Source organism: Malania oleifera, chromosome 4 (genome assembly GCF_029873635.1).
Source record: "Malania oleifera isolate guangnan ecotype guangnan chromosome 4, ASM2987363v1, whole genome shotgun sequence".
In the NCBI taxonomy this organism is placed as follows: Eukaryota; Viridiplantae; Streptophyta; class Magnoliopsida; order Santalales; family Ximeniaceae; genus Malania; species Malania oleifera.
In genome coordinates, this window is record NC_080420.1 from 83,179,946 (window position 1) to 83,324,124 (window position 144,179).

A 144,179-nucleotide genomic window follows, 5' to 3' on the forward strand; every position below is an offset into this window, starting at 1 on the left:
AAATGGAATGTGTTAAATTTGGATTGAAAATAGGATTAGACACAACACCTAACATGGTTTCAAGGTAATTATTAGCTTGAGAATGTGGTTTAGTAGTTGTCACACCAGCAATAGAAAAATCATCAGCAGATGAACACATCAACAGCTCCAGAAACCAAATTTTGCAATCCATTACTAGTACTCATATTGGCTGCATGATAATTCTTACTAGAATTATTCTCAGTATTAAGGAAAGTTAGCAATTGCTCACATTGAGCTTTAGAATTGGGACATTAAACTCCCACATTCTCACTTGCTGCTCCAGGATTGCAAGTAACTTGATTAACACTTGATCTTCCTTTTGATTTATATCTAGTGGATAACCATGTAACTTGTAGCATTTATCAATTATATGTCCAAGCATGTTGCAGTGAGTGCGTAATAGTCTCTCCCTTTTGTTATTTCCTTTGTTCCAAGAATTTCCAGAATTACTTCCCTTTGAATTGGCATACATTGCTATTAAGTCAAACTTGGCAGTGTAATATCCTCCATGTTTTACATTCTTGCGAGACTCTTCTTGAAGAACCAGGGCATAAATCTTGCTAATCGAAGGAAAAGGCTCCTACATCAGAATTTGAGTTCTTATAGTCTCAAATTTCTCATTCAAACCCATCAAAAATCTCATAGCATTAGTTTTGTCATGAGAAGCATTTAAGGTTTTGATTGCTCCACAAGTACATCCCACAAATTCTTGAATCTTGTGAAGTATTCTATAATTTTCATATGGTTTTGAGATGTATTAGAGTTTGGGACCACTACCTTGTGAGAAAAGTTTTTGCAATTCAAGCCACATCTCTCTGGCAATTTGACAATACATCATGCTGTTAGATACATCAACGTGCATGGAATTGATCATCCATGAAATCATCATCGTGTTACAGCTTAACCAATCTTCATAGAAGGGAGATTCTGAATCTGGCCCAACATTTTTGCCATTAATGAAACCTATCTTCTTCTTTGCAGTGAGAGCTAAGATCATAGCCCTGGACCAAGAATGATAATTCTTCATTCCAAGTAATGGTTGTGTAACTGGTTTCAACATTTGGATTACCCGATTCAAGAGATGTCATGAATGACCTTCGAGAATTCAGTTGAAGAAAAACAATTAGAAATAAGGAAGAAGAGAAAAAAAAAATCAAGAAATGGAAGAACTTTTTTACTAGCAGAGCTGCTCTGATACCATATAAAGAAACTGAAAATGCTTTGAGATTATCAAAACAATGAAGTTACAGGAGGAATTGTGTATTACATATGCTTAGCCAGTTTTTATATACAAGTGCTAGCTAACGAAAGAAACTAAAATAAAACAATTTCTGTTTAAAAAAAAAAACTGTTACAGATATTTTATTAAAACTACCAATGGTTATAAAAATTATATCACAGGTAGCAGATCTTCATCTTCCATGCTCTGTTATTAAATCATCGAGTTTCCTTTTACTGAGCTTAGCACCCCAGCATTACCAACATTTCCATTAACATCAGCATTAGTGATGAGCTCATTAAGTTTAACACAACCCCTAGTTGTCTACGATTACACTAGACACAACCAACATTTGCCAACCAGGCATGACCAATTGTGCTTATAATTTTGTGATTAGAAACATTGTGAAATGTTAACCCATAAGTTATCCTTTTAGACAAGCTTGCATGTTAACCTTACAAGAACTGTCAAGTAATTGCCGTATTTGATCAACATGTCAACACTTTGGCATTTGACATTTACAGTGTTCATAGTTTATAGGTCAACACCTTGCATTATGCATGATTTCTCCTTAACCATGATTATCCCACATACAAGCAACACCATTTGTTGATGCGACACTTGCTATATACTTGGGTTAACCAGGCAACTATGTTAATCGAAATCAACCATTGTAGCAACCTTATTAAAGATCATGACCCCAACGATGTCTATTTTGACCATGTAAAGTAGACAACTTGACATCTATATGCTCCCTCTTTAGTAGCAAAGATCATTAATTCACCAAATTGAAAGATAACTCATGGCAAACCATCTTTTGCTCTTGCCTTGACACATGCGTTAATAAACATCATGCGTGCCTTAGCATCGTTGAGGTAATCAAGGATGATAGTTATCCATCACATATATACAAGACAAATTGTGATAAACAGGGATAATACATTGGACAAGCTTGACTCGGGATAGACGATGATAGAAAGTTGGAGACCAACTTTGAGGAGTGTGTGCATTTGACCATTATAATCAATGTTTGTTTTGCATAAAAGAATAAGATCTTCACATAAAGGTTAGTATTTTAGAGAAAAAAAAATTAACCTAGTTGTGAAGGTGGTTTTTATTTTTTAAATTCCAATTTGCTTAAATTTTTTTTTTGTTTAAAATTTTATATTGTATTGCCAATTTGAGTTCATTTATTAGTAAACTAGTTACGGCACGTTTAGTGCACGTGCTTCTTAGTTTTATACCGTCGTAGATAGTATAAGTGTGCACAAAATTTTTAAAAATAATGAATATTAATGTAGTTATGGGTAGAATTTATATCTACAAAATTAAGTAAATAATAACATATTTTGGGATCATGATAAGCACAAAATACATATTAAAAATTATCCTTCCTTCTTATAATGTAATACATACAGGTCAAAATCATGGATTATATTTATTAAACTACTTTTTTATTTTATTAAAAAATTATAAAAAAATTGAAAAATATAGTAATTAATATTACGGACAGTTGAGATAATAAATACTCTGTTGCTATCCATCATTAAATATTTCAAAAACTTTTATTTTGATAACTCAAAAGTCTTTGCATTCAACGACAACGCCCCAAGTCGCAAACTGTGTCCTAATTATAAGGGCGTGGACTTCAAACCCTTTTAGGAGACTCAAGTGGTGGGCCCTTTGAAAAAAAGTCACGTGACTCATTTTTTAAGGAGTCGAGGCGGAGCCGACCCCGGTTGCTCGGCATCAAACCGTCCAGAGAATCCCATTTATCCACGGCTTTTCCCGCTGAAGCCTTCGAATCACTTTTTCCTCAGAAAAAATCAAAACCCACAAGCCGAGCCACTCTCTCTCTCTCTCTCTCTCTCTCTTGCTCAGAGAGCCCTTCGTTCTCGTCCACTCTCTGCCTTTTCTGTCGATGCTATGCACGCACGTACGCTTTGTTTCTGCGCCTAAATTCTGATGGAGGTATTGGCTGCTCTACGGTTCACTCGACTTCGCCTGCTCCCAAAGCTATCGAGGTTGCGATTCTGGTAGGATTTCTCATTGTATATCTGCTACATTTGGGTACTGCTTTGTTGAGTATTCGTTCTGGTGATTTTGCGATTCTGAGCTTTAGAATCTGGCTCTGGATTCATGTTTTCCAGTTCATTTCGTGTGAATTCTTATGCCCGTGTTTCAGTTGTTGGGGCTCATCCATTCCGGTGTGCTAAATGAGTTTTCAATCGGTTTTTTCTTCAATGTGCTTATGTGAAGCTGATAGAACTAAGAAGATTTGGAATTTTTCGTTAGTTTCTTGCTCTAAGAGGAGAAAAAGATTAATTATTGGGAGTTCATCGCAGAAAAGATCTCGAAGGAAATGGAATCTTCGAGCACGAACGGTTTCCAGCGATAGCTCAGGAAAGCAGAACTTGAATTTAGAATTTGTCAATTCGGCGAGGAAGGGCTCAAAAAATTTCCTAGCGAACCGTTATTCCGATGAATTGCATGATGGGGGAGTGTTGTCTCACGATTCATCAGTTCAGTTGGGTTCAAATTTTACAAAATTTCAAGAAGATCCCATTGTAGATAAGCTTAGGACCCAACTAGGGGCCATTCACCCCATTCCCTCACCGCCAATAAATCGCAACATTGCTGGGTTGTTCGTCTTCTTTTTCTTTGTGGGGGTTGTTTTTGATAAAATTTGGACTTCAAGGAAAAGGAACAAATCAGGGGTCGAGGGACAGCTAGGCATATGGCCGCAGGTTCCCACAAGCTTTTCTTTGTTCCTTGAGAAGGATTTGCAGAGGAAAGAGTCGGTGGAATGGGTGAACATGGTGTTGGGGAAATTGTGGAAAGTTTATAGAGCTGGGATTGAGAATTGGATCATTGGGTCGCTTCAGCCTGTCATTGATGATCTGAAGAAACCTGATTATGTGCAAAGAGTTGAAGTGAAGCAATTCTCACTGGGGGATGAACCATTGTCAGTTAGGAATGTCGAGCGCAGAACCTCTCGTCGTGTCAATGACTTACAGTAAGTATTTCTTTCTCTTTTGACATTGTTCTGTCTTTTGTTCAGTTGGCTAGTAAAACTTAAACTGTAAGTGTTTTTGGATTTTCATTGTTCCCATTGCATTGCTTGTTACTTTGGGGGCGTCCCTGGGGCCGGACAACAAGGCTTCCTGCTTTGGAAGGGTAGGAGGAGGGTCCTAGTGCTTTGGCTAGTTATTTCCTCTTGAGGCATAAGCATTATACAAGCGCATCAAGGTCTCTTGTGTCTCCTCTTTTATAATAAGACTCTCTCTCTCTCTCTCTCTCCTATCAAGGTAGTTACAAGGGTAATTTGTGAATAAGTTTTGGCATATTTTGTGAAAAATAGATCTAAGATTTTGAAGTGAATTTTGAGGGTCCCAAACAAGCTCTTAAATTTCGATTTCGACTCAAATTTCGAAGCTCCAAAAAATAATGGAAATCAATTGTAAAAGCGTGAAATTCTTTTATGAAACTTTAGAAATGGTTAATAGACGTAATAATATAAGCTTTAGGACTAATATATTACAAGTTAAATGTATCTACGTCATGTATGAGATGGAAAAGTTGTAATATAATTTGTGTATCAAACATATTTGTAAGATAAGGTGCATTAAACTTATTCAGTTAATACAAATTAAATTCCTAAATCATTTAACTTTTATTTGTTATACAAATAATGATAATTTAGATATGAATGGTTTGATAAAAAATGTTGTTGTAAGTTTATTTTTTCATATAACTTCAAAAGCCCTTGTAATAATATTTTTGTTTCAATAAAAAAATAAAATAAATTAATGAAGAAATTTCACTTTGCTCCTAAACCTCTCATTGCAATTCTGAGGAAATTTGTTCTATAGTTAAAATTTTGACAATTTTCGCTAAAATTTAGAAATTTTGATAAATTTTGGATGATTCCTTGAAATTTTGATGGAAATTATGTAAAATGGAAATCGACTGCCATTTCGATTTCAAGGGTGATGGAAATCAGAAATTTCGATGGGAATTTCGACAATTTCGTGGATATTTAAGACCATGGTCCCAAAATATGGAATAAGATGGAAGTTTGTAGTAATTTATTTGTTTATTTTAAAGTTAATAATGATGGGAGTTTGTAGTTAAGTAAGCAAATTTCATGTCTTCAAAGGCAGAATGACTATGTGGCAGTGGTGAAGTCCTTTTATTTTCTTGCCTCATCTTCCTACCTCTTCTTCATCTATGATGGATCAAACCTTTGGATACAAAGGAATACCTGTATTAAATTGAAAAATTTCCACCCATTCTAATTGAAATTTTTGAAAATTTGAATATTTAGGATTGAAATGTCCTGAACTCCAAAACTCAGGCTGAAAATCTTTAACAGCTGATTCATTCTGAATCCTTACAAAGTTTCGGCAGAACTCCAACAAAAGCATTGGAATTTAGAATCTGTGAATATATTGACTGGAAGTATTGATGGCAACAGGAATTCCTGTACGTATCCTTCCCTGTAAATTTGCAATTGAACATGTAGGTTTTGTTGATATGAGATATGATGTCTTTGTGAAGTAGACTTCCATGTACAATTTAATCTTGCTGTTTTTGGAACTCATTACATATTGAATTAAGTAGTGATTCAGGTTTTTATTTTTAACTGATTTTTTTTTTTCCTTTCATGTTTAAATAGGTACCAAATTGGTCTCCGCTACACTGGTGGCGCTCGTATGTTGCTAATGTTGTCACTAAAATTTGGCATTGTTCCTGTAGTCATACCAGTTGGTGTTCGAGATTTTGACATTGATGGGGAACTTTGGGTGAAATTGCGACTGATACCGTCAGAACCTTGGGTTGGAGCAGTTTCCTGGGCTTTTGTTTCACTTCCAAAGATAAAATTTGAATTATCTCCATTCCGATTGTTCAATTTAATGGGTATGTCATAGTACTACGGTTTTCAAATTTACAGTTATGTGAATGGAAATTTCTATTATACATATTTAGGGTTCTTTGTAAGAACAAAGTGAAAAATTCTTAAAGAGGGATAATTGGAAGAAACACGAAAAACAAGATAGGTATAACATTACAAGTTATATTATTGCCCCAAAATGTAGATAAATGGGTTGCTTTTTTTTGTTACCAGAAATATGTTTGGTGATTGGAATCATTTTTTTTGGGATATAGAGGAAAGATTCTGATATGCATGCGCATGCCTGTGTATTTTTAAAAAATGCGGGGAAGTGAATGGCTGATCACTCTCCAGAAGGGAATTAATGTCCTCTTGTTGATTCCTATTAAATATGTTGTGAGCAATGGGTCTCAAATTCATTTTTGGGAAGACATCCAGGTGGGAAACTCAGCACTTTTCATCTCTTTTCCTCAATTATATCTCCCCTCCCAAGTGCATAATGATGCCAGTGCTTCCTTTATTACTTCAAATGGGTCTATTACTAATTGGGATTTCCATTTTCATAGATCTCTAAATGATAGGGAGGCGGAGGAACTGCCCTCTTTGCTGCTATTGTTGGAGGGTTTTCATCTTTCAATTGGGATAGATAGTCGGTCCTGGGATTTGGATTCTTCAGGAGTCTATTCTTCTATATCTTTCTTTCAGCATTTGACAAGAACTTATAATTCCTTTTTCTCTTCATCAAACTATCTGGGAAGCTAAAGTCTCTAAGATAAAGGCTTTTATTTGGTTTTTTGTTCTTAATAGAGTTAGCATCATCAATCTATTGCAGAATTGGGGAACTTTTAAGGTGTTTTCTATTGATGTTTGTACCTTGCGTTTGGAATCTCACCTTTTTCTGAGCACTGCTTGTTTTCTTGGAGGATTTGGTATAAGTTGGTTTATTTGGGGAGAATTGGCTGTGTCTGGAATTGGCTGAGGATTTGTTGAATATTTCATTACAGGCTTTGGGAAGAGTAGAGATGGATCAGTTTTGTGGACTTGTGGGATCTTTGCAGTTTTATGTGGAATTTGCATGGAAAAGAATGCTTGGATGTTTTCAGGTTAAAAGATCACTTGCCCTTTGCTTTGGGAAAGAATTTAGTATTTGGCTTCTCTTTGGTCCTCTGCAGCTGGCTGTTTTAATGAGGTGTCTTTTCAGATCTTCAGCATGACTGAAGATCTTTTTTCCCCGTACTTTTATGATAAACTGGAGGATGTCTTGTTGTCCTTTTTTGTGCTTTCTTTCTTCTCTAATGAAATATTTTCTTTCTGTTTGAAAAAATATTTCTCGTGTTGACTTCTCTAAATTGTTCAGATAAGAAAAATATTAATGCTAATTATGCTATTTTCTTCTAAGATATCTTACTTTAATATAATCATAAAGTGTGTCAAAATCGCATTTCTGAAAGTTATTTGACAGGGTGTGCGATTTGTATAATTTTCCTTCATGCACTTTTCATCTCTTAAAACTTTTGTTGTTTGAAGCAAGCCCACTCCCTATCTTTTGGATCACAGAAGGAGAAAACACTGGTAGCTACCTCCTGTTTACTTGAAAGAGATTTCAGTCGGACTAAGTTTGAAGGGAAAAAGTCTGTGAAAGCCAGACTCGAGTCAGAGCAAATTTGTACAAAGGAGAGAAACACAGCTGAGTCTTAAGCACTGGCTGTTAATAGGGGGGGGGGGGGGGGTGGGCATTACGAAGGACATAGAAACTGGTTTTACTAAATTTAGCAGGAAAATGATGGTTCCAGGGATAATTCTTTTGGTATGGGAAGTAAATTGGATAAGTTTAGGGGCCAAAAAGCTTATGCTTGGAAGGTATTGCGGGTGAGTGGAAATAAGGGAAAGGATTGAGGAGAAGAGAGGGTGTACTCTGGTAGAATAATACCAAAATTTTTAAAGAGAGATATGGAAGGAAAGTTGGGTATTCTGAAAGAACTAAATGCTTAGAAGGCTGCTACTAGGTAGAGGAAAGAAAAAGAGGAGAAGAAGAAATGGTGGAATCTCTTGGGTAAAAATAGTGAAGTCCTCGGGAGTTTGACTTTGGCAGGGATTGCTTTTGGATGAAATTTCAGGAACAATATGGATATGGTTCTGACTCTTCTGATTTACTTGGAGATTTATCTTATGTGCCTCCATTTCCGATGGAAGATTTGGAGGGTTTCCTATTTTTGTGGATGGTGATATGGATAATAAGCAACAGCGTAAGGATGGAATTCTACGTATTCTTGTGGAGGAGATTTCTTAGAAGGATTTAGAGGCACACCAATTGATGGGTAAGATGGGTTTACTGTCTGATCCTGGAGGAAATGAAGTTCGTCTTGATGGTGGTAAAAGTCAGGTGAAGGACCAGAAAGAACTGGCTAATTTAAAGGGCTTGGTGAACTATGATTAAAAGGGTTTAAAGAGGGGGGGTTTCTTGGTTAATGCATTTTTTTGGGAAGGACTTCTGGTCCTTGTATAGGTTGTAATTTCTCTTTCCTTATTTAATATAGCTTCTGTTTTATTAAAACAAAACAAGTGGACAAAACAGACAGTCAGAAGATAGTTATGAAATGGCTTCAAACAATTCAGTATTCAGATTCAGATATTGATTGAGATATTTGGTATTCAAACATCACACTTAATTTTATCAGACAGCCCTTAGGACTGCTAAGGATTGAGTATTAGTTGCAAATAAAGGAAATATGAAGAAATAAAGAGAAACCAGCTAGAATAAAGAGACGTGCAGTTTATTTGTTTGGCTCATCAACTACGTCCATGGCCAATTTCATGGCAAAGCAATAAATTCTCTATTACACCAGAGGATACAAGATAGGATGAATACCCAGTGAAATACTCCATCTCTCTTTCACCCACTGAAAAAAAAAGGAAAAAACTCAAACCTGTGGTTACATCACAGTGTTTCTTTCCACAACTTCTCTTCACTTACGCACTTGCGGCCTGAATAACTGCAGCAGATAGTGTTTGGGAGAGTTCCTGTCTCTAAAATCAGCATTCTGGTCAGTCACTTGAAACATATATTTGATCGTTTCACAAATACCTATCACAGAGAAATCATTGCTTATAATCCATGGGAGATGGTTTTAATAGCAGTAGCAAGTAAGATAGCATAAGGTTAATGGGTGTAGCGGAAAGTGGGAGTACACAAAAGCAGGTATAACAATGAATTTTTTTCAAGCAAGCAGCTTATATGGTATACTTGCAGGTATTATTCCCTTAATCTTTCTTAAAAAGATTTTTGATGCATTTTAAATCCTTTAGTTCAACTTACTAACTTTTTTTTTGTTAATGATTTTTTTTGTTAAGAAAAGGAGAGATTTTATTAAAGAAAGAATGTACAAAAGGGAGAATAAGACATCATCCTATAAAGAAAATAAGTGAAGGAAAAAACTACGAACAGAATTATAAAGCTTGTTAATCTTTTTGTAAACTCAAAAAACACGGCCCTTTAAATCAACCAGTGGTGGAAGGCCAAAGCAAAGCTGTATAATGAATCCTATTCCAATGCAAAGAACACGTCCTCTTTTTCACTTTGAAGATACGTGCATTCCGTCCCAATCAAATTCCCAAAACTGCAGAAGTCCCACATCTCCACTCTGCCAAGTCTACTCCTACCAAAACATGTGCAGATATAGCTAACAAATCCTCGACCGATTCTGGACAAACCTAGTTCTTTCCAAGTAAACAAATCACCTTACTCCTGACGCCCCAAATGAAAGGACAATGGAAAAAAAAAAAAAAAAGTAGATTCTAATCTGGCAAAACATGAATTACACACTTCTGGAGATAAAGCCTTTGAAGGCTTCCTATTCTACAACATGTTGTTGGTGTTAATTTTCTATTAAGAACAACTGACCAAATACAACTTTGGTCTTCCAAATGCTATGATCAAGTAGAATGGACATGTTAGCACGAATCAAATGCTCAAGAAAAGATTTACAAGAATAAAAGAAGAATCTAAAATCGATGACTGAATGTCCCTCCTTTTAGATAGATGATAACCCTTCGATGACTACAACAAATAAGAGAGCTCCTTCACCTCATCATTAAGAGACATATGAAAATGGAAAGTCCAAGAGAAACCACGCGCATTAGAAACCAAAAAGGAAGAAATGACCCCGGTATGGACCGGAAATAGACGATATAAACAAGGAAAGAAATGAACAACACAAAATCACTCAAACCAAATGTCTTCTTAAAAGTGAGAAGATCCACAAAGCACACAGCCAAGGACTCTTGAAAGAAACTCTTACTCCCAAATTTGCATCCTACCCACTAACTTGCTTGCCAAATTTACTTTTAATAACTTTGTGCCAAAGGGAGTTTTCCTCTAAGCCAAACCGTGGCAAGCCTCCAAAGCTACTTACCCATTAAAGTAGTTTTTTTAGACATCAACTTACTAGACCCCCATCCATCTTAGACCTACAAACAATCTCTTGAGTCCTAATAAAATTAGCCCTTCTTCTCTTGACCTGGAGGTCTCATATAATTCCATCGATTTTATTAGCTACGGGGATTCTAAAGTAACACAAATAATATAAAGAGGATACTAGAACGACATGTGAATAAGGGTGATACAAACGAAGGAAAAAAAATAATAAAGCACGCTTATATCCATCCAGATGCCTAGACACCCTTTCTATCTTTAGATCCCAAAACCAAAGGCCTAGTATTATGACTATTATCACCCAAAGGAATCCCTAAACAAGTCAAAGGCCACTCTCACATACCACAACCAGCTGAAAAATATCAAAAAGATTTATTGGAACTAATATTATTATCTACAATCAAACTTTTACGCCAATTTATTTATAATCCACCGGCTTTAAAAGTTGTAAAATAATAAGCATATTAAAAAAAACTTAAGTGATCACTAAAAGAAAAAATAGTAGTTAATGCCTTAATGGTTGTTTTAGTCATTTAGCATTATTAGTATGTTAGTCTTATATTAATGCGTGAGAGCTAGTGAGGGTACTATGGTCTTCGGTATGTGCTTGGTGTAATAAATTATATTATAAATAGAGGGAAAGCCGATCATTTTGTTAGGTCTTCCTTTTTACCCAATTATTTAACATGGTATCAGAGCAAGATTTGACCTAGACCCTAACTTATACCAAAACCAAGCTCTAAACCTCAAACCAAAACCAAACCCTTCAAACCTGCTCCTATAGAAGGATAATCCGCACCACCAAAGACCATAAGCAAAGTCCAAGAGCTGCTAGAAAACATTGTAGTTGCTGGAAAAATTTTGAACGTTTCTTCCTATTAGAAACTCAAAGAAACACTTCATATTTTGCAAAAATAGCCACATGGCCACCCTTAGAACCTGCCGATACGCTGCTCTATGAATATAGCCAGAGAATGTTCCACGTGCTAGTGCCCCAGCCGGCATCTCCAACTCCACATGCTGGTGCATGAGAGTGTTTTGAGCAAGATTTCTGCTCCCATTTTTTCCCAAAATGTTCTAAATATCTCCATACATTGTAATATCAAGTTGTTTGTCACGTGCCCAACATCCAATCTTTAAATGCACATGTACCCAACATCCAATCTTTAATTTTGTTTGTTATGATCTCTTGTGACCCTTGTATTACTGTTTTGTTAGTACTCCGTCTTTTGTTGCTCTTCCAAAATTTATTTTTAAAGCCCTATCCCATTTTGGGTGGAGGACTACAATGGTTGAGGAGATGTGTATGCTACATGATAATGATACTTGGGATTTGGTACCTCTTCCTCTTGACAGGTCTGTGGTTTGGTTGTCCCTGGGTGTACTATGTGAAAGTCAATCCTGATGGTTTTGTGGCTTGTTTGAAGGGCTGCCTTGTTGCTAAGAGATATACCTAGGGGCATAGTTCGGATTATTCAAACACATTCTTTTTGGTCGTTAAACTTGCCTTAGGACGTGTGTTCATCTTCTTAGCCACTACTTTTCATTGGCGTCTACATCGGTTAGATGTAAAGTATGCTTTCCTCCGTGGAAATCTTCTGGAGGAGGTCTATATTGAGCAACCACCTGGGGTTTTTGCTCAAGGGGAGTAAGATTAATTGTTCCTAGCCCCTTCACTAGTAGTGGATCCATCAGCAACGGTAACTTGAGGTAGAACTTTAGGGTACTAGAGGGTAGAAAATAATTTGGTTACACCTATCATATGGTTAGCGGCAGTAGATCAATAACCCAAGGGCTAGTGGGAGAGATTCCAGATGACATACATACTATAAGATTACCTTTCTGAGCAAAAGATGCTATGTGATGAGATGCTTGTTAAGATGATTGATACTATAGAAACCTTGAATACTCCTTTCATCTCTCTTTCTTTTGTTTTGTACATTCCTAAATTCCCTTTCAATTTCATGTCAGTTGGTAAGCTTGCAAACTCACTAAATTGTTCTATAACCTTCTTTCCTAATTTTGTGGTTATTTAGGATCTAAAGATAAGGAAGACAATTGGCACAGGATGTGAGGATTGTGGATTTTATTACTTTTAGTTGCTCTCTCCTCCCATTGCTTGCATAGCCATTGCTACACCACTTCACATTCATTTTACCCTTGGTCGTATGTCCTTGGACAATTTGAAACAGATAGTTCCTACGAGTTCTGTGTCTAATTTTGAGTGTATCCTGTCAATTGAGAAAATATCATCATGTTCCCTTTGTTTCCCAGGTCAACAAACGGGAAGTTAGCCCTTTCACGCTAGTCCATTCCTCTGTCTAGAGTCATAGTCGTGTCACGTCGAAGTTGGGGTTTTTTTACTTTGTTACATTTGTTGATGACTACTTTAGGATGACTTGGTTGTATAAATGAAAGATTGTTTTGAGTTGTTAAATGTCTTTTGTGCTCTTGTTAAATTCATTTGTAACAAACTAGGAGCATATGATATCTATGCTCTAACTTGAGGGGGAGTGTTGATGGTTATTTTGATTATTCAACATCATTAGTGTGTTAGTGTTGTGTTAATGAGTGATGGTGAGGATATTAGGGTCATTGGTATGTACTTGACATATGTTATAAATAAAGGGAGAGACCTATCATTGTGTTAGGTCTTCCATTTTACCCAATTATTCAACAACGGTATCATATTTATCATATTAAGATGAGATATCACAACTCCCTCACTCCCTACCCTAATTGCTCTCAAAACGCCGCCATCTAGAAACTTATCTATCGATCTACTCAAGACATTAAGCATACAAGGAAATAGATAGTTGATTCCTTTGCATAATACTTCTCGAATCCCTAAAAAAACAAGAAATTCATGGTGGCAATCATTGCATTTGCTATATTGTGGTGAGGGAAATCATACTATTGATTGCTATTGGGATTTTCCTAGGAAACCACCTTGGCTTAATAAGTCACATGTGGAGGGCAATTCTACTGTTTACACTTGAAATGCATTTAACCACTACACTTGGGAGTTGAGTACAACTTTTTTCGTGTCTTGAAAGGAGTATAACAATCTTGTTTGCATGGTTCAACTACTTCAAACTGAGTATTCTACATCTAGTATTAATGTGGCCCATTTCGGTAAAATTGGGGTTTTGGCCTCATCATCCTCCTCACCTTGTGTTCTTAATTCTGGTCCCCCCTTTGTTTATGTAGTCTTTCTGTTTTAGTCCTTGAACGAGGCTATTTTACACTCTTAACACTCCCCCTCAAGCTGGAGCATAAATGTCATATGCTCCTAGCTTGTTAGAAATAAATTTAACACAAGCATCCCCCAAAGCTTTGGTAAATAAATCAGCAAGTTGCATATTAGACTTCTCATAAGCAGTAGTAATAAGCTTCTGCACAAGTTTCTGCAGAACAAAGTGGTAATCAACTTCCATGTGTTTTGTCTGCTCATGAAAGATTGGGTTGGAAGCGATATGAAGAGCAACTTGATTATCACACATCAAATTCATAGGCTTAGAATGTGATAAACCCAATTCTTCCAACATGTTCTTCAACTAGACAAATTCACAAGTAGTGTGAGTCATAGCTTTATATTTTGATTCAGCACTTGACCTAGCCACCTTTGTTTGTTTCTTACTCTCCCAAGAAACCAAATTACCACCAACCTAGATATGGTACGCAGTTGTAGATCTTTGTTCGGAAGGCGATCCGACCTATTTTCATTTGTATATCCATAAATATAAGTGTGACCTTGATCACTATATAAAAGACCTCTCCCAGGCGCACCTTTGAGATATCTCAAGATGCGAATGCTTGCGTCCTAATGACTTGTCCTCAGAGAATCTTGAAATTGACTCAGAACATTTGTTGCAAAAGATATATCTGGCCGAGTATCTATGAGATAATTCAACTTTCCATCAAGTCTCCGGTATTATCCGGGATTGGGCAACAAATCACCCATATCTGATATTAACTTGCTGTTAGGATCTGTGGGTTTATCAACCGGTTTGGATACCATCAGTTTAGTTTCATCCAACAAATCAAGAAGAACATACTTCATCAAAACAGTTGCCATATGAGATCTAGATACTTCTATACCCAAGAAATATTTCAATAGTCCCAAATCCTTAGTTTGAAACTTAGTTTGTAGAAAAAGTTTGAAACTCTGAATACCTTTATCATCATCACCTATAATAACAATATCATCCACATAAACAACAAGAAGGATCCTACCCGATGAAGTATGATGATAAAACACAAAATGATCCACGACACATTGTCGAAGACCAAACTCAAGTCCTAAAACATTGAAACGAACAAACCATGCACTAGGAGACTATTTTAAATCATATAGTGCCTTTTTGAGATGACATGCTAAGTGTCACGGACCCCCAAAATGGGACTCAAGTAAGGGCCGTGTGGCACTCGTTGAGAGCTCTCCCTCGACAAGTCAGCCAAGTCTCACACGTTCAAGCCTGCAAGCACGAGCACCAGGTGAGTCTCAATACTTAAGAAAAACAAGGAACAATGGGATATCACACGAGCAATATATTCTTATACACCGAATAAGACTATAACAATCAGAGACATCACAATCCAAGGCAACAAAACACCACAATGAAAAGGACTACTTGTATTATTCAACTATAAGAGAATAACCATACAAATGATAACACAGATAAACATATATTCATTCTAAATCCCTGGAGAATACAATTATAGCAGTATCTCTCTCCCCCTTTTCCCCATTACATTGTCACTCCCTAACATCCTCCCCCACTCATTTTATCGACGTCCTCGTCGATGTGTTGTAGAAGGCCTTCTCACTCTTTTGATGTCGAAGTTGATGTCGTTGTCTTCGAATTTCTGAAATTTTCAATCTTCTGTATGGCATGCTGAAGGTTTTCTGCCTTTTCGCAACTATTCTCTTTTTCCCCCAGCCCTAGCCACCGAACCAAAAATTGTTGTTGTTGACGACCTTTTGCATTGACGACTCTGTCTGCAATGATCTCTTGGACTTCTTTGTTGACAGGCTGCCTTCTGGAAATTGTTGATCTCCTTAATTTTTGTCAGTGCGGATCTGCTTCATCTGTGTGGAATGGTTTTAAATTGCTTACATGAAACACGGGATAGACTGGACGTCTGTGGCTTTTCATCCACTCGGGTTGCTCAAGCCGATAAGATGCATGTCCCACCTTCTCGATCACTCTGATTGGACGTTCATAACAGCGTAACGACCTTTTATCCTTGCCGCGAAGAAAGCGAAATGCCTTCGGCGGCATTTTTACAAGAAACAGATCTCCAGCTTCAAATTGTTGTGGTCGTCGCCCCTTGTCAGCCCATTTCTTCATGCGCTTCGATGCTTTTTCTAACTGAACTCGAGTGACTTCGATGTTTTGCAACCAATTTTTCGTGAATTGGTATGCTTTTGGGCAATTTCCTTTGTATGGACCATCTAGAGTGTGCGGGAGAGTCGGTTGTTGACCTGTCACAATCTCAAAAAGGCTTTTATTAGTCGCAAAAAATTTCATAGAGTTAAAACAGAATTGTGCCGTGTCCAGTAAAGTAACCCAATTCTTCTGATTGGAGTAAACAAAATGTTGCAAGTATTCTTCCAGCATCCCATTAAAACATTCGGTTTGACCATCTGTCTGTGGGTGATAGCTGGTGGACAGATTAAGGTTTGAACCCATCAAGCGAAAGAGTTCACCCCAAAATCCCCCCGTGAATCTGACATCCCTATCACTGATTAGGCTTTCTGGAACACCCCAATATTTCACCACATGCTTGAAGAATAGCTGAGCTGTCTTCTCTGCTGAACATGGCTTCGAGACTGGTACGAAAGTTGCATACTTTGAGAACCGGTCAATCACCACCAAAATTGTGTCATACTCCTCTACTTTTGGCAACGAGGAAATGAAGTCCAAAGAGACACTCTCCCATGGCCTGGCAGGAACTAGCAATGGCTCCAATAAACTTGAGTTCTTCTTTCTTTCTACCTTGTCTTGTTGACAGATCAAACAAGTTTTGGTATAACTCATCACATCTTCTTGCATATTCGGCCATAGTACCCCTGTGTAATCAATGCATGAGTTCTTCGCCATCCCGGATGACCAGCCCACAATGTATCATGACACTCTTTTAGTAAGGTTTTCTTCAAGTTTCCAGTTTTGGACACATAGACTCTCCTGCCTTTAGTCATTATCAGTCCATCTTCTACCCAGAATTGTCGTGTCTTACCTTCTTCTATTAGTTTGCTCAGTGATTGCGCCTGCTGGTCTGTACTTAAATGTTCCCTGATAAGATTCTTCAAGGGTAATGCCACCCTACTAGTTGATAGATGACTGATGAGTTTCAATGCTGCCAATTCGGTTTTTCTACTTAAAGCATCGGCCACTTCATTCGTCTTCCCTACTTTGTATTCAAAATCAAAATTAAATTCAGCTAGCTTCTCCTACCAACGGGCTTGTTTTGACGTTAGTCCAGGTTGTGACAAAAATTGAGTAACTGCCACATTATCGGTTTTTACCACAAATTTGGACCCCAAGAGATAGTGCCTCTACACTCGAAGACAATGTACCACCGCGAGAAGCTCCTTTTCTTGTGCTGTATAGTTCCGTTTGGCACCTGATAATTTTCTACTTTCAAAAGCAACTGGATGCCCTTCCTGCAAGAGAACTCCCCCTTATGCAAAGTTTGAGGCATCTACTTGCACTTCAAACAACTTTGTCACATCAGGAAGGATTAGCACAGGATCTCCTACAATCTTTTCCTTTAATTCAACGAATGCTAATTGGCACTCTTTTGACCACCCCCATGGCACCCCCTTCCTCAGTAAATTTGTTAACGATACAACACTTCTGGAATACCCCTCTATAAACTTTCGATAGTAGTTGGCTAGGCCCAAGAAAGATCGTAGTTCTCTGATGGATGTAGGTGCTCCCCACTCCTTGATGGTTTGTATTTTAGCTGAATCCATCTGTATCTGGCCCTCCTCAATGATATGCTCCAAGAATTTAATACGCTTTTGAGCGAAAACACACTTCTCCCCTTTTACATATAACTGATTTTCTTTAAGTTTTTGAAACACCTTCCGAAGATGATCTTTATGTTCTTCTAGGGATGCGCTGAAAACCATTATGTTATCAAGGTAAACAACCACAAATTGATCTAGGTAGTCCCGAAAAACTTGATTCATTAGAGAACAAAAGGTAGCAGGTGCATTTGTTAGCCCAAAAGGCATGACAAGGAATTCAAATGCTCCATACTGGGTGACACAAATGGTCTTCAGTTCATCTCCCTCTACAATGCGTACTTGATGATATCCCGATCTCAAGTCCAGTTTAGTGAAATATTTGGCTGTACTTAACTGGTCAAAAATATCGGCAATCAGTGGAATGGGATACTTGTTGCGAACTGTCACCTTATTAAGAGCACGATAATCTACATACAAGCGCAAACTACCATCTTGTTTCTTCTGAAATAACACTGGAGCCCCAAAAGGTGCTTTTGAAGGACGGATGAACCCTGCTGCAATTAGATCATTCAATTGCCTTCTAAGTTGCGCCAACTCCGGCGGTGCCATTCTATAAGGGGCACGTGCTGGCGGCTTTACTCCCGGCAAAAGCTCAATTGCGTGGTCAATCTGTTGTCGGGGTGGTAAAACCCTAGGTAGCTCTTCCGGGATTACCTCCTTGAACTCTTCTAAAACTTCCTTAATTTCAATTGGATATTTCCCTATCTCTTTATCTTTTGAAACTACCGATAGAACCACGAAAGAAGCTTCTCCTCTTTTTACTCCCTTCTTGAATTGAAGGGCCGAAAGCAACTTCTTCTCATCGAAATTGTTGTAGGCTACGAGGACCGCACAAGGTGTATTTCCCATTATCATAGGACAATCCGCAGCTGGGATCGGCATTGAGCGTGTCACTTTAAGAAAATCTATCCCCAATACCACATCAAAGTCGTCGAGGGGTGACACGTTGAAATCAACTGTTCCAGACCACGACCCCATTTGGCAGGCTACTTTAGGTGCCACTCCCACCGTGGTTAATGCTTGAGAATTCACTGCTTTTAACTTCCCCACATCATTATCTACTTGTAATTCTATCGTTGGGCTTTTGAATAAGCAATGAAATTATGGGTGCCCCCTGTATCAATCATGACATTGATTTTCTTTCCATTCAAAAGTAGATCAACGTACATTAATCCCTTCTCCTGAGACTTGTTGGTCACTACTTGGTGCTCTAATGCCCCAAAAAATCTCAATGCTCCCACCATATTCTGTTGTTCTTCTGGGATTGCTGCTGAGGTTTCGGTTTCCCCTCGAAGGGCCTTTAAAGCATTCAAAGCCTTACGTTCAGGGCACTCCGCCACTCGATGCGGACCCATGCAAAGAAAACATGAGATCGGCACACGACGCTCTCCACCCCCCGTTCGTCCGCCCCTATTCATGGGCGCTCTTTTATCTTTCCAAGAACTATTTGTCTCTCTATCCCTTCCCCCATTTGTGGGCTTATACACTTTACTGGGTCTGTAATCATTATTGGTGGACGTAGGGAAATTTCGCTTCCCAGAATTGTCTGAAAAATTATCCAGCCGTTCAGCAGCAGCGAGGGCAAAAGAGAGATCACCAGCACCTTGCCGACGTAGTTCATTCCTTGGCCATGTCTTCAAACCCTGAAGAAAATGAAACAGTCTATCCGATTCAGTCATGTTTATGATGTCCAACATCAAGGCTTGGTATTCCTGTGCATAACTCCTTATTGAGCCGGTTTGTTGCAATTCCATTACTTTGCACTTTGCTATGTACTCCACATTTTCTAGATAGAATTGAGTCTTCAACGCGTGTTTCAACCCCTCCCACGTGTTAATAAGACATCTATTGTGTTGAATATCATTCCATTTAGTTCTCCACCACAATTTTGCATCCCCAACCAGGTATACCGTTGCCATATTTACCCGGTCCACTTCTAGATCCACTCGTGAGCACGTGAAGTAGTGCTCCATATCAAAGAAGAAATTGTCCAGCTCCTTCGCATCTTGCGTACCCCCAAAACTTTTAGGTTCCAGTAGCTTCAATCGAAAACCCTCACTTGGATCTGCAACCGGCCTTCGAGCTATCTGTGCCATTGCATTTACTTTCACAGTTATCTCTTGTAAATCTCTCTGGACCTGGACCACCGCACTTTGGACATTGCCCATCTCCTCCAAATCTTCCTTCAAAGCAGTAATGGACTCCTTAACATCTTCTGTAAGGAAATCAAAATTATTCGTTAGCTCCCGTAAGGAGGCCTCAAGCTCTATTGGCTCTCCCCATTGGGACGAAAGAGATGGCAATATGCCCTCAATATGTTCCAGCCTACTCTCAAAGGCTTCCAATTGCTCGATACTCTTCTGGAAGGCCTCAAGCTCTCTTGGCCTTTTCTCCAAGGATTTCACACGTGGAATGAATTTTTCAAGTTCCTCAAGTCTCTCTACAACTTTTGGTACCCCGTAGAGATTTTCTGTGGGGTTTTCTTCAGCGGCCTCAAGCTCTGTTGGCACGCCTTTCTCCTTTATCAATGTTGCCACCAACCCTTGGAGTTCACCGCACGTTGTCTTCAGGGTTACAAGTTTCTTCTCAAGCGCCTCAATGCGCTCCACTTTTCCTGACTTTTTTCTCATATTACTACTCATGGTGCACGCACACACTGTGCTCTAATACCAACTGTCACGGACCCCCAAAATGGGACTCAAGTAAGGGCCGTGTGGCACTCGTTGAGAGCTCTCCCTCAACAAGTCAGTCAAGTCTCACACGTTCAAGCTTGCAAGCACGAGCACCAGGTGAGTCTCAATACTCAAGAAAAATAAGGAACAATGGGATATCGCACGAGTAATATATTCTTATACACTGAATAAGACTATAACAATCAGAGACATTACAAGCCAAGGCAACAAAACACTACAATGAAAAGGACTTGTATTATTCAACTATAAGAGAATAACCATGCAAACGATAACACAGATAAACATATATTCATTCTAAATCCCTGGAGAATACAATTATAGCAGTATCTCTCTCCCCCTTTTCCCCATTACATTGTCACTCCCTAACACTAAGCTTGACTCTCCCCTGAGCAACAAACCTAGGTGGTTGCTCCATGTAGATATCCTCCTCAAGATCACCATGAAAGAAGGCATTCTTCACATCTAACTGATGTAGAGGCTAGTGACAAGTAGTAGCCAAGGAGGTGAACAAACGTACTGATGTAAGTTTGGCAACTAGAGAAAAGTGTCAAAATAATCTAAACCATACCACCCTTAAGCAACAAGACGAGCCATAGAACCATCAGGGTTGACTTTCACAGTGTATACCCAACGACAACCAACCACAAACTTGTCAGAAGGAAGAGGTACCAATTCCCAAGTGCCATTGTCTTGTAAAGCATTCATCTATTTAACCATAACATCCCTCCACCCAGAGTGGGCTAAGGCTTGGGAAACAGATTTAGGAAGGGTAGTAGATGATAGAGCAGTAACAAAACACAAATAGGAGGCTTGGGATACATATGCGTTTACCTTTCCGAATAGAAATGGGATTATCAACATCATGGGAAATATGATCATCAGATGAGGAAACCAAAGGCGTGGTAGTAGAAGCTAGAGGGGACTCTCTTCCTTGGAGGCGTCGTCGTGAATACACCTGCAAATTAGGATGATCGAGACAATGAGAAGGACTCGATCTACGTGGAGACTAAGATGGTTGGTTGGGCAAGGACAACAAAGTAGAATTTGGAAGATTAGGCAGAGGAAAACACTTACTGAGCTCATAAGCACTTAGGGATTAGGTGTAGTAAGGTGTAGAGTCAAAGAAGGTAACATCTACAGAAACAAAGAAGTGATGCAGCACAGGACTATAACAACGATATCTCTTTTTAGTATATGAGTAGCCTAGAAGGACACATTTTATAGCATGAGGATCCAACTTATCCACCCCAAGAGTTAGTTGATGAACAAAGGACACACACTCAAATATATGAGGAGGGAGAGAGAATAAAGGTGAATTAGGAAAGAGAATGGAGTAGGGAATTTTACCACTAAGAATAGAGGATGATATCTTGTTGATTAGATAGCAAGAAGTAAGTACAACATCACTCCAAAACACTTTAGGTACATGCATTTGATAAAGTAAGGTGCGTGTGATTTCAAGGATATGTCTATTTTTCTTCTCTGTAACCCCATTTTGTTGAGGAGTGTGGGCATAGGAAGATTGATGGACAATACCAAATTGAGTCATATACGTAGAAAATTGTGAACTGAATTACTCTTTAGCATTATCACTTCAAAGTATTCAAACTGGCAAACCAAATTGAGTCTTCATTTCATAACAAAAGGCACAAAATATATGAAATAGTTTGAAATGATCTTTTATTAAATACAGTCAAGTCATTCTTGAATAATCATCCACAAAGGTTGCAAAGTACTAGAAACCCAACTCTGACACAACTCTACTAGGACCCCAAACATTAGAATGGACTAACATGAAAGGGCTTGCAGCCTGTTTATTAACTTGGGAAGCAAAAAGGACGCGGTGGTGCTTTCCTAACTGACAAGACTCACAATCAAGACTAGACACGGAACGCAAATTAGGAACAAGACGTTTCAACTTGTCTAGTGAAGGATGACCAAGATGACAATGAATTTGGAGAGGTGACAGCAGCAACAGTGCAGGCAGTAGAAGGAGATAGCGGCTCAAAGTGATGGCGGCTCAAAGTGATGAAGTCCACTAACTTCACACCCTGCGCCAATCATCTTCCTCGTCTTCAAATTCTGAATAATCACATAATTAGGAAAGGATGTTACTGAACAACTCATGGGTTTAGTAATCTTGCTAACGGTTGTAGGATTGAAAGGAAACTAGGGAATATACAAAACCGAAGGAAGAGAAATAGAAGGAGTGGGATTTACAGTCCCAATTCCCTTGATTGCAGTGGTGGATCCATCAGCAAGAGTAACACAAGGTAAATTTGCAGGATATTGAAGATTAGAGAAGAAACTAGGTATACTTGTGATATGGTCAGTGGCAGTGGAGTCTATGGCCTAAGGGCTAGGACAAGAAGTATTAGATGACAAGCATACTGTGGGATTACCTGTTTAGGCAAGAGATGCAATGGGAAGAGAAGCTTGTTGTTATACTTGATACTGTTGGAACTTGGAATACTAGCTATGACATGGATATAGTACGCTGCCCCCCAATTGGCCCCAAAGGCGTGGAGTTGGTGGTGGCTGAATTGGCTGCCCCCAAAGGTGTGAAGTCAGTGGTGGCTGCATTGGCAACACGTGAAGGTCTACCGTGGAGATCCCAACACTACTGAATAGTATGATTACTCCGTCCACAATGATTGCACTTGCAAAGTGTGCCTCTACCTTGTCTATCTCTACCACCACGACCACTTGAACCACCTCGATAACTTTTGTGGTTGTTTGGTAGAGAACTAGAATCACCCTATGTAGCAAAGGCTGTCCTCTATGAGCTAGATGCAAGAGCAGGAGAATGTGTGTTAAAGGAAGCATGAAAGGCATGAGAATAAACATCGGCAAATGATGGCAACCTGGCACTACTAAGTATTTGGGATTGGACTGCCTCAAACTCGACTCTCAAGCCCGCTAGAACCCGAAGGTTTGTCATTTGTTCCCTCTGCTTTTGCATCTCACGAATGTCGGTAGTTATTGGTTGCATGACGTAAGATCCTCATGAATACGCTTCGTCTCTCCAAAATAATGGGCAATGCTCCGATCTCCTTATTGTAACTGAAAGTACTCCTAGGATAAATCATACATATGTGTAATGTTACTAGATTATAGAAGCTTGGCATAATCCCAAGTCTCCTTGCACGTATCTAGATGCATACACATATGTGCAATCTGTGGCTCCATCAAATTCCACAAGAGGAAAACAATCAACACATCTTCTTGAATCCACACTTCTTTTCTCTTCTCATCAAAAGGATCAGATTCGAGCAAGTGGTCAGATTTTCCTAATCATGCTAAATAAACATGAACAGCTTTAGACCATTGAACATAATTCTTTCCATCCAACTTTTGAGTTGTTATCTGTGACAGCGATGTAGGAAACATATTTTTGGGATTCATAAACTCCATCCTAACTCTCACAAACTTGCAGCCACACCAATGTCAAACAAGAAGAACAATCAAAAGTAATGGGGACAATCACAAACTATGTGAAGCACGACACAACCGCAGATGAGGTGAACAACTCACCTACTGATATAGCACTGCCACAGCCTCACAACTTAACTTACAAACACTGCCACTGCTCCAAGAAACTCACAAAGAAGCCTTTACAAACACCGAACAGAAATTAATGGATTACCGCGAGTGCATGGTAAAAAAAAAGGTTGGATTTTTGAGCAAAAAACATGCCCAACAGCTTGATAATGTTGTCTAGAGAAGGAATCAAAACATGGCAGAGGGGGAAAAAAAAAAGAAAATAAAAAGGTGGTGGAAACTCTCTCACATGCCAGCACATAGGGTCAGCACTGCTGGAAGTTGGCCAGCACGTGCCGATGGGGTTTTGTGGGGGTAGGCTTTGGAGGGTTCTGTTTTTGGCTTTATGGTTGGTTTTGTGAAATAATGAAGGGTGGAAGTGGATCTGAGAAGGGCAGCAATGGGAATGTGTTTTCCGACAATGGCTGAGTATAATAGGGTTTAGGTTGGATCATGATCTGATACCTTATTGATATTTTGATTAAAATGAATGACCTAACTTGAAGATAGGTCTCTCCCTCTATTTATAATACAAACCAAATACATTCTAATGACAATATTACCATTACTAACTCTCACTAATTAGCATACTAACACACTTAATAATAATACTAAAAGATACAAATAAGCTCTAATAGTTGCTTTACTAAATTTTGTTTGTGTATTGATCTTGTTGGTAGTTGATTTTGGTTGGCCTTTATATTGATTAAATGTGAAGGATGCCTTATTGTATGGAGATTTGTCAAAAGAGATACACATGAGTGACCTCTTGGGTATGTTGCTCAAGGGGAGGATTGTAAATATGTAGGTTGCATAAAGCCATTTATGGCCTTGAGTAGTCTCTTCGAATTTGGTTAATTTGGTGGTCTTTGCATTTGGATTTATTTAGTGCTTTACTCTGATCATTCAATCTTTGTTCACAAGAAGGATGTAGGTGTGATACTTCTAGTAGTTTATGTTGCGGATATGGCACTAGTAGTCACCAGAGTAGGATTGTAGATGCCAAGTAGTGGCTTCAAGCAAAATTTGAAAGCAAGGACGTCGGCTGGCAAGTTGATTTATCTGATTGTCACTAGACTATCAACATCCTTCTGTTGTGGGGGTGGGTGGTTAGTCTATGAAAAATCTCAATAGATCATATTGGTATCCTACTTGTAGGATTTCATGGTATCTTAAAAGGCTCTCCTCATAGAGGATGTATAAATGTAATTAGAACTTTGAGATCATGAGATACTCTTCTGCAGGTTGGGCTTGCTTTGTGGACAATCAAAGTTCTAATACTATATACTGTATATTTGTGGGAGGTAATATTGTTTCTTGCTATAGCAAGAAGTATTGTAGCAAGATCTAGCATTGAAGCATAATACTGAGCTATAGCTCATATCGTGAGTGAGCTTATGTGGTTCAAGTCTCTTTTGCTAGAGATGAGATTCTTGGTAATGAAGCCAATAGATATGTGTTGTGATAATCAAGCTGCCATTTATATTGCTATGAATCTAGTTTTTCATGAGGGTGCACAACACATTGAATTCGGTTGTCATTTTTGTGAGGGATGCTGAAGGAGGTTGTGAGGAATCCTTTTGTGAAATCTATGTTTTAGTTGGGCAATATTTTTAAGCCTTTATTTAAGCCTGCCTTGCCTAATGGATAACAAGCTCGGGCTAGGTGATATTTATACACCCCCAGCTTTAGGGGGGGAGTATTAAAGGGGAATATGTTATTTTAATTATTAGGTTGTGTGAGTGGGAGCATTTTGTCCTTATGTGTTTGTTATTATTAATATATAAAAGGGTAACCTAGAGCTAATTTGTGTTGTTCGAAACCACTACCTAATATTTCCTCTTCCTCTCTTTGTCTTACCTCCATCTCTAACTTTACAACATGGATCATGTAAACAATAACAATAGAGAGTGGGCCTAGTAGGACATGGGTCGATGTAAATTGTTGTTGACCCCTACATCTAAATTCTACCAAAACTGAAAAGGAGATGAAATCTATATTGTGGATTGCTAATATGTTGTATGAGTTATTCATATTGAGGGTTCGAATCCCTCTCTTCCCCCCTTCCCCCCCATGTCTCCCGAAACCCAAAAAAAAGTTGCCCCTGAGATGAGAGAGCCTCCCACTCCTTGCACCTGTTGTCCCAAATACTTCCAATTACCTCCCTCCCCATTCACACTATCAAGCTTTGTTTCTTTGAAGAAAACAAAAATGAGGAGAATTTCTTTTCAGAACTTATTTGATCAGCCCCCTTTTCTTAATGTCCCTTAAAAAGCCCTTACATTCCAAATATTATCCCTTTACCCTTGTTACCTTTGCCTCTACTCGAGTAATTGATAGAGGTTGCTAACTCTTTCAATTATTTTGGGCTTTGTCCCCTCTCACGCGACTTAGGAGTAACAACTAACTACTCTTGCACTGGAGGAGACACTAATTTAATGCCCATACCTCTATGAGTTCTTTTGCGTCTCGTTGTCTCTCACCTTGTAACACACTATTGGCTAAGACTCCTCCCTCATTTGATTGCTCACTACGGAACAAAAGAATATTTCTAGATCTAGGCAAATTAGTAATCTGAAAACACATTGGGAATTCGAGTTCCCCTTGATCTTGCACTGTAGGCTCATTCACATTACGTACCATTTTATTAGGAATCAAAACACTCATGACATCATTAGAACAACAATCACTAAATGGAATGATAGCCAAAAGCCCCTCTTTGGAGGAACTCATGGGGGACCTTATCCACTACCACTAGGAGTTCCTCTGAACATACAGGGGGTTAGTGTTCTCCATTTGAAGAAAAAAGAAGACCAGGTTGATTGTTTGATTAGGAGGGGTGTTTGGCTGTAGTTCCATTTAGTGATCGATGCCCTAGTGATGTCTTGGTTGCTTCTATTTTTGTGGGTAGTATTGTACAACGAAGAAAGAAAAAGATATAGGGGACTTGAATTCCCCAAAAGATATTTTCTCATTCTTAATTTGCTTAAAGTTACTCATATTCCTTCGTGCCAAAGGAAGGAAATCAATGAGGTTTTTGGATTAAAAATTAAATTAGGAAGTGTGAGATTGGACTAGTAATCTTAAGTTTTAATAAATATTTGGAGTTGCGCCTTTTAGTTGGGTGTTGTATGTTAGAGTGGCTATTTGTATGTTTTTAGGATTTGGTGGTGGAGAGGGTGTTTTAAGTATCTAGATGGGTGGAAAGGGTGCTTTATTCTTTTTACGTGGTTGTATCACCCTCATTAAGGCTTGTCTTCATAGCATTCCTTTCTATGGTGTCTATTTTTAGAATTCTTGCCAGTCATGGTGGGATGAAAATTCAGGAATAAGATGTTTGTTCTGAAAGTCCTTGGGGGTGTTTTTGCATTTCTATTCTATGTTTATCCTTCATACCAAATTTCTTGTGGGTAATGGTTTTTGAATTTGCTAACAGAAAGACATTTGTTTTGGTGATTTTGCACTTTTCATCTCTTCTATTTGTGTGTATCATCTTCCTTCGGTACTTAATGGATTCATTTCTTCTTTTTTAATCTCTAACAAATAGAGTATCTATTAGGAATTCCATGTTTGTGGGGAATTCCATTTTTGTTGTTCTCGTAGGGATCATTTGGAACCATTTATGGAAAAGTACTTTCTTGAAAAAAGGTACTCATCTGGAAAAGTACCGACAATAAGTGCTTACCTAGAAAAGTGCTGATTGTTGTAAGTATTGGGGCAAAAGACACTAACTTCCTTTGAGGTTTGACAAAAAGACAATGACCTTCCTTGAGATTTCAAAAATTCTAGGGACCTCCCATGAGGTTTCAAAAATCCTAGGGAACTCCCTTGAGGTTTGTCAAAAAGACATAAACATTCCCTTGTATTTTGCGAAAAGATAAGTTTTTTTAGGGGAGGTCTATGTCTTTTTGGCAAATCTCAAGTTCGGTATGTGACATTTTTGAAACCTCAGGGGAGGTTTGTGTCATTTTTGACAAATCTCAGGGGAGGCCCCTGAGATTTTTGAAAACTTTGTGGTGGTCTCTATTTTTTTGCTAAACCTTAGGGGAGGTGAGTTTCTTTGGCCCTAACTATTGTTTGGTTGTGTCTTAATATAACTATTGATTATAAGTACTTATAAAATTTATAATAATAGTGACTTTTATGACAGGTACTATATAATTTATTATAATAATACTATTATTAAATTTCAAAAATTAATTTGTATTATAATAAATAACAAAATTTTCATTATTATTTATGTTAATTGATATTTTTAATGATAATTCCAACATTTTCTAATTAACATATTAGTGACCATTTCCAATTTTACTAATTAACAAATGAAATAATAGTTCTAATGAAAATTTGTAATTAATATTTGGATAGCTATATAAATTGTTATAATAATATTATTATTTACTTTCAACGCGCAATTAGTCCCATGCCCGGGTAAAGGAAGAGGGTTGTGTTAAGTAGCTAGTAGCCAGCGTAAAACTTGTTAGATCACTATGATATGAATCCTTAACGATTATTCTAGCATCCCCTATGAGTGATGTGTTACATTTATACCACTCGGATGTAGTGAAAAGTGTGCGAGGGTAGACTAGTTTGTCGCCTTGAAGCGATGCGTTTTGTCGGTGCTTGGGCATGGTGTCAAATATGCAAGGGTTCCTACATTATTCTAGACGTGGGTGAGTGAAGAAGTTAGCTCAGGAGACTAGGATTAGATTAGCAATTTGGAATATAGGGACGTAATGATAAAAACATGGAAATTGTGGACACAATGATTAGAAGAAAAATTAATTTGATCTGCCTTCAAGAAAGTAATTGGGTGGGGGAGAAATCTAGAAAATTGAAAAATCAGGATTTAAACTTTGGTACACTTGAAAAGAAAAACATAATAATGGGGTAGGAATTATTGTAGACAAAAACTTAAAAGATAGCATTGTAGACGTCAAAAGAGTAGGGGATAGAATTATAAAAAACAAGATGGTCTTAGGCGAAGGGATAATAAATGTCATTAGTTACTTATGCTCCTCAAGTATGCTTAGCAAAAAACTTTAAGAGATAATTTTGGGAAGATATGGATAGTATTATACAAAGGATATCATCATATCAGGGACTAGGAAAATATTCATCAGAGCAGATTTGAATGGACATGTTGGAAAGGATAATAAAGGTTATGAGAGGATATATGGAGGATATGGCTAATGACTTTGGGGAGATGAGCTTAGACTTTGGTATATCATATGATTTTATCACAGTGAATACTTGCTTTAAGAAGAGAGAAGAACACTTAATAACATTCAAAAGTGGACAAAATAAAAGTCAAATATATATGTTTTTTAACTAGGAGGGTAGATCATTTATCATTTAAGGATTATAAAGTTATCCCAGGTGAAAGCTTAACCGCACAACATAGAGTTTTAGTGTTAGAGATATGTATTAAAAAATTGAAGAGAAAGGATAAAATAAATCAGTGCAAAAGAATTAGGTGGTGGAACCTGAAGGGAGAAAATATAATAAAATTTAAAAATAAAATGATAAAAATGGTGATAGGACTATTGGGGATGTTGTAGACACAAACATTCTTTGGAGTAGGATAGCTAGCTCTATTAAAAAGATAACAAAAGAGATTTTAGGTGAATCAAGAGGAAAATTCTTGAATAGCAAAACAAGTTGGTGGTGGAATCAAGATGTCCAAAAAGTTGTAAAGACAAAAAGAATTTGGTATAAAATATGGCAAAAATGCAGAAACATGGAAAACTTTGAAAAAGTATAAAAAGGCGAGAAAAGATGCAAAAAAGAACAAGGACTTAAGTAATGTAAAATGTATAAAAAGTGAGGATGAAATTGTCTTGGTTAAGGAAGAAGACATAAAAGAAGGATGGCGAAGTTACTTTAGTAAGCTCTTTAATGAAAACCAAGTAGAAGTCTTAAACTTAGATTTGACAAATGAGGAAAAGGCCAAAAATATGAGATTTATTCGCACAATCAAAGTTAATGAAGTTAATTTTGCACTAAAAAAGATGAAAAATGGAAAAGCTATAGGACCGGATAACATCCCAAGTCTCGGGTTCGAGACTTGGGAGCGGCCTCTCCAAAAATGGGGGTAAGGCTTGCCAACATCCACCTCTCCCATACCCCACTCAAAGTGGGAGCCTTGTGCACTGGGTACGACCTTTTTTTTAATATTTTTATATATATATATATACATACACACAAAAATAAAGGATATATTCAAAATTGTGATAACTATCGTGGAATTAAACTTTTGAGTTATACAATGAAATTGAGGGAAAGGGTAGTAGAACAAAGATTAAGGTTAGAAACAAAGGTCTCAAAATATCAATTTGGTTTTATATTTGGGAGAACTACTACGAAAGCTATTTATTTTTTAAGAAGATTAATGGAAAAGTTTAGGGACTTGCATATGGTATTTATTGACTTAGAGAAAGTGAATGATAGAGTATTTGAGGAAGTTATATGCCGGGTTTTAGAAAAAAAAAAAATGGTGTATGTAGTAGGCATATTGATGTCATTAAGGATATGTATGTTGAAGTAATGACTAGTGTTAGGACTAGATGGAGAGACTAGAAAATTTCCAACCACAATGGGTGTACATCAGGGATTTGCTTTGAGTAGTTATCTTTTTACTTTAAAGATGGATGAACTAACTAGTGGTATCTAAAATGAGGTTCCATTGTGTATGTTGTTTGCAGATGATATTGTCTTGATTGATAAAACTAGGGTGGACTAGAATCTAAGTTATAGTTATGGAGAGAAGTTTTAGAATCTAGAAGCTTTAGGATTAGTAGAAATAAGACAAAATATATGAACTGTAATTTCAGTCATACTAGGAAGAATATTGGAGATAAAGTTAAACTTGATGATGAAGAAATCAATAGCACATTAGCACTAATATATTTCGATGCCTTGGATCTATTATGCAAGCTAAAGGAGAAATTGAAGAAGATGTATTGCATAGAGTTAGAGCAGGTTAGGTAAAATGAAGAAGTGTTTCAAGTGTGCTAAGTGATTGTAGAATACCCTTAAAATTAAAAGGTAAGTTTTGTAGAACAGCTGTAAGATCAGCTATGCTATATGGATTAGCATGTTGGGCGACTAAGAAATAACATATTCAAAAAGTTAAAGTTGCCAAGATGAGAATGTTAAGGTGGATGAGTGGTATAACGTTAAAATATAAATTAAGAAATGAATATATTTGCGGTAAGTTAGGCATAGCTCCTGTTGAAGATAGGATAAGGGAGGGATGACCTAGATGGTTTGGGTACTTGCAATGTATGCCACATAGTGCGCTAGTGAGGAAGAGTGAGTTACTATGAGGGGCAATAGAAGGGGTAGGGGTAGACCTAAAATAACTTGGAATGAGATAGAGAGTAAGATTTAACAACCCTGAATTTGTCAAAGGATGCCCATTATTGCATAAATTGGGGGAAAATAATTGATGTAGCCAACCCCACCAAGTGGGACTTAAAGCTTGGTTTGTTGTTTATGTTGTTATAATTTCAACATATAATTAATATATTATAGTACGTAGAAAATTATATTTGATTACTCATTTATGTTATTAAACATAAATTATTATTAATAGTTTTAATTAACATTTTTAATTTAGTTACAGTTAATAATTTAGGTAATATTTTTAGTTGAAATATTTTCAAATATTGCTTTTCAATATTAACATAAATTATATGTTCAAAATTTTATGAGTAAAATTTTTGAAGCAATTAATAATATTGTTAATTAAACTTGTAATGCAGTGATTAAACATAAAATGTTAATATTTTTTATGTTAATTACCATTAATTCTAGTTATAATTTGATAATTATTTGCCAAATATATTTCTATAAACAATTTAGATTAAATTTCTAATTTGATTTCTATAAAAAAGGAAAATCTAAATTAATTGATTGGGGCCAATCTGGTTTTCATAATTTCTACCAAAAAAAAAAAAAATGGTAATTAGGGCACTAATTGGATGGAGTAGGAGGAGAAGGAAGAGGAGGATGATGCGCTGGAGGTGTTGGCGGAGGCTAGTGAAGGTAGAGGTTGATGAAGGTAAAAAGGTGGGGGGGGGGGGGGGGGTGCTGGAGAACGTGGAGATGGCAGAAGTGTTTGGGGCAGTGGAAGAGGAGGAGCAGGAGGATGACGAGAGGAGTCCGTGTGCTGCATGCAGCAGCTGGTGAGAGTGAGAAAACCCCGGGGGGGGGGGGGGGGGGAGAAAAAGAAGAGACAAAATTATCTTTTTGTCCAACAGTTGGTAATCTCAGATTACTTCTTGAAAAGTACTTCCCTCCCCCCCCTCCCCCCGGCGGAAAACACCAAAACTGAAAACCAAAAAAAAGTTGTTTTCAAAAGTACTTTCTCCAATAAGTACTTATTGTGGCACAAACCAAACACCTCGTTTTTATAAAAGTACTTAAGTACTTTACTCGGGTTGTCTGGAATAAATTGTTTGGTATATGTGGTGAAGACTGGATTTGTCCCTCCACTTTGAAGGCTTTTTGCTCTAATCACTTTTGGAGGTTTTGGAAAAGGGAAGGATAGGAAAGCCTTGTGGCGATGCACTATTATGGCTGTTATTTGTTGTGTATTGTTAGAGAGAAACTCCATAATTTTTAAAGGGGTGGCCACAGACAATGATTTGGTTTGGAGTAAAACGGTTTATCTTTTGCCATTGTGGGTGTCGGCTAATGGCTGTTTTCATCATGTTCCTCTGTGAGACTTGCAGCGGGACTGGTTGGCTCTCATTGATTTGGCTTTCAGATTATGATGATCTCTTGGTGTAATTTTTGTTATTGTTTTAAAGGGAGGATCTCTTATGCTCTCAGTTTTCCTTTCTTTTCGACTTTTTTCTTTTGCTGTACATTCTCATCTCTTCAAATAATTTCTTGGTTTATAAAAAAAAAGGAAAGAAAGTTCTTTTTGAATATGTTCCAAATGGGGGCTTTATCATAGGGAGGCAGGGGGGAGCTCTCTCCTCTGCTATTTTTTTGAGGGCTGTCACCTTACAAATACGAGGGACATTTGGTCATGGATTTTAGATTCTGAAGCGGTTTATTCTTGTAAATATTTCTCTTGAGCATTTGATTTGTGCTAACATGTCCTTTCCACTTCATCATTGGAAGGCTAAAGTCTCTGCTAAGATTAAAGATTTTATTTGGTTGGTTATTCTCAATAGAGTTAATGACAGCAATTTATTGTAGAGTAGGGCCCCTTTGAAAGCTTTTTCTCCAAATGCATGTACTTTGTGTTTTGATTGTTCACATTTGCTTCTCTCTTTTTTCTTTGTTAGAGGGTTGTTTGGTTTATTTGGAGGAAGTCATATTTTCATGGGATGGTGCAGAATTTTTTGGCTATTACGTATACGTGTGTTGGGTGGAGTGGAGATGGCTTGGAATTGGGGGATGTGGGATTTTTTGTAGTTTTTTGGGAAATTTGGTTGGAGCTGAATGCACATATTATTATAAGAAGAATATGATGTGTTTGGCACAGGATTCATCATATGACCTTGCTTTGGTCTTTGCAGCTGGTTGCACTAAAGGGGTGTTTTTCCCAGTTGTGGTGAGATTGACGGGTTTTATTATTGGGTAAAAGACACGACCCTCTTGAGTCAGTGGAAAGGCTCTCTTGAGATTTGGAAAAAAGGCACAAACCTCCCTTGAGCTTTCAAAAATTCCATGGACCTCCCTTGAGGTTTTCCAAAAATATGCAGACCTTCCCTTATATTTGGCAAAAAGAGGGGCCAGGAAGGGGTATAAGTGTCCCAAATCAAATATGAGGTGAGGTCTCTTGGATTATTAAAACTTCAGGGGAGGTTGTGTATTTTTGTTGAACCTCAAGAGAAGTTCGTGAGATTTTTGAAACCTTAGGTCGGTGTCTTATTCCAAACCTCATATGGGATGTTAGTGTCTTTTGCCTTATTTTAACTCTAGGTTTTACCTTTTTCTTTTTTCCTTTTCTTTCTTTACAAGAGGATTTCTTATTCTCCTTCTTGTTCATTGTTTCTTCTTTAATGAAATCTCTTCTTTTTGTATAGAAAGAGTGAGAACCCCATTAATCCCTTGGGCTCATAAAACATATGATAAATGGAACAAGTGCTATTGTTTTATTAGTTAAAATAGTAAAAATCTAATAAATTTTCAATAAACATGTGTTCTACAACCCAAGCCTTAAATTTCCAGTGCTATAAGATAATTTTGATTGTTACAAAAATTTAACAACTTGAGAAAAACAATAACTAGAAAAGAAATGAAGGTTGAACTTGAACGATATAGAATAGAAGTATGAAATTATTAACATTATCATAGCAAGTAATTTTTAACTAAACATTGTTCACATATTACAAAAAATAATAATTTTGTAGTGGTGTCATCCTCATCGTAATCTTCTCCCCCTCTCTTCATAAATCTGATTGAGATTGATTTACAAAAAGAAAAATGAGAGGAAATGAGAGTAAACGTCTTACAGTGACCATAGCTGTCTCATGATGGCTGTTGCAACCGTTATGTAACATTACGACTCTGTAATGGATGCTACAGTTGTAATTTTTGTTCCCATCAATTTAGTGGTGTGTAATGGTATATAATGGTTAAAGCTGCTATTTAAAACCATGCTTCAGGAACAGACTGATGGTGGTGCTTTTACCTATTATCAAGCCCAGCGGTGTTTCTATTTTTCATTCAGTGTAAGTATTTGTACGTGGATAGAGAACTCTGGACCCAGAAAAAAAGGAAGAAAAAAGTATAGGCTGAAAAGGTCATAACCTGAAACTGACCTAGCTTGAAATCCTTGTCATGCATAGATTTGCATCCTATCGGTACTTGACGGGTATAGTATAAGTAAGCATTGAACATGTGGGAGTCCCTGTCTCTGCTTACACATCAAATCTGTGCAGAGGACTTGTTTGTCTACCATGGCGATGTTTATTATTATGTTAGCATAAAATTTAAAGTTAAATTCATTTGATGTACTAGTATTATTGTTTGGATGTGCATTGTTAAAGATATTTTCTGTTATATTATTTTTATTGCTTAGTCAAGTTAGTTGGCTTTGAAGATACTGATATATGTTTCTTTGTTTTTCCCTCTTTATGTGCTTGCATTGGGAAATATCAGCGATTCCTGTTCTCTCTATGTAAGTGGGCTTCGTCAGTCACTATAATATGTTGTATGAAAATCTGTGCAAATCAGTTATGCTGTTGTTTTTTGTATTTGTCAATCATTATAATATGTTGTACAAAATCTGTGCAAACTCAATTATGCTGTTATTTTCAGTATTCTACTTTTTTTCCTTCTCTGTTATTGGCATACAAGGTTTGCCCCAAAAAAACAGAAGGCTTGCAAGGTGCATGTTTGATTTATTGATTTGATGAACCTGGGGATAAAAGTGCTTGCTTGTTCTCTAAGGGAGTTCTCCCTGGGTATCAGAACTCCCTTTGATACAAGGGCGTTACGGATCAATGAATACCATGTTCATCAAAACATTGTATAAGGTTTGCATTAAAGTATACTGTAATTCTTAAGTATATACCTAAGCATAATAATTTTATCATGATGTTATTAACTAATAATTTCATCATGATGTTAATTTTGGAAAACTGAAGTCATGCGATGTCTTTTGAGTACTTGAGGAGCAGAAAAATATGTTTGTTAGCACGAGGATCCAGCTTATCCACCCCTGGAGTTAATTGATGATTGAAGGACACACCCAAATATATAGGGATGTAAAGAGAATAAAGTAGCATTTGGGAATTGAACATAATAGGGCATACCACCAAGAATAGAGGATGGCATTCATAAGCGGGCAGTGAGCATACGTCACTCAGAAACACTTTAGGGACATTCAAATGGTTGAGTGATTTCAAAGATATGCCTATTTTTCCTTCTGCCACTCCATTGGAGTGTGGACACAAGATGACTGATGAATCATACAGACTTAGTCATATAGGTAGTAAACTGGGTACTAAATTACTCGTTAGCATTATCACTATGAAGTATCTGAAGTCTCTATCGCATAACGAAAGGCCAAATATATGAAATAACTTGTAATGATCTTTAACTGAATAATCATCTGTAGAAGTTACAAAATATCGGAAACTGACTTTGACACAACCCAATACCCCAAACATAGACAAACATAAAAAGGTTCACTGCCCATTTATTGACTTGGAAGCAAATGGAATGCGATGATGCTTCCCCAAGTGACAAGACTTAACACTCAAGTCTAGATACAAAACTTGAAGTTGGATCTCATTGTTTTAACTTGTCTAATAAACTAGTTGCTCACTTTTTTTTTAAATAGGTAAAATTAAACTAGTTGGTAAGTGTCTGTATGGTAAGTGTGTATTATGATGAAAATTACATTCAATTAAATTATAAATTAAACTAGTGCAAAATAACTTATTTTGAGTCAAGGTTATTTAAAAAACGCATATTTTCATTTCATTCTGGTCACCATTCAATGCTACTGAACTTTGGAAAGGAATTGGACACTGATTCTGACACTCATTCTGCATGACTAACCAAACGCAATAATTGCATTTCATTAATGATTCCCTTTCCTGCTTCAATTCTATTCTTTGAACCAAATGTAGAGCAACTGACTTTAAAGTTCTGTCAGGAATTTAGAGGTCATTGGATCACGCCAGTTCTCATTTTTTTTTTCTTTTTCAATCATCTATCTGCATGAATTGTTAAATAGTAATTATGAGCTATGTTGGCCATTGAATCAACATTTTTTATGACCTTAAATTTTCTGATGACACATAATATATATTTGAAATATTAATTTTCAATGTGCCTACTCTCCAGCATCATCAATTTGTATCTCACTGCCATTGTGATTTGACGTTTCACTTGTCTTTTGTGGATTTAATTGGGGTGATGTATTATCTTTATGAATCAATTAGTCTTTTCTTGAGAATTCAGCTTTCATTTGTATATATTTATTATCTTTTTTTTCTTCCTTTGGTATCTCATTTGGTCTACTGTTTTAATGCTTTTTTCATCTGCGTTTTTTTTTTTTTTTGGGGGCCAGGGGAGGGTGGTTTTTTAAAATTTGTATCCTTTCTGAAATATTTAACTGTCTTCTAGGTTTTTGACAAAACTGCTTACTGAGGATTTGCCTCGGCTATTTGTACGCCCAAAAAAGATAGTGTTAGATTTTCAGAAAGGAAGAGCAGTTGGTCCTGTTGCAAATGATTTCAAATCTGGAGAAATTCAAGAAGGAAATGCAGATTATGTTGGAGAACTATCAGTGACTCTTGTAGATGCTCAGAAGGTTTCTTATTTATTTTATGGTAACAGTACACATCCTTGGATAGTTTTGTTTTTGAAGAGGAGTTCACTTGGGGCTCAGAGAAGGGGGATGCAACTGATAAATGCATGCGTGTGTGTGTGTGTTTATGTGTGTGTGTAGGTTGGTAGGTAGAAATAGAGATCCTTGTGTTGTGTATTACGCTCATCAATCCTGTCCTGTGTCAGGCAAAACAGATCCGTATGTCATTCTAAGTCTAGGAGATCAAGTAATACGCAGTAAAAAGAACAGTCAAACTACTGTCATTGGTCCTCCTGGGGAGCCAATTTGGAATCAGGTGGGATTTTTTTTACTGTTTGTTCACTTGTTGCATGCTTTCCTTTGAAGCTTCTAATCAGCAGCATATGCCAAGCAGGTATATGTTTTTTGTTCTTGAACTTCCAGCGGTAATCATGTGTTTTTCTGCTTGGCAGGATTTTCACATGCTGGTAGCTAACCCTAGAAAGCAGAAATTATATATACAAGTGAAAGATTGCCTTGGATTTGCAGATTTGGTTGTTGGCACTGGAGAGGTAAACCATCTTGAATTTGAAATATTTTTTTCCTAAATTGTTATATTCATCACTTACATGTAAGCTGGTTTTTGTTAGATGTGTGTGTGTGTGTGTGTGTATAGACATACGCACACACACGGTTAGTGCAGCACTAATGTCCAACACTATAATTGTAATTGAACTGTCTAAAACTGTGTTGGATGCCTTTTATAAGCTCACAATACTTGGGGAATAAGAAAACTACTCTTATAAACCTAAACTACAATACTAAATTTTCTAAATAAAATAATCCTAAAATTTTAAAGATATGATCCTGATAAAAATGCCATAAATGAAAAAAAAAAGAAAGGAAAAGTGGAATTAATTCTCCATGTCGACTGAATGAATCTCTCCCAGTTGAAAAAAAAAAGAGAAAGAAGTTGACCTCAAGTTAAAGCAAACATGCAGGCTAGATAACATTACCCTCTTCATCTTCATCCTTGGAGTACTCAAGTTCATTCACAATTTGCTCCGTGGTAGAGCTCTCTGTAGTCATGGCGTCCGGATCTTCTGCTATCTCCAGGTTGTCGAAGTTTTCTTGACAATTGCGATAAGGATGTCCCTTCTGCCTTCAATTGTTGCTTGGGAAGCATTCAATCTGCTTTGAGTGAGGTGGCTCAGGAGGGGTAGGAGGTGTCACACATGGAATTTTGTTTTTCTTGCAAATATTCAACCAATATTTGCTTATTCTCTGCAGTCCCAGCAAAGGCAGAAGCCTTATCATTGGAATTCAAGTTTGCACAGCTCAAATGAGTAATCTATGAAAAAGTCCCCCAGTGTATGAAATGATGCTTGTTTTTCATCTTCATGAAAGGAACTAGCTTGCTCATTTTATTGATTGGGATCGGAGTTGGAGCTTGTCTTCAAAATTGGCATTGTTGAACAAGACTATGCCACCAAGTACAGGTCAGAGCATTGAGACAGACAACTGTATTTTCTTCTCTTCAGAGTTAACACCTTGATAGATAAAGATATTTTTTAGTTTCATTGAATCAATCTAATAACACCTCCAGGTCTCCCTCTCTTGTGAACTCAGGCGAAGTGACCCTTTTCCCATAATCTGGCTTGTTAGAAGCTTTTTGTCAGAGTAGGTATAGTGTTATGGACATGAACAATATTTGGGAAGCTTGTTTTGTTTTCCTTATCTTCTGATAGAACTTACCAGCAACTCACTTCTTTTCGCATAGATGTAGTCGGGGTCCTTTTAAATTTTTCCTTGACTTTTTTCCCATACAATTTCGATCTTTCATAAGTGAAATAAAAAAATGAAGTCTTCCCCGCAGCTGTAATTCATCAAAGATTTTCATACCTTTATAATGCTTGTATTTCCTATTTCTATTAATTGATGGGGATTCTGTTTCTTGAATTTTCATTTCTTAAAGGGCTGTTCAAGGATTTTGTTTAGGGAAAAAGGAAAGAAAAATAAAAAAGGAAATTCATTTTCCATTATGTTTTCTCTCTATATCAAATACTATTAAAAATGAAAAATTGTTTTAATATGATTTTTTTAGATAATAATAGAAGGTATATTAGATCGAGAAGGAGAGGTTGCAACCTAAGGGGAGAAGAAGCCCAACCAAAAAAATAAAAAAAAATCAAATATTAATAATGTGTAAAATCAAATGTTTGTTCATTGATTTGGTGTGTGTGTGTGTGTGTGTGGGGATAATTTTTTTTTTCTCATTTTCCTTGATAACCAAACATGAAAAAGTGAAATCTTTCACAGTTTCCTTTCTTTTCCCTAATATTTTCCGAGTTTTTAACGTGCCGTAAATATCTCAAAGAGAGGGAAGTTGAGGAGCTTGCTTGTTTAGCAGAGCTTCTAGTGCCCTTTACTTCTTACTCCAAGTCAAATATTATCTGAAAAAAGGACAGTTATCATTTTTGTTGTAAATCCTTTTTAATGGATTTGTTATAGGTTGCTCCTTTTCCTTCTTTCCATCTACAAAGTTTTGGCAGGCAAAAGTTCCTTCCTATTAGTAAGAATGATTGAATGCAAATAAGGAGGCATTGGAAGGCATTTTGCGTAGATATGTTTATGATGTGTAATTCTTCCTAGGAGACTAATGCTCTCTTCTTTCTTCGCTTTGCGGTTGCTAGACTCTTGTGTTTGTCTAGCTTCGAAGGCTTTATGATGAGGTGGTTTTGGGAACACTAAGAAGGTGGTTTTGTGGTAGCATGCTTGCTTTGTTATTCTTTGGTTGTTATGGAATGAAATTACTGATGCTTCTTTTGGTATCACTTACTGATAAGGATTGAATTAGAAAAAAGAAAAGTAATTAAACTTGGTAAATACAGGTATTAAGCTTTTTTTTGGCAACATTTTTATGAATAATCACTTTTCTCATAAATGATTCTATATGAACACTTTTATGTGCAAATACTTCTACAGTAAAATATGTTTTGGAATTTAATTAATATCAATAAGCACATTTTTATATTAGAATAGCTTATGTTAAAATAATATGTTTGTTACTGTCCACATTAAAAAATATTTGCAGCTTGTTTGGTTCAGCAGAATAGTTATTCCTTGGAATAAGATGGAATATAGTTTAAATTTTGGGAATCAAGAGAATAGTTATTCCTTATATACCTAATTATTTCATTCAACATGTAATAAGGAAAGAATAGACATCCCTATGATGAAATTTGGGAATAGTTATTCCTTGTCTATTCCTTATTATGAATTCATAAAATGTTTCACATTTTTATTTGCTTTATAGTAACAACATAGTTTCTTGTATAACTAATTGTAACTAACCTACGAAAACTAATCTATTCCTAAGGATAGGTATTTTGCAAACCAAACGTAACCTTAGTTTCCTATAGTGATGTGTATTTGAAGTCAAAACGAAACTCATTTTATGAAGTATTGACAAAATAACCATGGGCAAAAATAACAAATCTTACAATTTTTTTTTTAAATAAAAAGAAGATTTTACTAAGAAGAAGAAGAAGTGTAACAAGGAGCTTAATTTATACTCCTTAAAAAATACAAAACAAGACCAAAATAAATCAAAACAGCGCAGCCAATCAATCATGTTGTAAATCAGAAAACTAAAACCCTTTGAAACACCCAGCTGCAAAGGCAAAGAGGCCAAATACTGCATCCTATCCCAAGGCATAAGAAAAGACATCTCCTTTGCAGCAAAAATACAAATCTTGTGTTATGAGTAATTTTCATAGAAGATACAATGTAAGAAGGCCATCAATTACAGTTTGCAAATGATCCAAAATCCTTAAAATTCAATATAACATGAATATTAATATGAACAGTACTCTATGCTAAAAATGAAACATCTGCTACAACATCTGTGCCATTAGCAGCACTTGGCTCTCGAGTATTTTAATCTTTAAAATTCAATATACCATGAATATTAATATGAACAGTGCTCCCTGCTAAAAATGAAACTTCTACTACAACATCTGCGCCATTAGCAGCACTTTGCTTTTGAGTATTATTTTCATCCTCCAATTGAACGGTCCCCTTTATCCCCGTGATAGAATATTATGAAGTGAATGGTAGGTGCCACTAAAAACAATATCCAACCCTTTTGCATAAGGCAAGGGCTTCCTGTTAAAGTCCTCGTAGTCAAGATGTACCTATAAGACAAATATGTAATAGCTGCAATTTAATCCATTCACTAATATACTAACTGGTTGCTACTTGCTATAAAACAAAAATATATCTAACTGGTAATATACAATGGTAGCATTATAGCCTTAAGAGCATGCCTATGAGCTCATGAAATATTCTGTTGGGAATACAAACAAGGCAAAAGAAACACAAGAAACCCAAACAAAGAAATAAACAGTTATTTCTAAAATTACCACCTAGATTCCAAATGTTTAGCTAGTGAATTAGGTTGAAATTTTTTTCCCTTTTTTAAAATTATAATCATCCAAATAAAATGGTTTCTTTCAACTCCCCTCCCCCCAAAACCCCACAAAAATAAAAATAAAAAATGCAAAGTATAATTATGATGCACAAACTATTGTAGTTTGACAAGTAGAGATTTCAGGAATACGATGTTGTGACCAACTTCTGATTCTTAGATTCTAAACACAATGGTGCGCCAGAGCTAGCAGAGCTAAGAAAGCAACTTGATGAACTGTTGGAAGCGGGATTTATATGTCGGGCAAAGCATTATTCAGAACACTGGTGTTGTTTTAGAGGAAACATAATAGGAGTCTACGGATGTCTGTAGACTACCATGCGTTCAACTCGGTTACAGTACGCAACAAGTAACCTATCCCATTGATTGCCGATTTGTTTGGTCAGTTAAGTCATGCAAAGTATTTCACCAAAGTTGATCTTAAGGCAGATTACTATTAGGTGAGGATAGCAGATGGGGATGTGTGACACGCTGTGGGGCATATGAGTTCTTGGTGATTGCCATTTGAGCTAATGAATGCGCCTGCACCATTTGTGTGTTCTCAAATTATGATAAACAGAAGGTAGCAACAACAATAAACACACACACACACACACACACACTCACATATTTCACAGGTTTATTGAAAGATCCTGTAAACTAAGCAACCCCTAATGTTGTGCTTGAACACATTTTCAAGAATATTAAAGTATCATAAGAACTAAACAGCCCCTAAATGTTGTGTGTGATTGAGGTCTTCAATTTCGATTTCGACTCAAATTTCGAAACTCCGAAAGTATGGAAATTTCGACTGAAATTTCGATTTCAATTTGAAAAAGTAATGGAAATCGGTTGTAAAGCATGGAATTCTTTATGAAGCTTTAAAAGTGATTAATATATTACAAGTAAATGTAGATATGCTTTGTATGAGGTGGAAAAGTTGTAATATAATATGTGTATCAAACATATTTGTAAGATAATGTACATTAAACATATTTTGTGAATCAATTAATATAAGTGAAATTCATAAATCATTTAAATATTATTTATTATACAAATAATGATAATTTAGACATGAATGGTTAAATAAAATGTTGTTGTAAGTTTATTTTATCATATAATTTCAAAAGCACTTGTAGTAATCTTTTGTTTCGATAAAAAAAAAAAAAAAATATTAAGAGAGAAATTTCACTTCACTCCTAAATCCCTCATTTGAATTCCTAGGAAATTTCATTGCATAGTTCAAATTTCGACAAGTTTCGCTAAAATTTCGAGATTTCAATAAATTTTGGATGATTTGTTGAGATTTCGACGGAAATTATACAAGACCGAAATCAATTGCCATTTCGATTTTGAAGGTGACGGAAGCCAGAATTTTCGACGGAAATTTTGACAATTTCGTGGAAATTTAGGACCATTTGTGTGATCACAAGGACTATCATTAAAGAATTTCTCAAAGGCGTGTATGATCACAATGCTCTAGGCCTCTAAACATGTTGCACCTTACAAGAAAAAAGAAGAAGAAGGAGGAAACCTTAGAAGAAGAAGACAAAAAAAAATAAAAAATTGCATAGTAAAGTGAGCCAAAAGAACTATTATTAATGAATTGAAAATAGTCAAAATTTTGAAATTCAATCATTCCAGACAGTTAATGGATGCTACATCCAAAGTTTTTTAATCATCAATAACATGGTAGTGCAAATGATATATATATAGCAAGCTGAGAGAATAATATGAAAGGCAGTGTTGAATAGTTGGGTAAAACAGAAGATCAAATCACAATGATAGGCCTCCTCCTCTATTTATAATATATGTCAAAGTACATACCAGTGACCATAATACCCTTAATACTCTTGTTAACATAACATTCACACACTGACAATGCTAAATGACTAAGACAACCTTCAGCACTCCAACTCAAGCTGGAGCATATGTATCATATGCTCTTAGCTTGTTACAAATGAATTTAACACAAGCACCCACAAGGCTTTAGCAAATAAATCAGCAAGTTGCAAGTCAGAATTCATATGAGTGGTGGTAATGAGCTCTTGCACAAGTTTCTCTCGAACAAAGTGAATCAATTTCAATGTGTTTAGTCTGCTTATGGAAGATCGGGTTGGAGGCAATATGAATGGTAGTTTGATTATCACACATCAACCCCATTTCTTCCAACATATTCTTTAGCCAAACAAGTTCAAACGTAGTGTGAGCCATGGCCCTATACTCTGACTCAACATATGACTTGGCTAGCACAGTTGGTTTCGTTCTCCTCCAAGAAACCAAATTTCCACCAACAAAGATACAGATACAGTACCTGGTTGTGGATCTTGTTTTGGAAGGTGACTTGGTCCAATCTACATTAGTATATCCTTGAATATGAGTGTCTCCTCGATCTTAATATAAGAGACTTCTCCCAGGTGCACCTTTGAGGTATCTCAATATGTGAATTAAGAACCGACTCACAACTCTTCTTGCGAAAGATATATTCGGTCGAATGATATTGAGATAATTCAGCTTTCCAACAAGTCTCAATATCATCCTGGGTTGGGCTACAAATTACCCATATCTGGCACTAGCTTATTGTTAGGATCCATAGGTGTATCAATGAGTTTGGATCCCAACAGTCTAGTTTCTTTGAAAAGATCAAGTACATACTTGCTCTATGACAAAACACTTACAATATGAGATCTCAATACTTCTATACCCAAGAAGTACTTCAATGGTCCTAAATTATTTTGAAACTTTGTTTGTAGGAAATGCTTTAGTCTCTGACTACCTTGCTCATCATCATTAGTAATCACAATATCATCCACATACACAATAAGCATAATTCTACCAGATGGAGTATGATGATAAAATAAAGAATGATCTATTGCACACCATTGAAGGCCAAACTCAAGTACTACAACATTGAAGTGACCAAGCTATGCCCTTGGAGACTATTTTAAACCAGGTAGTGACTTCTTGAGACGATACACTAAGCCTAACTCCCCCTAAGCAACAAACCCAGGTGGTTGCTCCATATAGACCCCTTGCTGAAGATCATCATGTAGGAAAGCACTTTTCATGTCTAGTTGGTGTGGAGGCTAGTGATAGGTGGTGGCAAAAGAGATGAACAAATGTACCAAGGCAAGTTTGGCTACAAGGGAGAATGCGTTTAAATAGTCTAGGCCATGCCTTTGAGTTTACCCCTTAGCAACAAGAAGGGCCTTCAATCAAGATAGGGAATTGTCTGGATTGACCTTCACAGTATACATGCAACGACAACCAACCACAAACTTATTAGAAGGAAGACTTGGCAATTCCCAAGTATCAATGTCCTATAAAGCATGCATCTTTTCTATCATTGCATTCCTTCACCCAAAATGTGACATGGCCTTAGAATAGACTTGGGAAGAGTAGTAGAAGGCAGGGTACTAGCAAAATAATAGTATGAGGGTGACAAGAAATCATAAGAAACAAAATTAGAGATTAGATGCTGGGTACAAGTGTGTTTACCTTTTCAAACAACAATAGGAGAATCAACCCCTTGTGGAAGAGGATTATCTTATGAGGGAACTGGAGGCGTAGAAGTGGAAGGTGGAGGAGACTACCCTCCCTTGAGTTGTCATGTGTACACTTGCAGATTAGGATGATCCAAGCAACAAGAATGACTCAAATTGGCTGAAGATGTAGGAAGATCGGATAAAGGAAATAAGATAGCATTGGGAAGGCTAGGCAAAGGAAGGGACTCATCAAGGTCTACAGAACTTAAGGAGTCAAAATGGTATGGTGTAGACTCAAAAAAGGTGGGTAGAGACAAAGAATTGATGTAAAGTGGGGCTATAACATCGATATCCTTTTTGAATATAGGAATAACATAGAAAAATACATTTGATAGCAAGAGGATCTAATTTATCCCTTCCTGGATTTAATTGATGAACAAAGGACGTGACCAAATACACGAGGAGGAAGGGAGTACAAGGAGCCTTAGGGGAGATGATTGAATGTTACCACCAAGGATAGAAGATGGCATTTTATTGATGAGAGAGCAAGCGGTGATCACAACATCACTCAAAAAAACTTTGGGGACATTTATTTGATACAAAGGGGTTCAAGTGACTTAAAGAATATGTCTGCTTTTCCACTCCGCCACTCTATTTTGTTGTGGGATGTGGGCACAAGGTGACTGATGGATCGTGCTAAAGTTTGTCATATAGGTAATGAATTGACTACTGAAGTACACTGTAGCATTATCACTATGAAGCATCTGGACTGGCATACTAAACTGAGCCCTTATTTGCGAACAGAAGGCACATAAGATATTAAACAACTCTTAACGATTTTTAATTAAATACAACCAAATCAGCTTGGAGTTGTCATTGAAAAAAGTAACGAAATATCAAAACCCCAACTTTCACATTATACGACTAGGACTCCAAAGATTGGAATGGACTAACATAAAAGGTTTAACGACTCTTTTATTGGCTCGGGAGGCAAAGGGAACACAAATGATGTTTTCCTAATTGACAAGACTCACAGTCAAGGTTAGACATGGAACTCAAAGTAGGAACCAGCTGCTTTAACTTGTTCAATGATGGATGACCAAAATGATAGTGGATTTTTGATGTGGTGTGGCAGTGAAATTACAGGCAATAGGAGAGAGAGTGACTTAAATTAGTAAAGTCCACCAGCCTTATGTCCTGCACCAATCATCTTCCTTGCTTTCAGATCTTGAATCATATCAAAATCAGGAAAGGTCACAGAGCAATTTGGTGACTTTGTAATTTTCTAACAGACATTAGACTAAAGGGGGGGATTTAGGAATGTAGAGATAAGAAGAAATAGAGATGAAGGGAGTAGGATTTTCTGTTCCTATTCCTTTAGTGGCAGTAGTAGACCCATCAGCAGTAGTAACTCGAGGTAGATTTGTAGAATACTGGAGAGTAGAAAAGAAGTTGGTGACTCCTGTAATATGGTCAGTAGCAATGGAGACGATAACCTAGGGACTAGTGGGAGGAAACCGGAGGACATACAGATGGTATGGTTACTTTTTTGAGCAAAGGATGCAATGTGATGAGATGCTTGTTGGGATGCCTGATAGTACAGGAACCTTGAGTGCTCTTCCTCTGAGACAGCTATAGTATGCTGTTCACTCAAACAAGTAACTGACGAGGGAGACACTTCTGGGATTTGGGAACTCCATGCGAACACACATACAACCTTGATAGAGCAGCAAATAAAAAATACACAGCAGGTAGCATGCTTTTGAAATCCACCAACTTGATCCCAACATACAAAACCTTTGACAACCGATGCAGACCACAAGCACACAACGTACAAATCAAAAACACAGATACCACTGTTTCATGCCCATTAAACTCAATAAGCATTGATAAACAGCTTCAAAAAGCATCAAACAACCATTCCTCAAGATGTCATAAATGAGAAACTAAAAATGATGAGATCTTTGGACTAAACACTTCACGAAAAACTTCAGTAATATGTTTATAGAGGGATTCCACTGCTGGAAGAATTCAGGCCAGAAACATGCCTGAAATTGGCTTCATGCTCCGGCGTGGGGTTGGCCCTGGCAGCGTTTGACTGGTGCATGAGGGCGCGTGGGAAAGCTTCTGGAGATGGGATTTCAGTTTTTGGGGGGGGGGGGGGGGAGACCTGTAGTCTCTGTGGGTGACTGGTGTTGTTTTTGCAAATTCTTTCTGAACTGGCAGTGTTGCCCAGGAATTTCCAGCGACTACTCTGGCTTCTGGCGGCTGCTGGCTGTTTTTTCAGGGCTATAGTGTTGCTGGAAATTCTTATATGATGGTAAACATGCAGTGGATTTAGGGTTTTAGGGTTCAGTTTTGATGGTGGCTGTGACAATTAGGGTTTAGGTCTCAGAATCATGCTCTGATACCATGTTGAATAATTGGGTAAAATTGAAGACCAAATTACAGTGATAGGTCTCTCCCTCAAATTATAATATATGTCAAAGTACATACCAATGACCATAGTATCTTACTAAGTCTCGCCTATTAATGTAACACTCTCACACTAACAATGCTAAATGGCTAAGATAACCATCAAGAAGGAGGATAGTTTGTACTCTTATATATTGTCAGGACCCGAATCAAAACAGTATGTCTTGTATATATCTTAGCCCTATATATTGTCCAGAAACAAAAACTAAACTCTCATATCTTGTATAAACTTAATATGAGGAACCCGCAACTATATATCCTTGTGTACTCTGGAAAGCAGCATATGCTGCGCATACCCTCACATGTGATCACGAACCAGAAGTATTCCCAAGAATCCCACAAAGAAAAGATAATTAAAAAATGAAGTATATGCAATTGCAATGAACCAGTGTCTATCATTTGGTACTCTCTCAATGATATCCAATAACACATTTATAATTTCTGGCACAGTATACTACCATAAATGCTATCAAGGGGGATTTAGATAACTACACCTGCACAAAAGTCTTTCTTCCTTTTCTACATTGTGTAGGAAAGAACATTTGAAGACACCTGCGATACTAGGATTCTGAAATTCATGAATAGAGAGATCCAAACATGGTTCACAGATTGGAGCAGTTTGTACTGCTTCAGTCCATCCTAGCAGTGCCAACAATTTTATCAAATTAATTCAAAATCCTTAAATCTTCCCATGTGTAACAATAGTTTGCTACTTTGCTCCCTATTGTATCAAAATTAGAACACTCCATGATCCAATGCTATAGAAAGTAATATGTTATGATGTGGGATCCTCCCCAACCCCACAAACATAATGTAATGTGCTATAATATAAAAGCTAAAACAGAAACGTTGATCTAACACCACTAGGTAAAAATTTCTACAAGTAATACAAAAAATAAAGATGATTAGCACTCCTCTGCTCACAGCATCGTTCTACAACTCCATTTGAACAGATTCGGTTTGGACAAACTTATCCCAATTCTTTTGAATAAGATCAATGATATCCTCCTTGATTCTATTCCCAGCACACAGCAACACATTGCCGCTACTGGAAATGAAGTAGATACAGCTGATTGCAGTAAGCACTAAAATTGCTAGAACTTCAGGGGATTGTAGTAAGCACTAAAATTGCAAGCAGACAGGTGCTAACAAATTGAACAAAAGGGTTAGAAAATAAGCACCATACTTCCAGCTTCTTAGAATATCCATTCTGCATAATTTGAGATACCTGACTACCCATTATACATATTTCTGCACACATCATTCTTGTAATCTAGACACCAAAACATGGGGGAAAATCCCAAGAACTTCATCAAAATTCTGGCTGCACTAGTGGATGTCTGCGCTTCCTTACTCTGATTTGGCCTTTTGACAGCTGAGTGAATCTTCTACTGCTAGGCCTTGTGCACTGAATTGGAAATATTGTTTCATTGGCCTCTTATTGAAAGGAGCTTGGCTGTGGGTCCTGTTGACTGTTTATGGCCTTGGGGTTAGTGATGGATCATGGATTACTAGAAAATATGGATTGAATACATAGAAAAGAAAAAAAGAAAGATATTTCTTTATTTTGTTCTCATTTTTCATTAATCAAATACACGTTGTAATGTTCAAATTCAACAAAAAAATTCAACAGAAATAAATCAATACAAATTGAACATAAATTTCTTAATAATAAAACACAATATCCTTGGCAATAAAACAGCACAATTGAACCAAAATAAAACACAAATTGAAAAATGTCACGGTCATGGCTACAATAAAATATCCATGGCTTTCTTCGCTACACAAAAAACTCAAACCAAAAATCAAGCCCAATTTCAACAAAAACTTCTCAGTAATCAAACACAATCTTCGATCATTGAACATGAATTCTCAGAAATCAAACATAAATTTAACATAAAATCTTATGACCATTGTCATCACCACATCATTAGAAATTCAATCCTCAAAAACAAAAAGCAAAAAAGAAAAAAAAGAAAATGAAAAGTGAAGAAGAAGAACAAAGCTCACAAGGCACCAACATGGGCATGGGCATGGGCACCTTTGATCCCTAACAATATATTTTCTACTAATCACTTTACACAATGTTAGTTATTGTTTATTTTGGTAGATCCATCATTTAGGCCATTTCATAAAACCTAGGTAGGTGATTTCTATTGGTGAGATAGAGTGAGAGATCAATTACAGACATGGCATTGAGACTTGAGAGAACCAATTCCTCATCACTGGTGAAGGATAGAAACGATTCCTTCTTGTTGCTAAATTCCATTGCCTGCAATTACCAAATACTGAACTCATCATGATGAAGCAGAACGAATTCCTCATTCGTGGGATCTGAAAATTGGCATGAAATTTCTCAACACTAATTGGCGATTCAGCATGCAAGTTCTATCAATCATATCAGCTGAGGGAAGGCAGGGAATCAAAGCCATTAAGATATTGGGAGCCCATCGAAAAGAGCATTGAAAAAAAAAAATAGAGGTTAAACCTTAAATAAGTAATTACATAATGTAGAGTGAAGGAGTTGAGTTGGAAATAGAAGTTAATATTTTTTACTTCTACTCATTGTCTTGATTAAGTAAAAATAGATGAATACTTCCAGTTGTTCGAGCCTAATTCTAATTGTTTTGTTATGAAGAAAAAGATATCCACGGGGCGGTTTATCCTATTAAGATATTCACGACCAAGAAGTACTGGATTCTCTTTCAGATAGACCTTGAAAGGAGAAGGAAGGCTGGAATGCCAACATGCGTCTATTATTGAATTCACTCGACCCGATAGTACCCAATATTTATTTCAGTCATTTCGAAAGAAGAGAGAGAAGAAAACAGGGGATCCATTGAATTTCAAGTATTCAGTTTTACCAATAAGATACGGAGACTATGATATAAACATTTATTTAATATAATTTAAGCAACACTTATTTTCTTACGACTACTTGTTTAAGTAAAAATGACTACAGACACTTCTCTTTAAGTGTTTCCTAATAGGCCTCAAGTACCATTAGCTATGAGCATTAAAAAGTTAAGAGTAGTATTTTGTAATGTCATAAAATAAGTATCGATTTGAACAATAAGATTCTTGTAATAATAATAATAATAATAATAATAATAATAATAATAATAATATAATGTATTAGTATGTTTTAAGATACTATATTATTGTTGTAAAACATGTATATTTATGTGGATGACTATCTAAATAATAGGTTACAACTTTTGATATATCCACATAATGGTTCATTATGTGATTAACCTTTGGGATGCCAATGTATTTGTCTATATAAGGACATGCTTTACAACAAAATGAGATAATAAGATGATTAGCAACATCTAGTTCCTGAAGAACTAGACTGTTGAATTTCTATAGCTCCAAACTTTTTCTTTCCTCTTTTTATTTCTTTTACAACACGTTATCAGCACGATCAAGTCTCTAATGGTATAACAAGTTTCGTTGGTATTATTCTAAGGTAAGAATCTTGTTTCTTTTAACATTTGTTATCTATATTTCTTTAGTTTTTTGTCAAACTATATTTATATGTTAACTATACCTCTTATCTTGAGTACGTGTCCTTAAATATTTTTATGTTGAGATATATGTGAGAATAACATTTCCATTTATTATTTACCTAATTTTGAATTTTTATTTGTTTTCAAAGTGATTTTATGATGTCAAACCTCACAAACTTTGAATTCGTTGCCCTTGATATTTTTGGAAGAAATTATCTGCCATGGGTACTTGATGTTGAGATTCACCTTAATGCTATGAATCTTGGAAGTACAATTGAAGAAGGAAATCAAGCATCCCTGTAGGATCTTGCAAAGGCAATGATTTTCCTTTGACACCATTTACACGAAGAATTGAAAATTGAGTACCTTACTATTAAGGATCCATTAGTCCTTTGGAACAACTTAAAGGAGGGATATAAACACCAAAAAACGGTAATTCTTCCAAAAGTTCGATATGATTGGATACACTTGCGACTGCAAGATTTTAAAACTATAAGTGAATATAATTCAGGCTTGTTTAAAATTAGCTCTCAATTGAAGTTATGTGGAGAAAAAATTACCGATGATGATATGTTAGAAAAAACATATTCGACTTTTCATGCCTCGAATGTGCTCCTGCAGCAACAATATCGAGAGCGTAGATTTACAAAATATTCGGAGCTAATTTCTTGTTTACTTGTGGCTAAAGAAATAATGAGTTTTTGTTGAAAAATCATCAATCTCGTCCAACTGGCTCAACACCATTCCTTGAAGTGAATGTGGCTTTTTCTCAAGGTTGTGGATGAGGTCATGGTGGTAAAAGGGATCGTGGTAGGAAAAATTGTTGGACTCGTGATGATCATCTTTCAAAGTTTGAAAGCAAAGGTGCTGAAAAGACTCAAAGGAAACGAGCAAAGAATAAAGAAAGCTCTAAACAAAATAAAAAAGTGCAAAATAATGGCAATATTTGCTAAGGTGTGGAACAAAAAGTCATTGGTCTCGAATATGTCGCACTCCTAAACACCTAGTTGATCTTTACAAGGCATTGTTTAAAGGAAAAGGGAAAAATGTTGAAGTGAATTTGTCTGAACCCATTGATGCTAAGTATGAGTCTCCTTTGGATGTTGATTTAGATGTTTGTGATTTTTTTGAGGATCCTATTAGCAAAATTGATCATTTGATTAGGGATGGAAATGTCTACTATTAAATTATCTTCATTTTTATTTTATTTTGAAATAATTAACTTATGTAATTTTTTTTTTATTAAAAGTTTTATAAATAATATGCTTGGTAATATTTTGTCATCTTTCTTAATTCTTAAATTTTACTTTTCATTTACTAGATCATACAAAATAAACTTGATAAAATGGAGGATGACATGTGTTTGGTGGACAGTGGCACGACTCACACAATTCTTTGTGTTAAAAAATATTTCTTGCAATTAACATTAGCTGAAATTAATGTTAATACAATATCTGGCTCTGCAAATGTAATAGAGGGCTCTGGAAGAGTTCACATTATGTTTTCAAATGGGACAAAATTGTATATTGATGATGCATTGTATTCTAGTAGATCCCGAAGAAATCTACTAAATTTTAAAGATATATGTCGCAATGGATATCATGTTGAAACCAAAAAAGAAGGAGATATGGAATATCTTTTTATTACATCTATAGTTTCAAACCAGAAGATCATATTAGAAAAATTTTCAAGTTTTTCATCTGGCCTATATTTCACAAAAATAAGGATGGTTGAATCAAATTTTATGCACCGAAAGTGCTCTGAGCCTAAAAGTTTTATACTTTGGCATGATAGTCTTGGCCATCCTGGTTCAACTATGATGCGATGAATCATTGAAAATACACATGGACATCCATTAAAGGATCAGAAAGTTCGTTTACTTGGTGATTATTTTTGTACTTCTTGTGCTCAAGGAAAACTACTTGTTAGACCTTCTCCATCTAAATTATCTTTAGAGTCTTCATCTATTCTGCAAAGAACACAAGGACATATTTGTGGTCCAATCCATCCATCTTGCGGATCATTTCGATATTTCATGATTTTAATTGATGCTTCCACTCGATGGTCACATGTTTGTCTACTTTCAACTCGTAATGTTGCTTTTGCTAAATTTCTTGCTCAAATAATAAAGTTAAGATCAAGTTTTCCTGATCATCCCATTCAGACTGTCCGTTTAGATAATGCAGGTGAATTTTCTTCAAAAGCATTTTATGACTATTACATGTCAATAGGAATAAGTGTTGAACATTCTATTGCACATGTTCATACACAAAATGGTTTAGCAGAATCCTTCATTAAGCGTTTACAGTTTATTGCTAGACCTATGCTTATGCAATCAAAGCTTCCTGCATTTGCTTGGGGTCATGCTATAGTGCATGCTGCCTTCTTTGATTAGAATTAGACCAACTACATATCACAAGTTTTCACCTTCACAGCTTGTGTTTAACCACCAACCTAATATATCTCATCTTAGAGTTTTTGGTTGCGCTGTATATGTTCCTATTGCACCTGCACAACGAAGTAAGATGGGACCACAGCGTCGGCTTGGTATTTATGTTGGTTTTGATTCTCCTTCTATCATTAGATATCTTGAACCACTAACAGGTGATCTTTTTAGAGCAAGATTTCTAGATTGTCAATTTGATGAATTAGTTTTCTCGTCATTAGGAGAAGGAAAAGGTAAAGAATGAAAAACACAAGAAATTTGTTGGAACACACCAACTTTGTCTAATCTTGATACACACACTAATCAACGTGAACTTGAAGTTTAAAGAATAATTCATTTGCAGAATGCTACAAATCAATTGCTAGATGTTTTTACAGACACCAAAAGGGTCACTCAATCACATGTTCCGGCCGCAAATATTCCCGCTGGATTGATTTTTCCTGAAGAACATCCAATGGGAATAGTAGCTAATGAATCTAAAGTGCGCCAGAAGCATGGTAGACCAATTGGTGCAAAGGATACAGATATGAATAAAAGTGACACTCCAAAAGAGTTCATTAACACTCAAGAAGAGGTTAAAAGAAATATAGATCAACAATTTCATATTTCCACAGAAGCAACACCAGAAGTGATTCTGGTATCAGAAAATTATGAGATCTTGTTAAAATTTGGAAATATGCAGAGAAGAAATGAAGTTGTTGATAATGTGTTTGCATATGCGATTGTTTCAGAAATTATTAATGATAATGAGCCTGAGCCTCAAATTGTACAAGAATGTTGATATCAAAATGATTGGCTAAAATGGAAAGAGGCAATACGGGCTGAGCTAGACTCATTAGCCAAACGTAAGGTATTTGGACCAGTAGTCCAAACACCTGAGAATGTCAAACCTGTTGGGTATAAATGAGTTTTTGTACGTAAAAGAAATGAAATGAATGAAATTGCGAGATACAAGGCCCGTCTTGTAGCACAAGGTTTCTCCCAAAGGCCTGGTATAGATTATAATGAGACCTACTCCCCTGTTATGGATGTAGTTACTTTTAGATTTTTGATTAGTTAAACGGTTTCTGAAGGACTCGACATACGCCTCATGGGCGTAGTAACAACTTACTTGTATGACTCATTGGATAATGACATATATATATATATGAAAATCCCTGAAGGATTTAAAATGCCTGAAACATATAACACAAAACAACGGAAAATGTATTCTGTTAAATTACAAAGATCCTTGTATGGATTGAAACAATCTGGACGAATGTGGTACAATCGTCTAAGTGAATATTTGTTGAAAATTGGATATGAAAATAATCTTATCTGTCCTTGTGTTTTCGTTAAAAAGATAAATTCTGGATTTGCTACAGTTGCAGTTTATGTTGATGACATAAACATAGTAGGAACTTCACAAGAGATCTCAACGACTGCTGACTACTTAATGAAAGAATTTGAAATGAAGGATCTTGGGAAGACAAAATTTTGTCTTGGTTTTCAAGTTGAACATTTAACAAGTGGAATTCTTATTCATCAATCATCTTATATAGAAAAAATCTTGAAACAATTTTATATGGATAAATCTTATCCATTAAGCTCCCCGATGGTTGTTTGTTCATTTGATGTGAAAAAGGATCTTTTTCGTTCACGAGAAGATGATGAAGAAATCCTTTGTCCTGAAGTACCCTATCTTAGTGCAATAGGAGCACTCTTGTATCTTTCAAATTGCACTAGACCAGATATAGCTTTTGCGGTAAATTTGCTGGCAAGGTTTAGTTCTACACCATCTCAGAGATATTGGAATGGAGTAAAACATGTTCTTCGTTATCTCCGCGGCACATCGGATATGGGTTTGTTTTACCCAAAGGGAGTAAAGTCTGTGTTGAAAGGATATGCTGATGCTGGATATCTTTCTGATCCTCATAAAGCTTGATCACAAACAGACTATATTTTTACATGTGGTGATACTTCTATCTTACGGCGATCTGTAAAGCAAACGATCACTGCTACCTCTTCAAACCATTCAAAAATATTGGCAGTTCACGAAGCAAGTCGTGAATGTGTGTGGTTAAGAACTATAATCCAATACATTAAAGGGACAAGTGGATTATCACTGGAGAATGACACGCCAACAATATTGTACGAGGACAATGCGGCATGTATTGCACAAATCAAAGGTGGGTACATAAAAGGTGATATAACTAAACATATTTCACCAAAGTTCTTTTACGCTCATGAACTTTTGAAGAAAGGAGATGTTGACATTTGCAAAATTCGTTCAACTGACAACTCGGCAGATCTATTCACAAAAGCATTGCCAACTTCAATTTTCAAAAAGCATGTACATAACATTGGAATGCGACAACTTAAGGACATTTCTTAATTGATTGTATTTTTTAGGGGAACTATGAATATGTACTCTTTTTCCTTCGTTAAGGTTTTGTCCCATAGGGTTTTCCTTAGCTAAGGTTTTAATGAGACATATTAATAGTGTATAGTCATCCAAGGGAGTGTTGTAAAACATGTATATTTATGTGGATGACTATTTAGATAATAGGTTACAACCTTTGGTATGCCCATATAATGGTTCATTATGTGTTTAACCTTTGGGATGCCAATGTATTTGCCTATATAAGGACATGCTTTACAACAAAATGAGATAATAAGATGATTAGCAACATCTAGTTCCTGAAGAACTAGACTGTTGAATTTCTATAACTCCAAACTTTTTTTTTCCTCTTTTAATTTCATTTACAACAATCATCATATAATCATATGTACAATTTTAAAAATGTATTATTATAACATTCTGAAATTATTGTAACATTATAAACTTTAATATAATAATATATAAAGATGCTCGTTTAGCATTATAATATAGGTCTATTGTATTATAATAATACATTATCATAATATTAGATGCTATTGTAATCAACTATGTTTTTATTTTTTAATGTAATAATATTGTATTATTATGGAATTATGTAATATTGCTTTATATTTTCGGTAATATAACAATTTATTATTATAAAATACCACAATATTTTGTCATAAAATATATTATAAGGAAAAGCACAGTATTATATAATGTAAACTATATTTTGTGCATTATTATATTACAATATAAGAACGTAATATTTTATTAATAATATAATATTAGCATATAATTATATTATAATATAAAATAAGTATATATTGATCAACTTCTTTTAAGAGCCCATAGGCATTTCCCAACTACTTCTCAGAAAAACTCTTAGGGTTATGGTTTCTTTTCTTGTAATGAAACAAACATGCCTCGTTTAGCACAATTACTTAAAAATAAAGTGAGAAAAATACTTATAGTGGCACCAAAATGGAGCTGAGTGGATATTTTGTGATAGGGATGAAGTTGTGTTATTTTCGTTGCTTTGGGCTTTCCCTTATGATGTTTTTGAGGATATGTTCTCAAGTGACCTGCATCCTGATTGGAGGGCCATTTTGATGTAGTTTTTTTTTGTTAAGAGAGTATCTTGTCCTTTTTTATTTTGTTTTGTTTTGATGGATGCCTTGTGGCTCATCTTCCCTTCTAAATCCCTTTTTGTTTTAAAATTTTTTTTACCCCTATCCAATTTAAAAAAATGAAGGGGAGCTTAGGCGCAACTATAAGGTTGTCGCTGTGTGACCTAGAGGTCACGGGTTCGAGGCATGGTAACAACCTCTTGCAAAAATGCAAGGTAAGGCTACGTACTATAGACCCATTGTGGTCCGTCCCTTCCCCGGACCCTGCATATGCGAGAACTTTGTGCACCGGGCTGCCCTTTTTATCTGATTTAAAAAAATATTGTGTTGATCTTAATAAGAATACCACTATAGATTCGTTACAATGGAGAACAGAGAGGCTCATTTGTTCTCTCTTCTTTTTATTCATATTCTTGTATGTTTGCTTGCGTGTGTATGTGCACGTTATGCTTTTACAATAGTTAGGGTAATTTTTTCTTGCATTTGTCCTGCCCTTGGGTAACTTAAACAAGTTTGAAAAATTTGGAATGATTTCTATGCATAAATACCCATTTCCTTCTAATGTTACTTGGAAGTGTTAAGGCTTGATATATGTTGTTGGTCCTCAACCTAATAACTTAAGCTTTTAGATAATGTGGTTACTTAACATGGTATTGGAGCTTTTACATGAGGATGTCTTAGCTTCTTGTTTTGTTATATGTGTTCTCCTTGTCATCTCTGTTACGATGCACTTTCTTCTTTTTGTACTTGTTCAATAGTTCATCTGTTTGTCTCTGTCTATGTGAGATTGGTATGCATGTGAAGGAGGTGTTACCGTCAAACTCCAACCCAGAGCCCACCTGACCAGGGCAGGGTGCCCTGCAAGAGGTCCATACCTTATCATAGATATTTGTTGGCTCCAACAGTCAAGTGTTTTGAGCTGACCACTGCTCACTTTACCCTACCTAGGAAAGGAAGAAACAAATATGCAACTTTGTAAAATACAATGAATGGAATGAGATAGACTTCAAATGGATAGTAAAGGAATTACAAGAGCCTCATCAATTTTTATTAACAACGGTTGAAAATACTTTCTGAAATTGTAAAAAATTCAAATTATTCTCATCATAATTAGATCATCTTAAATTAGGAATCATGCATGCATCGAAACAGGGTCATCTGAAATATACCAATAAAAATTCAAGTAAATAACTTGGTGGATACACACCTAGATCCATAACAATTATCAATATTAGTAATAGTGTGTCATATGCATGTTGATATGACCCTTAATCATAATAATAGTCATAGTAGTCACTTAAATTTATAACTTGACCATGAAATATGTAAAGGCAATGTGAATTTCAGAAAATTCACCTCTTTTTGGGAAGTAGCTTTTTAAGTGATTCAAAGGGATTTTAAAGAATAATGAGAGTAGTAAAAAGAGTTAAAATTGAGAGCTCTCTCAATCAATATAAGGTTTCGAAATGCTTAGGGCTGCCCTATAATACCCCAACCCCGAAGGATCTGAGATATTTACTTTTTACCATTGGTTTACAGTGGAAGTAAATAAACTCAATTATTATTAAACCAGAGCGCTAATTAACCGTATTACAATCATATATTCTAAAAGAAGAAAAATTACACAAAGCATAATCATCTGGCAACATACTAATATTTCTAATCAATCTTTATTTTTCTATCCCCACCTATATGCTTGTTATGCCTGATTTTCGATATGCTCTTTAGAGTTATCTGAAATGTAAAATATGATTGGGGTGAGACGACGCTCAGTAAGTAAATAAAATTATTATTAGTATGTGACCAAAATGAGTTTTTAAAATTTCGTAAAACAATATTTAATACTATAACTTCAAAACTGCTTCTAAAATAAATATAAATTTAAAAATTTCTGCATAAAACTTTTATCATCAACTATAACAGTAAAATTTAATAACCATATACTGTGACTGTTAAATTAAACTTTTAACTTTAAAATTATAAAAATATATATATATATATATATATATATATATATATATATATATATACTTTTCCTTATATGTTTCCTTTAGATCATCATTTAGGCACAAGAATGACCCTTTTCATATAAACATATACTTTTCCTTCAAATCATCAATAACTCTGTATACGTAATTAAATATGTATAAACATATATTGTAAAAACCACCCTTAGGCCTGTTAGCCGTAAGTCATGTTTACCCCCATGATTGGGTTGTGCAGTCCGAAGACTGGACTTAGCTGGCTGGCTGACCAAATTAAATCAACATACATGATCATTAAGTGAGATTTTCCTTACTAAGTCCTGGTTCGGAACCAGGTGTACACTCAGAAGAAATCTACTACCATATATAACCACTCTGATCCGTTTAAAACTTTAAGTTGCGGTACCGAACATCTGTAACTTTGAACTTCCTTTGTCATAAGGGGTTTTAAAATCATCTTATTATAATTTATGCAATTTAAAATAATATCGTGAAAATTTTATCTTTACTCATATTTTCATGAAACATGCAATGTAAAAATAAACTTATGCTACACAATTTTTGTGTTAAAAATATTTTTTTTTTGAATTAAAAGAAATGCTAAAAATTACCCGAGTGGATTAGAACATATCTTAACCCAAAAATAAATGCAAAGATATTAAAGATAAAACTGGTATAATTAAATATGTGTAAACATAAACTTAGGGGAATTTTATGAAACTAACTAATATAATTGAAATTTACTTACAAATAAATTCGGGTATAAATTTTAAATAAAAAGTTAATATAATCAAATTTACTTACCTCTTCCTTTATCTTGTGCTACGAACGCAATGAATATCTCAAAAAATGAGATCGGAAAGAGTGGGTGAGTGAGAATTTAATTATAAAAAAAATTCTCACTCTACCACTAATTCTTTCACTCACTATTCTTTCTCTTCCTTGGAAATTTTTTTTGGGAAAAATGAAGGTTGAGAGCTTCATATTTATAGGAAAATTTTAGGGAAGAAAATAGAATTTGTAAAATTGTGGGGAGAGGGGTCAAATTATAATTTTTTTAAAATTAAAGAATGGGTATGAGATGGGTTAGGTATGAGTTAAGTATGTGATGGAGATGGGGATCATGTGGGGAAAATGGGAGTGCTTGCCGACACTCCCATTTAATTAATTTACTTAATTAATTAATTTTTTTTAAAAATTATTATTATTATTATTATCATTGTTATTATTTTTAAGTTATGTTTTAGTATTTTTTTATTTTTTAAAAAGAATTAAGTTCGAATTTCGAAAACTCATTTGGGCCCCACATGGTCTATTGGACCCCACACAATTTTGAGACTCAAGTGGGTCCTACGTAACTCCAATAGTTATCATACGATTTTATGAGCCCTACGAAGTTTCGAGACTCATGTGGATCCCCACACGGCTTTGGGACTCATGTGGGTCCCACACGGTCTTGTGGGCTCCGCATAGGATACTTGTATTATTATTATTTTATCATATATTTCTACAAATTATGTTAGTCAAAACATTATTTTATGTACTTATTTACGTATACAAACAGTGTCTACCTTATTTATCCTATGAAATTCCATTTTGATCAGGCCGACTTCTAGGGAGCGACTGAGCCGCAATAGTCTCTGAGTACTCGCTTAGACAAGGTCTTTTTTAGGCATCAAACATGGAATCAAGGATCCTAACAGAGAAATACTTTCGTTTTAATACTAATTAAATGACCATTATTATTATTCTATACACATTTGTTTTTTTTTTTGGTTATTACATGCCCAATTTTCGATGATGCTCCACAAAATCAGAAATATCTCCTGAAGTCCTTAGTTTTTAAGTGCAAGTGTAAACCATAAAATTTTTGTTTGCCCACAAATATTAGTTCCATGAGCTTTAGAATTTTAAACTTATGCAACTTATTTTTGGTTCAAGGCTTATTGGGCCTGATCTGCACATTGGGTGGTAGCCTATCTCTTGTCTTGAACCTAAGAACTTTAACAAAGAAGCCGAAAATTATGAATTCCGGAGTCATAAGCAAAGTCTTCAAATTTCAAAATTTCACCAAAATTTGTACCAAATCTTTCCTTTTAAAAATTTTTTTTTTTTAAAAAAAAAGATGCTTCAAAGATATATATACTATGACACCAAAATTTTAGCTTCTGTTATTTCTTCACCATAGGCTGAGGTATGAACTAAACTAAACTAAACTTTACTCCAAGGAAATTGCTTTTTTATGTTACTTACACTTGCACTTGCTTGGGAATGCTTGATATGGGTCTAAAAGCCGCACAAATATTTTAATAGATTGTTTCTTAAGTTTAGCACTAGTATGCAGGTCACACTAATTTTAACTAAACTATTTATGCAAATGTTTAATATGGCCAGTTTATGTTTCACAGAGCCACAAATGTGAATTATGATACAATAAGTGTAGGTTTATGGAGCTAATAAAATAAACCGCAAGAAAAAGGAAACATAAATGAAAAATAAAGAAGAGAGATGGATATGCTCATGGTCTTAAACTTTGGCAATTTTTCCAATTTCAAGAGGATTTAACATGATATTGAGTTTCAATTTCATTTTAGTAAAATTTTAGGATTTAGGCCTAAATTTCATATATATCAACCAATATTTTGAAAATTTAAAATAAAAAATGAAAAAGAGCAAAATTAAGGTTTTTATTCATTATGTTTCTGAAATATTGAATCATCTATTTTAATATTTCACAATGGAGATAATCATATTGAGAAGGAAATGAAATTGGTGAAATTTTGGAGAAGAACATTGGTTTTACCTGTGATAGTGCATTATTGTTGGATGAATTCTATGAAAATTTTGGTCATGCTTTTGACCCTTCTGAAGTTCATGGGGTTCGTTCTTATGTTCCTTGTCCTCTGATGGAAGTGTGGACACTGGACAGCCTTGGAGGATGTTTCTATTCTTAAGGGCAGTGAAGATTTGGCAGGGGCTCATTAATGTAGGGTCAACATCTTCCTACCCCCGCGAAAGAGGTTAGTGCGAAGGATGTAGAAGCTCAAAAGTTATTGAATAAGATGGGATTCTGGTTGGCTCATCTTGGAGGAAGTAAAGTTTGCTTGGATGGTGCTAAAAGAAATGTGAAGAAAGATCAGCAAATTTACAAAGTTTTCCCAATTATGATGGGAAGGGTTTAAAGAGGAGTTCTCTTATTTATAGGTTGTTAGGTTTGGTTTTGGTTTTCTTACTCTCTCTCTCTCTCTCTCTCTCTATTTTTTTCTTCTTCTTTTTTCTTGCTTTGAGGATCTCCTGTCCTCTCCTGGGTTGTAACTTCTCTCTTCTTATTCTTAATATATTTCTTTTGCTATAGAAAAAATATTTGATGAAATTCAAATCATAATTTCCATAGTTTTTTATAAGGTTTTGGTGTTCCTTTAAATCAAAATTGAAATTACCATCAGTATCAAAACTTCCGAAAATGAGACCCTTGACATTTCCATCCAAATTGAATTTTTTTTGTCCTTGGATGTGCTTGCTAGGCATACATGCATTGTAAGTACCTTTGGTTAGAAGAGTTAATAGAAAATGGCATTATTGCAACCCCAAGTGTCGTGGAGAATGGCATCACTTAAGAAGTGAGGGTTTTTCTCCATATGAGCTGAAATCCATTTGGTGTTTTTATTTTGTTTTTGCCAAGCTTGTAGGGTGGTCTGGTGTGTAGCAGCTTGTTACCAAACTTGTTCTTAGATGCTGGTAATACAGTTGAGGCTTATTATATATTGTTGGCTTACAACCTATGCTTAATACTATTATTTTAGCATCAGTATTCACAAGGCAATGACCAGCTCTCTTGCGCCAAACTTAGGCCAAGTGTTCTCCTGGTAGGGTAGAAGCTCTGCCTTTCGAAAGGGTTTCTTTGCTGATTGTGTTGGGCTTTGTGGAGCCTAGTTGTGTTTGATTTGGATAATGATCCGACCCGAAATAATGTTGCGTGGTTTTTTAATAGGAGATTTTTTATGAGGCTTAGTCCTATCGGCCTAAGCCGTAGCGCTCTTGGACAAGCCTCCTGGGGGTCTAGGGGTGAAAATTTTTTTGGCCCGTTTTGCAGCTCATTGTGAATCCTGTGCGCAAGATATAGAAACTGTTGTTTTGGTGATTAGGGTTAAGAAGACACAGTTTTTGAGAGAGAGAGAGAGAGGAAAAATTGTACTGCCACACTCTATATTTTTTCCCTAATAATAGTGAAATCCCTGCAACTCTGTGGACGTAGGCAAATTGCCGAACCACGTAAATACTCTCTTGTGCGTGTGATTATTTTCTTTTTTCTTTGGCATGTGTTTTTTCTCTATTTTGTTTCTCACAAGTTTGGTTTTGGGAATTTTGTGATAATTTCCCTAGAACTAGTATTAGAGCCTAGGGTTAGGTTTGAGTGGGAGCAATGGCAGAGGAAGCAAGAAAGGCGTTTGGAATAGAAAAGTTCGATGGCATAGATTTTGGATTCTGGAAGATGCAAATCGAGGATTATCTTTATGGGAAGAAGTTGCATCTGCCGCTTCTAGGGGAAAAACCTGCAACTATGAAGGATGAGGAATGAACTCTTCTTGATAGACAGGTACTAGGAGTTATCAGGTTAACTCTGTCTAGGTCTGCTGCACACAATGTTGTAAGGAGAAGACCATAGCATATCTGATGAAGGCTTTGTTTGGTATGTATGAAAAGTCGCTAGCAAACAACAAGGTGCATTTGATGAAGAAACTGTTCAATTTGAAGATGGTAGAGAATGCATTAATAGCACAACATCGGAACGAGTTTAACACTATCACAAATCAATTGTTGTCTTTAGAAATTGATTTTGATGATGATGTCCGTGCACTGATCGTTTTGGCTTCCTTGCCAAACAGTTGGGAGGCAATGAGGATGACAGTAAGCAATTCTACAGGAAAAGAAAAACTAAAGTACAATGACATACGAGATTTAATTCTGGTTGAGGAGATTCGCAGAAAAGATGTAGGTGAAACCTCAGGATCTAGTTCTGCCCTAAACCTTGAGACAAGAGGCAAAGGTAATGACAGAAATTCAAATCAGGACAGATCAAAATCCAGAAATTCTAATCAAAACAGAAGTAAATTTAGACCAGGCCAACAAGTACAATGCTGGAACTGTGGGAAAAAGGGTCACTTTAGGAGGCAATGCAAAAGTCTTAAGAAGAAGAATGAAGATGATTCTGCTAATGTTGTAACAGAAGAGGTACATGATGCATTACTTCTTGCAGTAGACAGTCCACTTGAAGATTGGGTTTTGGACTCAGGAGCTTCGTTTCATACCACTCCACACTAAGAAATCATACAGAACTATGTTGCAGGTGTTTCTGGTAAGGTGTATTTGGCTGATGGTACAGCCTTGGATGTTGTGGGTATGGGAAACGTCCGGATGTTGTTGCCCAATGGGTCTATTTGGTTACTGGAGAAGGTTCGACATATTCCTGACCTAAGGAGAAATGTGATTTCTGTTGGACAACTTGATGATGAAGGGCATGCTATGTTGTTTGGTTGTGGTACTTGGAAGGTTACAAAGGGAGCCAGGGTATTGGCTCGTGGAAGGAAGACTGGTACTCTATATATGACCTCAAGTCCAAGAGACACAATTGCAGTTGCTGAAGCAAGTACTGATACAAGCTTATGGCACTGCAGACTTGGTCACATGAGTGAGAAAGGGAGAAAGATGCTTCTGTCAAAAGTGAAACTACTAGAAGTGTGAAAGCTGCATCTTAGGAAAGTAGAAAAATGTTACCTTCTTGAAAATTGGCAGGACACCGAAGGCTGAAAAATTTGAGTTAGTACACACTAATTTGTGGGGGCCATCTCCGGTTGCATCCCTTGGAGGTTCAAGGTATTACATCACTTTCATTGATGACTCAAGCAGAAAGGTATGAGTTTATTTTCTGATAAATAAATATAGGTATGAGTTTATTTTCTGATAAATAAATATGATGTATTTGAGACTTTTAAGAAGTGGAAGGCTATGGTTGAGACAAAAATAGGTTTAAAAGTAAAATGTTTGAGGTCAAACAATGGAGGAGAGTACATAGATGGAGGGTTCAGTGAGTATTGTGTTGCACATAGAATCAGGATGGAGAAGACCATTCCTAGGACACCATAGCAAAATGGTGTGGCTGAACGCATGAACAGAATTCTCAATGAGCGTGTTAGGAGTATGAGGTTGCATGCTGGACTACCAAAAACTTTCTGAGCTGATGCTGTTAGTATTGCAGCTTACCTGATAAATCGAGGACCTTTAGTTCCAATGAAGTTCAGACTTCCTAAAGAGGTTTGGAGCAATAAAGAAGTAAAATTTCCCATTTAAAAGTTTTGGTTGTGTTTTTTATGTTCATATTGATTCCGATGCTCATAGTAAACTTAATGCAAAGTCTAAAATATGTTTTTTCATTGGCTATGGTAATGAGAAATTTGGCTATCGGTTTTGGGATGAACAAAACGGAAAAATCATCAGAAGTAGAAATGTGATATTTAATGTACAAGTTATGTACAAGGACAAGTCAATTGTAGTGTCAGATGTCACAGAGATAGATCAGAAGAAATTTGAGTTTGTGAACTTAGATGAATTGACTGAAAGTATTGTCCAGAAAAGGGGTGAAGAGGATAAGGAGAATGTAGAATCACAGGTAGATCATAGTACACCTATAGCTGAAGTTCGTAGATCCTCCAGGACCATTATACCTCCACAACATTATTCACCTGCTCTAAATTATCTCCTGTTGACTGATAATGGTGAGCCAGAGTGTTATGATGAAGCCTTGCAAGATGAAAATTCAAGCAAATGAGAGTTAGCCATGAAGGGTGAGATGGATTCCTTGTTGGGAAATCAGACATAGGAACTGATTGAATTGCCAATAGAGAAGAAGGCTTTGCACAACAAGTGGGTATACAAAATAAAAAATGAGCATGATGGTAACAAGCGTTATAAGGCCAGATTAGTTGTCAAAGGGGTCCAGCAGAAGAAGGGCATTGAGAAGCTAAAGCTGTGTGCAGCTTCAGTTGGCCTTCTAGCTTGAGGACAGGAGGATGAATTGCAAGGATTAGAGATTGTTCTTTTGGAGGATTGCGGTTGATGTTGGTGATTGAACTAGTCTTCAAGTGGGAGATTTGTTGGGTTTTGTGGAGCCTAGTTGTGTTTGATTCGGATAATGACCCAACTTGAAACAATGTTGCATGGTTTTTTAATAGGAGATTTTTTCTGAGGCTTAGTCCATGAAGCGAAGGCTTAGGCCTATAGGCCCAAGCCATAGCGCTCATGGACAAGCCTCCTAGGGGTCTGAGGGCAACACCGGGGGCGAAAAATTTTTTGGCCTGTTTTGTAGCCCATTGTGAGTCCTGTGCACAAGGTATAGAAACCGTTGTTTTGGTGATTAGGGTTAAGAAGAAGCAGTTTTTGTGTGTGTGTGTGTGTGAGAGAGAGAGAGAGAGAATAGTGAAATCCCTGTAACTTTGTGGACGTAGGCAAATTGACGAACCTCGTAAATACTGTCTTGTGCGTGTGATTATTTTCTTTTTTCTTTGGTGCGTGTTTTTTCTTTATTTTGTTTCTCACAAGTTTGGTTTTGGGAATTTCGTGATAATTTCCCTAGAGGTTGAGTGACATGAAGGCTAACGCCCCCTCCAAGATTAACACATCTACTTGGGATTTGGTTCTTGATTAAATTAATACTAATGAGTTGAGGAAGAATTAATAAAGCAATCAGTCCATGTGTTTTTGTGATGTGCATAGTTTCTAATGACACAAGTGAAGCTAATGAGACAAGTGAGCACATATTTCTTCATTGTCAGGTGGCTGGGCAGCTTTGAGGTAAGGTCTTTTCATTTGCTGGTTTGTTGACTTGTTGTGGGTCTTTCCTTTGCTGCAGATGCATTTTTTGTTTGTAGGTTTTTGAGGTTTTGATAAAGATGAGAAGGGAAATGCCTTTGGCAATGTGCTTGGTCTACTATTCCTTGGATATTGTAGACAGAAAGAAATGATAGACTAAACCATTTGACTTGCTGTGGGGTAGAGAGGTTTCTTGCTTCCCCTTTGAACTTTAGCTTCTGGAATTTTTCTTCGATTGATTTGCAAAGGGATTGGGGGCAACTCTTTTCTATATTTTATATTCTTTTTATTTGTTGGCAAACAAATTTTTCTCAAGCTTTTGTACCTTTTTCTTCTATTTGTTTTTCAATACTATAAAGGTTTGGGAATAGTTTATTTGTGCTTTTTCTTGGTGGGTTTAGGTCTTTGGTTTTTCTGGAGCTTTGGAAATTCCTAGAATGAAAAGGCTGTCTGTGCTGCTTTTCTTGTGGTTTTGTATGTAGGATTGGACTGTAATATTAGAATTTTTAAGGATGTCGAGACTCGCTTGTTTTTTATGGTGCAGCATTTTGGTGTTTTGTGGATGGATTCTTTAAACAAGTGTCGAATTTATATGCAGAGAGATTGATGAGCTTTTCTTAATTAGTATCTTTGGTTGTATTCCTGCTGGGAATGAGGATGATGCCTTAATTCTCATTTTCTTCTTTGCTTAGTAAATTCTTGTTTATCCAAGAATTTAAAAGTAGGTCGTTACTATGTCTAAAGTGTTTTGAAGTGGCATAAAAATGTATCCAGTGTCAGGGAGGTGTGCAAAATTTCAGCGAGGCTAATGGCTGGAAAATTTTCCTGTGGAGTATTTCTTCTTGAAATAATGGAGAGTATTTTTTTGTTTTTTTTGTCTTCCATTATGTAGCTCCATGAGCTTGGCGCACACAGTCAAGCAGGCTGAAAAAAAAAAAAAAAAACAAAACCTGAGACCAGCATCATGGTCCCTTCTGTTTATTTTGTTGTGTTTGGCATGCATGTGTATATTTAAATCTAAATTTAAAGCTCTTGTTGGGGCTGCTGCTCTGGGGCATTCAGTTCCTATTGTTTCCTTTTCTGCTTATCTCCTGATAAGGTATCTTTTTGTTGTTTGTTGAGTATGTATTGTTGTTGGTTTCTACTGCAAACATGACAAGGACGCAATTCTGTTATAGAATTGTCCAGGCCACATAATTGGCTGTCTTTAGATTTGTTTTCTTATTCTTCCTTAGCATCTTTTGCCTTTTTCTTTCAATTGTTCTTTTAGATCTCGTGCTCCCATTGATTCTTACATCTAAGTTTGTGTATTTTTTATGCTAAAACATTTTCAGAATAGCTTTTGAATATTTTATATTTGAAAAGACCTTTCTAAGTATTGTGAGTTTAGGCAGGTCTTTATTCTGATCCAATATAAGCACTCCATGTTGTAAATATTCTCATTTTCTTAAGAAAGGCTCCACATTGCGGTGCTCACGTGTGAATCTCTCCATGTGCATTGGAAGGTTCATTGCTTTTTGCTGTGAATTGCCTATGCATGCTTCTCTTTAGTACTTGAAGTTGTTCCCCTCATAGTACCAACATGTTTTCTTGTGCTGCCGGCCTAATGAAATTGAATTATGAGGAGAAGTAAATGCATTCATTACCTGTTGAAAAAGCATTTTCACTTAGCTCACTTACACTATCTCATACATTGTCTGGATTGAACAGTGAGGCCTTGCTAAAAGAAGATTTTTGGAGATTGTCTTTTTATTAAGATAGTTGTGGTCGTAACAATTAGTTATACGATAATTTTCTCCTCAAATTTGACTAACCTCGCATGTAAGTTAATGCACAAGTTGGAAGTTCGGTTAACGACTTTTCATGGTTAAGTTTTTCATTCCCTTATAAAATGATACTTTTAGGTCGATCTGGCATCTCTTCGGGACACTGTACCAACAGATAGGATTGTAATGTTGCAAGGAGGTTGGGGACTGTTTAAAAAGAGTTATTCTGGAGAAATTATGCTGCGATTAACATATAAAGCATATGTTGAGGATGAAGAAGATGGCTGGATTGAGACAGAATCCATAGATACAGATGCTTCGGATAATGATTTGTCTGATTCTGATGAAGATTCTGCTTATAAGCAGCATGAAAGGGAAACAAGAAGTGAAACAGATAAAGAATCATTTATGGATGTTCTAGCAGCTTTGATTGTAAGCGAGGAATTCCAAGGGATAGTGGCATCTGAAACAGTGAATGCCAAAGTTTCTGATGGCACCACAATTAGGCCTCCAACATCAAAAGCACGGATTAATGCTAAATCCATATCCTTAGACCCAGATAGTGGTTCTGAAGGTGCTGGAGGTATGTTGCACTGAAAGATCTATGTTATGTAGAGTCATAATTTATTTAGTTCACCATTTAAAACTAGTTTGATTTACCTTTCATTTTTAATGCACTATTAAAGACTTCTCATTCACAGGATCGGCTTTATTTTTTCTTGCCGTTATTACAAGTATTTTGGTGCTCATTGCTATCAATATGGGTGGTTCAAGTTTTTTTAATCCTTGATGTGAATTCAAGGGATGAAGAACAAATAGTCAACACTGCTTTGATCAGGTAATTTGAGATAACTCTTATGCTTCTTCATATTTTTAACTTTTTTTATTGGTCCAGTTGCCTGTGGTTAAATTATGTATTCTCTTTCTAGTTGAATAGGCATTTTTTCCTTCAATTACGAACATTAATCTTTATCAAACTATCCATCTTGCTGTACTGCAATCTGCTGTGAAAATAATAATGTGCCAAATTGTCTATAATACAACTCCGCTGAGGATAGGTTCTTTATTCACTGATTGACAATTTTATTAAGGGGTACATCAAGCTCCCTGGTGTTTTCTCAATGACATGGATGCCCCCTGCCATTTAAGAAATTCCACCAACTTCTTAGACAAAGGAAATGGTGTCAATAGTGAAGGTTTGACTGTGGAGATAAATTTGGAGTTTGCGAAGATGAAATGGTGGCAGCAACAGGGTGTGGGCGGAGTAGTGTGTAGTAGAAAGTTTGGCTTCCATTGGTGATGGCGTAAAAGCAATGTAATGAATTAGGGGTTTTGATGTTTCAATGGTGGATTATTTCCAAGTGTGGTTCAAGTGGTGTGTCTATTCTGGATATAATTTGGTTTTTCATGGGCGTCCTGGCTTCTTGTTCAATCTCACCTCACACCACTCACATTCTCTCTCTCTCTCTCTCTCTCACACACACACACACACACACACACACCTTCTATCCCTCCCACTCCCACCTATCCACCCGAGTCTGTTCCACTAAACCCAACCTTCTTTTCTGTGAAAGTAAGTATCAAACCAAACTACAACCATGGTTCTCAACGGACGATGGAGGTGACGACTTCATACAAGGTACCTTATCTTGGACACCCTAAGAACTAGTCATCATTTATTCTTTCGCTTGAAAACAAAAATGCACACGCCTAATCCCAAATGGAATTTTATGAATTCCCTTTAAGAATAAGGTTGATGTTACAGCGATAAAGCTCAAGACAGCAAGAATGCTCAATAACTGCTGGAAGGCTCTTGTATTGCATGTAGTCTCCGCCCCCTTCAATTTGAGAACTTATAGCCATTGGAGAGAGAGAGTACAGAATGATAAAGCTCAAGCTCAAATATATACTTCAATTTGATGTTACTGATAGATCTCAAGACAGTACAGAACAATGAAGCTCAAAAACTGCTGGAAGGGTCTTGTATTGTATGTAATCTCTGTGTCCATTCAATTTGAAAGATGAACTATCAAGTTATAGCCCTTGGATAGAGAGTCTCCTGCTTACACTTGTTTAAAATAAATCTCGTTTCAATAAATCTAATAAGAATTATGATAAAAGAAGGAAGCAAAACAAAATCCATATATCTCATACAAAGTCCAACTTCCTAAAATACAAGGTTAAAATAAACATATTTTCCTAAATATATTTTTAGTAGATTTGTAGGACACAGTCAAATATTCTTTTGTGGACTAGGCAAAGATTCATTAACAGTGATTTCAATATATTTGGCTTTTAATTGATCAAGCAAAAATATTCAAATAATGGACAATATTGTTTCACACTTTAACGTTGGATATTTCAAAGGACCAGCAATACTCATGATTGCTCAACAACTATAGACGTCATAAAATTCAAAATTTTCCAAAAATACCTAGTCTATCGTTGTTAATTATATCTAACAGAATAGTCTGAATAGAGTACATTAAATGAAGGCAATCATCACATGGATCACATAAGCAAATTATAAATAAGTCCATATTTTCATGAATGCTTGGTTGAGATATCTTACATACAATTGGTTGAGATATCTTACATACAATTAACCATTATTATAGAATATGATAATGTGAATCTCAGGAATTAAAAAACTTCAAGAAGTTCAATTTTGCACACTAATACAATGTTTTTGTTATCATCAACCTGGTTTACTAAGAATGGTGCATAGTTATCCAGTTCTACTTATGGGTTATAAACACATATACATGCTATTCAAAATTTCATATTTGTTCTATTATGGAAAAAATGAGATAACTTCATTGGGTATCCTTGGCAGTTATCGGAGATCATGTGTAAATTGGGCTGATGACCAGTAATAGAAATTTTGTGTATCATGTTACTGTTGCAAACTGTAAATTGGTTGGATTCATGTTGAAACAACTCATACAAGGCTCTTCACCAGGAACATGTATAATGCAAGTGTCTTGTTTTGCATATGTTTCTAGATTGGAAACCATGATATACTTGCACTTCAACACTGTAGCATTTGAAGATCTCAGGTAACTGAAGCCTAAAAATTTTGAAGTATGGGCTTGTATCAAGTAGTTAGATTTAGATTTTGTTCGTGGAGAAAGGAATGTCCCAGCATTTGAAGCCAAGATTGAGGGGGTTTTTTAGTTTTTTCTCTTTTTTTATGAACTTTCTTTCATGAATTATTTTATTTTTATTTTCCATAGAAGTGGCACTGTCCAAGCCCATTTATTGCATGAGCTGCCTTGCTGCATAACTGCTGTGACATTTGATCTTGTAATGCATATATGAGCTTGAGTATTTTAGTGTTGGTTTTGAGTTCCGTAGTTGTTTCCTTAGACATCTTTTTGTTTGTTTTTTATTTTTTATTTTTTTTCCTTTTCTTATTTTTTAAATTTTTGTAGAGGCTACCTAACTGTTTCTATAAAGTAATATCAGCTACATACTTTGCTACTTAGAACATGTCTCTAAAAAGTCCAGTTTCTTATGCTTTGTAAGCTTTGTAGAATATTCTCTAAAGCTACTTCTCACGTTCCTGCAGCTCATGGGAAGGATGAGAAGATACTAAAAAATTTCTCTTGAAAATGAAGTTCCTTTACCATTGAAGCAAGCAAATAGTTGAAGAGAATGATAGTGGAAGCTTGAGCAGTTGTGATTATGTGGTCACTGCACTTTCCACAATTGGCAAGAGGCAGACCTGTTGAATGTGCTTTTAAGTTGCAAGTTGTTACTAGATCTTACTAACATAGTTACAAGTTGCATTAAAGCAAGTTTCAATTACTTTCCAAGCAACATTGTGGGTCTCAACTTCCAGAGGTATTTATAGAAGTGCCGTGCCATTCCTCAAGTGCTATAGAAGTGCCCGTGCCCGTGCCTTTTTGACAAAATACTGGCTGCAATGCTGATTTAACTATTTGTGCAAGTGCTATGCAAGCATGATGTCTCATTTTTGTATTGTTGGGTCATCATGCTTAAGGATTGTGTAATGTGGTTTGGAGTCTGGAGAGGCATACAAATACATTATGGTAGAACGCATTATGTGCGAATGTCGCTATGGTCTGCCATTTGTAGGTGGAGTACCTAAAGAAATTACAATAAACTCTTTCTGAATGTCCATATTGGATAAGTGCAATTTTTCTTTCAATCCTTGTTTTGTATTTTATGTGAAAATGACTAATAAGAAGCCATGGTGCAATGCGTTGTATGACAAATGGGAGTTTCACAGTTCCTCTGTGCCCTCGTGGAGAAGGTTCACATAAGGTTAGGACATCCAAGATGAAAAGAACATGAGGCCATTTTGTTGGCATTTGCATCGCCTTTGAGAATATGATTATTGTGGATAGTAGCTGTGATTGTTAATTTAATTTGTATTTTGAGTGAGAAAATTAAATGTTTTGTTTGGCGCTGTATCATTGTTGATTTACTCTTTATTTGATTTGTCTTTCGAGTGACAAGATTATATTTTCTGTTTTGCTTTGGCTGTTTGATCTATTTTTATTTTAGAATAACTAGGGATTCATTTGTCATAAAATAATTGCAAAGATTTGGATACATGATTTTCCATGTGAGATGTGTATTATTTGTGCTTATTTATTTTGTTTGTGTGGTTGAATACCTTATTTATGACCCCAATTTGAATGCATCACTTGTTTTATCAATTAAGAATACCAAAAAGAAGCAAAGAGTCGAGTCGGGGTGCTCAATGGACCTTTGCAAGATTTCTTAACCTTCTGTAATATTATTTTTGAACCTTAAGCTTTCTTTAGCCTGCCTTTCAAGGTCAAAAGTCAAAATTATTCTTTTTAATTATTTTAAGAAATAATAAGATGGTGACTCTTATTTAAAATTTGATTCTTATTGTTTAATACTATTTCAACTTACGAATGTTGTGTCAAGGTGGTTCTTATCAAGTTTCATAATTGAGGAATAATGATCTACTTGGAATTCTGGGTGGATGGCCTTTTATGTTAGTTTTTTCTATTAAAATTGTTCTAATTCTAGATATCTAAAAAACTTTTAAATTTTTACACAATTCTTGATGCTTCTTAGGTAGTGTTTGAATGCGTGGATAGAAGTTAGGTTAGAATTATAAATATATGGATTTGTATTACAATTTCAAATGTTCAACTGTAAGATTGGGTTGGAATTTCAAAGCAACCCAATTCTATTGTTTATATCAACTTGAGTATGGGATATGGATTTGAAAATGCATAATTTAATTTCTAGTTATCTCATGCAAGAATGTACACAAACATTCTAACCATTGAAAATAGAAAAAAAAAATTATGAAAGAATACAACCAAAATCTAAGGACCTTTTATTGGAGAAAAAAAGTTTTAGTTTTCATTAAAAGAAAATAATCAAAAATTAAAAATCCAAAAAAAACTTTAAACCTAGACACCAATGTTAAGAAAATGAAAAAAACATAAACAATGAAAATGAAGAATCGAACATTAGTCAAAGTTCTTATATAACTTTATCTATTAAAGTCTTATAGATGTTATTGATCAAAAAGCCACAATATATATACTATTTTTTAGCTCTTCCAAAAGTCTGCACAGCATCTTGAATTTCTTCTCATGGTGCATAAGTAAGTCGCACAACTTTTGAGAGTTGGTTTTGATCCAACACTTGAACTTTTTTCAGCCCATCTAAAACTACTTAGTGGTACGTCTCTTCACACAAAAGGTTCATTATTCAAAAAATTGGTAATGGAATCAAACACTTGGGACAATAAAAGGATTAGGTCTTGTTAGTGCATCATGCAAGATTCTACCGTTAGTTGTAGATCCTTCCCATCTAGGTAAACAATAGACAAACTTTGGATCCTAAGAACATCGAAGACATTAGTAGCTACAAAATTCTTTCTATTTTGATACTATCCTTGCTCATCAAAGTGAAACAACTACAAGAACATATGTCCCATCCAGTGCCCCACGATAGTCCTAAGTTATAGAAGGAATATAATACACTTTAAATAATTCTGTATATATGTGTATATTTATGAAAATATCAACACCTTAATGACTTATAATTGTTAGTTACCTTAAACCAAACCCGCCTCTCATCCTCAAAACCTGCAACTTCTTTTTCAGATTGGACTAGAAATTGCTCGCTTAAATGAATTTAAACTCATAACACAACATCAAATGTTAACTCACCATTTTTGTTGAGTACAAAAAAAATTAAGGAACATTGACAGTCCTTTTCAATCCTTCCATTCTTTAGAAGATTGCATGAAGGTTGTGAAAATTCTATTTTTTGAAACGTAGTTGTTGGTTAAAGCATCTATGGTCACTCCATCCACAAAGATGTTATAAATACAATTATCTTGCCTCACTACTTCCAAAGTATCTAAGTTACCATGGGTGGGCTCTATTGGAATTGGTGTATTCCCAAGAGGGGGGGTGAATTGGGTATTTAAAAATTTATGTCTAGGTTAAACCAGATGACAATAATATTACGCAACCTAAGGTCTGTCTATGCAATCTCAATCACACTGGTAAATAACTGAGCAAATATTTAAACAATTAAAGCAATCTCAGTATTTTTCAATCATTCACAGTAATAAAAAACATAAACATTCAAAGCAATCTCAGTATTTTTCAATCATTCACAGTAATAAAAAACATAAACATTCAAGTGCAGAAAATAAATTGTGGAAATTAAAATCAGACACAAGAAATGTTATTTGGGTTCAGCCAAACTTGCCTACGTCCCTGCCTCAAGCTAACAAGTAAGAGAATTCCACTAGGTTGCTCACTTGCGGGTGCAGCGACACCATTTACAACTTGCCTCTCCTTACTAGGCAAGGGAATACTCCATGTCAGATTAACAGAGCTGACCCCAACCTTTACAACCTCTCCTTAAAGGGGAGGAGAAGACCAACTCAGGCCACGCCTGAATTACAACTGATCCTTACGGGTTAGATCAATACCACCTCAGGTCACGCCTAGAATACAATCAGATTATATAAAATTTGTGTACAATCGAGATGCTTCTTACACTAAGCAGATATGTACTACAATAAGCACAATACAACCAATGCACTCAAGTATGATAGAGAATTAATGCTCAAGTGAGATTTGGTTTAAACAATGTATCTACTCACAACAAGATATGTATATATATCTATGTATATGTGTGAGCGAGTGAGGTCCTTGATTCTAGAAGATATATTCACAATGTAAGCAATCAAAGAATCTAAACAATCCAAATTAAATATCTCAAAGATAATTTTAAATGCAACCCCAATAGATATCTTGGGTTAAAAACTTGCAAAGAAAATATCTAAGATAATATGCAAGCTTTCAAGTCTTGCAATTAGGAAGTCAAGACTCAGAAGCAAAGAAGTGATCTTCCTAGTCAATATTTATATATGAAATACTATGGGAATAATCACACTAGCAAAACTCTCAAAGAAGATTTTATCAAATATGTATTTGTGTGAGAGTATATGCCAAGGGAAATGATGTAAGATAACAAACACAATTGTAACAATCAATTTCCCTACAATTTGCAATTAATTTGCAAGTGAGGAGTTTAATAAAATGATACTCTATTTCAAAATGGTTTTAGCAAAGAATATGAGAGAGAGAGAGAGTATGAAAAATTAGGCTTGAAAAATGTTGTATGGGCAAATGGGAGTATAAGAATTTGAGAGGATTTTTCCTTAATCTAATCTCCTCTTAATTTGAGCAAATGAAGTGGAACTCTACAAAATATAACCGTTGGGGACTCATTTGGAATTTTGAAAAAAGTTTAATTAAAATTTAATCCCAATTACCGCGGTTAATTTTGGGCAACTCGAGAAATTTAGTCGCCCGATACTTAGGGTCGGTCGCTCGAACAGACAGTCCTGTTTTTGGGTTTGGGTGACTATGGGGAGAACCGGTTGACTGAAGCCAAGGTGATTTCCCAATCGTTTGTGCTTTTGGTCGCCTAGTGAGTGATTCGGTTTGTCGAACCTCACAATTCGATCACCCGGAGTGATTTTGAACTATAAGTTTGGGCGATTGGGGTTGGTAAAAAGTGTCAGCATTCAAGGTTCAGTCGACCATGGAATTTTAGTTCAAATTTGGACCGATCGCCTGAGTCAAGTCAAAGTATTTACTTTTTACCAGTTCGGTCGACCGAGGCATTTTTAATGCCCTATGTTCAATCGGATGAAGCCCTTTTAAGATTCACTTTAGGTTCTGATTCTTATTAGAATTCACCCATGTTAATAATGGTATAATTTTTAAGTTATAGGGGATTTTCCATGAAGTGTTAATGGGGACCTAAAGTCAATCTATGGTCATTGAGCATATTAAACCTATCATGCATGAGATGCAATTATTACAGACCATATTAATATTATAGACCCAAATAAAATGAATGCAATTACAATTTGAAAGATTTGTCTTCATTCCTTTTGCACTTCGTACAGCCATGCCATGCGACAGGTGATGTTGAATTTTAGCTCCCCATGGCTTTTATGTTATCCTTACCATCCGTGCATGTAAAGTGATAATCCTGCTCACATACTAAATGCACAGGTAAGATACTTTGTATTTGTCATAATCAAAATGAGATAGGAATGAAAAAGTCAACAGGCTCTTGAGCAATATACTTCTCATGCCACCATACAACTACTAATGAAAGCATAGTAAGTTAATATAATCTTTTGACTCTTGGCTCTTCTTTCATTCTTTTTACTATGTAAGTCTACATTCTCAACTCCAATTACTTTTGTGAAAAAAAAAAGTGAAAAAGTAACTCATGTTATAAAATTTTTGGGAAAATAAACAAAGATAAGACAAAAATTTTACATGGTTCAGCTATGCCTACTCCACGGGCGGATGGGATCAAAACTTCACTATCTCAGGGAGGAATTACAAGATGATTTGAAATCGACCTTGTACAAAATATCTCTTCTCTTTTTATCCCTTGTACAAAATGTCTCTCTTCTGTTTATCTCTCCTCTTCTCTTATCCTTACTATATATCTACTTACATGGAAGCATCAAATGTGTGTGTGCCCCAAATGAGAAGGGGAGGGTGCCCTTTTATAGGGAAATAAGGATAGCTAAGCATTTATTGGGGTGAAAACCGAAGGAGTGGAAGATGGGGTGACATTCATATATTTCATAATACTCCCCCTTGGATGTCACCCATATATTATCTCCTTCAACTAAGATCTTTAAGATGTCTCATTCCAATGAGATGAACCAATTTCTTGAATGTTGTAGTAGACAAAGTTTTGGTGAACAAATCTACTAGATCATAACTTGATCAGATCTGCTGAACATCTATATCACCATTCTTCTAGAGTTCATGCATATAGAAGAATTTTGGAGATGTATGTTTTGTTCTGTCACCCTTTATGTATCCTCCTCTCAGTTGAACTATACATGCATCATTGTCTTTATATTAAACTGTTGGAATATCTTTGATTGATTGAAGACCACAATTTGCTTGGATATGAGAAATAATTGATTTGAGCCACACACATTCTCTACTAACTTCATGGATAACTAGTATTTCAAAATGATTGGAGGGTGTTGCTGTAATCGTCTGCTTTACTGATTTCCAAGATATAACAATTTTTCTGTAAAGATATACATATCCAGTTTGAGATTTAGCATTGTGAGGATCAGATATATATTCAGCATTTGCATATCATGCTAATTGATATTTGGAATCAAATTAGTAGAATATACCCAAATTAGATGTACCTCTTAAATAGCATAGATTGCATTTAATTCCATTCCAGTGTCGCCGAGTAGGAGCAGAGCTATATCTTACTAGTAGATTTACAACAAATGCAATTTCTGGTTTTGTACAATTCGTTAGATATATTAGAGAGCCGATAGCACTTAAATATGGTACTTCAAGATCAAGTAATTCCTCCCCCTCATCATGAGGTCGAAATGGATCCTTCTTAACATCAAGTGATCGCACCATCATTGGAGATCCCAAAGGATGAACTTTGTCCATATATAGTTGTCTTAATACCTTTTCAGTATATTTAGATTGATAAACAAGAATTCCGCCATTTACATATTCAATTTGTTGGCTAAGAAAATATTTTGTCTTTCCTAAATCTTTCATCTCAAATTCTACCATTAAATAATTAGCAGTTTTAGTGAGCTTTTCAAGAGTCCCAACTAAATTCAAATCATCAACATAAACAACAATTATAGAAAATCCGGATTTTGATCTTTTAATAAAAATGCATGGATAGATTGGATCATTTATGAATCCTTCTTTCACAAGGTGTTCAATTAATCAATTGTACCACATGCGTCTAGATTGCTTTAATCCATATAAAGAACTTTGGAGTTTAATTGAATATAAAATTCTGGGTTTTGATTTAGGAAATTTAAATCATTCAGGCATTTTCATATAAATTTCATTATCCAACGATCCATATAGGTATATTGTTACTACGTTCATAAGATGCATGCTCACTTTAAGAATCTTAAAGTGAATTTATCCATTACGGGAGAATATGTTTTCTCATAGTTAATTCCTAATTTCTGAAAAAAAAACCTTGTGCCAAAAGTTTTGCTTTATATTGAGTAATTTAATTATTTTCATTTATTTTGCGCACAAATACTCATTTTTATCCAATGGGTTGGACATTTTCTAGTGTCTGGACTACAGGTCCAAAAACTCCTCTTTTTGATAAAGAATTTAATTCTGATGTGATTGCCTCTTTCCATTTTGGTCAATCACTTCTATATCGACATTCATTAATAGATTTAGGTTCAAGATTCTCATTATTTCTGGTAATGTCAGTAGCTATTGCATATGAAAGTGCATTATTGACAACAAATTTATTTATATCCCACATTTCTCTTGTGTAATGAATTGGGATCTCATTATTATTTTCAGGTACCTATCCCTTTTCAAGCGATGTCCCTTCAGGAGTTTTCTCTTCAGGAAAATCCTCTTCAAGAGGTTCCATAATAGGGATTTCATTTTCAGGAAAAACAGGTTTGTGAATGTCAAATGGATTATCTACCTTGGTAACCTCTTCTAGAGTGTTTACAGATTTCAATTTTCTCCTTCTAGGAGTTTTATCTTTTGCACCAACACGCCTTCCACGCTTAACTTGTGGTTTAGGTTCATTAGCCAGTTGTTGTCCTTTAGGGACATCAATACGTGCTGGAATATTTGCAGCATGTATATGAGATTTTAATGTGGCCTTTGTATCTGCAAAAGAATCTGATAATTGATTTGCAACCCCTTGCAAATGTATAATTTTATAAACTTGAAATGTACTTTGATTTGTGCGAGAATCTAAATGAGATTAACTCATGCCATTCCATGCGATTTCACGTTGTGCTTCAGGTACTGATTTTTCTCCCTTTAATGTAGGGAATACTGCTTCATCAAAATGACAATCTTGAAACTGTGCTTTAAATAAATCACCTGTTAAAGGTTCAAGATATCTAATAATAGAAAGGGAATCAAAACCAACATAGATACCAAGCTTACGTTGAGGACCCATTTTAATTCTTTGAGGAGGGGCAATAGGAACATATACTACACAACCAAAAGTTCTTAAATAAGAAATATCAGGTTGTTGCCCAGAAATAAATTGCATGGGTGAAAGATTATTGTATGCAGTTGGCCATATACGAACTAAACATGCAACATGAAGAACAGAATGTCCCTAAACAGATAAACGCAATTTGGTTGTCATAATCATAGGTCTAGCAATGAGTTAAAGTCTCTTAATAAAATATTCAGTTAAACCATTTTGTGTATGGGTATGAGCAATGGGATGTTCAACATCTATTCCAAGTGACATGTAATAGTTATCAAAAGTTTGGGATGTAAATTCACTAGCATTATCCAAACAAATTGATTTAATTGGATAATTAGGAAAATGAGCTCGTAATCTAATTAGTTGAGAAAGAGGTACAGCAAATGCAATGTTGCAAGTAGAAAGTAGAGAAACATGTGACCATCTAGTAGATGCATCAATTAAGACCATGGAATATCTAAATGGTCAAGATGGTAGATGTATTAGTCTGCATATATCACCATGAAGTCTCTAAAAGAAACTGGGAGATTCAAGACTTATTTTTGAAATAGATGGTTGATAATTAATTCTCCTTGAGAGCAATCAGTACACATGAAATCATTTGAAAAAAGAATCTTCTGGTTATTTTGTGGATGACCATGTGAATTTTCAATGATTCTTCGCATCATTACATCTCCAAGATGTCCAAGATGATCATGCCAAAGTATAAATAACTTTGGGTCATTGCACTTCTGGTACAAGACATTATATGATTCAACTGTTTTAATCTTTGTATAATATAATCTAGAAGATAGAGTTGGTAGTTTTTCTAAAGTTTGTTTCTTCCCAAAAATAATAGAAGTAATATAAAGGAATTCTTTCCTACCTTCATTTGTAGTTTCAATATGAAATCCATTTAGTCTTAAATCTTTAAAACGTAATAGATTTCTTCTAGATCTGCTGAAATAAAAAAATTCATCAATTTGTAATAAAATACATTGGGTAACTTTATATGAACTCTTCCGGAGCCTTCAATCAATTTTGTAGAACCATATATTGTATTAACATTTGTTGAAGATATATTCAAGTAATGGAAATATTTCCTATCTCGAAGAATTGTGTGTGTTGCAGTATTGTTAGTTAAACAAACTTCTTCCAAAGAAATCTTAGAATCGATCAAAGCTTTAAGACAAGTCATACTACAACACATATTTTAAAAAATCATTATTATAATTGATCATAGCAACACCAAATACGATAATTTATTTATTAAAATCAAATACAATATTGCTTTCTATATATATCTTAAAATATTATATCATTATTTTCATCTTGATTTACAAGGAAATTAGCAACATCAAGATCAATAGAGTTGAATGGTCCAGCATTAAGATCTATTGGAACAATATTATTAGCAAAATTTGTTTCAACTTCTTTACTCTTTTCCTTTTCTTTTATAAATGCTTGGTATAGATCTACCAAGTGTTTGGGCATACGACAAGTACGCAACCAATGACCTTTTCCTCCACATCTGTAACATTCAGTTTCATGCTGCCTAGACCGTTGATTTTGATCATTAACCTGCTTCTGGGGGTCATCCCTCTTCTGGGGGTTGTCCCTCTTTTGGGGGATTATAGCCTCACATTGATACCAGTGATTATTTCGACCATGGCCATGACCATGCCTACGACTTTGTTCTCGACCACGAGATGTATTTAGTTTCACTTTAGGGAATGGGGTTGAACCAGTTGGATGAGCTTGGTGATTTTTCATAAAAAGCTCGTTATTTTACTCCGCAACAAGAAGACATGATATAAGTTCTACAAAATTTAGTAAATTTCCTCTCTTTATATTGCTGCTGCAAGAGCATATTAGTGGGATGGAAAGTAGTAAAAGTTTTTGTAGCATGTCTTCATCAGTAGTATTTTCACCACATAATTTTAGCTTCTAGTTAATCTTATGCAGAGTTGAGTTATATTTGCTGACTGTTTTAAAGTCTTGCAACCTCAAGTGCAACCATTCATATCGACCTTTTGGTAAAAAAATAGTTTTTTGGTGGTCAAACTATCCTTTAAATTTTTCCATAGGATAAGCGAGTCTTTAACAAGAGGTATTCAGTCTTTAATTTTTCATCTAAATGATGACAAAGGAAAATTATAGCTTTTGCGCGATCTTGCAGGGATGCGGTATTTTCATCTAATATAGTGTTTACTAACTTCATTGCATTTCGATGGATATCAAAATCAAGAATTCATGATAAATAATTGTTGCCTTTTATATCAAGGGGAACAAATTCAACTTTACTTAAGTTCGACATTTGAATAAATTAACAATAATAAGGCAATTTAGAAAATAATATGTAAAAATTGAAATAAAACTGAGATAAAAATATAATATCATTTCCCCCTTTTCGGGGTACTTAAATATGCTTCTTTAGGAACATTATAATATTTTTCTCAATTTGTACTCTTTAGGAGTATGATTCCAATCTACAATATTAAATTGGGTAATAATTTACCACCTCTTTTAAAAGTTAAATATATTACCTCATCTCAAGGATAAATATTTCACCTCTTTAGGAGGTCGAATTTAACATCTTTTTGGGAGGTTAAAAATATACCCTCTTCAAGAAGTAAATATTTTCCATCTCTTCTAGAGATTAAATACATAGCCTTTTCAGGAAGTCTATCTCTTCGGAAGATTAAATATATAGATGAGAGATTAAAATATATTACCTCTTCAAGAGGTCTGTCTCTTCAGGAGATTAAATATATTTACGGAAGATTTAAACATTTTCAAGAGGACTATCTCTTCAAGTGCAGGATGTTGAGACCCGAGAAATTAGTTTATGGAAAATGATAAAGAAAATAAGAAAGGGAAAAATATTAAAAGGGGTAACTATAGGCTTCGTCGATGAATCCCCTGTTTTCATCAATGAAGGTCCTTCAGTAGTTCGTTGATGATGTTCAGGCGTCGTCGACGAAGAGATCCCTAACGATAGGAATTTCAAAATTTGGGTTCATCAACAAAGTTCTTCTTTCATAGACGAATGTTCTTCAGTAGCTCATTAACGAAGACATCATCTCATCGACGAAGGTGGCCGAGTATAAATTGAATTTTTTGTCTCTTATTCATTAAGCAACCTCAATTCTTCATTTCATCTCTCTAAAAATGGCGCTCCTCACCTTCTGTCTTCAAATCTAGCCCAAATTCAGCTCGAATCAACAAACGGAAACCGCTACGGTATTCTAGGGGAGATTCTCTACACATCTAAAGGAGCAGATTTCTAAATTGGGCTTTTCAGGTCCAAAGTTAAGGTGAGGGTTAGGATTCTTAGTTTCTGGGGGTTTAAATGTTTATATGAGGTTTATAGGTTGAGAAAATGTCGAAATAGTAGGTTATTTGGGGTTTATCTGATAAACTAGGGTTTTTGATCCAGGGTTCAGGTGAGTGCCACATACATCATTTTGGGGTTCTTGTTGGCATAGTTCAAGAAAGCAGGTGAGGGGATATATTAAATTAGGATTTTTTGTGAAATTAATCGGTAAAAATGAAAAATTTATGTATATATGTATATGATTTTCATGTGAGTTTTGAAAAGCCAACTGTTTAAAATGTAAATTTTTTAGCCTAAGGTTGTGTAACTAGTTATATTTGCAAAAATGGAAAGATAAAATGGTAGATTTTCTAGATAATTATGTAAGAAATTAAATGTATATTTTTAGTGTATTAATGATGATTATGGTTGGCTTATTTTCAGTAAACATATGATATGTTGTTAAATTGTGTGCCATGAGTAAATTTTTTTTTTGTGTTGAGCTATGATATATGTATGAGATGCAGGAAATACTGAAAATGTATTGAGAATAAAAATGTGATATGGTTTATTCTGCATGTGTTTGGAATTCTTAAATGACAATATATGGTTTGAGAACTTTGGTAAACTGGAAACTAGTAAACTGAAAAATGGGCACAGTGCTGTTGTAGATATGTTTTGTGAAGCTACACCCACACATCTTAAGATAGAGTGTGGAGATGGGATGGTCGATTATGCTGGGAAGGGTAGTGTCCCCCTAGAGACAGTAGAGTGTGGTTGATTTAGCTCTGGTAGGTCAACCAGAGTTAGGTCCAGCCTTCGGGCTACACAACCCGTCATGGGGCGGAAGTATGACTACGATCTTCGATCAGTACAAAGAGTTCTAAATGCATAATTGTTATTTTAACCATGGATAATATGAGAAATGGCAGAAATAAGAACAACGGATATGGAAACTGCCAAATGGAAATGATATGGACAAGAATGATATGGAAACAGATTATAAGAAATGTGATATATGAATGTGAATGTAATGAACGATACAGAAATAACAGATATAGAGTAAAGAAAGAAATGTATTATATGGTATTATTATATGTATTTGGGGCGGGGTATACTCTTTGTCCGAGGGCTTGCTAATAAAGGTGAGTGCCCTGATAGGTATCCGATGTATCTATGGGCTGTATAACATATTAGGGCAGAGGGAAGCCACTTGTATAGGCGGGTAATCTTCCCTATTCTTGGGAACCTCTACTAGTAAGCTTTTGTATGAATGTATGAGTACGAGATAAACTAATCACCTAAGGGCTTACTGAGTATGGTAAGTACCCTAATATGCTTCAGTTGTGACCGTAGGTTGCTTAAAGTATCAAAGAAGATGGGTGCTACTTATCTTGGCAGACAATCACCCCCAATCCTTGGGAATTCTCGTTGGTAAAATACCCTGCATGTGTTTGAGTAGCGATAGAGAATGGTTTTATAATTATGGTTTCATTTGAAAATAATGAATATATATATATATGTATGTATGTATGTATGTATGTATGTATGTATGTATATTGTACACAAATCTTATGTTGGCCACACACTACTTTAATGTGTTCCTTCCTTACTGAGATGTGTCTCACCCAATAGTTGAATTTCATTTTTTCAGGATCTCCACGGGATCGAGCTTAGAGAGCTCGAGGCTGTTGTAGCATTTTTGTAGAGAGAGAGGGTATAAACTTTGATTATGTTTTTTGGTTGTAATATATTTATGTTTTTAGAGATGTATATGGATGTTTGTGAATATTGGATGTTGGGTTATGTTTTGAGATGTATATAGGTATAGAAACTCTGGTATATTTTATTGAGGATATGTTGTTATTTTCGCTGCGTAATTAATATAGAGTTAGGTATTATGATATCAAATACAAGTGAGATATATCGAAGATATATTTCGTATAACACTCCGGACCCTAGTTTCGGGTTCAGGGCATTACATTTTGGTATCAGAGCATTAGGTTTTAGGGTTCTGCAGACTTAAGGAATGATTAATACTAGAGCATAAGAATAGGTGATGACGAGGATAGGAAATGGGTAGGTTAGGAATTAAGGAGCGTAGGATTTTATTTGGTAACCTGGAGGTGGAAATACGTTGATGATTTCCTAGGATTTTTATGAAGTAGTTGATGGCCTTAGAAAAGCCACGGTAAACCTTAGATGATTTTGTTTCTGAACTCTGAGACTGGTCCTAAATTGAAAAGTTGGGTATTGGAAATTAGATTAATGATTGTGTTGATAGAATTATGATAATCAAATTCTTATCCCTTTTTTGTTCTATTTTCAGGATGGATCCTAGGGATGAGGATGTAGGGACTGAAGGAAGAGATGATTTAAAGACTTCTAGTGAAGAGGACATTAATACCTCTACGATGTTGCGGGGTATAGCCCGATAGGTCAGGTTAAAAATGAGGAAGGATATTAGAGGGCAGAACTGTCCAATGGTAGATCAGGGTTGTAGCATAAAGGAATTTATGAGACTGAACTCTCCTACTTTTGAGGGAGGACCTAATCCAGTGACTGCAGAAAACTGGGTTCAGAAAATTGAGGAAATACTGGAAGTAGTTGACTGCACGGATGAGCAGAAGGTCCATTATGCTGCATTTAAGATGGCCGGGGATGCGAAACGCTGATGGCTTTTTGTTAAACTGCTAGAGGAACAGAGGTTGGTTAAGATAGCTTTGACATAGGATCGATTCAAGGAACTATTCTTTGATAGGTATTTTTTAGAGACCCGAAGAATTTTAACAATTAAATAATAAAATAAAGGAGAGGAAAAAGAAATTGTAAAGGGGATCACAGCAGGGTCTCTTCAACGAATGCAAAGCGTTTATGACGAAGCAGCTTATTGGGATCGTCGATGGGGACACGTGTCTCATCGACGAGGAATTACCAAAAGGGCTATTTCAAGGCCTGAAATTCATCGACAAAGGTTATGAATTCATTGACGAACTCCCTTCTTGACCTTGTCGATGAAGTAACGTGTCTCGTTGACGAAAGCCAGTGTATAGGTATGCCAAGTTCGGTTTTGAGCGACCATTTTTACATGCAAACCCTCCTTCCTCTCTCTCTTCTTCATCCTTCACCCCTTCTCTCTAGAAATTCGGCCCCGTTCTTCTCCAAATTGATAATCCGAAGCCACCACGCTACTCCTGGGAAGATTCTTTTCATATCTACTGGAGTAGATCGTCGATTAGGCTAACTTGGGAATCATCCCAAAATTTGGGTAAGTTAGTGAATTTCAGTATTATTGAGTATTTGGTGTTTCCGGACTGAGAAGAATATGTTAGGAAAGGAAATACTGAAGTTTTGTTGGGAAATATGTTAATTTCAGGGTGTTGTGTTGGGAACACTACAGGTGAGGAATTGGGGTCTTGTGAGCTTCTCAGTAAGCCAGGTAAGGGGATAACTAAGTCAGAATCTTCCATGAAATTATTTATTATTTTACAACGTTAAATTTAAGGAAAGTATGTATATTATATAATTATGTTTGGGAAATACTGTTATAAACAGGGTTATGATTTAAATGTGTTTAATCAGAAAAATGTGATTTGGGAACAGATTTTACATTCAGGAGGTTACCTTAATTTTGTGTGGCCTAAGTTTAATTTCCATATAATTGTGTGTATTATAATAGAATTTCTCCCAGATCAAGCATGATATAATAGTTTTCATAGCAATTATAAAACAGTACAGGAATCATGATTTTACGTAATAAACGGTACAGAAAAAATTATGTTCAGTATATTATGTTATGCCGACATAGATGCCGTAATTTATGTTATGTTATGCCGGCGCAGATGCCAAAGTTCATGTTGGTGTAGATGCCATAATCAAGTATGATCAGAAAAAATTTATGAAATATCTACATGACAACTATTATTATGAAATATGAAATGGTTATGTTCAGTATATGGAAGTTATTATATGATATTAGAACCCGGATGGCATGGTTTAGTACAGCTTCAGGAGCACGGTACCGTAACTATATGTTCAGAATTATGATAATGCTACAACACGACCAGTAGTGTAGGAGATGGCAGTCGATGTGGCTTCATTGTAGAGTGGAGTAGTCCCCCTGGCAGTCCGAGACCAAGTAGAGATGGGCCCATCGTACTTATAGACTTATGTTTGATCTAGCATGGTTGGCCAGCCATTACTAGGTCCCGCCTTCGGGCTACATAACCTAATCATGTGGAGGTAAGACATGACATCAGCTAATTATCCATACTCAGTGTATTTCAGTATTGTATAGTTATGTAAGATGATTTTTGTAATGACCTGCTTAATTTTCACATATTTTTTTTCCTTTTAAATAATGAAATACAATATCAACATATCAAATCCAGTAGGTCATAATCAACCTGAACCTGTGGGTACTAGGGACATACCAGAAACACAATACGGAAGCCTAAGCAGCTGGAAACATAAAATCATAATACCATAAATACAAAATCATCCATCTCAATACTAGAGTTCTACATCCATTGCATTTATACATACACAACCCCAAATGAGTCCTAGGGTCATTTTCCACAAAATCCAACTAACCCTACCAAAACTTACCCCTTAGAGAGGGTAGACCAACTGTACTATCTCAGCGGAGCTTTATCTACTCTCCTATCAGGGGCTCCTAAAAAGTTTATATAATTCGGGGTGAGACACCTCTCAGTAAGGGAAATAAATTAATACTAATGTGTGACAACATGAGTATTTCTGTGATATACATATAATCATATACATAAACATAACTAGTAAAACTGTATGTTATTAATTCTGGGAAAAACATGTATAATCAAAACATAGCAGAACATATAGGATTCTCATAGCATAATTCATCTCATATAAATATAATACAAAAACAACCCTAGTAGGTTAGCTGACTATTGTCATGTATTACCCCCACATGACTGGATTGTGTGGCCTGAAGGTGAGACCTGACAATGCTTTGTCGACCACTGCCAAGTCAAAAGTATAGTCTATAAGTCCGATGTGTCTTCCAGACCTGGTCCGTACACCAGAGGCGCCCACACTTCTTAAAATCACATCGACCATCCAACCTCAAGCTACTCCGTACAACAGCGTTAACACAATATCGTGATGATCACGAACACATAGCAGCAGTACCGTGCAAGTGCTAGCCTAAACCAAGCCAACCAGGTTCTGATAACATATAGCATATAATCAAACTATGATTCATGGATATTTCATACTATAAATGCCAAATCAATATCTTCGCATCATTTTGCATATTTATATATGTCATAAAAATCATTGGCTTGTACGCCGGTATTTCATATTTTACCATAGCTTGGCCCATACGTCGGCAAATCATATTCATAGCTCCGCCTGTGCTTCGACAAACATATCCATAGCTCAGCCCGTACACCAGCAAACATATCCATAGCTCGGCCCATACACTGGCAAACATATCTATAGCTCGACCCGTACGCCGAAAAATCATATAAAAATCTCGGCCCGTATGCCGGTTTTTCATTATAAAAATGTATATCTTTTTCATATTCCCAGAAAAAAATATTTCATTGTAAATTCTACTCATGCCACACAAAATAGGTTTCATACATATTAAAACATATCATCTTTTACAATAATATTTCCTAAACATAAAGCATATATAAATATATTTATTTTCCTGAAATCAGATGCGGTAATAACATACATACATTTTCATAAAATAACTAGTTTAGTTTATCCCCTTACCTGATTCCTGAAAAACCCCTAAAATAAATAGTCCTGCACCCGCAGGGTTTCCCATTCGACACCCTGAAAATGACATTCCCCAGAACTAAACTTCAGTATTTCTATGCGTACTACACTTCTTACAACTGTTAAGAAACCAAATACTGAGTACAAAGCCTTACCCTAGATTTGGAATAGTTTCCAACTCAGCCCCACCGACGATCCACTCCAGCATATTTGAAGAGAACTCTCCCAAGAGTGTCGTGGTGGCTTTAGATCGTTGAACCGACATAAATCTGGCCCAAAAATTAAGAGAGAGGAGAGAGAAATCGAAGGGAGTGAGAGAGAGTGTTTCTGCGGCCAAATTAAGCTGAAAAATCGCGTTTAACACTATTTATACACTGGCCTTCATCGATGAGCCACGTCACCTTGTCGATGAGGTCATTCGCGTTCGTCGACGAAGACTTGCTTTTGCCCCTTTTTTTTAATTTCCTTTCCTCCCTTCCTTTTATTATTTAAATATTATAATTCCTTTGGGTCACTACATTCTCCCCTCCTTATAATAATTTCATCCTCGAAATTTACTGTTCAAGTAAGTTATCAACCCTTAAAACAAAAAAAGTTTACTTATTTTATTACTTACCCTCACTTATGGCGGAGGAATACCGTGGTTACATTCCAAGTCCTAGGAGATTACATATACAAAAGAAAATTCTCCCAAAACTAAAAGGCTACTTACTAACTAAACTTTACATGTACCTGCAAAAGAAATATTACTTATTTACTTACATTTTACTTGTCAAACCTCTTAGAACAAATGCGGATATTTCTGTTCCATCTACTCCTCGGACTCCCAAGAAGCCTCTTCCACTGCATGATTTCCCACAAAACTTTTACCAAAGGAATCTTCTTAATACGTAAATCCTGCACTTTCCTATCCAGAATCTATATTAGTACCTCCTCATACACTAGCGAGTCACTGAGCTATAATTCACCATAACTGATAATATGAGAAGGATCTGGGACGTATTTCCGCAGCATAGAAACATGGAATACGTCGTGCATCCTAGATAATGTAGGTGGCAAAGCTAGCCTATAGGCCATCGGCCCCACTTTATCTATAATCTCAAATGGACCGATAAATCTAGGGCTATGTTTACCCTTCTTTCCAAATTGCATAACTCCTTTCAATGGAGTTATTTTCAAAAATACATGATTACTCACATCAAAATTCAGATTCCTACAGCGATTATCAGCATAACTCTTCTGTCGGCTCTGAGTTGCACTAATTCTCTTTCTGATGAGTTGAACCTTATCACGCGCTTGCTGAACAAGCTCTGGTCCCACTACTCACCGCTCACCCACTTCATCCCAAAATAAAGGAGAACAACATATCCTACCATTAAAAGCCTTAAACGGTGCCATGCCAATATTGGTCTACGCAAACTTTACCAGCGGCATGAACTGAATCCAACTACCCCCAAAATCTAATACGCATGCTTGAAGCATATCTTCCAATATCTGTATCATCCTCTCAGTATGTTCATCTGATTGAGGATGGAATGTACTGCTAAAAAACAACTGAGACCCTAGTGCTTCCTGCAAACTCCTCTAAAATTGTGACGTAAAGCATGGGTCTCGATCCGACACAATAGATACAGGCACCCCATGAAAACGAATTACTTCCTGAATGTAAATCTTTGCCAAATGATTGAGGGAGTAGCTGATCTTGATAGGCAAAAAGTGAGCGGTCTTATTCAAATGGTCAACAATCACCCAGATGGCATTCTGGCCGTGCTATGCCGTCGACAGTCTTGACACAAAATCCAAAGATATATGATCCCACTTCCATTCTGGGATAAATAATGGTTGTAACTGCCTTGCCGGCCTTTGGTGCTTAGTTTTTACCTACTGGCACGTCAAATACTGGGCTACATATTCAACAATCTCTTTCTTCATACCACTCCACTAGTACGACACTCACAGATCTCTATATATTTTCCTACTACCTAGATGAACTGTGTACAAAGATCTGTGAGCCACCTATAAAATAGTCTTCCTGATCTCAGTATTAGCAGGAACGCATAATATGGAATGGAACCATAAAGCCCCGTCATCTGCAATACTGAATTCCTTTTCCTAACCATTCTGCACTCGGTCCATCACCTCTGCTAATTCTGGGTCTTCTCTCTGAGCAGCTTTAATCCTCTCCTGTAGAGTAGGCTGCACCACTAAATTAGCAATACGAGCCTGAGAACCACTCTCGACCAACTCTATATTGAATCTCTCCAGATCCATCATGATCGGATACTGGATCTCCATAGTCGCCAACACTAATTCCTTAGATTTTCTGCTCAACACATTTGCTACTAAGTTTGGTTCCCCAGGGTGATAACAAATGGTCAAATCGAAATCTTTAATTAGCTCAAACCACCTTCTCTACCTCATATTCAATTCCTTCTGCGTGAAAAAGTACTTTAAACTCTTGTGGTCAGAAAAGATCTCACACCGCTCACCATACAGATAATGCCTCAAAATCTTCAATGCGTGTACTACTACAGCCAGTTCAAGATCATAAGTAGGGTAGTTCTTTTTTTATTCTTTCAACTGCCTGGACGCATACACCACCACCTTGCCATGTTGCATCAATACACAACCAAGTCATTTCAAGGACGCATCACTGTAGATGACATAACCCTCACCTCCTGATGGAATGATCAATACTGGTGCTGTGACTAGCATCTGCTTTAATTCCTAAAAACTCTGCTCACAGCTGTCATCCCACTCAAATATGACATTCTTCCTAGTCAGTCGTGTCAGAGGCCCTAACAATGCTGAGAATCCCTCAACAAAATGACAGTAATACCCAGCTAGCCCCAAGAAAATCCTAATCTCTTGGACATTCCTCGGTCTAGCCCAATTCACTACCGCCTCAATTTTACTAGGATCCATAGAAATACCATCTCCCGAAATAACATGCCCCAAAAACATGACCTTCTCAAACCAAAAGTCACATTTGCTAAACTTAGCGTACAACTTCTTTTCTCGTAACATCTGCAGAACCTGCCTCAAGTGTGTCTCATGCTCTTCATAGTTCCTCGAATATACCAGTACATCATCAATAAAAACAACAACAAATTGTTCTTAATATGGATGAAAAATCCTATTCATCAAATCCATATATATCGTAGGAGCATTCATCATACCGAATGGCATAACAAGGAACTCGTAATGCCCATACTTGGTCCTGAAGACCGTCTTCGAGACATCTCCTGCTTTCACTTTCACTTGATGATAGCCAGATCTGAGGTCAATTTTTGAATAAACCCGTGTACCTTGGAGCTAATCAAACAAATCATCTATACGGGGTAGAGGATATTTGTTCTTGATTGGCACTTTATTAATCTCCCTATAATCTATACACATCCTCATAGACCCATCTTTCTTTTTTACAAATAGAACTAGAGCTTCCCACGGAGATACACTAGGTCATATAAAACCCTTATCAAGAAAATCTTGCAGCTGATTTTTCAATTATGCCAACTCTGCTGGTGCCATTCGGTAAGGTACTTTAGAAATTGGCACTGTAGACCAATAGGAAAATCTACCTCACGATTAGGTGGCAAGCCTAGTAATTCTTTTGGAAAAACATCTGTAAACTCCTTTACTATTGGCGTGCTAGCAAGTTTCAATTCATTCTCTGACATCTCCTTTACAACAACTACAAACCCCTAGCAACCACTCGTCAGTAGTCTCCTCGCCTGAATAGCTGAAACTAGCTGAGGCAGGGATTGCACTCGCGACCTTACAAACCTGAATTCTGTTATCTTGGAGGTCTGAATATCCCTTCTTATGAATGGCAATCTATGTTGGCAAAATTAGTTGCTAGCCAATCCATGCCAAAGATCTCATCGAATCCATGCATATCAAGCACTATCAAATTGGCAGACATAATTTCCCTTTGAATATTAATTGAACAACCCCAAAGTACCCTACTACACCTCACTGCTAACCCAGTTGGTGTAGATACCAATAGTTCAGTGTCTAACAATTGTGTTTTTGCCCCACGAAGTCTAGTGTACTCCAAAGACACCAACGAGTGTGTGGCTTCTGAATCAAACAATGCAATAACTTTAAAAGAAAGCATACTAACCATACCTGTTACCACATCACTCGCCATCTCAGCATCACCTGGTGTCAGAGCGAACACTCTAGCTGGAGCCGTATACCTCTGCTGGCCCCAACGTGGCGCCTGATAACCTCCCCGATATGGTCTAGGAGCTGGAGCTGCATCTGGTGGTATATGGCAGTCTCTCACCATATATCTCGATCTACCACAGCGGTAGCAGACAACTCCACCTGCTCGACACTCTCCCTAGTGTCTCTTACCATATGTATGACATACAGGAGGACCCTGTACTGCCTGAACCTCGCATCTTCTAGTCTCTTGCCTCCATCCTCTGCCATGGTTTCCTCTCCTCCACTAACCCTATCTAGGACCCTATTGGTAGCCCGAAGATACAGATCTCTTCCTCTGGCCCTGCTCCTCTGTATCCAAACATTCACCAACCTCTGATAAGGCTGCTTTATTGACTAACTTAGCAAAATATTGGATCCGTAGCACCACCACCTGTTTGAATATACTCTGCCTCAAGCCTCTCTTAAACTGCCTCACTTTTTTCACCTCATCAGGGACACTTTACGAGGCGAAACGAGAGAGCTCGATGAAGCGTGCCGCATATTGCTGGACTAATAACTATCCCTGCTTCAGACTCAGGAACTCTTCCACTTTAGCCTCCCTGACAGTAGCTGGAAAATATCTATCAAAGAATAATTCCCTAAACTGATCCCAAGTCATGGCTATCGACGTAGTCCTCTGCTGCTCTAGAAGCCTCACAACAGTCCACCATCTCTCGGCCTCTCCTATCAGTCTATAGGTGGTAAAGAGGACCCTCTGTTCTTTAGTACACTTCAATACGGCCAGGACCTTCTTGATCTCTTGCATCCAGCTCTCAGTGGTTACAGGATTAACTCCCCCTGAGAATGCCAGAGGATTCATCTTCGTAAACTTTTCTATAGTGCATCCATGGCTTGAAAATGGACCACCTTGCTCCCTAGAGCTCCTAGCGATGTCAGCCATAACCTGCTGAGCCACGCTACATAATACTGCGTCAGAGTTAGTCCTACCTGCACCTGAGGGCCCTGTCCCATCACTGCCACTTGCATGGGCACTACCTCCTCCTGGATCCATCCTAAAAAACAATTAATGCAACTCAGTTTTCTTATCCTTATAATTTTCCTACCTTAAATTAGCCTCTTATCTCAACACTCTCAGCTTATTTTTAACCCCAGTCCTACATTCTAGGAACACAACTCGACAATAGTTTACTATGGTTTTCCTAAAATCATCACCCCAGGAAAAACATAGAAACCACCATGGAAGTATTGCCTCTAGACTGTAGAACAAAACCTTAAATCAATTCCTATGCTTTGGTATCTTTTTCGCTGCATTCTAGAGTCTACAGAACCTAACAACCTAGGCTCTGATACCAAACTATAACGACTTGCTTAATTTCCACATATTTTTTTTTCTTTTTAAATAACGAAATACAATATCAACATATCAAATCCAGTAGGTCATAATCAACTTGAACCCGTGGGTACCAGGGATATACCAGAAACACAATATGGAAGCCTAAGCAGCTGGAAACATAAAATCATAACACCATAAATGCAAAACCATCCATCTCAATACCAGAGTTCTACATCCATTGTATTTATACATACACAACCCCAAATGAGTCCTAGGGTCATTTTCCACAAAATCCAACTGACTCTACCAAAACTTACCCTTCAGAGAGGGAAGACCAACTGTATTATCTCAGTGGAGCTTTATCTGCTCTCCTATTAGGGGCTCCTGAAAAGTTCATATAATTTGGGGTGAGACACCTCTCAGTAAGGAAAATAAACTAATACTAGTGTGTGGCAACATGAGTATTTTTGTGATATACATATAATCATATACATAAACATAACTAGTAAAAATGTATGTTATTAATTCTGGGAAAAACATATATAATCAAAGCATAGCATAACATACAGGATTCTCATAGCATAATTTATCTCATGTAAATATAATACAAAAACAACCCTAGTAGGTTAGCTGGTTGTTGTCATGTATTACCCCCACATGATTGGGTTGTGTGGCCCGAAGGCAGGACCTTATAATGGTTGGCGAACCACTGCCAAGTCAAAAGTACAGTCTGTAAGTCTAATGGGTTTGCCAGACCTGGTTCGTACACCAAGGGTGCTCACACTTCTTAAAACCACATCGACCATCCAACCTCTCGCTACTCCGTACAGCAGTGTTAACACAATATCATGATGATCACGAACATATAGCAGTAGTACCGTGCAAGTGCTAGCCTAAACCAAGCCAACCAGGTTCGGATAACATATAGCATATAATCAAACTGTGATACATGGATATTTCATGCTATAAATTCCAAATCAATATCATCGCATCATTTTGTATATATATATATATATATATATATATATATATATATATATCATAAAAATCATCGGCCCGTACGCCGGTATTTCATATTTTACCATAGCTCAGCTCGTACGCTGACAAATCATATCCATAGCTCGGCTTGTGTGCCGGTAAACATATCCATAGCTCAGCCCGTACGCCGGTAAACATATCCATAGCTCGGCTTGTACGCCGGTTTTTCATTATAAAAATCCATATCTTTTTCATATTCCCAGAAAACAATATTTCATTATAAATTCTACACATGCCATACGTAATAGGTTTCATTCATATTTAAACATATCATCTTTTACAACAATATTTCCCAAACATAAAGCATATATAAATATATTTATTTTCCTAAAATCAGATGCTGTAATAACATACATATATTTTCATAAAATAACTAACTTAGTTTATCCCCTTGCCTGATTCCTGAAAAGCCCGTAAAATAAACAGTCTTGCACCCGCAGGGTTTCCTGTTCAACACCCAAAAAATGACATTCCCCAGAACTAAACTTCAATATTTCCATGCGTACTACACTTCCTACAATTGTCAAGAAACCAAATACTGAGTAGAAAGCCTTACCCTAGATTTGGGATGATTTCCAACTCAGCCCCACCGACGATCCACTCCAGCAGATTTGAAGAGAACTCTCCTAGGAGTGTCGTGGTGGTTTTAGATCATCAAACCCACTGAAATCCAGCCCAGAAATTAAGAGAGAAGAGCGAGAAACTGAAGGGAGTGAGAGAGAGTGTTTCTGCGGCCAAATTAAGCTGAAAAATCGCGTTTAACACAATTTATACACTGGCCTTCGTCGACAAGCCACGTCACCTTGTCGACGAGGTCATGAAGACAACTCGTCGATGAATTCTCTCCTCATCAACGAAATTCAGAATCTCTCAAAAACTCTCTCGGTATTTTCTCGTCGACGAATCACACTCTCGTCAACGAGCCCAATATGCAACGTCATTGATGAACGCAGACCTGCTTTTGCCCCTTTTTTTTAATTTCGTTTTCTTCCTTCCTTTTATTATTTAAATATTATAATTCCTCTAGGTCACTACAATTTTCATATTAGTAATTTAGTAGGTTATATTAAGTTATAAGGAATCTTGTTTTATTCAGGTATAATATCCACAATTTTTACTAGATATGATGTATGTATTGTTATTATGTATAACACAAAAAACACTCATGTTGTCATACACTGATGTTAGTTTATTTCCCTTACTAAGAGGTGTCTCACCCCAGCTATATAAACATTTTAGAAAATCCAGGTAGAGGAGTGGATAGAGCTCCACAATAGTAGAGACCGGTAAGGCTACCCTGTCCGAAGGGTGAGTTGTTAAGCTAGGGTCAGGTTTATTTTTGGGTTATGATCCAAGGATATAGTTAGATTTTTTGGTGGATGATTGTATATATAATAGGTTTAGTAGAACTCTGGTATTGTGATTGATTGTATGGTATGTTGTAATTTACGTTTCCTGTTGCTTAGGTATCAGAGTTGCATTTTGAGTATATCCCTAGTACCCATGGGGCCAGGTTGTTTATGTTATTCAGATGAACATATTATTAGATTTATTATGTTAAATGTTGTTATGAAAAAAATATATATATGGAAAATTAGGCAGGTCGTTACATATTTCCCGTTATCTATCATAGAGGATAAGATTAAAGAATTTACTAATTTGACACAGGGGAATATGATTGTGGGGGAATATGTAGCTAAGTTTGTTGAATTGTCGTGTTTTGCTCCGTTCCTAATCCTGAACAAGACGAGAAAGGCTACGAAGTTTGAAAAAGGCATGAGACGAAGGCTTTACGAGCTTGTAGTGGGGTTCCAGGTTCAAAATTTTGTAGGCTTGGTAGACAAGGCTTCGGTGCTAGAAAAGAGCATTCATGGTGGTACAGAGCCGACAGAGTAGAAGAAGAGGCATGCAGCTTCTAGTTTTCAAGCACAAGGTAGTCAGGGGTCGTGGAAGAGAGAGAAAGATGTTGTGGGCCCGAGACAGGAGATGGCAGATCAGGGTTATTCTTGTAACGACCTGCTTAATTTATCATAAGATAAAACATATTTAAATAATACAGTCAACCCAAACCCATGGGTAATGGGGACATTTGTCATACACAGCGGAACTTAGGCGGCAGTAAATATAAATCAACATTTAGATAACCACAAAATATATATAATACCAGAGTTAACTATAAACCAAAAGATTGTGTTTATATACATCTCCCAAAAAATATACAAAATATCTCTAGGACCCCACACCCAAAACCTTTTGATCCTAGTCCAAACTAACCCTCCTAGTAGGGTAGTACAATCGACTCAACGGTAGTCACGCTTCGACTATTTTTTCGGGTTTCCTGAAAATCATTTAATGTTTAGGAGTGAGACACCTCTCAAAAGAAAAAATAAACTAAATACAACTGTGTGGCAACATGAACATTTAATGCAATTATACATATACAGTACATTTAATATACCTGAAAACATTCATCATAACATATCTAAATAAACATTACTTTCCTAATTTCTAATAGTTTATACTGATCATGAAATGTCTGTTATAACTGATAATACTGAAAATATACCCAGGATGAATAGCTAGCTGATGTCATGTATTACCCCCCACGACGGGTTGTGCAACCTGAAGGTGGGATCCGACAATGGCTGGCCGACCACTGTCGAGTCAAAAATGTCTGTAAGTACGATGGGCACGCCACACCCTAGTTTGGACTGCGAGGTTGACGTCTACAACTCTACACTAAAAGCCACATCGACTATCCATCTCCCACTCCCTTGTGGGGTGGTTTGCATAAGTCTAAACATAGATATCTAATCTATATAGCTACGATACTATGCTCCTAAAACTAAAGTAAACTAACATTCGGATTTTGATAACATATAATACATGATAATATAACATTTAACATAAATAGATTGATAGTATTTTCTATAATTTCATAAATACGACCTTGCGCTGAACATTTCATAAATACGGCCTTGCGCTGGCTATCAATCACGGCCTTGCGCCGAATATCTCATACATATCATTCTGAATAAATAAATCAATTATCGTGTATTTCAAAATCATAAGTATTGTATTATTTCATAATTCCTAAAAACATGCTTTACTTGTAAGATTTTTCATAACATAATACTTATCATGTAAAACCATATTCATGCCACACAATGCTGAGTAAAATTATATATTTTATTCTAAAATCATATTTCCTGTATAACAACAGTATTTTCCCAAATATGCATTTTCTCAACAATATTCAAATATAATACATGTTTTCTGAAATGTAATTTGCTGATAAATAATAATAATTTGCATGGAAAATATCTGCTTTAGTTTATTCCCTTACCTGACATTGAGAAAACCCCCCTAAAAATGCCTGTCCTGCACCCGCAGGGTTCCTATTCAACACATTGAAAACAACAACTCTCAGAACTAAACTTTAGTATTTTCATGTGAATATCATTTCCTATAACTACAGTAAGACCAATTTTGTATAAAAAGTCTTACTTCAACTCAGGGATGAATTTCAACTCGCTTCCACTAACGACCCGCTCCAGCAGATTTGGAGAGAACTTCCCTAGGAGCATCGTGGTGGCCTCAAATCGTCGATCCGGTGAATGATGAAGTTGAAATCGAAGAGAGAAGAGAGAGAAATCGTAGGTAGGAGAGAGAGAGAGAGAGAGAGAGAGAGAGAGAGAGAGAGAGAGAGAGAGAGAGAGTGTGTGTGTGTGTGTGTGTGTGGTTTTCTAATGTTTTTTCTATGTGTAAACTAAGTTTTAGGCTATTTATACTAAAAGCTTCGTCGATGAGCCACCTCACCTTGTTGATGAGGTCAAGAGAAAATTCGTCGATGAACTCTCCCCTTCATTGATGAAATTTAGAGTTGCCCAAATATTCTTTCGGTATTTTCTTGTCAACAAGACGCACCCTCGTCAACGAGTCCATTACACAACATCGTTGACTAACGTGAAGCTACAGTGCCCCCTTTTCTTTTCTGTTTCCATTTTTCACTCTTTTAATTATTATTTAAATACTATTATTCTTTGGGTTATTACAATTCTGGTTACCAGAATAATCAGTTGTACTCCTTATGTCAGAAATGTAATAAGAGGCAGAGGGGTGAATGCTGGATCGGGACTCCTAATTTCTATAGGTGTAGTAAACCGAGGCACATCAAAAGGAACTGTTAGGAATTGTTGCCTATTACACCTGCACCTAGTTAGATTTGGGAAATCAGCAAGTACCCCGAGGTGGTGGTGGACCAGAACATGTCTACACGATGGTCTTGGACGAGGTAGATAAAGCCAAGGGGACACATGTATGAATTTATGTTTAAGATAATGATGACTTTACTTAATTATACATGATGCAAAAGTTTATCTGGTGATATTACTGAACTGTATGGGATATAATGAGTTAACAATTGTAGAAATGTGAAAATGAATGATTAGCAAAATTTCGAGGATGTAATTTATTAAAGGAGGGGAGAATGTAGAGACCCAGGAAATTAGTTTATGGAAAATGACAAAGAAAATAAGAAAGGGAAAAATATTAAAAAGGGTAACTGTAGGCTTCGTCGACGAATCCCCTGTTTTCGTCGACGAAGGTGCTCCAGTAGTTCATCGACAAAGTTCAGGCGTCGTCGACGAAGAGATCTCGAACGATAGAAATTTTAGAATTTGGGTTCATCAACAAATGTTCTTTAGTAGCTCGTTGATGAAGATGTCATCTCGTCGATGAAGGTGGCCGAGTATAAATTGAATCTTTCATCTCTTATTATTAAGCAACCTCAATTCTTCATTTTCTCTCTCTAAAAATGGTGCTCCTCGCCTTCTCTCTTCAAATCCGGCCCAGATTCAGCTCGAATCAACAAACGGAAACTGCTACAGTGTTTTAGGGTAGATTCTCTACACATCTAGCGGAGCAGATTTCTAAACTAGACTTTTCAGGAAATGCTCCAAAGTTGAGGTAAGGGTTAGGATTCTTAGTTTCTGGGGGTTTAAATGTTTATTTGAGGTTTAAAGGTTGATAAAATGTTGAAATAATAGGTTATTTGAGGTTTATTTGATTAAACTAGGGTTTTTGATCCAGGGTTCGGGTGAGCGCCACAAGCATCATTTTGGGGTTCTTGTTGGCGTAGTTCAAGAAAGCAGGTAAGGGGAATATATAAAATCAGGGATCTGTGAAATTAACTAGTAAAAATAGAAAATTTATGTATATATGTATATAATTTTCATGTGAGTTATTAAAATCCAACTACTTAAAATGTAAATTTCTAAGCCTAGGGTTGCATTACTAGTTATATTTGCGAAAAAGAAATGATAAAATGGCAGATTTTCTAGATAATTGTGTAAGAAATTAAATGTATATTTTTAGTGTATTAATAATGATTATGGTTGGCTTATTTTCAGTAAATGTATGATTATATGTTGTTAAATTGTGTGGCATGAATAAAAGGAAATTTCTATTTTGAACAATGATATATGTATGAGATGTAGGAAATACTGGAAATGTATTGAGAATAAGAATGTGATATGGTTTATTCTGCATGTGTTTGGAATTGTTAAACAACAATGTATGGTTTGAGAACTCTGGTAAACTAGAAACTGGGCACAGTACTGTTGTAGATATATTTAGCGGAGCTAGTGCACCCACACGTCTTAAGATAGAGTGTGGAGATGGGATGGTCGATTGTGCTAGGAAGGGTAGTGTCCCCCTGGAGTTTAGACTAGTGTGGGAGCAGCCAATCTAACCTACAGACAGTAGACTGTGGTTGATTTAGCTCTAGTAGGCCAACCAAAGTTAAGTTCAACCTTCGGGCCGCACAACCCGTCATGGGGTGGAAGCATGACTATGATCTTTGATCGGTATAGAGAGTTCTAAACGCATAATTGTTATTTTAACCATAGATAATATGGGAAATGGCAGAAATGAGAACAACGAATATGGAAACTGGAAAATGAAAATGATATGGACAAGAATGATATGGAAACAGATTATAAGAAATATGGAATATGAATATGAATGTAATGAATGATATGGAAATAATAGATATAGAGTAAAGAAAGAAATGTATTATATATGGTATTATTACATGTATTTGGGGCAGGGTATACTCTTCGACCGAGGGCTTGCTGAGAAAGGCGAGTGCCCTGATAGGTATCAGATATAGCTATGGGTTGCATAACGTGTTAGGGTAAAAGGAAGCTACTTGTATGGGCTGGTAATCTTCCCTTTTCTCGGGAACTTTTGGCGGTAAACTTTTGTATGAATGTGTGAGTACGAGATAAACTAATCACCTGAGAGCTTACTAAGTAAGGTAAGTGCCATGATATACTTCAGTTGTGACTGTAGGTTGCTTAAAGTATCAGAGCAGAGGGGTGCTACTTATATGAGCGGGTAATCACTCCAATCCTTGGGAATTCTCATTGGTAAAATTCCCTGCATGTGTTTGAGTAGGAATAAAGAATGGATTTATAATTATGGTTTCATTTGAAAATAATGAATATATATGCATATTGTACACAAATTTCTTGTTGGCCACACATTGCTTTAATGTGTTCCTTTCTTACTGAGATGTGTCTCATCCGATAGTAAAAATTTCATCTTTTTAGGACCTCCACGGGATTGAGGTTAGAGAGCTTGGGGTTGTTGTAGCATTTTTGTAGAGAGATAGGGTATAAACTTTGATTATGTTTTTGGGTTGTAATATATTTATGTTTTTAGAGATGTATATGAATGTTTGTGAATACTGGACGTTGGGTTATGTTTTGAGATGTATATAGGTATATAAACTCTGGTATATTTTATTGAGGATATGTTGTTATTCCCACTGTGTAATTGATATAGAGCTAGATATTATGATATCAGATACATGTAATATATATTGGAGATGTATTTCGTATAACACTCTAGACCCTAGTTTCGGGTTCAAGGTGTTACATAGGAGGACTATCTCTTCGGGTTCAGGAGGACTATCTCTTCGGGAGATTTAAATATATAGCCTCTTCAGGAGGACCCTCTCTTCGAGAGATTTAAACATATAGCCTCTTCATGAGGACACTTTTACCATCTCTTTTGGAGATTAGTACTCTTTAAATTTTAAAAGACATATTCTCTTCTGGAGAATATTATATTCTTGTGGAGTAAAACTTACAATAAATAAATAAATTAAATAAGAATTAAAGAAATAAGTCAAATGATTAGAGTCTCATGCTGATAAAGTGTTATAAAATATGCAGGAAAATAAATAGAGACGAGACAAAAATTGTATATAGTTCGGCTATGCCTACTCCACGGGTGGATGGGATCAAAATTTCACTATCTCGGGAAGAATTACAAGATGACTTAGAACCGACCTTGTACAAAATATATCTTCTCTCTTTATCCCTTGTACAAAATGTCTCTTTTCTCTTTATTTGTCCTCTTCTCTTATCCTCACTATATACATACTTACATGAAACCATCAAATGTGTGTGTGTCCCAAATGAGAAGGGGAGGGTACCCTTTTATAGGGCAATAAGGATAGTTAAGCATTTATTGGGGTGAAACCGAAGAGGTAGAAGATGGGGTGACATTCATATATTTCATAGCAACTCCAAATTACTAAATAGTAATTCTAAATTGTGTGCAACTATGCATTAGAAGGTCCACTACTAAGCATCTTTCAATCCACAAATGCAAAAAGAAATGGATGATTCGCACACACTAATAACTAATCTAGTATTAACATTAATAATTTTAGCCTTTTAATCTAGCTTAGCTTTACTTTCAAAACTTAATAATTTAACAATTTTAGCTTTTTCCAGCTTAGCTTTACTTTCGAAACTTAGTACTAAGAAGTCTTTACCTTTTACTTTCCAAACTTCTATCCATTCAAACATGAATGCTTGAGGCTGATTTTGTCTCCTTGGTGCCATTATTAGCAACCTCACTTAGTAGAACTTAAATTATATGTGCTTTGTTAGTTACTGATGCCTGGGATCTATGTTTCCAACTAACTGATGAGCATTGAACTGATTGTTTACTGCCAATTTATAATCAACTTCTTACACTAAAATAGTATAAATATCTTTTTGTATATAATTTTAGTAACCAATTATTTAAATTTTATTTTAAAAGCACCATAGAGGTTCCTAAAACATATATAAACTTGTTTTCGAAGACAAGAATCCAATACAAAACACTAATGCATTTTACAACTCACAAACATTAATCCATGAAGCCCTTAAAGCAGTGATGGAGAAAACAAATGGGGACGAGTCTCGTTCTGGGAGTGCTAAGAGACAAAGAACCAATATACATAACAAGTCTCTTTAAATTACTAGGGACAGCCTTGCTCTTGTGTATGGAATTTACATCACCAAACAAACAGAAAATGAGGGTGCTTATGAATTTCCATGACTCTTAAGAAGTGGCAAATGGACTTAGTGACGGGTAGACAGTGTGATCCATATAATGAGTGTGTGTGAGAGAGAATGGAAGGGAGGGAGGAGGGATCTAGCTTGTTGACAAAGGCGAAAACAGTGGAGGATCCTTTTCATCAGAGGAGAAACCTCAGATCAAATCCTTACATGAAAAATCTGGATATGATTTCTTTCTTCAGAATGGAAAATGCAGGAAGGGTGATGATACATACATACATATATACATACATACATACATACATACATATATATATATATATATATATGTATATATATCCTAATTGTCCCCTACCATCACCTTCAATTCTTTCCCAAACAATATAGTGAAACCTTAACAGGAAATATACCACCTCAAGGCCACTAGTGTTGCTGCCTACTAGCAAGCTATTGAGTACTCGTGCAATATGAGAATGTGCATTACAATATTCATGATTTCTCCTCTCTATCTTTCTTTTTTACTCTCTTTCCTGTCCCAATTTTCTCTTTTATATGAGCTTTCCTTTATAAACCTTTTTCTTGTGTGGAAGATTTTTTGAAGGGTAATTACATAGATCCAAAAAAAACATGAAGGCAGAGACAACTACAAAAAAACAATAAAAACTCAAGATTAGGGCTATGCAATTGAACTAAGAAGAACCATCAAATAGAATCAAGACCACTTGACAAATTAGGGCTAATTCCCAATTTCAATTTTGTGTGTGTGTGCGTGTGTGTGTGTGTGTGAGAGAGAGAGAGAGAGAGAGAGAGAGAGAGAGAGAGAGAGAGCAAGTTGTACTTGGTTAATGGTGAAGAGGAAGAGGGAAAGGGGTAGGGGGTGAGGGGTATCAGTGGTTTGGTGAGATCTCACGATCGGGAAAGAAGAAAATTCATATGGATTTGGATTTGTAAAATTTAGTCCCAGGTTTGGATTTAATTGTGTGGATTTGGGTCCTATAGGATTTCATTTGGAATCAAATCCAAATTCAAGTTGTACTTCCAAACAGTGGAGTTGAAGTTGCGGCCTTTAAATCCAAATCCAAAAATTCAGACTGACACTTCATATTTTAATTATAGTAAGATTGATTTTAAAAATCAGTCTCAAATTTTGATTTTTATGAGAAAATCATGGTCAAACATCTCAAAGGTTTAGTTTATTCAATCTCAACCCAAAATTACTACAGAAATCTTTTATTGACTCATTTAAACAATATAAATACTAGTTAATAATTTTGAAATTCTAAAAAAGAACAAAAAATTAAAACCTTCATGTACATAATCATGAATGATTGGAAAGTGACTTAGATACCATCCCAAATCAATCATAGGCACCTATGAACATGAAACAGTTAATTAGAATATCGAGCTTACATTCCTTGCATTATACACTCCTTATTTTAGATCTGTTGTGCTAATTTAGATGTAATCCCAAGAGGAGGGGTGAATTGGGTATTCAAAAGTATTTGGTATTTCAATCCTTAATTGAAAACCCAACTATATAAGTAAAAACTTGGATATATGCTGATTTCAGTATTATACAACTTAATTGATTTAATCAGTGGATATCTCAATTAATTCATTATTACCCAATGATTCTCACATTTTTACATATTCATATATACCAATATTTAAAACATGCACAGTAGATATAACATGAATATAAGTGCGGAAATGTAAAGAAAGATAGAGAGAAAGCGCAAACACAGGATTTTTAACGAGGTTCGGCCAAACCCGGCCTACGTCCTCGCCTTGGGAAAAAAACCCATTGATTGCACTAATCTGCTCCTTAAACCCGGGCGGAGCTTCCTGTTACAAATCTGTTGCTTATAAGAGGCACAACTTCCTCCTACTCCGTTGCTTACAAGGGACACAACTTCCTCCTACTCTGCTGCTTACAAGGGGCGTAGCTTCCTCCTTCCCGGTTCACAGCCAGAACCGTTAATGCAAGTGATAACAAATAAATCTGGATACATTCATATTGCTTCTCAACAAGCTAATGAGTATAATAAATTCCTAAGCACACTCACAAGATATTATTTGAAGTTCAATGAGTGTATGTGATGTTTTCAATAATATTTTTGTAATAATCAAATATATGATCTTTGTATATAAAAATATATATGATATGTTTGCTTCAAAGATCTAAACTTTATTTAAAAATTTCTTCACAAAAGATATCTCAAAAATATGCATTTTGGAGATTTTAGGATTTGCTCTCAAATAGTTTTTGCAATAATGGAATACGATGAAATCTTTGAATAAAGTACAAACGTGAATGCTTTCAAAGATTTAAACTCTAGCAAAACTTTTTTCCAAATAAAGATTTCAAATAATTAAATGAAGAACTAGAGTTCTTGCTCTCAAAAAGATATTAAATAAAAATATGAGAAAATAAAAACTTTTACAATGAAGATTAAATGCCCAAATATAAAAACTTGTATACCAAACCTCAATATCAAAATGTGCTTGTAAGATGTGTGTGTGAATGCTCTTGAAAAGCTAAGAGAATGCCCAAAACAATGTATGAACATGATAGAGTGTTGGCAAGATATGTAAAAGTTGTTCAACTAGGGTTTAGGGTTTGATATTTATGAGTATTTTTGGCATCTAAAATATTTATGGTCGTTGGATCAATCATAGATATTTTTAATTAAAAAATTTGCCTGTTTCAGCGCTGGAGCGTCAGTTCCCTTGTTGGACTCGTCGACAGGTGGACACATTCATCGACTAGTGTTCAACACTCATTCGTCGACGATAACATGGATTCGTTGATGGGTGGACTACCTGATATTTTTGAGCTCACTGTATTTTCTCATCGACGGGGACATCCATTCATCACCAAGTGGCCTTTATGAATTCGTCGATGAGGCCAGGAGATTCGTCGATGAGGCCTCTATTTTCAATCCTATTTTGCCTCTAAAATGCAAATCCAATCCGAGAAAAAAAAAAGTATGTAGTTTTTTCATAAAATGCATGAGTCCTAGGGTCAGTCTATTGATCATTTTGAGCTCCCAATTATATCTCATGAAATATGTAAATACAAGTGAGACTAAACACACATTACAACTGAAAATCTTAATTATCTTCATCATTTTGCTCTTTTAATTTCATGGAATATGCCAGGTTGAATGAGCTTCAAGTTCCTCATGGCTTCCATATCATTCGTATCATCTGTGCATGTTAAATAATGATCCTGCTAAAAGACTCAATGCACGGATGAGATAATTGTATTTTGTCATTATCAAAACAGGATCAGACTCAAAAAGTCCACAATCTCCCCTTTTTTGATGATGACAAAAACAAAAACAAAATGCATGAATTAAAATAGACATTGTAGTTCAATTATATCTAGAGAGAAGACACTGAGATATTTCAAGTTCGGCTCAATATGCATCTAGATTTAGAAATAGAGCATATGCATATATCTCATTTAATGTAAAATTTAAAGCTCGTTTAAAACACAAGGAGTATATCATTTTGCTCAACAATCCTTTCCCCATTTTGGCATAAGAAAAAGGGTTAAGCTAAGTGTAAAACAATTTAAGGAAAAAAAATCCTTAGCTTTAAAAGGATAACTCCCCCTTGTTGAAACAATTTTTATTTAAGCTCAGAAAGACTCTCCCCCTTTTTGGAAATTAAGCTCATAAAGATAATATAACTGGCCATTAAGAGATTAAAATGACATGTTCAACATGGTTAGAACAGAATCAATTAAAAACATATCATAAGACCCGTTAAAGATTTAAAATTTAAAACATACGACATATGATAGCAAATAGTAGGTTTGAGCATGATTTCCATCTAACCAGTTCGCATGCATTGTTTTGTGCAATTAGTGAACTAATTATGCAATTCAAAAACATATATATATATATATATATATATATATATATATATATATATATAAAGAATAAGTCAAGAGAATAAAAATCTTAGTGTAAAAAAAATTTCCTGGCCATAAAAATATGATATGAAAAGATTTCCCTTTGACATTTATCAATTAGCACTGGAGATGATGCTTGCTGAAAAAGAAACTATAATTCAAAGCTTAAGCAAACACACATCTTTCTAGTTAAGCGTTTAAGTACATTCCGAAAAAAAAAAATATAACTAGAAAGACTAACTTTACAGATCCTAATTATATCAACGCATTTTAAAACCAGATCATATGGTTAGCTCAAGGAACTTGTGGCAAAGTAATATATTTTTTTATCTAGAGTATTCAATAAAATCATCATAATTAAGTACTTGCCACAGAAAGTTCAATGCACATCTAAGCATAAAAATATTCAGATGCTCCCCCTATGAGTTTGAAGACTTGCTTAGATGAAATGAAATGCTTATACTTATCAAAGATTAATTTCACTAATATTTCCAAGTCGTATAAACAATCATTTTAGAATAACTTAGACCAACTATAGCAATACCATGATGCACATGAGTTCTTTATGCTCTTTCTTAGCTCAGCTCCCCTAAATATTTTCAAGCATGCAACAAGTTTAGTTCAGTATAGTTTAAAAAAAAAAAATTCATGTGGTTAACAAGTTGCATCAAATATGCATAAAAAAATTTACATGTACCATTCATTATTTGATACCAAACGTAAATACAAAATATGATACCAAATGTAATTATGCTTATTTTTCAGAGCCATAATATTTTCAATTTAATTTGCTCCCCCTCAGTTATGCACTTATCATCATCTTATGTCTTTTTCTTTTAATCATTCTTCACCATTTTAGCCGAGTGTTCTAATATTTTCAATGATTTATACTTGGCTTTACCTGCTTTGGCTTAGAGAACCAAAAAGTCATAAACAATTCCTATTCAGGGTCATAAGCCTATATTGCTTCTTTTCTCATGGAACTCAACGTATAGATTTCCTAGTCATTTGTATTTTCATATAGATTGAAACCTATTGCAAATAACTTAACCATTTGACATATTCAAAAGCTTCTAATAGATTTGATTTGATTTGAGGTTTGAGAGCTTGTGAAGTGAGATTGGACAAATACTCTTAACAATTAAATTATCATTAAGTTTATAAGAATATTCATTATGAGTGGACTGATTATGCGTCAAAATTGCATAATTAAGCATTTAAATTCATGCATTAAAAATCATTGTCTGATTATGTATATTATTTTAATAATTGGGCTCATTTGAGTTAATAATCCTATTTTTACCGTAAGTTTACAGACATTCTTATTTCATTATTGCAGGATAATTTTTGGAGATTAAAATCAAGCCATGTGTGCATAGATAGACTGTGTATGAGAAACCATGTGGGCTGGTACTCGAGTAAAATAGTAGTTGGGCTTTACATTTAAAGGAGATCCATTCGCTGGCCGTGTGACCACAAGAAGGCGTGCATGGGCACATGAAGCTGGGCAGGCAAATTGAAGTCGTGAGCTAGACTTTAAAACAAGAAAAAGAGCTAGGCTATGTGAGGTGAGGGTCGTGGGCTTCATGATGTGACCTAGCTATGCATGCACGTGAAAGGGCTGGCAAGCCCATGCGCACCAACAACCCGTAAAAGTGAGCTAGCTAGAGAGTGTGCTGGCAGTAGAGGCATGTGAAGGGAGCCCAAAAGCAAAATAAACAAAACAGAAAGGAGTGTGGGTCGAGTCCTTGATGTGACCCGATCATGCAAACTAAAAAAAAAAATAGCCTTGTGTGTGTGTGTGTGTGTGTGTGTGTTTGTGTGAGGAGGTGCTGGGAGAGTTTTTTTTTTTTTGGGGCTGGCACGTGAAGCAAGGGGGCTGCATGGGAGGATTTTATTATTAACAAGAGAGAGGGAAAGTAAAAAGGGAGTGTAGGTTTTATCTAGGGTGTTGCGTGTGGGAAAGAGGGGCAGTGAACTTGGGGAGTAGCACCGCTGCTGCTGTTTGCTAGGAGACCCAACCCCCCTGCAGCTCCTCACGGTAGCCCTCCATTCTCATTCTCTCTCTCTCTCTCTCTCTCTCTTCTTGTTTATTTAAGTAGTTTTGTTGAGTTATTATTTATTTTTCTTTGTCATTTTCCATAGATATTTTAATATGTAGTTTGAGTTATTTATTACATTGAATATTTATCTTCAAAGTATTGTTGGGTTTATCTCTCTCTCTCTCTCTCTCTCTCTCTTATTTTGTCTCTTTACTTTAACGTTGTTTAAATCCGTTATTTGAGTTGTTAATGTTGGATTTAAATATTAATTTTTACTTTGTTATTTAGTGGTCTATTAGATTAATTGGTTTCTTGTCTTTAGGTTTTTTATTTTAAATGCTTCAAGGTTGAAGTAATTTGTTGTTTTACTTGATTATCTTTTATTTTATTGTTGCAATGAGCTATTGTGGAATCAATTTGATCCAGAAATTTCAGATTGCAAGCATGAGTGGCTAAGTTCTAAATCTTGGGTTGTGGGTCAATGTCGGTTGCTTTCCATGGTTTACTAGTTTTTCTACGATATTATTGTTAAATTTTTATTTGGCTAAATTTGAAAATTGAAGACATCGTTAATAAATCACTAGCTCTTCTTTCTTGTTTTGTTGTTGACGTTAAGCACATCAAAACCTTGATTTAATCTATGATTTTCGCCAATTAATTTTTACATGAAATTTGGTTGATGCTTAATGAGAGTTTTTATTTCCTTCTGCTTGGATGTGGCAAATTTACTTGAGCTTTAGTATAAAAACTTCATCTTTTTAATGCCTTGACTGAATTAACAAGAAGAGGAGTAAGACTTAGGGAATTAGTAAACGATGGAAGCAAAAAGACATTGAACCCGTAACCCGAGTGTTTGGTAAATTGTTTTAGTAAATCTGTTTAGTTTTGGCTGCATTATTAGATTTATATTTTTGGAAATTTGATAAAAGTTCAGTCTCATTTTAGAATTTTTCTCAAGCACTTCCCACTTTGTTTACTGCTTTCAAAAACATAAAAAAAACAAAAATATTTTCACACCACATTTTACAACTTGACACTTCTGCACTTGGAAGCACAACTCAAAACGAGTCAAGTTTTTGGCGCCGTTGCCGGTGACCAATTGGTGTCATCAAAGTATTTTTCAGATTTTTGAGAGGGTGTTTATAGAGCTGTGAACGTCTTCATAGTTTGGGTGATATCTACTTCCTCTCCTTTGACCCGTTTGCTTTTATTTTTTGTTTTATTTCGTTTATACTAAGTTTGTATGTCTGGTTGGGCTAGAGATAACACATTTAGACTGGTTAGGATAGACTCGTCCATCTCATCATCGAGTGCACCTATTTCACTTGAGTCATTCGAATCATCATCTGACACTCATAGCATCATGGCTGAAAATGAACATCATGATAGGGAGAACCCTAACAAGACCTTTAGAGAATATTTGCAACCTATTAGGACCAGCACCCCATCTTGTATTATTCTACCTTTAAATGCAAATGCTTTTAATTTCAAACTCGGGATGATCCCATTGCTACCTCATTTTCATGGCATTGAATATGAAAATCTCTATTTGCTTATCAAAGAGATTGAAGAAGTGTGTTCCACATTCATGGATAGAACATGCACTGAAGAGGTCGTAAGATTAAAGTTGTTTCCATTTTTTTTTAAAAGACAAGGCAAAGACCTGGTTGAATTCCTTGAGACCAAGGTCCATTGGGACATGGCAAGAAATGCAAACTGAATTTTTTTTAAAAAAAAAAATTCCCATGTAGAGAACTAATGCTTTAAAAAGACAAATCATGAATTTTTTCCAAAAGGAGGTGAAAACATTTTATCGGTATTGGGAACGTTTCAAAGACCTCTTAAATTCATGTCCTCACCATGGATATAATAATTGGAGGGTCATTAGTTTTTTTCTATAAGGGGTTGCAGCCAAAAATGAGGCAATTTGTAGAAATGATGTGAAATGGTAAGTTTTTCAATAAAGGGCCTGAAGAAGCTTTTGACTATTTTGATTATTTGGTTGAAAACGCCCAATCTTGGGATGTCTCTGATGTGTATGATAGATCTGAAAATAAAAAATGTATTAGTGGGGGTGGTAAATATCAATTGAAAGAAGATGATGATTTTAATGCTAGGTTTGCATTGATTTCTAAAAGGATAGATTCCATTGAGCTTAATAAAGTAAATGAAATGCATGTATTACCATCATCTTTTGAAAAATGCAACATATGTGAGGATCCAGTGCGTGTGACTGATGCATGCCCAACAATTCCTGCTCTTAAGGAAGTTTTGCTTGATCAATCTAACCCAGTGCATATAATTTCTAAGAATTCTATTGGACCTTATTCTAATACTTACAATGCAGGTTGGAGAAGTCATCCAAATTTCAGTTGGAAAAATAACCAAGTGGGGCCATCTACACGGGGACAAAGTCAATATACTCCTTATGCAATAGCTGGCCAAAATTGGGGACCCTCTTATGTTGCAAATCAGCCACCTCCAATGCAAAGAAGGGAATTGAAGACCCCATACAGTATTTAACTGTTAGATTGTAACAGTTTATGATGACTTAGAGTACGATCAACAATCAAAACTCCCAGGCCATTAATGACATCAGAGGGACCCTCACTAGAGTAACCACTACTCTGAGTAACCAAGAGAAGGGAAAATTCTCAACTCAACCCCAACCCATTCCACAAGGGCAAAGTCAATCAGCTCAGAATACCGGTGAAGGGAGCAAACTGAAATAAGTGAAAGCTATTACAACTTTGAGGAATGGTAAGGTTTTGGGTGACTCTGCCCATAGTGCTGGTTAGGTAAAAAGGCTAACCCTCTTCTAGATAGTGGTGAGTCAAGCACTTTAAATTCAAATAATGATGCATGTCCTATACCTGCACCGTTTCCACAACGTTCTCTTTCTTTGCACAAGGATAAACAGCATGTTGAAATCCTAGAAATTTTTAAGCAAGTTAGGATTAACATTCCACTTCTTGATGCTATAAAAAAAAATTCATGCTTATGCTAAGTTTCTAAAGGATTTATGCACTGTGAAACGTAAATTGAATGTGCAGAAAAAGGGTTTCCTCACTGAGCAAGTTAGTGCCATTATTCAAAATCACACACCACCTAAGTACAAGGATCCTGGGTCATCTACTATTTCATGTGTCATTGGAAACTCTAAGATTGGGCAGGCCTTGCTAGACTTAGGTGTGGGGGTCAATATGCTACCGTATAGTGTGTATGAACAATTGGGGCTATGGGAATTAAAAGCCACTTCAATCATTTTACAGCTTGCTAATAGATCCATAAAAATTCCTAAGGGTATTGTTGAGGACATCTTGGTCCAAGTGGATAAATTTTATTGCCCTGTGGATTAGTGGTCTTGGATATCAAAGTGTCATCCCATGCAAATTCTTCACCACCTGTGATTTTGGGAAGACCATTCTTAGCAACTTCTAATGCCATAATCAATTGTAGGAGTGGTGTTTTAAAATTGAGTTTTGGGAATATGACTTCAAAACTGAATATCTTCAATTTGTGTAGGCAACCTCTAGAACATGAAGACTTTCAAGAAGTCAATTCATTAGAATCCCTAATTGCAGACACTCCTTGGTTAAATTATGATTGTGATGAGCAGTGGGAGGATTTAGAAGACTCCCGTGATTTAAGTGAGTCCACTAACCATTTTTATTCTCTTTGTGCTGCAGGTGATTCAACTGAGATGCAATAGAAGCTCAAATTTGAGCCACTGCCGGCAATACAAACCCCAGCACAACCATCCAATAAGAAGACACCAGTGCTGGAATTGAAGCCACTGCTACCGAAGCTGAAATATGCCTACCTTGGACCAGAGAACTCATTTCTAGTGGTGATTTTTACATTGTTGACCCCTGACCAAGAGAGTAAGTTGTTGAGAATTTTGACAGAACATAAATCAGCCATTGGCTGGTCCATTGTTGACATCAAAGGTATAAGTCCTATCATTTGTACACATAGGATATACTTGGAAGAGGATTCAAAACCTTCTAGAGAGATGCAAAGGAGACTAAACCCCACAATGAAGGAAGTGGTAAAAAAGGAAGTCTTGAAATTGTTAGACATAGGCATCATATATCCAATTGCTGACAGTAAATGGGTTAGTCTAATACAAGTTGTTCCAAAAAAATATGGTATAATTGTTGTAGAAAATGATAAGGGAGAATTTGTGCCTACTAGAGAGACCACAGGATGGAGGATGTGTGTAGATTATAGGAAATTGAACGCCACCTCTAGGAAGGATCATTTTCCTTTGCCTTTCATTGACCAGGTTTTAAAAAAAGTGGTAGGGCATGAATATTACTATTTTTAAGATGGATTCTCCGATTATTATCAAATAGAAATGGCTCCAAAGGACCAAGAGAAGACTACCTTCACTTGTCCTGTTGGAACTTTTGCCTTTAGGAGAATGCCATTTGGGCTATACAATGCCCCGACTACTTTTCAAAGATGCATGTTTAGCATTTTTAGCAACTTGATTAAGGACAGTGTAGAGGTATTCACTGATGACTTTTCAATTTTTGAGAAAAAATTTGATGCATGTTTATCTAGTTTGCAGGTTGTTTTGAAAACATGTGAAGAAAAGCAATTGTTGTTAAATTGGGAAAAATGCCACTTCATGGTCCAACAAGGAATAGTTTTGGGGCATATTGTATGTTATGGAGGCATAGAGGTGGATAAAGCTAAAATAGACTTAATTTCAAATTTTCTTGCACCTAAAAATATGAAAGATGTTAGATCATTTTTAGGGCATGCTGGTTTTTATAGAAGATTTATAAGGAATTTTAGCTTTATCTCTAAACCTCTTTGCAAACTTTTGATGCATGATGTTAAATTTGAATGGACCCAAGAGTGTCAAAAGGGTTTTGATGAACTGAAAACATGTCTCACCACTACACCTATCATTCGATCTCCTAACTGATCACTTTCTTTTGAATTAATGTGTGATGCAAGTGATTTTGCTGTGGGGGTTGTTCTTGGACAACGAAGAGATAAACTGCCATATGCCATATACTATGCTAGTAAGATTTTAAATGCTGCACAAAAGAACTATTCCACCACACAAAAAGAACTACTAGCTATAGTATTTGCATTGGATAAGTTTAGATTATCTTCTTGGTTCTCTTGTCATAGTATTCACTGACCATGCATCTCTGAAATTTCTACTTTCAAAAAAGGACACTAAGCCAAGGCTGGTAAGGTGGATACTCCTACTACAGGAATTTGATCTCATAATAAAATAAAAAAAGGGAGTGAAAAACGTGGTGGTGGATCACTTTTCTCGGCTTCAACCTGAAGTTTTTGAGAATTTTTTTATAGTTATAGTGCAACCCTAAGAGGGGGGGGGGTGAATTGGGTATTTAAAATTTGTTGCCTAGGTCTACTGATTTTAACAACAATGTAATTTAGCCTAGCGTTAGTCTATGCAATCAGCAAACACACATACACGTGCAGTAAATGTAAATTACAGAAATGCAAAGAACACGCATGATATGTTATCAGGGTTCAACCAACTGTGCCTATGTCCCCGCCTTGGCCACACCAGCACAAGGATTACCACTAAAATGCTCTCTTAAATGGGTGGAATGGCACCTATACAACCAGGTCAATTCAAGGGGTTGACCTCAATCGACACGCCTTAACAGGATGGTGCACCTAGCTTTCCTAACCGGGTCTAAGCCAATCTAGGACTATTCCACAAGGCTAGTCTCTCTCTTCAGACCCGAGCCTAGAATACAACCAATGTGTATAAAAATGTTTGTACGCGAAAATGCACTTCAACGCAAGTAGATGTGTGCACCAATATAACTCAATCAATAATGCAAGCACGAATGATATGTAAATATGCTCAGTGCTCTAATGTGTGCTAAACACTTAATCATGTATATATTTTCAGTTCAGATTTAGAGTGTATATCTAAGCAAGATTTGAAACACACTATTTGAATATCATAAAATTAGATCAGGATTTCAAATATGCTAAGCAAGATAAATCAAACAAACTCAATAGTATATTTCAATGTATAAAGCACAATGGAGTTGATTGAAAGACTAGCTTTTAGGTAAAAGATTTTTGCACACAAAAACTAGGTTTAGGTAACTTGCAACAATAATGCAAGAACCTAAATCCTCAAAGTCTTCCCACACAAGATTTATCAAATGAAATCCGTGGAAGAACTTTAATGCTAAACCCTCAAAGAAAATCAATCAAACAATAATACAAGTGAGAGTTCTAGCTAAGTAGGTTAAGCACAATAGCCTCGAAATGCTCACAATGCTTAGAGAAATCACGAATGAGAAATATGTGAGTGTTTGAAAGAATATTTGGCTAATATAGGGTTTAGGATGTTGAAAGAATTTTGCCCTAATCAAATTTGCTAATCCTTGCTAATTAAGACAAATGAACTAGTATATATAGGCAAGGAGGATTTTTTAACCATTGGGGACACAATGGGTATAATTAGAATTGTTTAAAACATCATTAAGAAAATTAACCCAATTTACCCCATTTAAAAATCAGTAAAAATTATTTTAACCTGTAAGGTTCGGGTGCCCGAAGCTGAGTTCGGTTAACCAAACCAGGTAGTTCGGTCGCTCGAGCCTCTATTTGAACGTAAACAGACGGTCACTTGAGGAAGATACGTTCAAAAGAGGTTTGGTCGCCCGAAGATAAGTCAACATATTGACTTTGATCGGTCGCTCTAGCCGCTTTACACGACATGGGTTCGGTCGCCCGAATCCTCTCAACCTTTTCAATTTAAGTCCATATTTTAGCCAGTTGTAATTCCCCTGATATGAAGATGATAATGTGAACTTTTTGTGCATTTTGTTTAGAGACCTAAGGACTTTTTGTCCTAACAGAAAAATCCCTGAGGTTTGTATAGGTACCTGAAGTCCAACTATGGTTGTTTTGAGCATAACTACCTACAATGCATGATGCAAATTATTACAAGCCATACACGCACACAGTTCGTAATAAATTACATCCCAGGATGAAGAGATAACACATAAATACAAATACAGCACAAACATCTTCATTCTTCAGCACGAACACCGCATGTCATCATGATATGTCTTTCAGTCCAAATACATGTGCACGGTGAACCTGCATGCAATTCTTAGTACAACCATCAGTACCAAGAGTATTTGTCATAATCAAAACTGGGTGTGACCAATAAGGTCAACAATCTCCCCCTTTTTGATAATGAAAAATACCTTATGAAAAGTGGGTTTATCCAAGAAAGGCTCCCCCTGACTTTGTGCATAAAGGTGATTAAAGTAATGAGTAACAAGAGATGTAAGCGTAATTGAGCACATTATTACCCATGTAAGCATAATTAAGCATAGTATTACCCACTTTTGCCTCTTCTCCCACTTTTGGAAATAGCAAAAAGGTTTAAGCAATAAAGCGCGAAGGCAAAGGACATCAATTAGATACAAGAGGTATATTGGGAAGATTAAAAAAATCGGCAGCATGCCGTTTGAAAGTAGACTATTCCCAATCATAACTCTGTACCTAAGTGACCTTTTTGGAGTTATAATGAATTGTATATGGCATATTTTAATCAATTAACTCAAACAAAATATACATCAAGGAAGTATAAGTAGCATGCAGCACATTACCAATTTTGATGTTCTATACTCTCCCCAATGGATGATTATGCAATGATGAAGATTAATCTTTCATTTGGTTTTCACTCATCCTTTCAAAAAATATTTTAAAGTTAATTTTATCATAATCATCTTTGGTTTCCAAAACAAACATGTATGCCCTTACGTGTGAGTCTGATTCCAATCGTTATAACTACGTGGTAGAGAAGATACCGATAGTTAAAACAATAAAACTAGTTATAAGGACATATTGTTAGTTTTGAAATGAACATGATATCAAATATAAATTTACCAAGATGTGCACATTGATACCAGTTGATATTATATTTTCCAAAAGATATAGTGGTAAATGCAAGATATATATATTTATATATTTATTTTCTCAAAGCCTAATGATTTTGAAATAGAGGACTCCCCTTAAGAATATGCATTTTCTTTCTAAATCAACTTGAGTAAAATTCACAAATTTTCTTAGAAACACACTCAAGTTTTAAGAAGTTTAGCATTAAGAAAATGATATTAGGTTATGTGCAAAGGTTTTAAAACAAATTTTGGCAGTATTTTGTCTAAAGATGTAAGCAATAAATAAGCGTCTGCCAATATTCTAAACAAATATACACAACCAGCCCCAAAGAGTTTAATCAAACAACGCAAATGAGACAAGCCTAAGAATTTAGATTTTAAGTATAGATCACATTTGCATATAACAAAGCACATCATCTTAATTATTTTGGGCAAATGTCTACAGAAAATTTGGCAGCATGCCGGCTGTAAATAAGACATTTCCCAAAATTAACCTGCACAAAAACGATTCTCAAATAGGCAATATTTCAAGAGTAAGACATGCGAGAATTTATAGTCTACCAGCAGGAAATTCTCAACCATTGCATCTGCCATGCAGGAAGCTTTCTATACTAAGCATGTATTTGAATAGAATAATCATTTAAACACAAACATAAGCAAATCAAGGAACTACATATATATATATATATATATATATATCATGATCAAATAGCACAGTCACCATATCGTAGTATGTGTGTGTGTGTGCTGAATGTGAAAGTCAAACAGGAATAGATATATAAGTTGTTTTAAGTATAGGTACAGACCAAATAAAAGAAATGTATCCAAATAAAATAACATAGATGATCAAATAAGGAGCTGTAGAATGACGGACTGGATCCTCATGAAGCACTCCTAGGTCTCTCCATCGTCATGATCATCATCTCCATCCTCCCCACTCAGCTCCATCTGGTCGTCCTCACCGATATCCTTATCATTCATCTTTCGCAGTTGCTCACCAAGCATGTGGAAGTTAGCCTGCACCTTGGACTGAAAATTAGTGAACTCGCAATAAAAGAAGTCAAGTCTAGCCTGAGAAAAAGATGAATGCTCAGTCATGGAGACTCGAAACTCCTGAAACGAGGCGGAGAGATCAATGATAGCTGCCATGATCTCGGCGGTAGATGGTACATGGGGCAGCTCCCGTGGGACCTCTTGAGCTCCCAGGTCTCTCTCATGTACAATAGGAAACTACATGTTGCCATTCAGCTCGTATCCCATCAACTTTAAGGTGGTGGAGTTGAAAACGTCGGATGGTCGTACTTTCTTGATGGTGGCAAGTGGTGACCTATTCAGCCTCTCCCTAACAAATATCCTAAATAAAATCCCACTGTAGGATAAAATGATCCTCTTTCCCACTGTTTTGACAAACATCCACCGTAGGATCAATCTAGGCAGGTCTAGCTTCTTCCTAATGAAGAGGCACCACATGACAAAGCAGTCCAAGTAGGACATATGATCCCTTGATCCTGACTTGGGCAAAATGTTATAGGAGATCAGGTGGTGTACCACCTTTGCCTCTAAAGTCAAGGATCTGTAGCTGGGGGTATGGGTCAAATCAACTACTGGATGTGTCATGACCAAATTGAAAAAAGTACTTACAGAGAAGTTCTGCTCGGCTATCCAGGTGGAGGAAGAATTGGGGCTGATGAAGTTGCCACGCTGGATGTCAAAAGTCTCCGCCAGGTATGCATCATCGAAGTGGATATCTGTCTCCAGCACCCTGGTGTAGTACCCCTGGCCATCTTGGGCAAGGTTGGCATAGAAAATCCGAACGAGTAGTAGGTACATCCCCCTAGGCTGAAAGGCAATGAGGTCGTACCATCCCTGATATCAACACATGTCTAGAACATTGTTGAAGTAGGTTTGCATGAATTCGATATCGAGGAATTTTCCCAAAATGGGATCCTTCATACGAAATACCCTCTCATATTTTATTCGCCGATCGGGTGTGAGAAACCATTGATCCAATGGAACTTCCACGGAAACACGTCTCTCTTCTCTGGCCATGGAAATGAATCTAACAGAAGGTTAGGGAAGGATGTGAGAGGAAAAGCAAAGGAGGCTCTCAAATCTTGGCTTAATTCTCCAAGATGCTTGGTATGCTTTTGAGTGGAGAATATACAAGATTTCATATTAATGAGCCTCAAGCCACTACCTTACCTTTTAGAGAATGTTGCACCCTACAGCTAATCCTAACTACTAAGGAAGAGTTATGTGATCATGTAATTTCTGTTTGAGCAAGTCCTTCCTTTTCTTTCTTAACCACCCATACAATTATTCTTCCTTTTTTCTTTGATGGGTTAGGAGTTGGTGATTCTTTGACTTTAAATACTTGTTTAGGTTTCACACCTTTTCTTTTAAACGGGCAGTCAAATTTTGTGTGCCCCTTCTTTTTACATAAGATGCATGTGGTGTGAGTGTATGGATTAGAGGAGATACTGGCATAGTGTTTCAATTCTTTTACAAAGTACCCCATGTATAGGTTCTTTCTTTTCTTATTTTCAATCCCATTATAACCTATACCTTCTTTATCTAAGGTCATCTTTTGTGCACCTAACAGTTTATCAAAGTTTTCCTTGCCTCTAGTGAACGTATAGATGATCTTAGATTGGTCATCTATTTTCTTCTCTATATCTTGAATTTTCGAGTTTTCCAAATTTTTGCAAACATTTTGAAGTTTCAAGAGTTCTTTAGACAAGTTGTTTGCTTTACTTTCAAGATCTGCTATCAAGTAATCTTTATTATCATCATTAGAAACTTTAGATTTCAAAACAATTAACTCATTTTCTAATGATTCATTCTTGCTTTCTAGTCTATTGATTTTCAAAGTATTTTCTCTTTTAGCAAGAACTTTAGAGTCACATTCTTTCATGCATGCTTCAAACTTGTTTTCCAAAGCAGAATATTTCTTGTTACATTTAACAAGTAACTTATGAGTCCTAAGATATTCAATTTGCAATTTCTCATAAGTAGGCATGCTTTCACTATCAGTGCTATCATATGATTCAGTATCAGATGCAGTATTCAAATCAGCACAAGAATCCTGCTTATATTCATCTACTAAGACAGATGGAACTAAAGTAACCTTATTATTGGTTAAAGCTACATAACACTGGTTACCTTCCTTAAGATCAGTGGAGCCTGAGCCGCATGGAGAGATGATCCCCTTTTTCATGGATGCATCATATTTCCACTCAAGTTCATCCCAAATCTACTTAGCACTACTACAAGCCATAACCTTACATAAAACGTTAGAATCTAAAGCATGCAGTAAGGTATTCATGGCATCAAAGTTTACCTGTACTAAGTCCTTATCATGATCATTCATTTCAAACTCAGATTTAGGAACATTAGTACACCCAATAGACTTCCTGGGCACATAATCACCCTGATCAATGACTTTGCAAAATTTCCAATTTAGAGCTTTTAAATACACAGTTATTCTAAATTTCCATATAGCATAATCAATACCACAGAATACAGGTGGTTGTGTGACTAATCTTCCCTCACAGGAAGGGGATGCACTAACACGAGTCATCATGATCTTTTACAAAATAACTTTTAAGTCTAAGCAACGAGGCTCTGATACTAATTGATAGTTAGGGTGCAACCCCAAGAGGGGGGGGGGTGAATTGGGTATTTAAAATTTGTTGCCTAGGTCTACTGATTTTAGCAACAATGTAATTTAGCCTAGGGTTAGTCTATGAAATCATCAAACACACATACACATGCAGTAAATGAAAATTGCGGAAATGCAAAGAACACGCACGATATGTTATCGGGGTTCAGCCAACTGTGCCTACGTCCTCGCCTTGGCCACACCAACACAAGGATTACCACTAAAATTCTCTCTTAAATAGGTGGAGCGGCACCTATACAACCAGGTCAATTCAAGGGACTGACCTCAACTGACACGCCTTAACAGGACGGCGCACCTAGCTTTCCTAACCGGGTGTAAGCCAATTTGGGACTATTCCACAGGGCTAGTCTCCGTCTTCAGGCCTGAGCCTAAAATACAAACAATGTGTATAAAAATGTTTGTACACGGAAATGCACTTCAACACAAGCAGATGTGTGCACCAATATAGCTCAGTCAATAATGAAAGCACCAATGATATGTAAATATGCTCAGTGCTCTAATATGTGCTAAACACTCAATCATGTATATATTTTCAGCCTAGATCAAGAGTGTATATCTAAGCAAGATTTGAAACACACTATTTGAATATCACAAAATCAGATCAGGGTTTCAAATATGCTAAGAAAGATAAATCAAACAAAGTCAATAGTATATTTCAATGTATAAAACACAATGGAGTTGTTTGAAAGACTAGCCTTTTGGTAAAAGATTTTTGCACACAAAAATTGGATTTAGGTAACTTGCAACAATAATGCAAGAACCTAAATCCTCAAAGTCTTCCCACACAAGATTTATCAAATGAAATCCATGAAAGAACTTTTATGCTAAACTCTCAAAGAAAATCAATCAAACAATAATCCAAGTGAGAGTTCTAGCTAAGCAGGTTAAGCACAATAGCCTCGAAATGCTCACAATGCTTAGAGAAATCACAAATGAGAAATATGTGAGTGCTTGAAAGAATATTTGGCTAATATAGGGTTTAGGATGTTGGAAGAATTTTGCCTTAATCAAATTTACTAATCCTTGCTAATTAAGACAAATGAACTGGTATATATAAGCAAGGAGGATTTTTTGACCGTTGGGGACACAATGGGTATAATTAGAATTATTTAAAACATCATTAAGAAAATTAACCCAGTTTACCCCATTTAAAAATCGGTAAAAACTATTTTAACCCGTAAGGTTCAGGTGCCCGGCGTAAGGTTCGGGTGCTCGAATAGACACAATCAAAAAATCAATTTTAAGAGGTTCGGGTGCCCGAGTTGAGGATCAGTTGGCTGAATTAAAGTCAGTAGCCAAATGTCCAAGGTTCGGGTGCCCGAAGCTAAGTTCGATTGACCGAACTAGGTAGTTCGGTCACCCAAGCCTCTATTTGAACGTATATAGACGGTTGCCCGAGTAGTTGAAAAGTGCTCTGAAGAGCATTCGGGTGCCCGAGAAAGATACATTCAAACGAGGTTCAATCGCTTGAAGATAGGTCAACATGTTGACTTTGATCGATCACCCGAGCTGCTTTACACGGCATGGGTTCGGTCCCCTGAACCCTCTCAACCTTTTCAATTTAAGTCCATATTTTAGCCAGTTGTAATTCCCTGATATGAAGATGATAATGGGGAATTTTTGTGCATTTGTTTAGAGACCTAAGGACTTTTTGTCCTAACAGAAAAATCCCTAAGGTCTGTGTAGGTACCTGAAGTCCAACTATGGTCATTTTGAGCATACCTACCTACCATGCATGATGCAAATTATTACAAGCCATGCACGCGCATAGTTCGTAATAGATTACATCCCAGAACGAAGAGATAAGCACATAAATACAAATACAGCACAAACATCTTCATTCTTTAGCACGAACAATGCATGCAATCATGATATGTCTTTCAGTCCAAATACACGTGCACAGTGAACCTACATGCAATTCTTAGTACAACCATCAGTACCAAAAGTATTTGCCATAATCAAAACTTTGTGTGACCAATAAGGTGAACAATTTTCTTTAATTTCTTATTATTTTCTTGATGAACAATTATTTGCAGTTGAATCTTTACCATGGTATGCTAATATTGTGAATTTCTTGGTCACAAGGAAAACTCCACCTTGTTGGAATGCTCTGGACATCAGAAGGTTGAAGGCCAGAGCTAAGAACTTCTTTTACAATGATCCCTATCTCTTTAAATATTGTTCAGATAAAATCATTAGGAAGTGTGTGCTTAATAATGAACTTTTTGGTGTCCTAAATTTTTGCCATATAGAAGCTTGTGGTGGGCATTTTTCAGCCCACAAAACAGTGGCTAAAGTTCTTCAAAGTGGATTTTATTGGCCAACTATATTCAAGGATGCTTTGAGTTTCTGTAAAGCTTGTGAACCTTGTCAAAAATAGGTGGAATCACTAGGAGAAGCATGATGCCTTTGCAACCTAAGTGATTGAAATTTTTGATTGTGGGTTGAGGCAGTCTTTTGCAGATCTAATGACCTTCAAGTGGTTATAAAATTTTTGAAAGAAAACATTTTTGTAAGGTTTGGCATGCCTAAAGCCATAATTAGTGATTAGGGCACATACTTTTACAACAAACATGTTTCAGCCTTATTGAAGAAGTATGGTATCCATCATAAAATCTCTACTTCCTATCACCCTCAAACCAATGGACAAGCTGAATTACAAAATAAGTAAATTCAAAACATCCTTGAGAAAACTGTTAACCCAGACAAGAAGGATTGGTCTTTGAGATTGTCTAATGGCTTATGGGCCTATAGAATAGCTTTTAAAACCATTTTGAACATGTCTCCATATAGATTAGTGTATGAAAAGGCTTGCCATTTGCCTGTAGAGCTGGAACATAGGGCGTATTGGGCTATTAAGCAATGCAATTTTAACTTTGATAACGCTGGTTGTGTGAGAAAATTGCAATTATCTGAATTGGATGAGTTTAGGATGGATGCTTACAACAATTCTAAATTGTCCCAGGAAATAATGAAGAACTTCCATGATGAACACATTCAGTGTAAGACTTTTGAGCCTGATCAACAAGTGTTATTGTACAACTCTCGATTGCACTTGTGTCCTGGTATGTTAAGGTCTCGGTGGAGTGGGCCTTTTGTGGTAAAGAATGTTTTTCCTCATGGTGTCGTAGAGATTTTGAATCCTCACAATGGTAACGTTTTTAAGGTTAATGGTCAAAGGCGCAAGCTTTTTATCTCTAATTTTGCATCTGAGGAATCTACTCTACATCTGCTTGATCCCACTTAGTATAGTTTTTTTTTTTTTGCATTTTTATTTCTCTCATTGTTTTCTTTTGTTCTTTAGTTGTTATTTCTTATTCCCTAGGATTGCACTCTTTTTAAAGCTGTTCAGGTACTTCTTTTTCCTCTGTCTTGTAATTTTTCCTTTACTTCCTTGTTTGTTTTACAGTTGTTTTGCTTTACTTTTAACTGTTCTCTTGGGTAAATTTTTTTCATTTCTCTTGCATCATTGAGGACAATGCTACATTCTAGTTGGGGGGTGGAAGATAATTTACCCTGTTGTTTGCATGCTTTAAACATAAGTTGGTTTACCTTGGGAAAATACTGTTATAGAGCTCAAAACATGCTAAATTCCTCATTTGTGAATGTTACATGCCAATTTTTTTTTTTACTTGAGGATATGGAACATGTAGGATGTAGTGCAATCAAAGTTTAAATTAAAATAGATTTTTATCCATTTCACTTAGTTTCATCCAAGGGAAGGATGTTGAAAGTCTTGCTACACACACTACACAGGTTAGAAAACTTAGAACGACTACCTTAGACCATTTTTTGTTGATATACACTTCAATTATTTGGGACTATAATGAACCATATCCTAATGGCTTAGAAAAGAAAAGAAAAAAAAGGTTTGAAGCAAAAAAAAATAAGAAACAAGCCAGGGATTAATAGCAAGAAGTAAAAGAGAAAAACAAAAAAAAAAAAACAAAAGAAAAAAAAGGGAAGCCATTGTGCATTAGAAAGGGCTACCTATTACTAGGGTCCTAACTAAATAAAAGTGGGTACCTTGTAGTAGCGTGACCTACTACCGGGTTCCTAACTAATCAAGAAAGTGGGTACCTTTTACAGTGTAATAGTGTGAAAGCCATCAATATAGTGATTTTGAATTAGAGTAAGACCGTACGGTTGTCTCAAACTAATTGTTGTGATTGAAACCATTAATGTCTATTGGTAGTCAATCTTAGAATTCCAGCCTTATTCTCATGACACGTGAGATTTGTTACTTTTCAGTACCTTGGTTGGTTTACTAATTGGTGTATAAATCTATCAGTTGATGTGTAACTTAAATTAATCTGTTTCTTGTGTTCCTAAGCTCATTAAGCATATTTCATGGCATATAATTTTCATAAGTATTGGAGTTTTAGTTGCTATTCCCCTAGTTGAATGTATTCACGTTATTTGCTAGAGACTAGCAAAACGTTAGTTGGGGGGTGTGATTACCATCAAAATTGCGTAATTAGGCATTTAAATTCATGCATTAAAGATCATAATTTCAATTAAATGTTTGATTATGTATATTATTTTAATCATTGGACTCATTTGAGTTAATTATCCTATTTTTATCGTAAGTTTACGGACATTCGTATTTCATTATTGTAGGATAATTTTTGGAAATTAAAATCATGCCATGTGCGCATAGATAGATTGTGTACGAGAAGCCATGTGGGCTGGCAACTGGGTAAAATAGCAGTTGGGCTTTACATTTAAAGGAGATCCATGCGCTGGCTGTGTGATGTGACCACAAGAAGGCGTGCACAGGCACTTGAAGCTGGGCAGCCGAATTGAAGTTGTGAGCTAGACTTTAAAACAAGACAAAGAGCTGGGCTACATGAGGTGAGGGTCATGGGCTTCATGACGCAACGCAGCTATGCATGCACGTGAAAGGGCTGGCAAGCCCATGCGCTACAAGAACCCATAGGGGTGAGCTGACTAGAGAGTGTGCTAGCAGGAGAGGCATGTGAAGGGAGCCCAAAAGCAAAACAAACAAAACAAAAAGGAGTGTGGGTCGGGTGCTGGATGTGACCTGGCCATGCAAACTAAAAAAAAAATAGCCTTGTGTGTGTGTGTGTTTGCATGAGGAGGTGCTGGGAGAGCTTTTTTTTTTTTTTTGTTGGGCTGGCATGTGAAGGAAGGGGGCTGCCTGAGAGGATTTTATTATTAACAAAAGAGAGGGAAAGTAAAAAAGGGAGTGTAGGGTTTTATCTAGGGTGTTGCGTGTGGGAAAGAGGGGCAATGAACCTGGGGAGCAGTTTCGCGACTGCTGTTTGTTGGGAGACTCGAGCCCCCTGCAGCTCCTCACGGCAGCCCTCCGTTCTCTCTCTCTCTCTCTCTCTCTCTCTCTCTCTCTCTCTCTCTCTTCTGGTTTACTTAAATAGTTTTGTTGAGTTATTATTTATTTTTCTTTGTCATTTTCCATAGATATTTTAATGTGTAGTTTGAGTTATTTATTGCATTGAATATTTATCTTCAAAGTATTGTTGGGTTTATCTCTCTCTCTCTCTCTCTCTCTCTCTCTCTCTCTCTCTCTCTCTCTCTCTCTCTTATTTTTTTCTCTTTACTTTAACGTTGTTTAAATCCGTTGTTTGAGTAGTTAATGTTGGATTTAAATATCAACTTTTACTTTGTTATTTCAGTGGTTTACTAGATTAATTAGTTTCTTGTCTTTAGGTTTGTTATTTTAAATGCTTCAAGGTTGAAGTAATTTGTTGTTTTACTTGGTTGTCTTTTATTTTATTGTTGCAATGAGCTATTGTGGAATCAATTTGATCCTGAAATTTTGGATTGCAAGCATGAGTTGTTAAGTTCTATGACTTGAGTTGTGGGTCAATGTCGGTTGCTTTCCATGGTTTACTAGTTTTCCTACGATATTATTGTTAAACTTTTATTTGACTAAAACCAAAAATTGAAGGCATCGTTGATAAATTGCTGACTTTTATTCCTTATTTTGTTGTTGACGTTAGGCACATCAAAATCTTGATTTAATCTAGGATTTTCGTCAATTAGTTTTTACATGAAATTCGGTTGATGCTTAAAGAGAGTTTTTATTTCCTTCCGTTCGGATGTGGCAAATTTACTCGAGCTTTAGTCTGAAAATTTTCATCTTATTAATTCCTTAACAAGAAGAGGAGTAAGACCTAGGGAATTATTAAACGATTGAAGCAAAAAGACGTTGAACCCATAACCCGAGTGTTTGGTAAATTGTTTTTGTTAATTTTTTTAGTTTTGGTTGCATTATTAGATTTATATTTTTGGAAATTTGATAAAAGTTCAGTCTCCTTTTAGCATTTTTCTCAAGCACTCTCCACTTTGTTTACTGCTTTCAAAAACATAAAACACAAAAAGATTTTCACACCACATTTTACTGCAACAAGTTTTTACTAAATTTTTACAAATACTTTGATAGTTAGTAGTCTCTGTGGAATATGATTCTAAACTCATCCTTGATACAACTTGACACTTCTGCACTTGGAAACACAACTCAAAACTAGTCATGGACAGTATTCAAAATATTTCGTGGAAGCGAATATATCCAACTACTTAGGCAAAGAGCGATTTGGGAATATTAATTTTTGAATACTGCTCTTTGGGTATTTCTGATTATCCCACCATTGGACGGTATCCCACAAGTATGATCTCAATTTTAAGTAAGGGAATGAGCCAAGGATAGATGAATCTTTACCACATATGATTGTGGTATGGTAAAGATTTTTTGTGGAAGCAATGACTTAATCACAAATCAAAATTAGGGAATTTTACATTTTAAGCACAAAATGAATACTTATTAAAAATGTCTGGATAAACAATTTGATTCCATTTAGAGAATGCCCCTGATTTGATTATAATAGGATGTCTTTTAATAATCACTTGATAGACATGGAATTTATGATTATTAGTGCTTGTGGTTAGAGTGATGACTGATTTAAGCATTTAAGGCTCCAAGGATGAGTTTAGGATTAGATGATGCTTAGTATATGATTTATTTCCTAAGGCTCAGTCTTATGCAATGGCCATGATATGCTTTACTTAAGATTTTAATATTTAAGCATAGGTTAAGCAATACGAATTATTCGCTAAACAACGATGCTTTTGTCTATTTGGAAGTGGACTTATTCTTCAATATTATGATTTATGTTACTCATTGCAAAGATATAAGGTTCCTAATATTTTAGCTAGTTAAGTCTTCAATCTTTTACTTTGAACAAATCAAAGTTAGCATGCTTTAACCAATATTTTAATATCTTACCCGATTATTATGATATATATATATATATATATATATTTATATTCATTAAGTTTAGATTGGATAAATTACTTTTATTTCCATATTGGCTAGCCTTTCTATGGTTCTTAGTATACCAATAGTGTGCATATAATAAGATTTGTCATTATAATCACACACCACTTCCTAAGCCTTTAGTCATCATTATCCTCTTTCATTTGTGTGGTTGGTTCCACTAAATTCTCAATCCTAAGGTCTAAGGAGGAGTTTTTGGGATTCATTTTTGGTACATATTTTTCTTTAACTCTCCAGACCTGTTTGGGTTTCACACCTTTCCTTTTAAATGAACAATCAAATTTAATGTGCCCTTTATTTTTACATAATATGCTGGTGGTGTGAGCATACGGACCGGAGGAGGTACAAGCATAGAATTTTGATGCTTTAACAAAGTACCCCATGTATTGGTTCTTTCTTCTCCTATTTTCAATTTCATTATAACCTGTACCTTATACCTTCCTTATCTAAAGTCCTCTTTTGAGAACCCAAGAGTTTATCAAAATTTTCTTTGCCCCTAGGTAAATATGTGGATGATCTTAGCTTGGTCGTCTTTCTTTCTAGGTCTTGAATTTTTCAATTCTTTAAGCCTTTGCAAACAGCTTGTAATTTTACAAATTCATTAGTCATTTTTGTAACAACCTGGGATTTTTGCACAGGGTTCATCGACGAATATAGGGGATTCGTCGACGAGCGCATAAAGGATTTCGTTAAGGAAGCCACATCTCGTCGACGAGAAAATATCGAGAAAGGTTTTGGGGTAGCCTGAAATTCGTCGACGAGGGTGGAAATTCGTTGACAAAATTATTGAAGAACTTGTCGAAGAGGTGACATGTCTCATCAATCAATCTAGCCTATAAATAGTGAAAACTCGGATTTTTATCTCATTTCCGGATTCCTCTCTCACTCATCTCTCTCTCTCCCTAAGTCCCTCTCTCACTTCTCTCTTCGTTTCCAATCCTATTTCTCGCCGGATCGAAGATCTGAGGCTACCACGACACTTTTAGCGAAGTTCTTTGCAAGTCTTCCGGAGCTGATTGTTGGAAAAGTTGGTTTAGATTTCGTCCCAATCTCAGGGTAAGACATTTTATTCAGTATTTGTCTTTCCCTCAGTTATAAGAAATATTGTAGGTAAGAAAATACTGATATTTTGTTATGGGGTATTGTGTTTTCAAGATGTTGAGCTAGGAACCTTGTGGGTATAGAGCCAGAATTTTAAAGGGGCTTTTCAAAGTTAAGGTAAGGGAAATATGCTATGCTAGGAGTTTTCATAATGCTATCAGAAATTTCATAGACACGTATTCATACCAGTTTATTATATAGTATTTACAGAATATGAGTTTAAATGCTTGTGTGGCCTGAGTAGATTTTCATGTGATGAAGAAATTTATATAGCTTTTGCAATGTATCATATTATACTGAATACACAGAAATAGACAGTACATACAGTTTATATAGTTTTTCCAGTATATGGAGTTATATAGAATATACGGATATAGATTTATATTCACCGAAATTATACAGAGAAATGTACATGCATATATAGCTTTTATATAAATAGTTTCATGAAACAGATATATATATATATATATATATATATATATATATATATACATATACATGTATACAATTTTACTCAAATCAGTATTTATATTGCAGCTTTATACAGAATAGTATATACAGAGTTATAGCATGCCATGTTTCCTATTACCATAACATAAAGAGTATACAGACAGAGTATATAGATAGAGATACAGACAGATATACAGAGGTAGCATCAAGATGCTATAGATATACAGAGATTACAATATTTACAATATAGAAAGATAGCGTTATGGTAATTTTGGAAACATGATGAAAACAGTAAAAGAGTATATATGTATATTTATAGTATTTGATCCCTATGGAAAGATTACAAACAGATACAGTACAGATATAGATTATATAGCACAGTACCGTTGCTATATACAGATAGAGTGCAACCACATATCTTAGATAGTGTGTGGGTACCATTAGCCGTGCTTGGAGAGTATGCAGCTCCCCAGTTCACTAGGTGGAAGGGGCCAGTTTGACGAGGTAGTAGCCAGTCCTAAGCCTAGGAGTGGATGCAATTTGGCCGAGCTGAGGTAGAGTAGAGTATATTGACTTATCTGGAGGGCTAACCAGATGAAGTCCCGCCTACGGGACACACAACCCTATCATGAGGGGTCAAATCATAACGTACAGAGTCCCAGGGATAAAGCACAGTTATGTATATGTATACATTTTTACAGTATATGTTGAGTATAGTATGATATTATCAGTATGAAAAGTAGAAAATACAGATAATACAGTATATTTTAAATTGAGAAAGAAAGATATGCTTTACAGATTATTTATTGTATTATAGTTCAGTTATTATTTAAAAGTATCCTTACCTTAGTTGTCACACACTAGTAATAGCATATTTCCACTTACTGAGCGTCGACTCACCCTATTACTTTAACATTTTTCAGGTGAGCCAGTTAGGCGAGCAGATCAAGCTCGCGGATAGAGAGTATTTTGATTGCCCTAGTTATAGGGTGAGTTTTTGGAAGAGTTGTGTATGTTTTTGGATAGATAATGCTGGAAGGGTTAGTTTTGTATGGCTATGGTTAATATACACTGGATTCTGGTATTGTATGGTATATATATGTGAATAGTTGTATGATTTGTGTTTCCGCTGCTTAGGTATGGATGTAGATACATAGATATATATAAAAAAAAATGGTAAGAATTATGAGGATGTTACATTTTGGTATCAGAGCCTATGTTGCTAGGTTTTGTAGACTTTAGAGTGCAGCAGAAAATAATACCATAATATAGGAAAAAGATTTGAGGTTTTATTCTATGATATGGATATGGGATTTCGTGATTGTTTTTGTGTTTTTCCTGGGGTGATGATTTCTGGAAAACCATAGTAAACTGTTGACGAGTCATGTGTTTGGGTTGCAGGAGTGGATTTTGGGGCTAGAATCAAGAGGGATGGTTAATAGAGGATTTGGAGTTTTAGTTGAATAAGTTGGGTTTGTAGGAAGATAGAATTTTGAAACGGTGTTCTATGTGTTTGCAGGATGAACCCAAGAGGCAATAGCGCTCACGGTAGTGGGGATGATGGTGCTGGTCCTTTTGGCACAGTAGGTGGGGATTCAGATGTTGTGCTAGGTAGTGTGGCTCAGCAAGTTATAGCTGAGATAGCACAGAGCTTTAGAAAGCAAGGAGGTCCATCTCCAGTTTAGGGATGTACCATATAGAAATTCATGAAGATGAATCCACCAGCTTTTTCTAGAGCGACCAATCCTGCAGTTGCTGAGAATTGGATACAGGAGATAGAAAAGATTTTGACAGTACTTCACTGCATCGATGAGCAGAGGATCTTATATGCTACATATAGGCTGACAGGGGAGGCCGAGAGATGGTGGGCAGCCACCAGACTGTTAAAGGAGCAGAGGGCGATACCAGTGCAGATGACTTGGGCCCGATTCAGGGACATGTTCTTTGATAGATATTATCCTACTTCAGTTAGAGATGTTCGAGTACAGGAGTTTTTGAGTCTGTCCCAGGGGTCGTTGACTGTTCAGCAGTACGCTGCGAGATTTATTGAGCTATCGCGTTTCTGCCCCTATATTGTCCCAAATGAAGCAAAGAAGGTTAGAATGTTTAAGAGAAACTTAAGGCATTATATTTATAGGCAGGTGGCAGTACTGAGGATCCAAGACTTCTTAGAGTTGGTTGTTAGGGCTATAGCAGAGGAAAGTTTGCTTAGGGAGACTGAGATGCAGAGTCATAGAAAGAGGACTGCGCCCTCGAGTTTTCAGGCGGGTCCTAGCCGAGGCCCTTGGAGAGGGGGTAGATTTGGCGGAGGCCAGAGACAGATGGTAGAGCATGGTGGAGTTCAGGGCGGACAGCTTCCTGCCATTTATCCTAGATGCGAGCGGAGACATCTTAGTGAGTGTCGACTAGGGGAAAATGTTTGTTATCGATGCGGGAAGCCCGGTCATTCAGCTCGATCATGTCAGATTCCATTGAATTATGCACAGGCTCCCAAAACATTTCGGGGTGGATATCAGGCACCCCACAATGGTCAGCAGAGGAACACTACGCTAGCGAGGGTCTACGCGTTGAGACTAAGAGACACTGAGATGACTAGAGACGTGGTCACAGGTACTCTTACTGCTTTTTCATATAAAAGAATTGTTTTATTTGATACAAGTGCCACCCACTCTTTTATATCGACGGGGTATGTCAGAATAACTGGGGTAGAGACTCAACTACTAGATGTAGAATTATTTGTGGGTACACCGACGGGATTAGTGGTAAAATGCAGAAGGGTGTTGCGAAATTTTCCAGTAAGTATTCAAGGGAGGGTGCTGTTAGCCGATCTTTTGATCCTTGATATGCAGGGGTTTGATGTGATATTGGGTATGGACTGGCTAGCTACTTATTACGCTAGCATAGAGTGTCATTAGAAAGAAGTGATTTTTAGACCCCCGAGCGAGAAAGAGTACAGATTCGTACGATCACGCATACGTGCTTCACCATAACTCGTGTCGGCTTTTCAGGTGAGGAGACTGCTACAGGATGGTTGTCAGGGGTATGCTGCATACATAAAAGAATTGCCAAAAGAAGTATTGAGTCAAGCTGACATACCGGTAGTGAGAGAGTTTCCAGATGTATTTCCAGAAGAATTACTTGGTTTGTCGCCTCATCATGAAATTGAGTTCACTATAGACTTGTTGTCGGGATCTACACCAATATCGAAAGCACCATACCGTGTGGCCCTGGTAAAGTTAAAAGAATTGAAGGAACAATTATAGGAATTACTGGATAAAGGTTTCATCAGGCCCAATGTGTCGCCTTGGGGTGCGCTGGTTTTGTTCATGAAAAAGAAAGATGGAACCATGAGATTATGCATCGATTATAGGGAGATAAACAAATTGACAGTCAAGAATAAATATCCTCTCCCTAAGATCGATGATTTATTTGATTAGTTCTAGGGGACCCAGGCTTACTTTAAAATTGATCTGCGGTCATGCTACCATCAGGTGAAAGTTAAAGCAGAAGATATTTCGAAGACCGCATTTTGTACTAGGTATGGGCATTACGAGTTGTTATTGATGCCATTAGGGTTGAGTAATGAACCAGCAGTATTTATGGATCTAATGAATCGGGTGTTCCACCAGTATTTGGACCAGTTTGTGGTTGTGTTTATTGATGATATATTGGTTTATTCGATGAATTTTGAGGACCACGAGCATCATTTGAGGCTGGTGTTGCAGATATTAAGGGAAATAAAATTATATGTGAAATTCAAGAAATGTGAGTTTTGGTTAAGGCAGGTTAGTTTCTCAGTCATATGATCTCAGCAGCAGGAGTATCAGTTGATCCGAGTAAAATAGAGGCAGTGGTGAGTTGGGAAAGGCCAGGAAATGTTCAGGAAGTCAGGAGTTTTCTGGGGTTAGCAAGTTATTACCGGCATTTTGTGGATGGTTTCTCCAGGCTATCCAGTCCATTAACACGACTTACGAGGAAAAAATGTAAAATTTGAATGGACTGATGACTGTGAGCATAGTTTTCAAGAGTCAAAGCAGTGGTTAGTCTCAGCTTCAGTACTGGCTATCCCTTCAGGGGAGGATGGGTTCGTAATATACACTAACGTCTCTTTAAAGGGTCTTAGATGCATGTTGATGTAGCACGACAGGGTCATTGCTTGTGCGTCCAGGCAGCTTAAAGAATATGAGAAGAATTATCCTGTCCATGATTTAGAGCTTGCTATAGTGGTGTATGCTCTCAAGATTTGGAGGCATTATTTATATGGTGGAAAAAACGAGATTTTCACGGATCATAAGAGTTCGAAATATTTATTTACTCAGAAAGAGTTTAATATAAGGCAAAGGAGGTGGGTAGAACTTATTAAAGACTATGATTGCACGATTAGTTACCACCCAGGAAAAGCAAATGCAGTGGCAGATGCTCTGAGCAAGAAATCGGGGGGATCCATACTGGTAGTTATGGAGATTCAACACTCGATTTTGGTGGAGTTGGAGAGGCTAAATATAGAATTGGTGGAGGAGAGTCCTCAGGCAATTATTGGCAGTCTAGTAGTTCAGCTTACGCTTTATGAGAGGATTAAAGCAGCTCAGGGTGAGGCAGAGTTGGCGGCAGTGATGGCTAGAGTACGTGATAGTCAGGGTGAGGAGTTCAGCATATCAGATGATGGAGCTCTACGATTCCGCACTAGGCTATGTGTTCCTGTTGATACTGAGATCAGGAGGACTATACTGGAAGAGGCTCACAGATCCCTATACACAATCCATCTCAGTAGTACTAAAATGTACAAGGACCTACGAAAATATTTTTGGTGGAGTGGAATGAAGAGGGAGATAGCCAAATTTGTTCAGCAATGCTTGACGTGTCCATAGGTTAAAGCTGAGCACCAGAGACCGGAAGGACAGTTGCAGCCGTTGTTTATTCCAGAGTGGAAGTGGGACCACGTTTCGATGGACTTCGTTACTGGGTTACCACCAGTACGACAGGGACTGAATGTGATTTGAGTGGTTGTGGATCATTTGATGAAGACCGCTCATTTCATCCCTATTAAAATCAGTTATTCCATGGACAGACTAGTAGAGATATATGTTCAGGAGATAGTTCGTGTTCATGGAGTATCGATATCCATAGTCTTAGATCGAGATCCTCAGTTTACTTCACGATTCTTGAAAAGTTTTCAGGAGGCTATGAGTACGCAGTTAGCTTTTATCATTGCTTTCCATCCTCAGACAGATGGTCAGACTGAGAGAACATTTCAGACACTAGAGGATATGCTTCGTGCTTGTGTGCTTGATTTTGGAGGTTGTTGGATTCAGTTTATGCCGCTAGTTGAATTTTCTTACAATAATAGCTATCAGGCTAGTATCGGCATGGCTCTATACGAAGCATTATATGGCAGGAGATGTCGTTCTCCTCTTTTCTAGGATGAAGTAGGTGAAAGGCGAGTTTTGGGTCTTGAGATAATACAACAGGTGTCCGAGAAAGTCCAATTAATTAGAGAAAGAATCAGTACATCATAGAGTCGGCAGAAGAGCTATGCAGACACTCGCCACCGAGAGTTGGAATTTGATGTGGGAGATCAAGTATTTTTGAAGATAGCTCCTCTAAAAGGAGTTATGAGGTTTGGAAAGAAGGGCAAGTTGAGCCCTAGGTTTATTGACCCTTTTAAGATACTTGAGAGAATAGGGTCAGTTGCCTACAGGCTAGCTTTGCCGCTAGCTTTGACACGTATTCATGACGTGTTTCATGTTGCCATGTTACGAAAATACGTCCCAGACCCATCCCACATTATTAGCTATGCAGAGATAGAGCTTAAGGAATCATTAACATATGTAGAACTACCAGTACAAATTTTGGATAGAAATGTTCAAACTTTACGCACTAAAGAAATATAGTTAGTTAAATTTTTGTGGAGGAATCATGCTATAGAGGAGGTTTCTTGGGAGCTCGAGGAGCAGATCAGACAGAGATACCTGAAGTTGTTCCTAGAGGTATAGAGGTACTCAGGTAAAGTATAATAGTTAGATAAGTTTCTTTTGCAGGTACATATATTGATTTTAGTTAGTTGATGGTTTTTAGTTTTATATATGTAATCTCTCAGGACGTAAATGTAACCACGGTATTCCTCCACCACAAGTGAGGGCAGGTAATAAAATAAGTAGACCATTTTCTTTCCATTATGGAATGATGGAATATATAGATGGGATACAGATAGTAAATTTCGAGGATGAAATTTTATAAGGAGGGGAGAATGTAACAACCCGGGATTTTTGCACAGGGTTCGTCAACGAATACAGGGGATTCGTCGATGAGCACATAAAGGATTTCATCAAAGAAGCCACGTCTCATGGACGAGAAAATATCGAGAGAGGTTTTGGGGCAGCCTAAAATTTGTCAACGAGGGTGGAAGTTTGTTGACGAAATTATTGAAGAACTCGTCGACGAGGTGACGTGTCTCGTCGACAAATCTGGCCCTATAAATTGTGAAAACTCATATTTTTATCTCATTTCTGGATTCCTCTCTCTCTCTCCTCTCTCTCTCTCTCTCACTCTCTCTCTCTACGTCCCTCTCTCACTTCTTTCTTCGTTTTTGGGCCTATTTCTCGTCGAATCGAAGATCTGAGGCTACCACAATGCTCCTAGCGAAGTTCTTTGCAAGTCTGCCTGAGCTAATCGTTGGAAAAGTTGGTTTGGATTTGGTCCCAATCTCATGGTAAGATATTTTATTCAGTATTTGTCTTTCCCTCAGTTATAAGAAATGTTGTAGGTAAGAAAATACTGATATTTTGTTCTGGCGTATTATGTTTTCAGGATGTTGAGCTAGGAACCTTGCGGGTACAGAGCCAGAATTTTAGAGGGGCTTTTCAAAGTTAAGGTAAGGTAAATATGCTATACTAAGAGTTTTCATAATGCTATCAGAGATTTCATAGACACGTATTCATACCAGTTTATTATACAGTATTTACAGAATATGAGTTTAAATGCTTGTGTGGCCTGAGTAGATTTTCATGTGATGAAGAAATTTATATAGCTTTTATAATGTATCATACTATACTGAATACACAGATATAGACAGTATATAAAGTTTACATAGTTTTTCCAGTATATGGAGTTATATAGAATATACAGATATAGATTTATATTCACAAAAATTATACAGAGAAATGTACATACATATACAACTTTTATATGAATAGTTTCATGAAACAGATATATATATATATATGTATATATATATATACATATACATGTATACAGTTGTACTCAGATCAGTATTTATATTACAATTTTATACAAAACAGTATATACAGAGTTATAGCATGCCATGTTTCCTATTGCCATAACATACAGAGTATACAGACAGAGTATATAGATAGAGATACAGACAGATATACAGAGGTAGCATCAAGATGCTACAGATACAGTATACAGAGATTACAATATTTACAGTATAGAAAATTGCGTTATGGTAATTTTGGAAACATGATGAAAAAAGTAAAAGAGTATATATGTATGTATATATATATATATATATATATATATATAGTATCAGATCCCTGTGGAAATATTACAAACAGATACAATACAGATATAGATTATAGAGCACGGTACCGTTGCTATATATAGATAGAGTGCAACCACATATATCAGATAGTGTGTGGGCCGGTTTGACGAGGTAGTAGCCAGTTCCGAGCCTAGGAGTGGATGCAGTTTGGCCAAGCTGAGGTAGAGTAGAGTATATTGACTTATCTTGAGGGCCGACCAGATGAAGTCCCGCTTACGGGCCGCACAACCCTGTCATGAGGGGTCAAATCATGACGTACAGAGTCCCAAGGATAAAGCACAGTTATGTATATGTATACAATTTTACAGTATATGTTGAGTATAGTATGATATTATCAGTATGAAAAGTAGAAAATACAGATAATACAGTATATTTTAAATTGAGAAAGAAAGATATGCTTTACAGATTATTTATTGCATTACAGTTCAGTTATTATTTAAAAGTATCCTTAACTCAGTTGTCACACACTAGTAATAGCATATTTCTGAGCGTCGACTCACCCTATTACTTTAACATTTTTCAAGTGAGACAGTTAGGCGAGCAGATCAGGATCACGGATAGAGAGTATTTTGATTGCCTTGGTTATAGGGTGAGTTTTTGACAGAGTTGTGTATATTTTTAGATAGATAATGCTGAAAGGGTTAGTTTTGTATGGCTATGGTTAATATACACTGGATTCTGGTATTGTATAGTATATATATGTGAATGGTTGTATGATTTGTGTTTCCGCTACTTAGGTATGGATGTAGACACACACACACACACACACACACACACACACACACACATATATATATATATATATAAATGATAATAATTATGAGGATGTTACAATTTTGTTTGCTTGACATTCAAGTTCCGAAATTTGAAGAACTTTTGCAATATTGTCACTCGAAATTTTGGAACTTAACTCTTTCAGCTCTTTTGGCATCATATCATTCTTGTTTTATAATTTCATGATTTTCAAATCCTTTTCTTTTCCAACAAGAATTTTTTATTCTAATTCCTTTAGTGATGCCTCATTTTCATTTACTAATCTTTTAATTTCTAAGTCCTTTTCAATCTTTTCTTTTTTTTTTTTTTTCCAAGAAGTTTGAGACTCTCTAAAATCTTCTAATTATTTTGCTAAATTTTTATTTTTAATTTCCAACATTATTTTCTTTTTAGACATCTTTGTTAGAATCTTATGGGCCTTAACAAATCCCTTTTGTAATTCATCATAAGATTCACTACCAGAATTATCACAATATATATCACAAGATGTATCACAATCATTGCATGAATCATTTTGAGAATCATTATGAGAAGTAGAAGAAGAGGAATGTACCTCTTCATCGATTAATGCAACTAGGCCATAATTTTCCACTTCCCGATCATTTGAGCATGAATTTTCCCAAGTGGTGGACTTTTTTCCTTTGGTCTCTCCAAATCTCCTAACGAGTTCCTCCCATATCTCCTTTGCACTTTGACATGACTTGATTTCATAAGTGATATGAGTATCTAAAGCAAGCAATAAAATATTCAAGGTACCAAAATTTATTTGCATTAATTTCATGTCATTCCCATTCAACTCATATTCAGATTTAGGAATTTCAACATTATCAACAATTTTTATAGGTACAAGGTTCCCTTGAGAAATTACTATCCAGGTCCTCCAATCCATTGATTTGATAAAAATAGTCATTCTTATTTTCCACCCAATGAAATATTCACCATAAAAAATTAGAGGCATTGTAGAGATTTGTCCCACACCGAATTGGGACACACCAAAATAAGTCATCTAAATATTTTTACAAAAACATTTAAGTCTATGCAACGAGGCTCTAATACCAAATGTTAGATGTTAATTTAGGTGTAATCTCAAGAGGGGGGGTGAACTGGGTATTCAAAAGTATTTTGGTATTTCAATCCTTAATTGAAAACCCAACCATACAAGCACAAATTTGGATATACACCGATTTCAGTATTATACAACTTAATTGATTTAATCAGTGGATATCTCAACTAATTCTGTAACACCCCGACCCCGAGGGGCCTGAGATATTAACTTTTTACTACTGATTTACAGCGGAAGCAAAATAAACTCAAATTTTTATTAAACCAGAGCACTAATATTCCATATTACAATCATTTATTTCAAAAGAAGGAAAATTACACAAACATAAATATCTGAAACCATACTAATATTTTTAATCAATCTTTATTTTTCTAATCCCCACCTGCATGCTTGCTAAGCCTGATTCCCGACATGTCCTTCAGAGTTATCTGAAATAAAATATGATTGGGATGAGACGACGCTCAGTAAGTAAATAAGATTATTATTAGTGTGTGGCCAAAATGAGTTTTTAAAGAATTTCGTAAAACAATAATGAATACTATAACTTCAAGATTTCTTTTAGAATAAACATAAATTTAACAATTTCTGCATAAAACTTTTGTCATCAATTTCAACAGTAAATTTTTAAATCATATACTATAACTGCTAAATTAAACTTTTAACTTTAAAACTGTAAAAATATTTAATGATAAACATACATATACTTTTCCTTATACGTTTTCCTTAGATCGTCATATAAGCACCAAAATGATCCTTTTCACGTAAACTTACACTTTTCCTTCAAATTATCAGTAACTTTGTACACGTAATTAAATATGTATAAACATATATCGTAAAAATCACCCTTAGGCCTGTTTGCCGTAAGTCATGTTTACCCCCATGACTGGGTTGTGCGGTCCGAAGACTGGACTTAGCTGGCTGGCCGACCAAACTAAATCAACGTACGTAAACTTTAAGTGAGATTTTCCTTATTAAGTCCTGGACTTAAACCAGGTGTGCACTCAGGAGAAATCCACTAACATAAATAACCACTCTGTAAACAGTGTGGGTGCACTCTGATCCGTATAAACTTTAAGCTGCGGTACCGAGCATCTGTAACTTTGAACTTTCGTTGCCATAAGGGGTTTGAAAATCATCTTATTATAATTTATGTAATTTAAAATAATACCGTGAAAATCTCATCTTTACTCATATTTACATAAAAAAAATGTAACGTAGAAATAAACTCATGCCACACAATTTTTGTGTTAAAAATATATATAATTTTATTTTTGAATAGAAAGAAATGCTGAAAATTTACCCGAGGGGATTGGAACATTTCTTAATCCAAAAATAGATGCAAGTATATTAAAGATAGAACTGGTATAATTAAATATGCGTAAAAAATAAACTCATAGAAATTTTGTGAAACTAAGTAACATAATTAAAATTTACGTACAAAATAAACTCGGGTATGAATTTAAAATAAAAAGAAACTAACATAATCAAAATTTACTTACAAATAAACTCGGGTATAAATTTTGAATAAAAATACTAACATAATCAAATTTACTTACCTTCTTCTTTTACCGTGTGCTACGAACACAATAATTATCTTTAAGAAATGAGATCGGAAAAAGTGGGTGATTAAGAATTTATTCAAAAATTCTCTCTCCACCACAAATTCTTTCACTCACTAATCCTTCTCTTCCTTGGAAAATTGTTGTGAAAAATGAAGGTTGAGAGCTCCCTATTTATAGGAAAATTTTGGGGAAGAAATAGAATTTATAAAAGTGTGGGGAGATAGGTGAAATTATAATTTTAAAAATTAAAGAATGGGCAAGGTATGGGTTGAGTGGAGGCTATTTGGGAGTGCTTGCCACCATTCCCACTAAATAAATTTTTAATTAATTACTTTCCTAATTAATTAATCCATTACCTAACTAATTATTTTATTATTTTATTATTTTTCTTAATCATTATTATCATTATTATTATCATTGTTATTAATTTTAAACTTGAGTGGAGGCCATTTGGGAGTGCTTGCCACCATTCTCACTAAATAAATTTTTAATTAATTACTTACCTTATTAATTAATCCATTACCTAACTAATTATTTTATTATTTTATTATTTTTCTTAATCATTATTATTATCATTGTTATTAATTTTAAACTATATTTAGTATTTATTTTATTTTATTTTATTTTTGAACAAGAATTAAATTTAAATTTTAAAAACTCATGTGGGCCCCACATGGTCTTGTGGGCCCCATGTAGTCTTGTGGGCTCCACACAATTTCGAGACCCAAATGGATCGTACGTAATTCCAATAACTCTTATACGATTTTATGCATCCTGCATAGTTTTGAGACTTGTGAAAACCTTCATACGGTTTCGGGACTCATGTGGGCCCCACACAGTCTTGTGGGCCCCGCATAGGATACCTATATTATTATTATTTTATCATATATCTCTACAAATTATATCAGTTAAAACATTATTTTATGTACTTATTTACGTATATAAACAGTGTCTTGTGGCTCCGGGACTCATGTGGACCCCACATAGTATTGTGGGCCCCACATATGATACCTATATTATTATCATCTTATTATGTATTTCTACAAATTATGTCTGTCAAAACACTATTTTATGTATATATACTTATTTACGTATACAAACAGTATCTATCCTGTTTATCCTATGAAATTCCATTTTGACCAGGCCGACCTCCAGGGAGCGACTGAGCCGCAATGGTCTCTGAGCACTCGCTAAGACAAGGTCTTTCTTAGGCATCAAACATGGAATCAAGGATCCTACAGAAAAACACTTCTGTATTGATATTAACTTAATGACTATTTTTATTATTTTATTATTATTGTACTTTAATCATATATATATATATTTTTGGGTCATCACAAATTCAGCATTACCCAATTATTCTCATGTATTTTAGATATTCATATATATCAATATTTAAAACATGCACAACAGATATAATATGAATATAAGTGCATAAATGTAAAGAGAGATAGAGAGAAAGTGCAAACACATGATTTTTAACAAGGTTTGGCCAAACTCGGCCTACGTCCTCGCCTTGGGCAAAATGCCCATAGATTGCACTAATCTACTCCTTAAACCCGAGTGGAGCTTCCTGTTACAAATCTGCTGCTTACAAGAGGCACAGCTTCCTCCTACTTCATTGCTTATAAGGGGCACAACTTCCTCTTATTCTGCTGCTTACAAGAGGCACAACTTCCTCCTACTCCGCTGCTTACAAGAGGCGTAGCTTCCTCCTTCCCAGTTCACATCCCGAACCATTAATACAAGTGATAACAAATAAATCTGGATACACTCAGATTTCTTCTCAACAAGCTATTGAGTATAATAAATTCCTAAGCACACTCATAAGATATAATTTGAAGCTCAATGAGTGTATGTGATGTTTTCAATAATATTCTTGTAATAATCAAATATATGATCTTTGTATATAAAAATATATATGATATGTTTGCTCCAAAGATCTAAACTTTATTTAAAAATTTCTCCACAAAAGATATCTCAAAAATATGTATTTTGGAGATTTTAAGATTTGCTCTCAAATAGTTTTTGCAATAATGGAATACGATGAAATCTTTGAATAAAGTATAAACGTGAATGCTTTCAAAGATTTAAACTCTAGCAAAACTTTTTCCAAATAAAGATTTCAAATAATAAATCAATGAAGAACTAGATTTATTGCTCTCAATAAGATATTAAATAAAAATATGAGAGAAGAAAACTTTTACAATGAAAATTAAATGCCCAAATATAAAACCTTGTATATCAAACCTCAATATCAAAATGTGCTTGTAAGATGCGTGCGTGAATGCTCTTGAAAAGCGGAGAGAATGCCCAAAACAATGTATGAACGTGATAGAGTGTTGGCAATATATGTAAAATTTGTTCAACTAGGGTTTAGGGTTTGATATTTATGAGTATTTTCGGCATCTAAAAGATTTCTAGCCATTCGATCAATCATAGATATTTTGAATTAAAAAATTTGCCCATTTCAGCATTGGAGCATCAGTTTGCTCGTTGGACTCGTCGACGATAACATGGATTTGTCAATGGGTGGACTATCTGAGATTTTTGAGCTCTTGGTATTTTCTCGTCGACGAGGACATCCATTCATTGCCAAGTGGCCTTTGTGAATTCTTTGACGAGGCCAAAAGATTCATCGATGAGGCC

At 36.0% G+C, this 144,179-nt stretch overlaps 2 protein-coding genes and 1 non-coding gene across 3 annotated transcripts; 2 read left to right on the forward strand and 1 right to left on the reverse strand.

Annotated features, from left to right (window-relative positions):
- Positions 1–2,981: 2,981 nt before the first annotated feature.
- LOC131153603 (tricalbin-3-like) lies at positions 2,982–69,428 on the forward strand. The gene is made up of 8 exons (XM_058106020.1): positions 2,982–4,256; positions 5,919–6,160; positions 34,963–34,981; positions 36,940–37,145; positions 37,330–37,439; positions 37,576–37,674; positions 68,730–69,174; positions 69,293–69,428. The coding sequence occupies exons 1-8, from the start codon at positions 3,457–3,459 to the stop codon at positions 69,379–69,381; spliced, it is 2,010 nt and encodes a 669-aa protein (XP_057962003.1). The 5' UTR covers positions 2,982–3,456; the 3' UTR covers positions 69,382–69,428.
- Positions 69,429–111,850: 42,422 nt separating this feature from the next.
- Positions 111,851–111,958, reverse strand: LOC131154679 (small nucleolar RNA R71). Its single transcript, XR_009136595.1, has one exon. It is a non-coding gene; the product is annotated as a small nucleolar RNA R71 (small nucleolar RNA).
- A 12,525-nt stretch (positions 111,959–124,483) lies between these two features.
- On the forward strand, positions 124,484–124,951 carry LOC131153848 (uncharacterized). Its single transcript, XM_058106298.1, has one exon. The coding sequence runs from the start codon at positions 124,484–124,486 to the stop codon at positions 124,949–124,951; it is 468 nt and encodes a 155-aa protein (XP_057962281.1).
- The last annotated feature ends 19,228 nt before the right edge of the window (positions 124,952–144,179 follow it).

Bases quoted from the DNA above. Each gene is read 5' to 3' on its own strand.
- LOC131153603 (XM_058106020.1), top strand. From the start codon at position 3,457: ATGAGTTTTCAATCGGTTTTTTCTTCAATGTGCTTATGTGAAGCTGAT. The intron at 37,440-37,575 runs GTGGGATTTTTT...TCTGCTTGGCAG, and splicing joins GGGAGCCAATTTGGAATCAG to GATTTTCACATGCTGGTAGC. The intron at 37,675-68,729 runs GTAAACCATCTT...TGATACTTTTAG, and splicing joins TGGTTGTTGGCACTGGAGAG to GTCGATCTGGCATCTCTTCG.
- LOC131153848 (XM_058106298.1), top strand. From the start codon at position 124,484: ATGTCTCCATATAGATTAGTGTATGAAAAGGCTTGCCATTTGCCTGTA.